Raw genomic sequence first — 142,360 nt, 5'->3', positions numbered from 1 at the left:
ATTCATTTAGCAGACGCTCTTATTCAGAGTGACTTACATCAATTACAGTTTTTTTTTTTACAATGTTATCCATTTATACAGCTGAATATTTACTGAGGCAACTGTGGGTGAAGTACCTTGCCCAAGGGTACAGCAGCAGTGTGCCAGTGGGGAATTAAGCTGGCAACCTTCCGGTTATGAGTCCTGCTCTGTAACCACTATGCTACACTGCTGCCTATGCTTCCTTACCTCTATACCACACTGCTTCCCTGCTCCTCACTGCTGCACCACACCTCTTGCTTGCTCCTGATTTAGGGCCATTAGGCTGTGGGTTAAAATCCCAGACAGGACATTCTGCTGTACCAATGAACCCAAAAAGAGATTTTGTGTGAACTCAGCATGGCATTCGCTTTATCTAATAATGTTTCAGTAACGCACAAATAGCCAGTGATTAGGAATCACAAAATCAGCTGTTTATTCATATCCATTCAAGGACAATCTGATTTATAAAAATACACATTCACTGTTAAAATCCAGGAACTCAATTTAGTAGTTCTGAAGTACTATAAAGGACAACACAAAAAGTATTTGATCCAAGACAAATATATCTCATACGAAACATGACAGCTTGTACGGCCTGGCACAGGGCTTGCAGCCTTGGCAGCTCCTTCTGGTTCGTGAGATAAAAGTGGTCACTAGCAGCGGCAGTAAAATCACGACGGATTGTCCCAAAGGCTTCAAGTGAACGTTCCACGCCAGAAGTAATGCTGAATCTCCACTACAAGATGGCACCCCGTTATCACGACGGTGTCGGCTGGGCTTTGTCACCGAGATCGGTCACCGTTGCTCACCCTGATCTGGATGTGACGGAGATGTGAGTCACGTCTGAGGATAGCGGAGACGTGACTCAAGCTTGAGGACAGCCCTTTCCCCTGGTACATTCTTGGGTGACAATACCACCCTAGATTGGCCACTGACCTAGGAAATGATGTGTTCTAAGTGTGGGCACTGTAAAAAAAAAAAAAAAAACTTACAAAAAGTCACAGGATGTCAAATGGTGCACTGTGATTGGATAATTTGCCAAAAGTAGAAGAGTGTTTAGTAGCGTAAAAATACCCAACACAAACTGTATAATCACGGTGAATTATTGATGATCAAATAAAGTGAAAGCCCGTAATAATTGTTCCTCCTACATAAAAGGGGTGCTGTGTTGTGACACAATACGGTATTTATGCAGGGGAAATGGAAAATTCAGAGCCCAAAACAATCTCACTGTAGCAGGCCCATTACCCAGTGTTGTTACGCTGCTAAAAGGCTCCACTCTCCTGGAGTATTGATAGAGTATTGATAAAATGATCAACAGTAGAGTATCTGATTCTGTTCACTTGTCAAATCAGCTTGATGCAGAACTTTAACACATAGCAGCTGCCCATCCCAGCAGGACATCTGGAAAGATATAAATGAGGACAGAGGAGAGGTCCCTTACTGGGAGGGACAGGAGAGGGAGGACTGGTATTAAACAGTCACAGGATCACTCTTCATTTTGAACACTCATTATTCCTGGTATGATCAGAAAGCAAAATCTAGCTTGGTCAATGGAGAGAATATAAAAGCGATGTTTGGTTCAGTCAGCAGCAGCCCTTCTGATTGGCTTCCTTGGCTGGGCAGTCCACCTGGATCCGCCCCCCATCCTGCTCTGGGCGCGGCACATCTTGCCGGTTCACCATCATCTTCTCCACCAGAAAACTGAACAAACAGAACATCACACAATCAAACCCCACTACACCCAGTACATCACACAGTCAAAGCCCATGATCTCCAGTACATTATACAGTCAAACCCTATTGTCCCCAGTACATCATACAGTCAAAGCTCTGGTCTCCAGTACATCAAAGCCCTGGTCTCCAGTACATCATACAATCAAACCCCACTGTCCCCAGTACACCATACAGTCAAAACCCACTGTTACAATAGCATTGTAACATAATTGATTGATTTGTCAACATTCTTGTTATCTGTGACCTATACTGTAACATACCTGATTGCTTCATTGATGTTCTTGTTGTCTTTAACTGATGTCTCCATCCATCCTATGAAGCCATTGGCTTTGCTGAACTGCTCAATGCTGGCATGCGACACTTCCCATGGGGAGAGATCGCACTGCAACACAGACTGAAAGCTGGAACACACTTCCCTCAGATTCATTTTCAGACATGCAAGATCCTTTTCCGGAGCTCAAATGAGATAAATATCAAATGATAATACTGGCACAACATATAGACAATTTGTGAGAGAACAGCTTTAAGTAACATGTTAACATGTAAGTGTTTTCTGGATGACTAACTAATTCATAAACAATACACGTGTGTAAATTTCACTCTGAATCATACGTACTCAGATTTGAGACAGTTGTGTGCATTTGGCACTGTGTGAGTTCACACACAGTCCAGACCGCATATGACTACTTTCCTCCTTACTTAATAACAGCACTAATGGGCAAAAGGGCAAGATAGTTTCCTTTCAGTGAATGTACCACTACATACTGTACTACTACAAATAATATACTGATTAGGACTGACTCAAAGCAAATTAAGAAAGTAATATTAATATGCACATTAACGTTTGCAGAGGTGACACACATGTATAACATCAAGTTAAAGCACAAACATTACCCTAATAAGCATCCTACATTTATGACTTTCCAGTTCTGCCACACCTCTCCTTGGTGCCTGTGTCGTGGTGATTAGTTGGAGCCATACCTTATTAGCCAGTAGAATGCAGGGGAGGGGGCTGCCCCCAGCCAGTGTGACCTTGCTGTCCAGATCCTCCTTCCAGCTGCTGCAGCTGCGAAAGCTGGAGGAGTCGGTCACATCAAACATGATGATGCAGCCAGATGCCTCTTTGTAGTAGATCCTCGTCATGGAGGTGAAACGCTCCTGGCCTGACATTTCCGTACATGTGCCATCATGGGGGTGGGGGGGCAAAGGTCAAATCAGGTGAATCACATCCTGCCATACTTTCTTTTCCCTTTCAACATAGCACACTCTCAGGGGAGAGAGGGTTATTCTCGTTCCATTGTAAAGTTTGTTATTTTAGTTCTTTGCTGATACAGAAGCACACCTGTGCGGTGCTGAATGACTGCAGCCACTTTAGCATGCTTAATTTGCACAGGGGGCTGAAGGATTTCATGATCAAACACTTATCACCCTGAGTGTGGCATGAAGCAAGGAGCTCCCCATACACACACACAGGCCTCACACAAAGCTTTTCAAGTTAAAGCAATTCTGCCATTCTTCATCAAATCACTGGAATATTGCGTATCACCAGCTCAGAACAGCTGTTATATAGAACAGCTTTTACACATTGCACTGGAAATTTCACATATCGTGAATATAGGTTTTAAATGGAATTTAGCAAAAAAAATGTGATTGGTGATAAGGAAGAGCTTGCTCTTCATTCATTTATTTCATGAAGTGTGTGTCTCTTTTGTGTTTGTCTCTTAATCTCTGTTTTCTGTCACTCAGCGGCCCTGATTCTCCATAAACGGCAGTGACCACCGCATGGAATCAGCTTCAAAATAGGATCAGTCTGGTCTTCTAATAAGAAGCTACAGAGGTGAATGGGACTCACCTGCTATGTCCCACAGCTGCAGCCTGACTGTCTCTGTGTCTGACCATGGCAGCACTTTCAATGCGAAGTCGACTTCCCGATCCAGAACACAACAACAATCATTTAGCCCAGGGCACGAAACTCACGTGTGCCTTATGAAAATGTGCCTAATCAGAAAATCATTTTTTACCCTATACTAAATAATACTGAAATAAAAAAATAACATTTTAATATACGTGCCAATACGCATAGAAAGTACATCAAATCTTGCAACACTCTGTAATTGTAAGTATTCTGTAAATATACTGAAACATACTTTTTCAATGCAACCTAAATTTATACACTTTGTTGGTTTATTCGATTACTTTATCCCCGCGATTTGAGACGTTTAAACAAAAAGAAATGTCTGATATCATAAAATCGAAGAAAACAGTCAATGACCCATTAAAGTATAAAGTGCAACTTGCACGGGCCAGAGACAGTGATCATTTAGATCAAGCTAGTTGTATTACGAGGTTATATAATGCAGAAATGAGTAACGCAGGAACGGTGTTGCTCAATCCAAAGATAAGCCTATATTAATGCAGCAAAGTACAGAGTTAATGCCTTCAGATTAGTATGAGAAAATCTTACCTCCCACTGTAATCTTGTAATGTTTGTTAAATTTGTCATTCACGTAACGATCCACCAGAGATGTCTTCCCAACGTGGCCATTTCCAATTACCAGAACTTTGAAAAGGTAATCACGACTCTCCATGACTGAGCCAAACAGCCAGCTATCATCCCATCAGGAAGTCGTCTATCATGATCTAAAACATAAAATTAGCTGTCCGTAACATAGCCTTCGTCTGTACCAGTCGCGTGCAGGCCTCTCTGCGACGCAGTTAACTACGTGAACAGTTAATGACAGCTAGCAAACTTTACATAGTAAAATAGAAACGTCACCGAACCAATTATACCTAATTGTAACAACTAATTGTTCATTGTTGTTGCATGTTGTCATTCACAACTACTGCTTCCCCCGCTAAGGTTACTATTTGTCGGAGCAACGGGCTGCAGTGTTGTTGTGTAAATGCGTACTAAACACCCCAGAAACTTCAAGACAACTTTTGACAGTGCGGCAACACTATCACGTGATATTGCAGATAGTTGCGTACAAGGCATTGTGGGAATTTGAGTTTATACGCAGGAATAACATAGGTGTTTTTACGAATGCCTGTTTTCTTCAGGATCGACGAACAGCTGCAATATTACGTGAATACGGCCTAGGCTATTACTAGAATACAGCTGTATAGCTGTTCAGTTCAGCACAGCTTGTCGCTAACTATCTGAACTGAGTAGTTACTTTTTTGCAGGCAACGTAATGCGTGCATTGTTTTGGGTCCATCGTAAAAGCACGGCGGCAGCCGCTGGATTGAATTCAATGGATCTAACAAATTGAATTATCTGTTATTTTATTTGACATTTAAGTTCTTATGTTGTTAATGTAATATTTATTACAAGGCTGAGGGCTGACCATGAATCTAGAGCTGCTTGGTAAATACAAATTTGGCGCTCACTCCTAAATTAGTTGTAATCTAACAGTAATTGTAATAGCAACCTTAGCTAATATTAGCTGCCGCTAGCCAGCTGTGAAGAGTCTGTTAACGTTAGTTGTCAGTTAACACCAGTAAAACCAGAGAATTTTCTTTTTAGATTTAGCTCGTTACGATCAGCCTAGCTAGCAATTCTTTAGCTTGTTTTGAATAGTTGCCTGCAAGCTATTAAATCATCCCACTAGGAAATTGACCGGTCAGTTCGTGTCCTTGCTCGGTTCTTGCCTTATCTAGGTGGCTAGCTTTTGTAGCACTTTGACATCTAAGTTGACAGCTGAGCTCACGCCATACAAATCTTTTCTTTTCAGAGTCTTTCGGGCAAAATTACCCCGAGGTAAGTCGTCCTCTAACTACCACACTACTGCGGATATGCGGATAATTTGTGTCGTTGATTACAACAAAATTAATCTGTTTGGCTAGCTAGATTTATATATTTATATATAGATTATTAAATTATGAGCACAGACCTAGCGGTTATTAATAGTGTATGTGTTAAACTACTGTCAGGAGGCCGATGGCACCTTGGACTGTATCAGCATGGCTCTCACCTGCACGTTCAACCGCTGGGGCACTCTGTTGGCCGTGGGCTGCAATGACGGCCGCATTGTCATCTGGGACTTCCTGACCCGCGGCATCGCCAAAATCATCAGCGCGCACATACACCCCGTCTGCTCCCTGTGGTGAGATCATTCTGACCGATGCTGTATGAAGCTAAATCACCGGTGAACACCGTGTGTAATTTGTGGTGTTACAGAGCTTGGATTACTGCTTTCTAAATTGCAAAGGAACACCGTTTTTAATTTCACTAGTGAAGGGTATGAATGGAGTAGCTTATACAAGAGCTGACAAAGGTATTATTTGCACTGGAAGCTTGCCTTTAATATAGCTAAATTCGAGTGGCATTGATTGCCTGAATTTTCAAGAGGCCCATGTTGCAGTGTGTGTCTTTGAAAGGTTAAATGCATCCCCCCTCAGCCGTGCTAATTCTCATCCTCAGCCCTCATTCTCATTTCCTTGTGGTGGTTTTCAGCTGGAGTCGAGACGGCCACAAGCTAGTCAGCGCCTCCACGGACAACATTGTGTCCCTCTGGGATGTTCTGACTGGCGACTGCGACCAACGGTTCCGCTTCCCGTCGCCCATCCTCAAAGTGCAGTTCCACCCACGTGACCAGTGAGCTGCTTACCGCTGCTGCACACTAAAACATTCCGGAAAAGTCAGACTTGCTTGATGTGGGACTTATGCTCTTGTTGTGGTCTCTCGTAGTCCAAGATGTTGCCATTTTGTGCATTGTATGGTTGGCTTGTATGTCAGTCATCCAGACTCAGCTGTACACTGTATATCCGTCTGCATGGGGCAGTAAGTTGAGGTCATTAAAGGTCCTGTGATTCTTAGTGCAGGTGACAGTAGAATTAATCCATTGTTATATGGTATATAGTCATAAGTTGCACTGGTTGTTTGTATATGATCATGTCCACTGGAACCAAGCATACTCTGAACCACCTCTGAACTGTCCACGGTGTCTCCCAGGAACAAAGTTCTGGTGTGTCCGATGAAGTCTGCTCCAGTATTGCTCACGCTGTCAGACTCCAAGCATGTGGTTCTGCCTGTGGATGATGACTTGGACCTTAACGTGGTGGCGGCCTTTGACCGGCGGGGCGAGTATATTTACACTGGCAATGCCAAGGGAAAGGTCAGGGGTCATGCTGGAAATACTTACACTCTATAACAAGATGTTTTCAGTGCTGGTTTGTACTTTGATGCACCTATATTCCTGCTCTATAGCATGAAACTGGTGAAATGTAATTTGATGTCTAACTGAAAATTGAGTTTTTTCAATTGTTTTCAGGTAGTATTGGTATAGTAGGCTTGTGGGACTAGGTGATGGTTTGAATCTGTCAGTATTTTCATCGCTCTGGTGGCCCTTCCTTTCCAAGATTCTAGTGTTGAAAACGGACACCCAGGACCTGGTGGCTTCATTTCGAGTGACGACAGGGACCAGTAACACGACTGCCATCAAGTCCATAGAGTTTGCACGTAAGGGCAGGTGAGAGGCGGGGCTTTTTGGGGAAGGGTATGTGAAACCAGCTGTGTCTCCCCGTGTCCTCCTCACCCCAACCTGTCTGGTTTCCAGCTGCTTCCTCATCAACACGGCGGACCGCATCATCCGTGTGTACGACGGCCGGGAGATCCTGACATGCGGACGCGACGGAGAGCCGGAACCCATGCAGAAACTGCAGGACCTGGTGAACAGGTGAGTGAACATAGCTCTACTTCCACATGGTCGGAAACACGGACACTGCTTTTGTGCTCTGTGCTGCTCTGGTCTGTGTGTGTTTGGGGTCTGAGTTCTGTGCTTCTTGAATCTGCTAGTCTGTGCTGCTCTGGTCTGTGTGTGTCTGTGCTCTGTGCTGCTCTGGTCTGTGTGTGTCTGTGCTCTGTGCTGCTCTGGTCTGTGTGTGTCTGTGCTCTGCGATTCTGGGCTCTGCTACTATGCTTTTATGTTCTGTGCCCTGTGCTCTGTACTTCTGGGCTCTGTGCTGCTCTGGTCTATGTGTTTCTGTGCTCTATACTTCTGGGCTCTGTGCTGCTCTGGTCTATGTGTTTCTGTGCTCTGTGATTCTGGGCTCTCTGCTTACTCGTTTTTTTTTTCTTTTGGTAGAACCCCGTGGAAGAGGTGTTGCTTCTCGGGGGATGGGGAGTATATTGTGGCCGGCTCGGCCCGGCAGCATGCCCTCTACATCTGGGAGAAGAGCATCGGGAACCTGGTGAAGATCCTGCACGGCACCCGGGGAGAGCTTCTGCTGGACGCTGCGGTGAGTGGGCTTCTGTCTGTCTCTCTCTCTCGGTTTCTCAATCTCTCCCTGTTTTTCTCTCTCTCTCTCTGTCTCTGGCTGAGTCTGTCTCTCTGTCTCTCCCTCTCCCTCTCCCTCCCTCTCTCTCTCTCTGTCCCTCTGTCTGTCTCTGTCTCTCTGTCCCTCTGTCTGTCTCTGTCTCTCTGTCCCTCTGTCTGTCTCTCTCTCTGCTGTCCCAGCTTCAGCTTGCCTGACCTCCCCCTCTCTCTCCTCAGTGGCACCCTGTTCGCCCCATCATTGCCTCCATCTCCAGTGGGGTGGTGTCCATCTGGGCTCAGAATCAAGTGGTGAGTCCAGTTTCTCTCCAGGTCTTTGGACCAGGTCAAATTTGTCGTACTCTCCTGCCCAACTGCAGGCATTCTTTACATTTATACCCCAAGGAGACGGCGATTTGGTGGCTAGTTTTTAGTGGGTTTGGCAGGCAGAATGTTGAGACCTGTTTAAAACTAAGGGCCCTGTATTTTCTGAAACTTGGTTTCGGTTTTGTAATTAAGTGATAATTATGCTATGGTGATTAGTGGGGTTAGTGATGGTCTATGGAGGTGATTAGTGGGGTTAGTGATGGTCTATGGATGCTATCTCTGTTATTGCTGTTTTTGCACAGGAAAACTGGAGCGCATTTGCCCCTGACTTCAAGGAGCTGGACGAGAATGTGGAGTATGAAGAGCGGGAGTCCGAATTTGACATTGAGGATGAGGACAAGAGCGAGCCAGAGCAAACCGGTATGGACCATGAGCCAGGGGCCTTTTGCCTGATCAACTGATCTTGAATCAGAATCTAAAGTTTACATTAAATTGTTGATGTTTTGATTGAGGGAGGCCCAGCTGGTCTTAGACCTGTGGATGAGAGCAGGTTGGAGTGGGAGATGGAAAGAGGCAGAGTCCACCACTCTGTGTTTGTGTGAAACGTATGGGCAGGCTGCCACTCTTGAGATCATTTTAACCAAAGTTACACTTTTTCAGTGCTGATAGTGAAAACAAAAGTAAGAGAGATGAAGAAAGATGAAGCCGTTCTTTCATCTTCAGCTACAGTGGCTGGCTAACTGTCCAGACTCTGTCTCCATCTTGAGGTTAGTTGGTGCAGTGCAGAAAATGTGAAGCTTCAGGTCAGTTTTAGAATAAACCAGTTTCTTAGTTCCAGATTAAAACAGTTTTTCACTTCTAAAATAAACCAGTTTCTGAGTGTATTTAAGTGGGGGGGAGATACTGCTTTTGCTGAGGGTTATGAATTCTAAATGCTTCATATATTGTCGGTCTTGAATTTAAAATTAGGATAAACCAGGAAGAAAGGTTACGAAAGAACTCTCTGGAACAGGTGTGGAAGATATTCGACTTGAATGATTCTGCTTACAGTGTAGAATTTAAGGAAACTAAAAGCTTGGATTGAAGCATCATCTTAAATGGAAGTTGATGGTGTCAGGCTCAGCATTGAAGAAATGGCTGAAATGGATGTTCATTGGGGCTAGCGTTAACCCATGTGCATGATGTGTCTGTGTGTCTCTCAGGTGCGGACGCTGCAGAGGACGAGGAAGTGGATGTGACATCAGTTGACCCCATTGCAGCCTTCTGCAGCAGGTGACATCTATTTTGAGTCTTGCTCTTGTTGTAATAGTTTTCAGTGCCAATGTTTCTATCATTAAAGTTACTATGTCACTCCAATACCGTAGAAATACAGCTCTCTTAGAAATGAACAATACCTGAGATGGCTTTATGTTACTCCCCTTGCTGACTTTATCATTCCTTGTCCAATTGGAAATGAAGCTTAAATTGATTTTGTGACAAAGTCATCGTTATTAGCCTACTATAATAGCCTATCATTAATATTATGATGTATGTGATGTGTTGTGAGCAGTGACGAGGAGCTGGAGGACTTCAAAGCCCTGCTGTACCTGCCCATCTCCCCGGAGGTGGAGGACCCTGAGGAAAACCCCTTTGGTCCCCCGCCCGACGCTGCCCCTGACGACAGCTCCGCCTACCCAGGGGGCGGAGACAAGAAGCAGCGACAGCCTTCTGCCGAGGGAGCCCCGCCCAAGAAGAAGGCACGCACCACCACCATCGAGCTGCAGGGAGTGCCCAGCGATGGTGAGGCTCGCGCACACACCCAAATGCACTAATGCACACTCACACACTAAAACACACAAGTTCACTAACACACGTGCAAAAACATGCACACACACTACTACTGGGTGACAGGGTGTCCCCAGTGACATTGATACTGTGCGCAGATGCAGTCACACTAAGATTAGCACAACCCCTGAAGGCCTATTAAAGCAGCAGAACTTAGCCTGCTGTAAGGGTTGACCAGACTCCCCTCCTTCCTTACGCTGGGGAAAGTTGGAGTCATACTTCTGTCTGTAAAAGTAGTTTGTGTGGGAACTTAACAGGCTAACTATACTATGGTTCAGTACCACAAGTTGATGAGGTAAGAAAAAATACTGCATGGTTACCCTGTGTTTAATGTCATCAAAGGTTGTGCAGGCTGGTTACGGCCACCGAAGGTCATGTAGGCTGTGTGAAGCCATGGAAGGTTATACAGGGTGTGAATAGTCATGTTAGGTCGTCTTTTGGAAAGCCGGGATGCGAATGCTCTCTGCTCTTAACATGCCTCTTCTCCCTGTAGAAGTGCACCCCCTTCTGGGCGTGAAGGGTGACAGCAAGTCCAAGAAGAAGACAGCAGGGCGACCGAAGGGGTGGAAAGGTAAAGAGAAAGATTCTTCCTTTAAAGCCAGACTCCTGCAGGGGGACAGGGATCTCCCTCTGGAAGGCCGAGGAGGAGGAGGAGGAGGAGGAGCAGGGAAGGGCAAAGAGCAGGCAGAGAAGGGACAGCCCGACACAGGTGAGGCCCTCGGGAGCAATGCTTCATGTAGACGCTTGCCTCTCAGCCAAGGCCCCGGTCCCTGCCCACAGCCCCGCCCCCCTGAGCACACCCCCCTTTGTTCCTCCTGTGTGTCTGAGTGCTGGACAGCGTGGCTCACAGACAAGTGCTGCCTGCTCCCTCTGTGAGCAGTTTACTCTCTTTTCTCTTTGAGCAGCTTACTCTCTCTCTGAGCAGTTTATTGTCTCTCTGGGAGCAGCTTACTGTTTCTCTGTAAACAGTGCGCCTTACTCTGTGATCTCTGGTACATGTCATTTCGAGACTGTAGATGAACAGCAGAATTTGAAAAGCAGTGCTGACTGAATTTTTGCTTGATACTGAAGTGGCACAATGGCAGTTATTTAGGCTACCTAATACAGGTTGTGTTGTCCTCGCTGAGTCTGCCAGTAGAGAAAAGATACATGTTAGAGCACATGTCTGATTTCTGCTTGTAAACCTCAGGTGGGCCTGCCGCCTGCTGTCAGAGGTAAGGCCACTCAAGACACCTTTCTAGAAGGGTCAGGATGCCTCTCCCACCCCCTCCAGACTTCTGAAAGGGGTCCAGCCCTCTGCCTGCTCGCTCCATGCCAACTGCTGTGATCGGTCCTGTCCACTTCCTGCTTGCGCTTTGCCCTCCTTGCTCTGTCCCCTACAGCACTCTCCTTCAATACTGTACAGTGCTGTAAGCCAGTGCAAGAGGGGGTGTGTCTGTGTGAGGTCTGTACTGTCACCATGCCTTCACATGTCACCCTGCAGTCAGTCCAGGCTGGTTAAAGCCAGTCAGAGACCCTAATTCAAACATGCTCCGTCCCTCTGACTGTCCTTGTTCCTGGATGACCGCAGGGTTTCCTGGTGTCCTCTGATCCTGAAGTCATGGTGTATTGATTGGTTTACATCATGCATGCCAGCCTCAGTGCTTTATGGGAGGGGAGCTGCTGTGAAGCCAAGCCTCAGCATTTACGCTATAGCTCATGGATAGAGGAAGAGTTCAGTTCATACAAGCAAGCGATTTCCATCAGCTAAGCCCTGCTGTTTTTCTCTGTGCTGTAATGTTTTACAGAAATATGGATAGCTGTTATTTCAAAGGGAGGTGGTTTAAAATGAAAGGTATCACTTTGGAAGGGTTCAGATTAGTCCACCAGAGGGCGTTATTAAACAGTGTTAGTCAAGTGTAGTACATTGGCATAAAAATACATTCATGTGTCACTTCACGTGCAGCGTCACAAATGCACATAGCGGTCATGACAGATTCCACTATAGTGGTTTGTGTCAGTTGTATTTACACTGTCAGGGTAAAGTGTGTTTATGAGAGATGTGGTAGCCTGCCTCTCCATGAGAAACCTGGTCCTCGAGTGGTACGTCCCCCTCAGCACCTCTGTAGCTAACTAGACTTTCTGATCCTTTTTAGCATTATTTAGAAACCAGTGCTGCCATGCTGTTTTCCCCCTCTCTCTCCCTCTCTCTGTCTCCCGCTTCATCTCCCTCTTTATCTCTCTCTTCTTTCAGTGATGATGTTTGTACATTTTTTCAGGGAGCTTGGGGCCACCAGTATACAAGCAGCATGAAGTCCAGGGTTTGGACTGATTGTGGACAGTGAACATTGCCCCCTAGGGGCAGGACTGAGTTAATGAACTTTTCGTCCCTGAGACTGGATGTCACATGACTACTCACATTCCCTGTGTGTCTCCCCTCTCTCTGGGACTTCAGCTTCATTTTTCTGTGCTGTGATTGGACAAAGGTATCACACTCATGCAGGAAGCTGGAATGTGCATCACTGAAAGATACCTGATCTGTAAGTGCGGCACTCATGGTCAGTAAATGTGTTTTTTCCTCATTATTGTGTGTAACATTTGCATTTGTCTTTCAAACTGCACTGAAATGCACGCAAGGAAAGCTCTGAATAAATAACATCAAAAGTACTCTAATCTGAATGGCTGACCTTTACACTGTGCTTTCATAATAAGGTCATCGTTAAGATCCCTACCCCTTTAGTACATGTTCTGTCAGATCCCTGAGCCATTGGGATAGCTCTGCTTCATTAGATGAGCTGTTGTCAGTGTGGTCTGTGGTCAGGTCGTGAGGGAGGGAGCTCTGTGCTCCTCTCTCCCACAGCCTCCCTGAGGGCCATGGTATTCTGCAGCCCGGCTGCTCCTCTCCCTCTGCCCTGTTCTACGTCTCCCTGGGGAGGAGAAGCCCATCTGCTGGCCGGCTCTGCCATGGAGCTCTGTCCCAATGCGCTCATGTAGGTCTTACAGCTGCTGGGAGCATTGAGTGCGCACACACAGAGCAATGCTAACATCAAGCTGTTTCACTTTGGGAGGGGCTGGTCCGATCATGCGTGGATCTGTAATGGAGGGAAATGATGCGCCTGATGCTCACCACTGAGGCCCACTGTTCAGCGTAGAGCTGGAGGGAATGGGGGGGGCTCCAGGGAGGGGGCAGAGCATGCTCAGTCAGGGGGCATCTATGCCTTTCCTCCAGACGTTGACGCTGGGCAGTAATTAGCTTTAGGTTCAGAGCTGAACTCCTACATAAACACCAGGAATTAAATTTGTTTGATCGGTTGTAAAACAGATTAACACTGGAGATGACAAGCAGGGCTATATCTTTCATAAAATGATCTACAGTATATCTGCCCCCAGACAAAGTGATTCAGTTACAGATAATGTGAATGGCACACTTCATATGGAAAAGCAGCTGGCTCTGCAGTCACTTAAGTTTGAAGAGCAGCAAAGCTACTCTTCAACTCTAGAGCAGGCACAGACTGAATCTATGCTCTGAGCTGCCTTTATGTCTTACAGATACTTACATCTTAGTGTACTGAGACCATGAAAACTAGCAGACCCCACAGGAACAGGAGCTCCCCAACCCTGGCTAAAAGAAATGAGTTACTGGCTGCCATGACCACACCTGGCTATTGGTCATTGTCAACTGTTGTTGGGCGTATTGGTCCACTGATCTAATTAATTGTGTCAGAAGTGTGGAAGAAGTGGCTCTCTATGGTCAGCACTGGCCATGATTAAGTTACTTGAGGGCAGTATTGTGGGAGGAACCTAACCGTGACCCTAATGAAATATGAGTAAATAAGCCTTTTTCCAGTTTCGCACAATAAAAACCAGAGAATCTGTGCAATCCTGCTTTTTTTAATATAGCTTTTTAAAATCTTTATTACAACCACGTACACATCATACTCAAATGTATCTTCAACAGTAGAAAGGAGTAGTCCTAAGGGAAAGACAGCGTGGACGGCTGGGGTCAGTCAGTAGGGATGATAATCTGCGTGGAACGCTCCATCGGGTACCCTGAGCTGTGGCACTGGGTCTCCAGACCACAGGCTGTTTTTGATGACAATAATCCACATACATGACAGGGAACTATAAGCACATCATTGCCTGCAGACAGTGCTGTGCAGCCATGACTCATGCAGAACGCAAGGAGACACATGGACACACGGACACTCCAGAATGAAACGGTACATGGCTACCAGTCAGAGTGCACACACCTTGGAGAGAGCAGGGGAGAAAAAAAAAATCGCTGTTTCTCATCTGGCTGTACTCAGATGATGAATTCGCCCTTTACGTGGTTCTGTTTGTGTTTGTTTTGGGAGCATGCAGTTCACGTGCTGTGGTTTTAGAAGGCATTAGCACATCACAGTTGTGTGAGAGTGCTCCCATGATGCAATGTGTTAGTGTACACGTAGGTGGGACGCGTGGGGTGAGGTGACCGAGTGCCGCTGTGGTTACAGTGCACTTATGCATTTCCTCCACTAGGGGCTGCTCTTCCCATGCAGCAGATTGTAATGCCCATGGGTATAGAGCATAACAGAGCAGGGATTGGTGTACAGGATGCCAGCTGGACAGCCATCTTGCTCAAGAATAATCCTCTAAATCTCAGCGGCTGATCTGACTGAAAATGTTGATTGTCGTTATCATCATTACCGTTATTATATTATGATGATGAGGAGAATGATAAATAGATGTTGGTGTATGAGTTCTGTGTTTTATGTGTATATTAACTAACACAGATTTTACAGGGCCTTTTCAGTTCTCACATGCTCTCTTTTTTCTGTGGTCTGCTCAGTCTGAAATGGCACTAATTTGGAGGTCTAAGGAGCAGAACCCAGTGGGGCGTCTGCAGAGAGCTGTGGTGCTGAATTGCCTATGAGATGTTCGCTGTGGATTCATGGCGGCATGAACTACATGGACAAAAAAAATCAAGAGAGCTAAACGCAAGAGCGTGATGTCAGTTTGTTTTTAAAGTGAAGTTGTCACACAGCTTCCCCACAGTGCAGCTCTGTCAGACGGCTCGCCAGAGCTCAGAGCTGTCCACAGTCCGCTGCATCAGAGCCAGCAGCCCTCACAAAAGGTAACTCAGCTCCAGAATACGACTTTGCAGCATGTCCTGTGAAAAGAATGGCTGTCTGTGGACAAGGTGGTGTGGGCGGTGAAGGGGTAGCCATGCTGATAGAAGCATGGGGAGTGGCACACTTCCACTGTTCTTTCATTTTGAAACCACGCCCACTCCCACAAGATTGGTCCATATGGCAATAACCACGGCTGTTCCCACAGGACTGGCCCAGATGGCAATAACTGCGGCCACTCCCGTTAGATTGGTTTGTATGGCAATAACCTTGCCTACTCTTACAATATTGGTCCATAACAGTAATAACCTCACCTGCTCCCATAGCAATAGTTGTTGTGGAAATTACCACACCCACTCCCAGAGCATTGGTCTATAACGGCAATAACCACGCCCACTCCCACAACATTGGTTCACACTGCCGTCACTACGCCCACAGATTCAGGGCTACACGGTGGTGACGGCCAGCAGGGGGCTGGGGCAGAGGATCCCCTCGCTGCTCCCTGCCCTGGTTCCATGTGTCAGAAGCTCCTCCAGGGTGGTCCAGTCATCTAGCAGTTTGCGGTTCCGCAGACGGGTCAGCTTACGCTGGCTGAGCTCTAGCACCATGCTGCAGCCAGCCCCGCCAACGGCCCCGCCCTCCGCACCACCGCTGGGCCCCCCGCGGGCCAGCCGCCGCTGCCGCTGCTCCCGGGCCAGCAGCAGGTGGCGCCGGCGCTCTGCTTTGCTCCAGTAGCGGCCCGTCTTCACCTCCACCCGTGCCTCCTCATCCGTGGTCGCCTCGCTGAGCTCGTCTGCCAGCCGGGAGGCCCGGGCTTTCAGCAGCTGGTTGCGCACCATGCGGGAATGGCCGCTCTGACACTTCCCAGTGCTGGCAGAGTGACCGTTCATTGTGCTGTAGGGTGCCCCCCTCTGGCCAGCATGGCTGGCTGATTTAGGCCAGGTTTCGTGGACATCTTGAGGGAAGTGAAGGGTGTGGCAGTGCTGGTCCCTCTCCCCCTGCCTTTCCTTCCCTACTGGTAGATTTTCCTTGCTGAAGATTTGCTCCTGTTTCTCACCACCATCCTCTTTGAAGCAAAGCTCTCTGGGTAAAAAGTCTTGGCAGCCCTCTGTAGATCCCTGTTGCTGGGGTACAGCCCTGCAGCCTGTTTGGCGGGTCTGGAGTAGTGGTCCCTTCTCTGGGAAATCTATGGAAAGCTCCCTCTGCTGGAGCCCTGCGGCTCTGCAGTAGGTGGGTGACACAGGGTGGCTGGCTCGCCGCCTGTCCATAAGTGGGCCAGAGCGGTGCAGGAATTCCATGGAGGAGTTCTGGTGCTGCAGCATCCCCCTCCGCAGGCAGGAAGGGGTACTGCAGCTGGAAGGGCCAGGTGGTGGAGAAAAGATGGAACCCGAGTTGTACCTGCCAAGACGTGGGCTTCCTGCCCTCCTGAGCTGGACCAAGGACATACCCATCGGGCAGAGGTGACTCATGCTGGCTGTGCTGGCATCAGGGGCCTGCCCGCTCTGGGGCTGGCAAGTCAGTACCTCAGGGATGGACTCCAAATCCCAGCATGCTTTGAGCCCATCTCTCTGGTCCCTGGAGATCCCCCTGGCCCGGTAGAGGCGGAGCTTCTTTTCCAGCAGCCTCTGGAAGTGGAGGAATTCGCCTGTGCTGACACTGTAGAATCCTGAGTCGCTGAGCTCAGAGGAAATGAGTGACTCGGAGGAAGGTGATCCAGCGCGGCTGGTGGGTTCGGGCGGGGTCGACACTGGCTCCTCCACCCCCTCCTCTGTCTCCACCCCTGACAGCTCCCCTTGGTGGAAGCTGCCATCGGTGCAGCCCAGTCCGCTGTCCAGCTCGTGGAGGAGGGGCAGGTATCCCATTGGCTTCTCCAGCACAGGTTCATCATCCTCAGTCTGGAGCACAGAGACACACAGAGACAAACCTGCTGAGCTACACAGAGGAGTGAGCAGATAATACTGCAGCAGGCTGCAGCCATCCAGCAGAACAGAGTTAACATTAAAAGCAGAAAATACTTCTGCTAAGGCAGCATACTTTGAGCCAGAATCCCAAACAGTGCTGTTGCCTGTTTGAGAGTGTAATTTAGTGGTACTTTTTCAGTAGACTGTCTTAAAAAGCCTTTATTTACCAACCACTCTGTGTTTTTTAAACACTTTAGAACCAGCGACACACTACCAGCACCTTGGCTACGAACCTTCATCAGGCTACAAAAGTTTTCTCTAGCAAATAATCCCAAAGGACTGAAATCTCACATTATAATTCCCCACAAATAAACAAACTGTTCCAAACAAACTCATGTTTTGTCAACCAATGTACAGTCATAAAATAAGTTCATATTTGTGTATGCTCTGGAACAGATTTCAGAGTTCTGTCTGAACGCCCAGTCTCAACACTATAAATACATTCTGGCTGTGTGTGAGGCTGGCAGTTATGATGTGTAGATTGGGGTGTCCAGTGGGACATTGGTCACACAAAGATCTGTTACTACGTCAACCATTCCAGAGGGCAGTGGGCAGGTGGTTTACCTGGCTCAGGAAGCTGCTGGGCTCCTCAGTGTTTGCATTGCAGCATCCAATCAGACAGCTCCGTTGTTTGGGGACGTAGCTGGACAGCTCAGCCTCCTGGAGAAGAGGGGGAAAGGGGTAGATGGTCTTCAATGTTACATCAATCCATCCAGTCAAAAGATGACCTGGGCTTCACTAGACCAAACAATGTCATCTGTATTACAGTATACTGTTCAAATTATTCAAATTTCAGCACCCCATAGGCAATAATTTATTAATTTTGATACCAGTTCTCAAAATCCCAAACGTGTGACACATGCATAGCCCAAGAAAAGCTGAAAAGTTGTATGAGTTGCATAGTAGCTGTATGTTTCTTTCTGTGCTTGCTGCTCTGACCCTGCTACTACGGCACAGTGGGGATGAGGAAACCTTTCCATGATGATCTCAGATTTCACGGCTCCGTTCCCACAGCGAGGCCGAACCCCTACATCTGCACAAAACAAGTGTTTTTTTCTCTTTTCACTTTTTGCAGCACATTCTCATACTGAAAGCCAGTTTCATTCACACCTGCAAGCCTACAGCACACTGCCTCTGAGAGGACCTCACAGCGCAATGTGTGTGTGTGTGTGTGTGTGTGTGTATGCTTGGGTAACAGCTATAATTATCACATGGATACAGTGTGAATTCAGGTCTCAACATGTCTGGATTAATGAGTTGTTAGTACATATTAAAAATAAAACATGTTATTGTTGTGGTACTTATTATTATTGCTGAGATTCCAAAACCTCCCCAGGGGGCTGTGTAGCTGTGAAGTGGGAAGATACCTTTCAGTTCAGCCCCTGTGTGGGATAACTGCTTCTTCGCTTACCTTCCCAACACAAATTTCACACAAAATGATTCTTTACCATCACGGCAACACGGCCAGGGGTGTTTCGTGCCAGTTGGGTGCCTCCAGCCAAATGGTGCTCCTGATTTAGGGCGTGGAGAGGCCTCTGGCCACAGGCTGGGACAGGATGTGAGGGAGTGGATGCAGCCACTGCACCTGCACTCGCCTTTGTGCAGGGCCTGCGTCCAGAGAACGGACTTAAAGTTCATTAGACTTACGTGAGGGAACAGGGAGTTCAGTCCTTCTGGTGCGTGTAAGGATGTCTGTCTTTTCCAACATTTTGATGTTTTTCATTCATGTTTGCTTTGCCTCATTTCCTCTGGGCCCGCTTCCCTCACGTAGACCCTTACACATGTCATGACCCATGGACACTGCCACATACAGGGAGGACTCACCTGCAAAGCCAGTTCGTCCATGCTGTCTCTGTCCAAGGGGATACTGGGAAGGTACTCACTGGCTCTGTAGTGATCACGTGACAGGGCAATATGGTTGCAGCACGGTCTGGGGAACACACGGTCACACGGAAAATTTTTCACATACATCTATCTCCACGTGCATACATGATCACAGCCTTCAACACCATGCACAATATTACCTCAGCATCGCTGCAGATTGGATCTGGGATTTAATTGAACTGGATCAGACTGGAACACATACAGCATGACAACAGTGTTCTGTCTGTTGATATAGGTTGACTGGAACAACACACTATAAATTATTCCATGTAGATGCAATGGATACAGTGCCATTGTTACCATAAACATACTTTAGGATTGTACATCTCTCATATTTAGAATAATCCTGTCTGATTCCTGCTCAACTCATGTATGCACCCTTCAAATCTCTCAAGGGGACACTTAATATTATCATACTGCACCATTTCTGCCCTATACACTGGCCCCAGGAGGGGACCACACACCTGATGACATGAAGGCCTGGAGGCCCTTGGCGAGGCACAGGCTGCATACCTGTTGGTGTAAGCATTCAACCTGGAGGTGGAGCCCGCCATCACCCCCAGGCCTCGGAGAGCGTCCCATGACCGCTCAGTTTGGGTGCTGCAGTCGGAGGTCTGCCGTGATTGGTGGTACCGGCCCCTCCACCCCTCTAGTTGCAGTGTGATTGGCTGTTCATAGCTGTGCAGGATGCGCAGCGCGTCACGGTGGCTGACGTGGGCCAGGTCCTGTCCACTGACCTGAGGGCACATAAAAGCAGAGCTTTGTTATCGAGGAAACCGCATCAGAGCCAAAGGCTCCTTCCTCTTTTGCGGCAAAGACACGATCGGCCATGTGAAGGCAGAGCTAGCCTTGCAGCAGCATGTGGACTAGAAACGCAAACTTTAAATGCACTTCACCGTTTTTTCCTGTTCTGAAATGATGTGAACCTGAATATGAAATTCAGATCGTTTGAGATGCCGGTTGACTGCATGTGAAGTTACGTTACAATATTGCCATTTGTCGTTGGTGTGAAAGTGTGCTGACACTCCTGCCGCACCATGGCTCACATTCCTGCTTCTGAAACAAGGCTGCAATGAATCATAAATAGACAAACCCTGCCGCTGTGGCTGAGGGTGTCCTCACGGCTCTCTCACAGAGCAAACACATCCAAATGCTTACCCTTCAATGACTCCTGCTGCTCATACATCGCAAAGCTCCAGGGTTTGGTGCGTTTGCAGATCTAGCTAGAGACTGCACGAGCATGGCTCAGTGAAAACGCAATCGTATGTTTTTTTTACATTCTGTCCATTTTTGCTCAGGTTTATTTCAAGCATCCTTATCAAGAGGTATCTGCATTTTGCTGTGTACCAATCCACCTCCTCTCTCTGGTCATCCTTACTAGGTGCCCCCTCAATGTCAACAGTCCCCAAGTACATCTCACTGCAATCTGCGGAACGGGGTAGTGCTGGATGTTTAGGAGAAGCTGGATCATCCAGCTGCTCCCACTCTTGTTGTCATCGGTCGAAGCAGATGATGAACCAGCCACAGCATTTCCACATGAATGTAGTGGGATGAAATTGGCCCATATATAAAACTGCATAATCACTGTGGAATCTTGACCAAACTGAAATTTTGATATCACAATCAATTTTTCCACATAATCTTTTTATCAAATAGTAGGCTGTCGAGTCCTGTCTATCTTGTGTATGCAGAAAAATTATCAAGCTAATGGAGGAAATTCGCTGCTCCCATAAAAAGTGTCAGGTATGTTTAGCATTAACTGGTTATTTACACAATTTCATTTTATACTTTAATGTACGACATCCAGAAATCATTATACTGAAGGAAACAGATTAAAGGTCCATAGCCTGAGAAAATGGACCATTGCTCAAAAATGAAGACACAGAACAACTTTTAAATTATTTTTACTGCACTGTAACTCTGCAGTAAACAATGATGCACGCATTTTAAATGCCTATATACAGTATACACCATAGCTGGATATATGTGTAACAATAATAAAAAAATAAAAAATGGAATACATTCATATAGTGCCTTTCACAGTTCTCAAAGCACTTTACAGTGAAGGCAGGGCACCTCAACCACCACTAATGTGTAGCGCCTGCCTGGGTGATTCTTGGCAGCATTTTGCACCAGAATGCTTGCCACACATCCAGACATCAGCTGAGGCAGAGAGGGAGGGAGTTATTTAGCTAGTTACACTGGGGGGTTACTAGGCAGCCAGGCTGAAAAAGGCTGATTTAGAATTTATCCGGGGCACCTGGGGACCCCACAATCTTTGTAAAAAGAGTCACAGGATCTGTAATAACCACAGAGAGAACAGACTGAGAGATGGATGGATTGATACACAGAATCGTGTAATAAATATACTACTCATTATGAAAAATAACACACAGTAATGGAAACCAAAAATATGTATTTGAGAAAAATGGTGGACATGGGAAAATATGGTTGAAAATGTCTGTAAGATACTGTTTATGAAATGTTGTTTTCATCTACTGTATACTTTTTCTCCTTTTATTTATATCCTAAAAATGAAAGAATTTCTGATTGCAGTTATCTGGAATAGCAAAGATGGTTTAGTAACAACAACAGATGCTAATGTAGACACATTCCGTATTTAATACAAAAATTAAAGTGACCATCCAATCCTGGTTATGTTATGCTCCTCACTGTTATGTAGACCAAGAAAGGGGGCAAGTATACTCCTCCCTCATCCCTCCACTAGCCTGGCCACACTGATTGGTCCCCACTGACAGTGATAGAGATGAACAAGTACGTGGGTTTTCTTATTAGCATGGTCCACTACTGTCGACCTGTATCATTTGCGTATTGGGGTCTTTGGCACTATAAAGGAAAGCTGCCCGCGATTCCTGAGAGGAACACAGAATGCCATGCCCAAGCAAGCAGCGAGGGGGGGGTGATCCGGTGGCTCAGGGAAGGAGAGCTGTTCTATGTCGAATGGATGGACATGTGAGGTCACGGTGCTCTCCACCATTTAGCCAGCATACACCAGGGAAACAGTGATCCAACAGATCAAGAACCCAGATGGCTCCTGGTCTAAACGCAACATACAAGTCCCGACTGCAGTGAATGCATATAACAATTTCACCTCACCAATTTCACAGACTACCAGGTGGTATAAAACACTTTTTTTATCATTTTGTTTATACTGCATTTGTCAATGCCTACATCTTGTACATGGAGGTGGCCACTCAGAAGGGGACCAGACCCTTGACTTTATTAATAGTTCAGGGAGGAGCTTGTGCAGCAACTTATGACCTTTCAACCTGGGAGAGCAGCAGGGCAGGATGCCGCGCCGCACGACCCTGCCCAGCTGCAGAAGCCTGCGAAGCTGCAGAAGGTTCCCGCACATGAACACTGTAACCCTATGGACCAACCATGGACCCTGCCTCTTTACTCCCTGCCCAGAAGGCGTCGACAGGGAGGAAGCTGTGTGCCTTCCGCGTGCTTTCAAAGGTGCAGAACAAAACCCCTTGGAAGTGTGATCAATGTGATGTCCTGCTGTGCCTCATACCAGACAGAAACTGCTTCCAGCTTTGGCACAAGAGGAAACTGTCAGTCATCAAAGGTGATGGATGAAGGGCGTCTGGTGAAAGTGATATTTCATTTTTATTTATATTTAACCTTTATTTAACCATATTATATCAGTTTACAGTATCATAATGAATAATGAATAATCATCTGTGAATTCCTAAGTGATCAGTATCAGCGCAAGATGTTTGAGAATTCAGTGTGACTTTGGCATTTGGGTATACAATGTACTGCAAATTACAGTACAGTAAAAAAGGAATTACAACAGCATAAAATTGACTCCCCTTTCATTTCTGTGAAACAAATGTCATTTGAAGAAAGCCCTATTTTATAAACCATTTGGTGTGCTAAAAACATTATCCAGAAAATGCCAAATCTGTACATTTATAGCTGTATAAAATGAGAATTAAGAATTATAAGAATTAAGAATTATAACCCATGTAAGTTGCTTTGTGTGACTTTTTGGAAAAATGTATGTTTTGGGGAAAACCCTGTTGGAATTTGATTTCCTGCACCAAACACTTTGCACGTATGATATTGGGGAACTGCTATAAAAATCCTCCCGAGCTGAACTGAAATGTAAAATGAAATAATGTTACAGTTGCAGTATGAAGTGTGTACATTACGTGCAGACAATGAATGCCAGCACGCAAGTGCACGCTCTGGCACTCAGCCTTAACGTGCCAATAGTATCCTTCACACTGAGCTTTGAACAGTTTCTCTACAGTGTGCACTTTTGATGTTTATAGACTTTAAGAACAGTAAAAACAGGTGGAAACGGCCTTTTGGGCCAAGGCACCAAGCGGTTAACCGAAGGCAGAACCTGCATGCTTGGCAATGTCTGTCTGTGTCTATCAGTGTGGCATTTGCTGTTCATGGTTGTTTCATCAGCTCTAGAGAGGGAGTGGGAGTAGTTGTCCGCCCCGATTAGCTCCCAGCAGCAGCTGAGGGAGTATGAGTGACTCCTCCGCTAACCCGAATTAAACACCACCTCACAGACACAGGGCACCCTCCGGCCCGTCCAACGGCTGCGCTGTGCCCAGCTGAACCGAGGAGAGCAATGCTAACGCTGCACGGGAGCACCTTTCATTGGTTAACACAGGTGGACACTGTCCTCCGCTCCTGTCCAGTAGGGCTGCTAGTATAAATCTGTTGTTGTTCAGGTCCAGTTGAGTTTTAAAAAGCCACATTCTTGTTTTGGACAAAAGCTTGACCATTACCAGCTGATAGGCTATTTTCTCTCACATGCATCCACTATGCAATCTTACAGTTCAGAGCACTGTGAGCAGGGTCTTAGTTGTCTTTATTTGTTCACATGAATTATTTACACCGTGGAATGGTTAGTGCTATAATGCTTAACCCAGTTTCAAATGAATATGTCCGCAGCTATTTATTATAAGATACGCAATATCTGCACAGAAAGCCTCACTGCTGCGCTCCAGACCAGAGCTTTTCAGGACAGCAGGACATAGGCTGGGGGGTAAAGCAGCCTGCCTGGCCTGCAGTAGCTCATGGGGTACCCCCCAGCCCCCAGGCCCCAGCAGGGGGGGGAGAGAGGGAGGACAAGCGGCAAGGCAGAGCTGCCTCCGTCACGGTGAGTTATCTTCACCTCGAGTCACATGACTGCAAGCACACGCATGAACATGCCTGCGGATGGAACACGCACACAATCACACACACACACAATCACACAGACACACGCAAACACACACACACACAATCACACAGACACACACACACACACACACACACACACAGGCACAATGCCCCAGTGGAAGCATAGCTGGTACACTTGTGTGGACCAGCTATGCAGCACCAGTCCCCTCAACCACATACATATACACACAGGCACACATACTGTAAAGTGTCATATATACCATCCATACAGCAACAGCAAGGCCACCATCCCCCAGAACAGCACATATTTGAAGGCTACACGCACCCCTCTGTACCCCCCAGGACGACCCCTGCAAGCACTCACCACTGTCCCGTCGTCCTCCAGCAGTGCGGAGAGCTGGCAGCCCATTCCGACAAGCGGCAGACACCGGGGGTCTCTGTGATCCCCGCACAGCCGAGCCCAGAGCGAGAGGCACAGGATCCGGGGGGAAGGGGGGGTGCACAGGGGAGCGCTGGCATAGAGCCTGCCGGGAGCAGGGTGCAGGCTGTGCCCGAATAAACAGCCGTCTGCTGCGTGCGTGTGTGGATGCGACAGCGTAGGGACTGTCTGCACAGTCTCTCTCTCTCCTCCTGTGCCAGAGCGTACCTCGGTGTCTCCGCCCCCCTTCTCCTACATATTCGCCCTGTTGAAATGCCCCTCACCCATTGGCCGCTGGCCACTGCCAGCCGGCCAATCCGGTCAGCGGACGGGGAGAGGGGAGGAGGCTCCTCTGTGGGCTGTCTGCTGCCCGGGTTTAATAAAAGAATAAGAGTACGTGACTGTCAGTGGGAGCACACCAATTATTTATTTATTTACTTATTTGCTCCCTTTTCTCCCTTTTTCTCCGTCCTCTGGGTGCTCTCTCTCACTCTCTCTCTCTCTCTCTCTCTCTCTCTTCCTCTCCCTCTCACGCTGCTCTTCTGCAGCAGCAAACAGCACAGCGCATCAGTCAGGGGTCCTTTTGAAAGCAGGCCAAGTCACGGAGCGCGCTCAGACGCACCGCGCGCACGCGATCGCATCGCGGCCGAGTGCTTTCCCCTCTGTCCGCGCAGAGCGTGTGTTTTGGAATGCAGGTTAGAGTATGTGGATGTGTTGCGGGGCAGCTGTCAGCAACACGTGCTTCAATTACTGTTGCTTCTCTCTGTCTCTCTCCCCCCCGCCCCCCCAACCTCTCCTTTTCTCAGCACTCTCATGCTGTACGGTGCGCCCCTGCATCACACGGCTTTGTGACACAGATGAACACGCTGACCGTGTGTTACGGAGGGCAGCTGGCAGACACATGTGTTGGCACGTGCACTTCAGTGCTTATTAGTGACTTTAGCACACGTATGCCTCTGAGTGAAGGCTGTGTATATCTCTGCCCCCCCTGTGACTGCCTGACAGGAAGATGGAGGAGACAGGCACTCAAATGCACAGAAATGCCAGTGTCACCTCTGTTATTCCTGAACGTAGAGGGCAATCTGACACAACCACACAAAACCCCAACCTGCAGAATGTAAACGACATGCTAAGTGCACACGTGCACGCGCACGTGCACACGCACGCGCACAGACAGACAACGGCAGCACAATGACATCACACCAGAACATGAAGCGTAAAAAGACACTCTGCAAAATACAGGAGACCAGCGACTACGCAGCAGGGAGTGACTCACTGATAGCCCTGGGACTCCTGAGCAGGCACTGAGGGAGAGAGAGGAGAGGGAAAGTGAACACACACACACACACACACACACACTCACACTCACACGCATTCACACACATGCATACACACACACAGATCCTCCCTGGAGTGACATATACAGATGAGGCAGCTGCAGAGCACCCTACAGCCTGTCACTACATTCATCTGCAGGGCTCAGATTAAGACTGACATATAACATGGCACTCATTCTCCAGCCCTGCCTACCTTCTGATACCACATATATCTGACGTGTACATCTTGCTATTAGTGCGGCCTGTGCCTAATTGATGTTGTGTTTGAAAAAATTTGGCTTGTGACCGAAAGGTTGCTGGTTCTACTGCCAGGTAATGTAACATCTCTGTGTCTTCATTTGGATCCTGTTCTGAAAGCCTGAGACCTTCACTGGCACCCTCAAGCTCCCCTCTCCGGCTGCATGCAGGTTGAGTTGGACAGCATGCAGACATGGAAGAGGAGGACAAACTGGAACATGCACACGATCGTGCTGTTCTGCAGTTCGGTGGCCCGCGCAGATGCCGGCTGTGTGAACCGAGGACAAGAGAGAGGGACGAGGAGAGGAGGGAGAGCGAGTGAGGTAACAAGGAGATAGCATTTCTGAGAGGAAGAACAAGCAGTGAGACAGCAGTGAGTAAGAAACAGAGCAGTGAGAGAGAGAGAGAGAGAGAGAGAGAGAGAGAGAGAGAGAGAGAGAGAGAGAGACAGAGGGAGAGGGAGAGGGAGAGAGAGAGGGGAGAGAGGGAGAGAGAGGGAGAGAGAGAGAGGGAGAGAGGGGAGAGAGAGAGAGAGAGAGAGAGAGAGGGGAGAGAGGGCGGTGACAGGGAGAGGACACAGCAGAGCCTGTCACCTTTGACTTCATCCCTTTGTTGAGTTTTCCACATAATTCCAGACAACTGAATTTGAGAGTGGGTGATATCACTTATCAACCCCCCCCCCCCCAAATGCTGTTGTTTTTTGTACCTCTTTGTTCAAAGGTGATGTCACATTGCTCCAACGTTACAGAAACGCTGGCCTGGCTTTCTCCACCCCAGGGGCCACCAGTGTCCTCTATGCCAGTGTTACAGGGTCAGACTGGGGGTATCTCTCCATGGAGCAGAGCTCATTAGGCAGCAGTGTGGCACAGCAGTCAGCCTCTCTAAACCTCAAAGAGCCTGCTCCCCCTGAGGATCCTTGTCCTGCCCCCCGTCCCCGTCCCCCCCGTCTCCCCCATCCCCGCCCACCCCACCCGTAGGAACCCTGCTCCCCCTGAGGGTCTCTGTGGTTCTGTGAGGCTCTGTTTCTGAAATATTCAGTAAATAAGGGTTGTTCTCCCTTATCTCCCTTATGTGGCCCTGGGCTCTTGGGGGCCTGACCTACTGGCACATCTTACAGCATGGCTGTATGTAGGTCATGGCTATGTGCATGCTGATCCAGAAACTGCACTGTCATGACTCATGTGCATGATATCAAATAAAATAAGATTTATTGATTAATTATTCAGTCTCTGGGACAGTTGCAGAATTGACTTTTTTGCTTGACAGGATGTGAGTAGCAGCCAGCTGCACTAAAAAGGAAATAGGTGTATGAAAAGAACTGCGCCCTTTGTTTGCAAAGCAAATCAACTGCAACACTACTGATCATTAATACAGCAGCTCAGCCAACCCCAGAGGACTGCTCACAGAGGCTGGTCTGCCATCACATCACCAGCTGAGTGAAGTGAATAATTGTTCACTGTTGAAACAAAGACATTGACCTTCAAAAGTGTAAGACCAGCAGGACTTTAAAACAAGAGTCATCATTTCCACAAACTTAAAGAAACACAGTTACAGTGTAGTGTTACGTTTCAAAGGTACACTGCTTCAGTCATATCTGCTTAATGAAGCATGAACAGCTGACATGCTTCTGCGTATAGGTAATCCATGTGTGTGGCTACATTCTGCTGCATATGTTCTGTTTGGACCCGGTAGCGCGGTAGCCAGGTTCTGTGCAGTTTACTCTCGTCCCAACGGGACCTTGTGAAACAGGAACTCTCAAAGAGAAGAAATGAATTTTTCAGCCGCAGCATCTTTGAGCTGTGCTGACCGGAGTGAACCTGCACAACGTGGGTTTGCACTTCTCTGCAGCTTGTTCCTGATCCCTCCCCCTCTCCATTACGGCCCTGCGGAGCCTTCCCTGAAAGCGGCAGAGACGTCACACGTGGCCGAAGTGAAAGGAAAGAAAATCTGAATAAAACATGAATAAAATATGAATAAAACATTTCAGAGCAAAAAAGGAACGCATGGAAGAGTGTGGAGGAAGGTCATTTGGGGCTTAACGCTTTAGCTCCTGGTAATGCCCCCAAACCCATGGGCTGCTTCCCACAATGCCTTGGGGCAGCTGTTGTTTTCAGTGTCTAAAGCTGTGTGTGGAACATTCAGTGCTGTTTTCCTAACCTGGTTCATTCCAGCATTTTTCCCTGACATGGCATCCTATAGACCCTTGTGAACACATTTGATTGACTGCTGTGTTTAATGTGCCATGCGGCTTCACTGACAGAAAACTGGCAGAAAATTGCTTACTGTTCCATTCAGAGGAATATTTTCATTCCTAAATGACCTTGCCATCCACAACACTGAAGAGCAGGTTCATTAGAGGCACATCTGCAGCTACTGCTGTTTTTATTTATGCACTAACTGTATTGAATATGATGAAAAAACATTTACTCAAAAAAACTGAATAACATGTAAATCAATATATCATACAGCTGTATACATGGTACAACAAAAGAAGGAAAAAAAGTGGAGTGATCTCTCTGAAGTATCGTTTCAGTTATTGTGTGTTTGTGTGTGTGTGCGTGCATGCATGTGTGTGGAAAAAATGACTCTCACAGTCATATGTGTTTTAAAATGTAACACAGCTCTGAGGAAGCACTGAGTAAATGTATCTGCGCAAAACTATGCATAAACCAGGCATGAGAAAACTGAATGAAAGGTCCAGATAAATCCGTTATGAATCTTTAGAATTTAAAACAGTGAGCTGATATACAGAAAAAAAAGAATTTGGGACAAAATCTGTTCTTGAGAGATTTTGCATCTCATGTTTGTTATTTGCATGAGGAAAAAACTGCAGTGGCTCTCATTCCTTCATTGCTCTATTGGCCAGGGATTGAAGCAACCACCCAGAATTTCACTGCATGGTTTTGACCCAAAAAGAGGTCAAATAGAAGAGATTGATTTTTCTTTAATAATACATGTCTGAGGGAGTTAAAGGCTCTGCTCTTGCTGCATGTTGCTATATTCATGGATCCAGAGACCTGCAAGAGAGAGAAAGAGATAGAGGGAGGGTAAAAGGAAGTGAGAGAGAGAGGGGGAAAGAGAGGGAGGGAGGTAGTGTACTAGGCTGACAACCATCAGTTTGCGCCAGTGAATATGGGAGCATGGAGTTAAGAGGATTGGGGGGATGGAGGTCTACAGGAGGTTTGGTCTACAGGCTACCATTTTTCATTAGCATAACAATCACCACTGGTCTTGTGTTGGGATGGTGGTTGGGTTTTTCAGTCTCTTTGTTCTTAAACTGTGGGTGGACCATCATGGGGGAGGGTCATGTGAGATATGAAGAAATTCAGTATGCAACAATTCTCTGTATTTTTCTTGCCTTGCAGTGCACAGTGTGCTTGCATGTGGTGATCATCATTTACTCTCTTCAACAAACCACACGTGATTGAAAGCTGTCTGAACTCAGAGATATTTCACCAGTAGGAATTTTTACACTGTCCAGGTTCTGTGCATGCTCGTAGTTATATTAGATCACAGATTTACAACACACCTTACACCAATATAACAGTATGCAACAACATAATGGCACCATGTATAGCCCTTATTACAGGTCATTACCCACCAACAAGCCTGCTCTGGTGAAGCCATCTCAAAATTGGAACTGCATCCTGGTCCCATTTGTGTTGGCTGTTTCATGCCCAAATCTGTCCCAGCAAAGCAGGGACTCTGCACTCATGTGGAGAACAGGCTACTGAAAGTGTTGTCATGACAACTAAGAAATGTCAATATGGAGCACATGGCCGCAGTTGGGAAGGAGAGATCCTGATGTTACGTAATGAACAGACACAGATACAGGTTCCACAGACTGCAGTCCATCCACACAGCATTCCACACAGTGGATGCTACAGAGCTTCTGTTCAAGGAATTTACTGCAGAATACACTGTACAATAATAAATAAGAAAAAACTAGTTTCCAGCACAGGATCGAGGAGTCAGTCAGCAAGCAGGGCTGCATATTACAGGCCAGACTGTGGAACTGTTTCCAGAGAAGGGACTGGTGCAGTTATCTATAGATGACACTGAAAGAAAAATGAGTGTTAAAAGCCAATGAGAAAAAAGGAACCACAGCTGCTGAATTAAATATGATCCCTGTCTCCCTCTCCCGTCACACCCCATCAGGTCCTGTCACCCCCCCCCTGCCCCAATCAGAGATTGGTGAGGGAGGCCACAGCACCTCAGGCCTGGTCTCACTTGCACCCTCCGCCAAGGCTGCCGTGTCAGGAGAGGAGGGGAAGAGGAGGGGACTGCAGCTTAAAGCTTCAGTTACCCTGCATGGCTTTAACACAATGCCCCAGAGAGTTTCAGTCAGTGCCCCTTAGTATCCAGGCTTCCATGGCAGCCGACCAAGATAAAATCAAATTCCATTACAGTCACTAGCCTTTGCGGTTTCTGATAGAGTGTGAGGAACTTCCCCAAGCCTTCCACACTCGTGAGGAAAAACCATAAAACCACAGACTGTTTATGTATACATAAGATTTGGGGAGTCACAAAGTACAAATAATAGTGTTGTATATCCAGAATACAAAAACTGAGCAAAGCATGGAGTGTAAATTTATCATTACATTTACAGTCAACAATGGTTTTGACACATTGGTTTCATTTACAATACATTATGTTGTGTTACAAATAAAGTCAGGTATTCAAAACCAACCAAACTATAAAACTTTGACCTGACAGTTGTGGCAGTGTACCCCGTTGACCATTTTTCTATTAGAGATGTTGAACACAGTGAAGTCTTTTCAGACACTTTGAGCACAGATTCTATTTTCATGGCTTTCATAGCTGGCTCTTCCCAAAAGAAAAACAAAGATTTTAAAAGAATCCTAGTATTCCTTAGACACAATAAGAGTTTGGGCCTCATGGGGCTTAACCCTCCAGCAGTAATACCCTTCTGTTGAAACTGTTAATTACACATAAACAAAACATGGCTGGGTTTCAAGCTGAGGTCATGAAGAGACTGTGACTGTGTTGGTTGCTGTCCAGCCGTCTGCTCTTCAGTTACATAATTCAGCACAGACAGCTCCTAAAGCTAAGAAATCTCACATATGATCAGCACAACTGTTGTATGAATCTCAGAAAGAAATGCTGGCAGCAGAATATTTTGAGATCTGGACAAATGTCTCAATATTTAGAGGCAATCAGTGAGGCCACAGGCATGGCCCACAGCCCGGTAGGCAGGCCAGGCCCCAGGACACCATGGAAGGATGGGTGGAGCTGAAAAATCTGTTGGAGGCTGTGGATTATAGGGGCGTGATACCTGAGCAGTTTTACGCAGATGAAACTGCCAGTTTTCCAGTTTCCAGTTGCCAGGGTGATGAAGGAGCTTGGATCTCTGAGACAGACTGAGGACAGCCTACCTCTTGCTGGTGAAGGCCTACAGCCACATGAAGTCTGGTTATAAACATGCTCTGTGCCTGCTCATGTGCCCTGCACAAGGTTGAGGCCAGCACAGCACAGTGTGGTAACACTCCCTTACGCTCCCACGCCTCAGATGCACTGTAGCTCTGGCTCTGGAGGCCCCAGTCCTGCCCCCTGTCTGTACCGAGGCCCATGTGGTGGAATGATCTTCCCCTGGTAGTCAGGACAGTGAAATCTTCTGTCCTCCATATAGGACTGGTCATAGCACTGTGACGCTGGTTGTATAAATGCGGCCTTGTTATGCCATTTTCTGCCTTTCCTGCCATTTTCTCTAGATTAGAGCATATGCACAAAGGCTAAACATAAACACATGTTCTGATTTGTCTTTTATGATCCGGCCAAGCTACCTCTGGCTTGAAAAGAAGCTATTAACAGCTATAAAGAGATAGGAAGCATAACCTGAGTAATGTGTGAGTGTAAGAAAACAAAACAAATACACCTACAAGCGGCATAAAGCAGACCTCCTAATCCAAGATAGCCAAGGTGCATTTACCGACTCTCCAGTTCTTGGAAAAGCTCTGCCTTCTGGGCTTCAAAAGCTCCTGGAGCCACAGCAGTGGGTTGTTGCATTTAGATCAGTTCATTCTTTTTTTGCTGTCAGTCAGTGGGAGACACAGGACTCTAAAATGCAGGCTAGCAAGTTCCAGTTAAAACAAATATCATCATACAAAACTATGGTCATTGTACGCCATTGTACAGCAAAGTATAGACTGTTATACCTGTAAAACGACCAAAACTGTTGTGCTGACCACTGGTCTAACCACTAAAGAAGTGATTGGCATGCTCCTGCTCAAGTAAATAATAGCAACAGCAATTCACCTTGTTATGTTTACCTGTCAGCAGCACGTGCCAAAAAAAAAAAAAAAAAACAAAACAAAACAATGTGCCTGCATCTGATGTGTCTGTTACCCATTCATAACATCTCCAACTGTTTTTACACTTGATGGCCTGTTGCATCAGCTGGCTGTAAAAAAGGTTAATAGTAAGCAATAATATACTTTAATAATAATATACTATTGAAAAGACAATAACTAATAGATGCCTTTTTGGTCTGTGAGCCAGCACAATGAACTTCTCATACTCCTCTGCTTCCCCCTAGAGGTCTATGCACCTCATTACACTTTTTTAATTCTACTACTTGAATTTCAATGTTTGTACTCTAGGTGTCTCTAGCGCTGTAGAAATCAATTTACTTCCCAAATCATGAATCTCAATAAAAATGTCTTGTTTCTGACATGCTTTTTAATTAATTTATTATTATTATTATTATTTTTACATAATTTGTGTTGGTTTGTATTTTCTTTTCTTTTCTATAATAGGTAATAATAATAATAATAGGTTTGTCACTTTCATAGATCAGTATTAATCCATCTCATATCATATGTAGATTACCATATATAACTTAAATACATATGACACGGATAAACAAAGAAATGATCTATCAATGATCTATGATTTATAATATTTGAATAAAATCATATGATACCTTATGCAATCACACATGGAAACATAAATAATAAAACAAAATGTCCCCCTTTGTCCTCCTTAATATTTGTACAATGAATGTTAGTGTTCCTCTATAATATGGCATGTCTGGTCAAATAACATTTTTGTATATTTTACAATTTTATGCATTAAACTGCATATTTGAAAGTGTCTATGACTAAAATACATGTAATATGACACATTTTTACACATATCAGAAACATCTGCCTTGTTCACTGTAACATAATCTATTTTTATGCGAAAACCACGGCCTGCTAAGTGAAAATTTCCCAAAGTTCAAGGGGATTTTTTTCACCCCAGGTCTGCGGTGAACAGTTCCCCAGCAAAGTCACGTGATTTCCGCAGCAGTCTCCTCCCACCAGCTGTGGACGTCGGCTTTCACACCTCCAGATTGTTTGCGTTTTCGCTCCCGTTTTTCAGCGGAAACCGCTTAAGCAGCTGTCGCACTGACAGTACACGGATCCGGGGCAGCGGGCTCATGTGGTATTCAGTCCCAGGATGCCGTTTTTGCAAAGCAGATCATCAAAGTGCAGACAGAAACTGACATGAGGGGGAGAGAACAACGCAACGCTTTCTCCTACACAGCCTTTCTCGCTTTGTGTCTCTGTGAATGTAAAACACATCCTCCGTAGGAAAAAAAATCAGGTTTGCCTCACCACAATAGATGCACTGTAGTCTATTGTAGGCTATTTGCCGATCTCCATTATTCAGCATAAGGGCTGTTGTATATAATCTAATTAAAATGTCTATGTGTAATGGCAAAAGATCCCACTGACATTTTGACTGATGTCGCCACCCAGCATCAACAGTGGGTGTTGTAACAGCTGGACACTTCTTTGCTGCTGTTCAGTGTGTTGTATGTTCCGTGTGTAGGCATGAAGTCTCAATCTGCCCTGCGAGTTTTTTTTTTCACTTTCCTCGCATTCTATAAAAAGTGCTGTGGCCTGAGGCCTACGCACAACCTAGAGACCATTCTCTGTATTACTGGACCAGTGGATCACAAAATAGCGTGACAGCAATTCCAACATGACCCCACTGACCCCACCTCCACGGGGCTTTCTGATATTGCGCACATGGCCATAACACGCTTATCTAGCATGCAGTCCGGTCAGGGTTATTCCAGCGCTACGCCTATATGAAAAACAGTTACATAGTCCAGCGCTGTGCCCATAAAAGTGTAGTGGTGTCCGACAAGCAAATTTATAGCACACACCTTAAAGGTTTAACAATCACAATTTGCACTGTTTTTAAATGTCACTGGCTGTTCTGTATGTACAGGCACAGTTCTGCCTGTACACCCGTTTTTGCAAATGCAGTGCATGGATGCCTGGTTACGTATGTTTCAGGACACAAGCCTCCACGCGGGTTTATATGTCGTTTGCGTGCACTTAGGAAACATTAAAGTGAAATTTGTGAAAAAGGCGTTAATGAACAACGCACGGGCAGAAGCTGCAGCTTTACATGTCTGGCGTGGAATACGTGTCTCTACATGTACGCCAAGCTCATTCCACAAATATAGATACTTGCAAATACACATTTACCCAACCTGTAAAACGAGTCCAGGTGTGTTGCTATCTACAAGGCTGTAAACTCGATGTACCTTTAAGACAGTCGCTCCTACTCACAAAGATATTATCGAACGGTTTCAAAACGACTCGGAGGAGCTTGCATATGGGAAAATACAGTTCATCACGTTATACTCTGCTTATTCTGGATGTATTAAAAAAACGTCTGCCCATAAGCACCCATATGAAAAATCAGGTACAGGGATCACGTGATGATGGATACACCACTACTTTTTCGACAGTCATCTTCTTGTTAAATGGTATTATCACAGGCCGGATAATTACCACAATGTCCATCGGAAGCACTTGCCAATGATGTCAAATCGAATGCTACAAGGATTTTGTCAACAAATGAAGTGGTCTAAAGTGGCGAGAGGTTTATGGCATGGTGATTGTTAAACAGGTGCTACTCCACACCAGCTGTGAGGATAAAAGGCGGATAAACAACAGACTGGTAGACGACGGTTTCCTAAATCGAAATTTCCTTTCTTCCTGCACTAACACCTCCTTTTAAATTCATATCACCTTCACCTCGATATTTAACTCCCGAGTCCGCAGAGACTGAGATGTAGCCTAAATGGTGAAACTGCAACAGCCATCATTCTATGTTTGCGATTTCACTTTTAAAGTGAAATAAAATGTATAAACTGAGCAGAAAGTTACAGCCTAATTGCTTCATTTGAGCCACACTCATCAAATGTAAATGGCTGGTTAGTTAATTAACTCTGTCCTCGAGCAAAGAATGTGGTTTACCACCGCGAACTGCGTGGTCGGGGAGAGCTCAAATGTAGCTCCTCTGTTTGCTGAATTCTTTTCCATTCATTCTGGCTCTGATAGCTCTCCCACTGTTATGAATGCTATTTTTCGCTCTACCAACGTTCTCGGTAAAGCATTTACTCCTCCAGGCACCATGCCAGCGTATTTCGTCAGTCGTGGCGTTGATTCGTTCATGTTGGTTCAGCGTGAACCTTAAATGGAATGTGCTTCTGCGCTGGTGACGTTGCGTCCTCTCTACACGTCTTGCACGTCACCGATGCGAGGAGTCGTGTTTTTCCACAGGAAGAGGGAGTGGAGGCCCTCGAGTGAGAAAATCCTAGCAGTCAGCAGTGAGTGAAACCATAGCAACTGCGACCGGAACAGTTCCGCGATCCTTTGTGGGCCGATTTATTATTTGTGGGAAATCCGCATTATGTACTTTGATGTACAGTATAGTGCAACAGAGAGTAGAGAGCAACACTTTAAAACGCAAGTAATCAGATTTATTACCAATATATTACCACTGATGGTTCGTTTAAGCATTGAATTTACGAGTAGCTATATGTGGAACTAGTTAATCGAGTCTTAACGGCGTGTTTTGGTCACGACTTCATTTGTGTAAACATCTGGGAGGAAGACAGAAATCCCTGTAGATTTCGTCACTGATTACACCAATCCAAGGCCGAATAAACGAAGATACCAGCCACTGTACTGTTATTAGTTCTTTTCATAAACGCAGTGGTCATCATTTTAATATGATCACATCAACGTTGACTTTCAGATTTTGAGATTTCACATTCCTTCACCCCCCCCCCCCCCCCCCCCACACTGCTTCCATTGCTGCGTTGTTATTTATCATGAATATTACACTTACTACACTGTCATTATTTATAGTACGACCAGTACTAATATCAGTCGATCCAATCTATCGTGACAACATGCAATAAACAGAAATGTGGAGATTTAAAACACAACTGCAAAATCTAACTAGTTAAACATGGGATCAATCATAAAGCGACTACAGATCAAGCCGTGCAAAGTATCCTGGCATATCAGTTTTGTACGTGCAGTTGTATACTAATTGTAACTAATTGAATTCAACGTAGCCAATTCAACTAGCTAAGCCAGTAAACCAGTACATTAAAATATGACGAATACGTACATTTTATCGAGGATTTAGTTTTATTTTCGGTGGTGATCTCCTGCAACCTAGGATACATATAGCGTCCTGAATATGATATATAATAGTTATCTAGTAGGCTACACATACACACACACACACACACACGTCCATTTCATCTAGGTGGATGCAACAATTGTATAATTTAGTGTGTGAATGTACTGTTAAGTGTAAGTGTCATGATTTGTATCAATAATAACTGATCTGCTGTATCAAATTTTCTCTATGTACATAACTCAAATTCTCGAAAGGTAAAAAACAAACTGTCGTCAAGCTGCGCGGCGGTTTTGACGTCAGTTTCTTTATTTGGACAAACGGAACAGTATTTGCATAGGCACACTGGGGAGCTCTCTGGACTCTTTCCCAAACCGTGAGCCAATCCCAATACGCAGTTAAAAGGTTGGTAGAATCGCAAGACTCCGATTGGTCATATTTACCTATCAATCAAGGAAGTGAAAGATTATGTCACGACTGTGTTCCTTCTACATAAAAAGGGTCTGGATGGAAAAGTGGTGAAAAGCTCTCACGGGGAGGAAACGAACAATCAGGCTTGCTAGCAAGCGACTAAGCCTTCTAACAAAGGTTTTCGATAGTGTGCAGTTTTGGGGATATCTCTCTTCACCTTCTTCATTTGGACGAAGGATAGAACAAAACGACCCTGAAACAGAATCATCGTCTTATCGTTAGTAAACTAACGACGTTAACTAGTTTGCTAACTAACTCTTCCAACAAGTGATTCACATAAAGTTGGAGTGTATCAACTTCGAAGGATTCGCCAGCAAGCAGTCAGTTTTTGATCGAGCTGCCAAGCAAACCCTGAATAACTCATTTGCACATCAGTTAGCTAATCGACAGCTAGCTCTCTGATAAATTTACGGGGAAAATGAACCACGGCTACAACACCAAAACTGAGATGGTCCCGGAGGTAGCAGCGGCAGCAGGCTTTGTGTCCAGTCTGTTGAGAACAAGAGGTTTCCTCAGTGAACAGCAACTGCAGATATTCAGCGACTGCCTACAACAAGCACTTTCAGGTAGATTTAATTTTATTTTTGAAGGTCTTATAAATACTGTTGTGCTTACTAGCCTTGCAGTTAACTAACTGGGCTATGTTTTCGATAATGTTTAACACTAGATAGCTAAATTAGCTGCATAATGTAAACGTACTAAAGGGTTACCTTGTGGTAGAGTTGATGAGTGAATCGTTTAGCTAGGTGTGCAATTATTTATGTGTTTAACTAGCAAGGTAACGTTAGAATTGCTAGAATGAGTTAACCCCCCCTGACTCTATAGTTAGCTATCTAACATAGCTTCCAAGGGCAAGTGTAGTCTAAGGCTGGCTCTGATAGGGTTTTCCCCCAAGGTAGTGTCGTGGATCTAAGTAACTAACTGCTTTTCCTTTAAAAATTAGCTGTTTTACATAATTGGTTTATCTATTCTATTACTTTATCTATGAATTCAAAAATTATTACGAGCGAGAAATGTGTGTAGTCACCTGGCTACTTTGTGTACACCCGTCCCTTTAAAATGGGTAATTTTAATGTTGTTTCAATCTTGCCTTTCAGAACACTACAAACACCACTGGTTCCCAGACAGGCCACAGAAAGGCTCCGGCTACCGTTGTATCCGCATAAACCACGAAATGGACCCAATCATCAGCAAGGTCGCCAGGCGCATCGGCCTTAACGGCCAGCAGCTATATCAGCTCTTGCCAAGGGAGCTGACCCTCTGGGTTGACCCTTACGAGGTGTCCTATCGCATCGGCGAGGATGGCTCCATATGCGTGCTGTACGAGGCCGAGGTCCCCAAGGCAAACACCGTCCCCGGCAGCAGCAGCCACTCCTCTCTGCACTGCAAGAATCACTTTCTGATGGGCCGCACAAGCCCACCCAAGAACTACCTTATGACCGTCTCAAGTTAAACGTGCCACACGTTCATCGTGGGTCCCATAGCTTGGGATCACACACAGGCAATGGGTGCGTCAGCGAAAGGGGAAACTTTGGCCACTGATCATCTCCGTTTAGTTTTTGTTTTTAACTTGGTAGCTATATCTTTGTTTTCTCTTCAATATCTATTTATTAATTTTGCAGCTTTTGCTGATTGTCTACCTTTGAATATGTGGGGAAAATGACAAAAGCACTATCGGTTCCACAAGTTCTTTTCAGTTCTTTTAGTGCCTTTGAATTTGACCTGGTGAAAGTAATGTTGGATAGCTAGCCCTTGCTGTCTTTGCACTGTCTGAGCATTCACGATGTGAGTCTGTCCTTTAAGACTGGCTCACAGAATGAAACTCGGACCGTTTTTATCTTTTCTAACCTGACACTGCATATTTTTCTTAAGGGTTACTCTGTTCGGATGGATTTGCATTTGATATAAAGGTGCAATGGTGGTGCTTCAGATGTAGAGCATTATAGCTTTCTTACTGTTAGATACTTTGGCAGTGTCTGCCAATTACCTAGACTTAATGTGGCCTTGTTAAACTCTGACAATTGAATGGGTTATTAAAAAAAGGATAGATGCACTACTTGTTTAATAATTGGGCCCATTCTTTCCCCCTGGAATGAAACCAAAAATGTTTCACTGCACATGTTTTGTGGAAATGTTCTGCCTCTTGTTCAACTGTTAAGCAGAATACTGCAACAGCAGTGGTGCTTCCGATTGCTGTAATGTTAATCACTGCCAAATTATACCTTAGTATCCGCATTCAGGACAGTAGAACTTGAGCACTGTTTTAGAGGCAGAACAGGATGGGGTTTGTTTCAAACTGGGTGTTTGTGCCTCAGTGGGTCTGGTAGTTGTGGGGTTTGTGTGTGTGTGTGTGTGTGGGGGGGGGGGTCAGTAGTATAGCCATAGATCCTGATGCACAGTTTTCTGGATGCTTGGAGTTCCCTTTTCAAAGAGACCATTGCCTGTTGGAACAAACTGTGAGGTCATTGTGAATTAATTGGCCCCAAACTGACATATGTATCCGTATACTGGAGCAGGATGTTCTCAGTATGTAGCATTCATTCTCAGTGAGCTGTTGAGCAGCTGAACTTGTTTACTGTTTTTGCCATGTAGAATTTGTAAGCTATGAGAAGCACAATTTGCATTCAGTGTAAATTTTTTATGGATTTTATGTACATATAGATTCATGTACTGTTTTGTACTCGACAAAGGAGTTTTTAAGAAAAATAAACCTTTTAATGACTTTAAAACAGTGGGCGTTGTGTTTTACTATGGTAGTCATTCATGAAGAAAATGTGTTTTGAAGGAACATTAGAGAGTATTCCTGGATGTACCCATATCAAGCACTTGTGGATAGTTGATCTGGATTAAGGAGTTCTGTGAAGTGAGATTTCTAGACTGATGAGCCTACATCTAAAATGGATACATTCAACTTCTACCATCATCTGCCACCATGGTGTGTCCTAAGACTCTATTTTTTTTTTTTTGAAATATGGATCAAAAGGCTTTTGGCATATCACTGAATGGTGGTGTATCTATAAAGGATGCAAGTCTTCACAAGATACAGACATGTTAATACAGCAGTATATTCACCCATTGACATCTGAGGAGTTTCTTTGACTTAAAAATGCAATTTTGATAAGGCTTACTGTAAATCACAGTACCTTATCTGTGATTTTTTTTCTCTAAGGTGCTTAATTTTAACTGGCCAATTTCGAATGTCACAATTTCGAAGTTTCACTTCATTTGAATCAGTATCTGTGCATCCTTAACATCTGCAGCTGTCTCAGGAGGTTGTAAAATGAGGGAGAGGAAGCTAATGATTTCACAGGTGCACAGTGAGCAATAAATGACGTACCTCAGTACAATGTCTGCCTCAGACATTCTTTATGTTATATAAGTGATTATGATGTTATATTCTTACCCTATAGAAAATGCCCTCCCTAATGGAGAAAAAAATAGATTAAAGATTAAATTGTGGTGTGTGTGCATGTTTGCCATTCGAACAGACACACAAAGGGTGACTTGGACATATTGCATCCTTTTTCAGTAATACACCAAAGCTGATCAAAGAACACACAGCCCGCATACTTGCATGAGGAGGCTGCTTTTATTGCAAGTTCTCTTGATAAAACTTAACATTCTAAATAAAGAGATGTACTGTTTATATCTGATTGTATATTTTCAACACTTCCAAAATGATCATTTATGTATACTTTTCCTTTCATTTTTCTTTAGTCTTGAAAATAGGTACCACCACATTTGCTCAAAGTTGCAGTGTATGCATTTGTCAGACCTTAACAGCTCAAGGTTGAAACTTGCATGACTAATATTCCCTGTGTGAGTGACTAAGCTCACTGATACACTCATGTTTGTTTGATCTCAGAGGTGCAGGCACAGCAGAGGAAACTTTGCCGTTATTGTGTCTGTCATGCACTCCGCCCTCTCTTCGATCTCAGCTGTTGTGTTCTCAGAAAGCCTCCTGCACTCTCTGGCTCTGAGTCAGGTTGTGTCTTTGACATTTCTGTCCCCTCCTTCCGGTCTTGCAGTGAGTGAGAATGGATTGCCTGTCCCGGCTCCTCGGATTGAGACCTGAGGAGTGAGATATGCTGAGCCAGGCTTGCTTTCCCCTGCCATGCCTTGTTGCACAGTCCCCTGCTTTGGTTGGGAAGCTCGTGTGTAACTGTGGAGGGCACGTCTGCTCTCTCATTTGTGCTGGCGTCAGCAGCTTGGCTCGGTGGCTTGTGTACAGTGCAGACGTGCCTGTTGTCACTCGTGTGAGTGCTTATCAGGGCCGCTAGTGTCAGGTCGCGTCTTAAGGCAGGCCCATGTGTTATGACGCAAACACAGCAGTTAATTATTGGCAGTGCCTTTTTGGGAGAAGACACACTCCCCCAGAATGTTGTGTTACAAAACAAACGTTTCTGTAACATGTCTTTGCTCTCTTATCAAATTTTAAGGTCTGAAAAAATCTAGACATGAAGATGAGTGGAGAAGGTAATCTGGAAGTTGTCACCCCTGCATATTTTCCATTACAGGTGTCGAAGGATAATAGGTCACCTGTTTATAGGACTGTGCAGGTGGGGCATTGCAAACCACAGGAACATCAGTGTCACGTACATTGGCTGGCGGGTAGTCTCACGCCTGCACAGACTGGAGAAGTGGGGTGATTCTGAGTCAGCAGGAATCAGAGCCAAGGTGAGCAATGGAGGTTGTACAGTTGGCACAGAAGCCTTTGTGGAGAAAAGTAAAAGCGTTCTCTGAGGAGAAATAACTCAGCATAGAGTACCAGAGCAGTTGTTACCATGCTGGTTTTAGTACACTATTTTTCTTCTTGTTTGAAAGTCTATTAATTCACAGTGTTTGATAGAAATCCATCCTGCCATCGTCATCACAGATAGGCAGACAATTGAACACACACACACACATACACAAAATCACAAGGGTGATTATATGTGACGAAAAACCTGGGCTGCGCTGGATAGACTGGATATTCTGTGAATGAAAGTCATTCGTAGAGCAACATTCTCACAGACACTGCACGACTCCATCTTTTGGCTGGCAGATGGAGGCCCTGTTCTGGCCCTCTGGTTCGTGGAACCTGCACAGCTGGCTGCTGGCCGCTGACTGCAGGGAGGACATCTGTATTGGCAGTGGAGATAGCGTATGAGAGGTGAGGGGGCTTTGCTTATCTGTCTGTCTTAGTTATCAGGACAGAACACGTGTGCACAGGAGGGCCACCTCGTAATGGGCTGCTTTGACATGGACACTTTCTGCCCCCAGCAGCGGATGCTGGGTCACATTCAAAATTCTCCTCTAAATGGTTTGGGTCATGATTGTGGCTGGGCACTGTGATCTTAGATCTGTTGTCAAGGGCATAATGAAAACACAAACAGTGACTGTCTCCAAGTGGGTTGTGAGTTGTCAGGAATGAGTACTACATGGCGTTAGAAATATTAGCACAGGCTCAGGCCCAAGACCTCCATTTTCCAATTAGACCTCCAAAGTTTGACAGTTAAAATGCCAGGAAAAGAACAGAGAGGAACCTGCACCTGCTCTTTATTTTGGATATGGTATCTGGAGAGAACTTGTGTCCCACGAAGGAAAAGGCTTATTTACCCTTGCAAGGACTGTATATTTGCTTTCACATTTTAACAATGTGTGGTATTGCATTGTGGGTAAGGGAAGTGTAAGGCTCCAGTTCTCAAATGTGCGTTCCTGTCCTAACCTTCAGCGACATACGCAACCCGGCTTCTGTATGCATCTGCCTGTGAAAAGTGAAAATCTATTAAGCAGGTGAATAATAGCAAATGTATAAACATATGGGTCACACCTATCAGATAACAGTGGTCCTTTCTCTTGAGAAATACAATGATCTGCCAATGCCATCCCTGCGGACAGTATATGGTTCATTTTGCTGGGGTCTTGGGTGGTGCATTTCAGCATTGTGGAAGAAGTGCATGGTATTCGCCCCTTATCTTGTGTTTGGGAGAGTGGCACACCTTTAACCGTCCCCACAGTTTCCCTGCACAGATATACATATCAGATCGAGGAACAGACAGGGCTAGTCAACACGTTGGTTGACATATATATATATGACAAAAAGCTGCAATCCTATATGGAGTGGATTTGTGTGGTATAAATGTACCCATGGAAGCTATTGCAGTGTTTATCAGGACCCAGTCCCACTCGGCAGGGGAGGGAGGGGAGAGGCAGGCGATGGAGCCATTTCCATAAGAAAGGAAGAAGAACCCTCAGAGGCCCCAGTTTGCTATGCACCCCCCCCCCCCCCCCCCCAGACCAGTGGAGGGCGAGGCACGAGAATGGCGGGGCCCCTAGCACACCGGCCGGGACAGCCTCGTCTGGCTCCGCCCCCATGAAGTGGCATCTGGTGCTCTGGTGGAAGGAGACAATGAAGCAGCAAGCCAGCTCCTCCTCCTTCTCTTCGCTTCTCTCTCTTTTACTCCACCTCCCTCCATAGCCCTCCACACCCTGTGCTACACCACCAGCAAAAAGCATCTTTCAGCTGAGCAACAGACCCCCCCCCCATAACCACTCCACTCCCCTCCCTGGATCCCTGATTACACTTTTCAGGCCTTTAAAGAGAAGTGCTTTACCCTGTCCCACTGCCCGAGACACCACTCACTGGCCCAGTGTAGTGGTGGGTGGGGTTTAGGGATACACTGAGGGAGCATGGGAAGGCAGGGCTGTGGCTCTATCTGCTATGGTGATGATATGATTTATCTTGTGATTGCACAACTGCACAGTTGTGTTTGAATAGTTCACTGATATTTTGCTATTACAGTATAGGTATATGTGCCGCTTGCTATATCAATGCTGTGTTTCCATGATAAAAAGAAGAAGAATCTCACAAGAGATGGATGAACCATGCTATTGCAGGGACTAGACCACTGTGGGGCCAGTTCCTGTGTGGAACATGACTGTGAAACCGACCCATTTGAATGCATTCATCTGCATGTACTGTATGTGCGGGAGGGGGAGTCCATACATCACTACACTGGTCAGCCATGGGAAAGGCACCTGTTGTGATGACACAGGGGAAGCTCTCTCCCTGTTACCTGAGAGTGATGTGCTCATGGATACATCACACACTCATACATACATTGATCCCGGTGGCTGCTTTCCACAAGATAGGCTTGCGCTGAACTATTAAAGCTCCCTCTCTGTTACTTCCGCAATCCCACAATCCCAGGCTCTTTCACTGGCCAATTGTCACATGTCATATTTACAGTTCGAAGTGGTGTTTGCTCTTTGCCACAACAAGCTGTTGATAGCTGGAGGCTGGTAGCCATTGGGGATCTGTCAGGGGGGTGATGGGATAGAAACGGACCATGTTAGGATGCCCGGAGCAGACAAAGAAACGGCTTCTCTGTTGTTTTTACTTTTGAACTTTTCTAAGTTTAGTGACACGTTTTTATGAACTGATATGAAAATTAATGTGAATGAGTAAATTAATCGCAAATTAAAATGGGTAGCTGTGCCACAAGTCTGATATTTGAAATCTCTAAACCTCTTGTTTGAAATATCTGTTAAATAGTTCTGTTCTTTTTAACTTGGATACATTGCTCTGGGCTCAAGACTTGTTTTTAAATAATGATTTTTTTAACATGTGTGTCATAATGGGGCTCATAGGCTATAAAAGAAAACATAAATACATATTGTGCATAAAGTGTTTCTGAGAACTATTTTGTTTTGAGGGAACAGCCTGTCAGCAAAGATATTAGCCTTGAGTGAATTTTCAGGCAGCATAATGATAGCATTGTTTCTCTCTTAAGGCATGTAATGACATACCCTCAGCCACAAATCTTCTGATTAAAGGGTCTGAAGAAATTTGGAAGGGTCTGGGTGACCCTTACTCTGTGCAGCTGCTGCACTGAACCCCACTTTGTTTATACACTAAACTGGCTCCTGATTGGCTGATGCCTGTATCTAGGCAGGCCTTCTTTTTGGGCAGAGAACTTTACAAAAAGTGGGACCCCAGCACTGTGTGCGCAGTTACACCATCTGAATCTCATTTAAAAGCCAAATCAAAGAGAAAAAGAGAGATCATTTGCAATTCAGACTTTTTTTCCCTCCTCCATTTGCAAGCATTCACTAACCCTCTGTTTAACTCATGCAATATTTTGTAAATCATCTGGCCACCAGCACTGAGACAACCCAAAGGACAGGCTTTGACTGCTGAAAAGCATATAATTATGTATCTTCACTTGCAAAGTGGCTTGTAAAATCTGATATTTTAATTTCATGTATTGTGAGGTCGAGCATGAGAGTCATACACTGAGAGAGAAACACCACTGCTGTTTGAAAGGAAGTATCTATTCATTCTGTTAATGGGTGGAGTCATTTCAATATGTGATCTAGACATTGAAAGAGGCTGAAAAGGTACGTTTGCTGGTAAAGGGAAATCATTACTGCCAAGGCACTCCTGTGGTGGCAGACAGTTCAGGCTTTTATTGTGTGTACCTTCACCAATGATTGTTATATTTGATAATACTTGTTGAAGAGATCAATTCCAAAAAAAAAAAAAGAATTAACAGCACCTTGTATAAAAGATTTATATTTTTAATGACTGCATACAATATTTAGATCTCAGTCGTCAGTAACATTGAGGTCCTGTAGTGGTAGGGGTGATCTCCCAGGACCTCACAGTGGTTTTGGCATTGGATGCACATTGCAGTGCATTTTGCAGCGTAGACTCTAGATTTGGATGCTGTTGTGGCTGTTTTCTGGACTATAGCAGTCTGGTTATTCTGGTACAATCAATAGCTTGGACTGTATACTGATGTTTCCATCAGGAGAGAGCTCAAATGATGATGTTTTTACACTTATAGAGCACCAGATCAGGTCAGAGCTACCTCCCTGACAATTGTCTGAAAACATTATATAGCTCTTGGAAGGCCCTCCGTCCAATCAGAAACATACGATCCTCGAAGGAGCATTTCTCAGTATCGACTGCAATTGAGGAGGATTTGAGGTTTACACCCATAAGTCCCAGTGAGTCATTCCTTCTACCACTACAAATTATGTATCCTTTCTGTTCATGCATCTTCTTCAAATGCGAGCTGCAACATACCACTGTGGGAAATGGAGTGACAGAAACATTAACAGGCCCAAACAGAGAGCCATGTCTTGGAAACACTTTTTTTCCCCACTTCAGGACTAGCACAACTATGTCCCTCTGTTTTCATGCTGGCTTTTCAGGTGCTAGTCAAACTGCTGGGTGTGAATGCCAGCATCCTCTGCAGTGTGCTGAGTGATTTACACCCAGCATGAATCACAAAAGGAGCTCGTTGCCCATTCCCCCTTTATGGCTCCCTGCCTCCACTGCTGCCAGCCGCAGCCTCTCTCTTTGAAGTTGGAGAGAGCCCTCGAGAGCAAATGAAGGCGAGAGTTTGTGTGGGAGTTGTGCATTTGAGAGGCGAGGAAAGGTGTCCTGCTGGCTCCCCAAGCAGCAAATGGCCCGGTCTCCCTGAGCCAGGCTGTCTCCAGAGTGAGGTTGTCACCAGTGGGGGTATCCCCCCTGGAGAGTGCGGAGAGAGGGAGGGGGGTGCCCTATGACTGGGGAGGCTATCAGAGCCCTGGTACAGTGTCCTGGTGAGTGCACAGCGGACACAGCATGAGCAGTACAGACCTGAGGGCTGGAACATTAGGCTTGTGTTCACATGTACAGTTTCACATTACATTCAATGCTATTTACGCATACATTTGAATGAAGTCATTTAGCAGATGCTCTTATCCAGAGCAACTTACAAAACTTACAAACTCATGGATACAACTGTGGTGTGATTTTGTTTTTTACCTTTCATTGTTTCTCATGTGAAAATTTCAGTAGATGCAGCCAGTACCTATGCCTCATCATCTTTACATCCAGCTTAATTTATGCACAAAACACTGTGAAGTATGACCAAAACCTGTGTGAAAGTGTATTGTGTTCATGTATTAACCATTCCATTTCTCTCAGCTTATTTGTGTAATAATGCCTGCCTGTTTACCATGATACCTTTTAATTTCATGGGAGTGAATGATTGGGTTTTTGAATACCCTAAAGCAACAAGAGCATTTCTTAAAGAAATGTAGTTGGTTTGCACAGATAAAGTTGTAATGGAGAGACCAAAGTCAGGGTGCACCAGAGTGAGGCCTGAATTTTATGATTGGTTCATTGGTTGTTCACCAGTCCTTCCACCCCCTCTCTGTCCCTGTCTCTGCTCTTTGCTTCACAAAGACCATATTGTCCCCGATGAGCCCACATGGCCCCGAATTCTAACCCAAAGCAGCTGCCTGCAATGCTGGCTGGATGGATGCATCCCCCTCTATAAACACTGTGAGTGAGAGAGCATGAGAGAGGGGTGGGGGTGAGGGAGGTGCTGGCCTGAAAGCATGAACTGAACTTTTGAAACCTCCCCTCACCACACACACAGACACAAACACAGTCTCCCATAACAAGCCCTGTGTGGCAGCTGCACTAACCACACACACCCCACAGCTGATCCATGACTACCTGCTTAAGCTTTTTAACCCATTCCTGCCGTGCAACTGGGGGCCTCTGTAGGCATCTCTCCTGTCTGTGTTTTCCTGTGTGTCCCGCCCCTTACAATGGAGAACATGTAAATACAGGGCAGGGGAAAGAAAAACTCTCCAAAAAGGCCAGTGTATGTCAACTGAGTAAGACTGGACAAACTTTAGCCTTTCAGGACCAAGACAGTTTCTTAGCATTATGTTACCGACATAGTTAAACACAAGGCTCATGGATGCCATTACAGAGAGACCAGCCTGCAGCAAATCCGCATGAAAAGAGAAGGAATGCACAGTCCTCAGCTTCACAGTCCCCTACAGCCGCATGGTGTAAGACAGGGGCTCCCAGAAAATCAGAATCAGGGTCCAAAAAAAAAAACACTATTCCAAGGCAATTTAAAACATTCAACAGTCAATCTAGAAAGACTACTGAATTAAAAAGCTAACTGTTGCACAGGTTCTGGACAAAAGGACAGACTTTATTTGACGATCATTGTGATTTGAAAGGGAGCTGTGTGGGGTGGTGTGTGCCACACTGATGCCACTCTCAGCACCTCCTTTACTGTGTACGCAGGCTGACTTCCTCTCTATGGTGAGTTAGGAGATGTTTGAACTGTAGTTCTGGTTCAGGGCTGTCTCTCATGGGTTCGCACAAAAGCTGGAAACGTGATTTTTCTCCAAGTCCCATAATACTGAGTAAACTTACACGAGGGAAATATGTGTGTGTATATATAAAATAAAATATAAAAATATAAATAAAATATAAAAATATAAAATAAATATCACATATTCTATCAAGCCTGAGGAGCAATATGTAGGTCTTGTAATGTGGACGTGCTTGGCTGTGCTTTGTCTGGGTTAATGAGTGAGCAGGCTGGGACTTGTCTGTCCTTGCTGGAGATCATGACTCCTGTGTACGCCTGTGGTGGGGCATTGTGTGTTTCATTCCACATGGCTCTTTATCCTGATCCTTTATCCTGATCCTCTTTATCCATCTTTGCGGGGACAAGAAAATGATTTAATAAACGAGAAAAAAAAAAAAGTTGTCATTAAAGCGGCCCCTCTCCACTGGATCAATTGCAGTTAAAACTGCATTGTTGAATCAGAAGACTTTAGAAAATACATTTCATGAACACAGATGCTTCTAATGGACTGATGTAATTCAGACTTTTTGTGTGATGTGCCGTGTGTTCTGCTGTGTGCATGTTGTCTGTCTGCGTACTGACCCCGTTATACACCAGTTTTATATTGGTGTGAACTTTGTGGAGTCTCTGTTGGGGGGACATCTGGTTTAGGACAGGGTAATGATTATGACTGCAGCCAACTGTCCTGGCAGGCAGACTGCAGATTAGCCAGCCGAATGGCTCAAACAGTAAACACATTTGCCCTCACAGGGTGTGGGGAGCGGGGTTATTTTTCACGGAAAGGCAGGAAACCACTTCAATGGGCCAGAAAGCAGGTTATTATTAAACTGAGGAACAATCGCACAGTGCCCCCCTACGCCCGTCACCACAGTGACCCCCTCGTTTCCAGTACACTGCTGCAAGGCAGGAAGTTCTGGTGGCACTGTGAAACCTCTTCAGTCCTCCCGCCCTGATTGGAGCCCACACAGATGATGTCACGGTAACCTGACCAATCAGGGCTTGTTGCCAGGGTAAAACAAAGTCATGTGACCACAGAAGGGCGTATTTGTGTAGACTTTTGCTGGTGTGTGTGCAAGGGGTGAGCGTGGTATGGGGTAACTGTCTGAAGTTCCTTGGCAGTACTTTGGTTTCCGTATGCACGTAGACAAACATTGGCTACAGAATTGCGAAAGATTTGTAGGAGACGTTCACACACTCCAGCATGCTCTGCACGTAGAACCTGCAGTTTCCCTCACTGCTGCCTTTTGCTTCCAGGTTCTGAGACAAAAAAAAAAATTAAATAGAACTTTCTATTGTGTTGCTTTTAGGACAAATTATGAATGTAAATCACTGATCAGAGTCAGCAAACCCATGAAAAAAAATCCTCATCCTCAATCCTCAATCCTCAACATTTTTCATTTTCTGCTAGAATGACAATGCTGTGAACTAAATTAAGAAAGAAACATCTGCTAAAATGTATTTCAGAACAGGCTATTTCTCTCATTTCAGTGAAGGAAACTTGACTTGACTCATTTTCCTCCTCTTTGTTTAAGAGCACCAACAGCTTATATGGAAAAATAATCCTTTTCAGTGTTATAAAATATAAATCTCACCTGATTTCAAGGCTTGTCCCTATTCTTAGAAGCTCTGGAAAATTTTCTATCATTTTATCTACTTAATTTTCAATAGCTGAGCTCCCTCTGGCGAGGAAGTCATTACCCTAACTGCTGTCAGACTCACCTTTATCCCTTGTAGGGGCATATGTGCTGTTTTACCCTACCCTGTTCTATTGCACTACCCTCTTCTATTAGCCTATCCTCTTCTACTGTTTTGTATTCCTTGAGGATTTGCCCCACTGGTTTGTAAGCTGTGGATTCCTTTTTTTAGTAGCGCCAGTAAAAGTAAACCCAGACACGCTACAATGGCAGCTGTTTGGGGTCACGGCTGAAGCAGTACTCAGAGTGCCTAAACAGCTGAGGCCAAACAGAGGCCACTATAACCCCAGGGGCAGCACCTGACTGCATCAGCATTGCACTAATTCAGAAACGCTAATGGAAGACTGGAATTCGCAGGGCAGGTCCGCAGCAGCAGATTATGTCTTTGTTTGAATCCATTTGACATCGGTGCACTTCTGTACATATGGTGGCAGATACCTGGTTTGTTAGAGGAAGCAGAGTCAGGGAGATTGACCGTATTTTATAAAGTGTGAAATCACCATATACTGTTATATTTCACTTCCTGGATTGTTAAGCTGCAATCACACAATCAAAGGAACTTTGTTTACACTCAGCTCTGCGGGGTAAATTCTTCCATGAGGAAGTCTGCCACCTTGTGGCTGAAATACAATATGCTAAAGAAATGGGTGTGAGTGGTAGAATTCGTTGTTTTTAAGTAGAGCAAAACATAAAAGTAGAGTAAGTTAAGTAGAGTAAACATCAAAAACTCAGCTACCCTCGCTATCACTCACGAGTGGTGGGAGGACATGTCTCGGTCATAGTTTTGGAGATGGTAAGTCTACAAATGCTTTTATGATCCGAGTGCTGCTTATTATTTTTAGTTTATAGCTCCCCATTTCATTCCAGTATTTCATTCTAGATGCAGCTCTACAGCAGATGTGCTGATGATCCATGGGGTTCATTTTCAGCACAGCAGACCTCTTCAAATCCTACCATGCCTTTTGTGGGCCTTCTTACCTCAATAACATAATCCAGTTTTCTAATTACATTAATCTCTGAGACATGACGATTCTAGATTTGCAATGTACTTGTAATATGTTATGATTATTTATTTAATGTGTGTGGATCTGGGGTGTGTAGGGTGGTATATACAGAACTAGATAAGCCGATGAAGAACTGTCAGAGCAGGTAAGGGCTCTGTGGTGTGTACCTGAACACTACACACATATCCCATGACATTTCTGTAAATGTTCTGCATGAAAGACTAAGAATACTAGCCTGCTGGGCTCCTTACCAAACAGACTATAAGATGGCTGGAGCACATCTTCTGTTTGTTGTAGCACCACCTTGTGGTCTAATAAAACACTGACTCATGGACTTGTATCACAACATAATCTTTATTCATACACTATATACAGACATTTACAATACCCTTTTGTATTGATTATGAATGGATATATTCCTAATATGATAGCTTTCAGCTTTTCTTATTTAAATTCAAACATAAAATATTTGTGGCGTCAGAGGGTCATGCTGTGAGAAGTACCAGCCCTGTTAAAACAGCTTCCAGGGAAGAAATGTCATGCTCTACTGCTTTAGCCATGAGTGTGGATTCACTGCTTTCCCAAGCCACAATCAGGTAAAGGTTTTGTGTTTTCATAAAAATCAGCAAATAGACGATCTAGCTTTGCAGATCAGTAACAGTGGCTCCACTGCTCAGACTCAGTCAGAACGGCGAGCCTTAAGATCTGCTGTTTGTGCTGGAAAACAGGTGCCTAGCTGTGGTTTTGAGCAAATGTGCATGTGTGCGCGCCTGTATGTGTGTATGTGCAGTGCATGTGTGTGTATGTGCGTGTGCGCGTATGTGCAGTTGTGTGTATGAAGAGCGGGGAGTGTATTTCTACAGAAAAAGCAACAGAGCAGTAGCTGCCAGCAGTATGGATGAAAAGGTGGCTTTCCCTCCTTCATTCATCTGATCATCCTCCTCTTCCTCACTATCAGGGGGCGGTGATGTGTCGCTCAGCGGCTGCTCCCCCTCTGAGGTGGTAATGGTTTGGTCTGTACCCATGGTTGTGTGTTCTGTGTCAGGACCACTGTAGGAGGGTGTGGGGGTGTCTGGGCCTGGCTGTGGGCTCTTTGTCGTCCCCTCGCTTACATGCGGCGTCTCTGAAGCTTCAGGGGTCTCAGCCACTGAAGGAAAATAAAGGGGTTCAGCAGCATTAACCCAAGTGGCTTTTTGCACACAGACAACTAGCAGGGCTGATATATCCAGTACGTACAATATAGTGGTCTGAATGACCTGCTCAAACATTGTCAATTGCATGTGAAAAAATGCAGAAAAAATAACTTTCAGGACACTGCTGGCCAATAGGGCCAGACAGTGAGGAGAGGCCTATATTGTGCCAATATCTCTGTGTTGCTTGGGCCCTCGCATTCCTGCCCTGACATTATGTGCCTGAGCAACAGCAATTTCTCACTGTAATCTTCAGTAAGCATCCTATTAGTGTGCCAGATTTATTTCCCTTGTCCACAAGAAAGTATCAAAGCTATTTTTATTCATTTGATGTTATTGTTTATTGTTTTGCTTAGATGCCCATTTTGAATACTGCCTATATGTGTTCTGAAATCCATTTCTTACAGATTAATTGCTACTGGTGCAACTAAATTATAACTTTAGTCAGGTGTTACAGTAGCAATGCAAAGCCTGTATGATTGATGATTTCTCATGCCTACAGCCTCCAGAGATAAACCTGAGCCTGACTGCATGGGACGGCCCCTGCTGAGGTCCAATTTAGGGGGTCATGTACGCTGGGCTTCCACACAGGTGGCTGAAATAAGTGATGTTGCTGCCTTACCACAGAGGTGGTTCTCGCACAGTGGCGCCTCCCCTGGACACTTTGAACATGATTCTCCCTCCTCATAAGGCCACTCTCCTTCATAATTGCCCCTGCAAGTGCATCAGAAATCACATTATCACATGGTCATGTGACATAAGAGCTCCCAGCCCCCTGCATGGCTCGTCATCTGTAACTCGAGAGCACTGGCCGTGAGTGTGCAGACCGAGTTCTATTGCACAGGTTCGAAACCAGCCATGTTGGCCACTGTGTCCTCCTTCCACTACTCTCAGGCGCCCTGATATTCATTGGATGTCGGCGAGTTAGTTGACACTTGACATCAGTGGTGCAGCGCCTATCCTCCAATAAGCACTTCTTTTACTGTAAAGTGTTGTGCAACTCATGGGAACAATAACCACTGGCTACACGTGAGTGGATTGTAGAACTCCATCCTGCTTGCTTAAGTGCAGAGGTGGTTACACTGAAACGTTGATGATCATGAAATAGGGACTGCATAGAAGGGAAGAGGCTTGGAATCCTTGCTGGGGCGCTGCTGCTGTACCGTTGGGCAAGGTACATAACCCAGCACTGCCTCAGTGAATATCCAGATGCATGAATGGATAACATGTGAAAATCATAACCTATGTATGTCGTTTTTGATAAAAGTGCCTGCGAAGTAAATAAATGTAAATGCTGTATCATACTCATAGAAGACCTCAAAAGACCTAAGGTGTATCTAAACCCTGGGAAAATAATGACAGATCATAACAATGTGCCAACAGAAAATCAAAAGCTACCACAGAAAGCAGAATATCAACATTTTGGGGTGTAAAAAGTGAAGCTATGTTGAGCACAAGATTCACACTTTGAATTCCGAGTGGGGATCTCAAGGATACAGTGAGGATGGGGCGGGTAAGATCTACCCAGAGTTCCACTGAGCTTCAGATTCAGCCCCATTGCAGCTATTTACAAATGCCCTTAAGACATAACATGTTTCAACACTCATATAATCCATGTACAGACCATTGGTACTCACTGTGGGGAGTAGTTACACACTAGCATGGTGGCCATCGTGAATGGCAGTCCCTCCACTTCCTCACAGAGATGTGATGCACAGCCCACAAAGTAAGTGTCTGCCCACACCACCTGCAGTAGGCATCCATCATCATTATCATCATCATTATTGTCATATCCTTCTTCATTCTTATTGGCATCATCATCTTCATTGTCCTCATAGTGACCTCAGTGTAGTGATCTCAGCCCACCTGAATGCAGAGTGGACTCAGCTCAACTGAATGCAGTGGTCTCAGCTCACCTGAGTGTAGTGATCTTAGCTCACCTGAGTGTAGTGTCCACAGAGGTTGTCTTCCTTGCAGCTGTTATTGTGGTAGGTGTAGTCCTGGTGCTCTAGATACCAGCTAGTCACAGCCTTGGTAAGGTTGAAGGGCCCAGTGCCGACAAACAGGTTCTCACCGATGTCCCCCCTGTTTGGGTTGTGGTCCCACACACACTTAGTGACATATTCTGCTGCTGTGGTCTCGAGTGACTCCATCCAGCTCTGCAGGAGGAGAAATGACACCTTACAGTATGACTGCACAGAGAGTGACTAAACCTTACTGCAAAACTGCATAGAGACTAAACCTTACTCTAAGACTGCAGAGAGAGATTTTTCCTAAATATATGGCCACAGACAGCTACATAGACCACACCTCAATGCAGGACCATTTATTGAAAATGAAAGGCACAAGCGAAATCAAAAACGGGCAGGGTCGATACCAGGAAGGCAGTCTGAGGGCAGACTCAGGGGCAGAGAACAGGAACAGGCAGGGTTAGGAACCAGGTAGGCAGGCGATCAGACAACAGGACAAAGCGGCAGGCAGAAACGAAGTCGAGTTGCAGGCAGGGTTGAATATGGGAACTATCAGTGAAACCGCCGGGGACGAAACAGGCAAAAACACACTGAGACAAACTAGCAAACAAGACAGAAACAAGCAGGGTAGAAATAGGGCTGGGCTGATGAGGGGACTGGAAACAGGTGTGCGGGCAGGCAGGTGGAACTGATCAGGAGGGCAGAGACAGGGCGGAGAGCGGGGCAGGGCTGGAACACAAGGAGAAACAAACAAAAGCACATGGACAGGGGAAAAAAAAACAAAAACACCACAGCTAAGGAGGTGGAGTACTGACATGGTGTGTGGATAGACATGCTCTCTCACGAACAGGAACAGATAGGTCTGCTGAACCATTGTATTTAACTGTGTTAAATAACCCTGTCCTAAACACTTCAATATACTGGTACTTCTATGACAATATGTCAAATATATAGAATACCATACATTTCTGATATGCAATTGTTGGTTCTGAAAGATTTTTGTAGTACCTGTATGTACCGCACTGGACTGGTTGGTCAATTTACTTCGGAAAGGTTTATATTTTTAACTTGTTTTAACTAGTTGATTCATTGGTCAGGTACAGACTAATTCCTATTGAGATGCACTTCCTCAAGGCATTTGCAATTATGAAGACCAACCAGCAGAGGGAGGCATTGGTTGAGTTTCCTGATTGTCTTTTCAGCTCAAGCACCAGAGTTCTGGGTATATTACTCATGAGCATTGAGCATTGTGTGACAAGTGGCACTGCTAGTCACCCCTGTGCAGATCATCTTCATGATTTAACTAATATGAGAAGTACAGGCTCTGTACACAGGCACAGATGGCAGATCACTAACATGAACAGATCTCATCTCCGATCTCTGCTTTCAAACACAATACGGAACCCATTTACCATTTCGCACAGAGATGATGGGAGAGTGTTTAGTCCCAGCTGAAGTTATGCTATTATGAGAACAGATCATTAAATTCTTACAAACATGTCCTGAACAGCATATACCAAGTGAATATTTCTGTCCAGCAAAACACACTGCTTATGTTTCAGAACAGGTTCTACAATAACCTTTATTTTGTTAATTAGGTCAACTTCAACCTCATCATTCAACAGTAATATTAACTGTTTAATGCAGACAACCTGGCAAAGAAATTTCAAATAGCCTTAAACAATGGTAATATAATAGTAACATATTAATTACAGGTACTGGTATGTTAGTAGCCTATACATTTTTATGAGTCCAAGTAATAAGAACTGACAACAGCCAATGAATAATGACCATCCCAACAATATAATATTGCAGCAGTTTCACCTCACACAAGAGAGCCATGGAAGAAGAAAGGCACAGCAGGAAAAAGACATGTGGACTAAGGCAAAAGCACACACAGGACTTAATGGGAAGAGCTGCCAGAGTGCTGGAGAGCCCAGCTAATCCCTCCACAGAGACCTGAATACACCAACAAACAACACAGTCACAACAAGCCTAATGAAATTGGCAGGTTGATGGAAGTAGAACATGCTTGCTTCATATCTTGCATTTATGTTCTGTACTTTAATATCTCTAAGGCAGGCAAGCAGGAACATTAGCAAGCTTGGTGATCTGTATGGTGATAATCAGTGCTGCAGTCTGAAGTGGTGGCATGTCACGGCAACCCTGTGAGCTGTGTCAGCACCGCCTCCAACACTTCCACAGAAACCAAAAGGGGGTGTGCAGGGTATTACCCATAAACCCTGCTGTTGCCTCTGCCAGCAGGAGTGGCTGGATAAAAGTATGGGGTGGAACAGCTGACTACAGTGGCCTGAAACCATGGAATGGAAACTAAGGACTGCAGAAGTCAGTATGCATTCAGTGACCTTTTCTGACCCTTAATGCCAGTCTGAATTAGCATGCTGAGGCCTGGCCTGTGCTGCGTGCTGGGAAAGTACTTTAAATTCTCATGGGTCTCAGGTGTCATCTCTGGCAAAACCTCTAATGCCCTGATGAAGTGAAGCCCTCTCTTGCTTGCACACAGATGTAGAAGAGCCCCCCCACCCCCATTTCACTATGCTGCAAAATCAGGGCAATGAGGAATAGATATGTCAAAATGCAGTGTTTTAGCCTGCTATAATGTAGTATAGTACAGAACTCCAGCACAAGGGGTCACAGATACATGATGGGGACTGCTCACATGGGTGTACTCAGTCTCTAGGGCATGGTCACTGAGTGTGCTCAGTCTCTGTGCTAAATCAGTGTCAGTCTCTAGCCACCGTTACCTTCAACATAACATAGACAATCACTGTAAATGTCAAACACATCATTCTTAATTCACAGTAATTGCTATCACCAGTATTATTAGACATGGTATTATTGGTTACAAATGTGTTATCATTACATGTACCATTCTAATAGCAGTATAGGTGATACACTATTAATTTTACTCTATACATCTAATACTAGTCTATACATCTGTGTGTGGCTTGTTTGTGAAATGCTTGAACTACACATCGAAAAAGTATCTCCAGTGTTCAGTCCTGAATTATAAAAATCACTTCGTACTGCAGGACCATATTGAAGTGGGGATTGGACTGAAGCCCTTGATGCTTGTTGGCCATCATTGAAACAGGAGTACTTTCTAATTCCCTAATACCTTAGCATGTGATCAAATACTTAAATCCAGATGTCCCTGGACAGTGAAATCTTTCCAATGTGCACGTGGGATAGTCCAGGTACATAACAATAATAAAAAAAAAAATAATAACAACAACACTACCAGTAATGGGTTACAGACCCGGCTTGATCGTTGTGCAACTTAGTGTTTTTGTAGTGCGGATAGTTCGTTCACTCCCTGTCTTTCTAAACAAATCGTACAGTGCCGGTGGACAGGCTAGTAAAAATTCCCCGCTCTGACCCAGGACAACCCAGATGTGGTGATCTTCGGGGAAATACGATACCCTCACAGCGCCGCTAGACACACAACTGCGCTGTTTGGTGTGTGCACGCTTTCAATTTCCTGTTGCAAAGACATTCTTTAAATCCTTAATAAAACAAATACAGCAGAATGGACCAGACGATCCGGTAAAATTTCTACATAATAAATTTGAGAACTAAGCAAACAACAACAAAATGAAGTAGGCAGACAACGACAACTACAACAACAAAAACGTTGAATAAACTACATCACATCATCTCGAACAAGCCACACACTGAGCGCACTCAAATCCATCACATTGCGCAATTGCGCATTCCGAAGGACTCCCAGATCCCACACAGTGTACAGGTCGCGGAGGAGGGAACGGAGCTACGCAGTGAAAGTTGCTGACAGGATTGCCCCAGTTCATGGCATATTTTCACTCTGAAACGAATCTTGGGAATAATATCACGGGACGTGAATCTCTTAAATCGCAGTAATTCTGGTCTGTCTTGGTCTGGTCGTGGCAGCTTAGTGTAACGCGCTTATGAAACCATAGTCGTCACAGGTGTTGAGAAACGTCCAAATGCTCCAAAGCACAGTTTTTTTTAATCATCCTTAAGGCGTTAAGGCTGTACATGTTTGCAATCTGGGTAAAGGCACTGCCAATTTGCTGACTTGATATTATTTCATAGTTTGACAGTTTTGCGTCTTTTTATCAGCGTAAAACAGCGAGAGAGCAGCGAGAGAGCAGACATTGCGATTCTTTAGATACCCGCGATAGGGACATTTCGTTGCCAGAGACGAGGAAATGCCTAGATAACACGACCTGAAGAAATAAGGGAAGCATCGATTTGCAGTGACAGACAGGAACCAAGATCCAATCCATAGGCTGAGAATGACTGTATTCTCAATAGCCGTGATCCCTGACGTCAAGACCTCACCGCAAGTCTGCTGACTGAACAGAACTCTAAACCGACGGGACAGGTGTTAGAGCTACCAACTGGCTATAGCAAACTGCGTGAGAAACACAGTTGCTGTCCTATTAAAAAGAGTGATTTCGGAGACATTGATGTGGACTATACTCTGTTATGGCATAGTTCCTGATCGTGTCATAGCAGTTCTCAAATATGCAACCCATACGGATAAATTAATTAGACGTCGTTAGATCTCTGCTCATTTTGAAAAGAAGAACGTTTTGACTTGATGCCTTCAAGAGCATAAGCATCCATCCATGGCAAAGAACCTGAGATTACAATCCAATACAGACGAGAGCACGAGCAGATCATGTGACCAGAAAGGGAGGTCACCTGTAGGTAGCTGTCAGAGTCCCAGATGTGGGAATAAAAAAAAACTGCTTTAAGCAGAAACAATTATTAGGCTCAGCGTAAGTTAATGGGTATTGAAAACACAGAGGAACGCTGATGTGGGCATACTACATCAATAAAATTAATGACTTACAAAGGCTTTGTACTTGAGATCAAAAGCTTTTCCAGAATCCCCCATACCCACCCCCAGGTACCTCTGAGCATATTTATTCACTAAAGTCTGTGTCCCGAAGGCAAGAGTCTCATGTCACAGCATTACCTGCTCCTTCAGAAACACAAACCTCTATTACCCATCTTTGAATGAAAGGAACCACACCATGGAGAAATTCAGCCACACAAACTAGAAGCCAAAAGCCAAAGATGGCCTGACCAGAAAGGGTTAAATAAGGAAACAAAATAAACAAACTAAATGCAAGCAGACCGATGGGAAAATTGGGACCTGCCTCGGACACACCAGCTCTTACCATCTTCCTCATGTTGGTGGCGGTGGGCAGCACGTGGGAGCGGAAGTGGTTGTGCAGCTCCACAATGGTGGCTTTGTCCTCGGAGTCCAGCTGGTAGCAGTGGCTGACCCAGTGGCCCAGCAGGGCAGCCCACAGCGTGGGCCACCACAGCATGCCTGCGATGTCCGTGTGTCCCTCGTGCTGCGGTGTGCGCGTGCGTGTGAGTATGAGTGTATCTCTCCTCTCCAGGCTGCTGCTCTGAGCTGCAGTCCTTTATAAAGGGGGACGGAGATGAGGATACACCCAGCCTTCAGAGGGGGAACCAGTGCACTGAATCACTGGCTGCCTGCAGGTCTTACACATTCCAGACACGGTGTGGAGCACCCACACACACACACACACACACACACCAGACCTTCTCCCTCACACACATATACACACAAACACACACATACACACCCACACAGACTCTCCCTCTCTCTCTCTCTCTCTCTCTCTCTCTCTCTCTCACATACACGCAAACACACACACACCTGCACACACACACACACACACATGTACACACCCACACATTTGCACACACAGGCCAGCATACCCAGTTAAAACTTCTCTCCAACTGGCTCACCCTTTATACAATCATGTTTCCAGCTTTGCTCAACATGCACTGTGCGCTTCACACATTTCTACATGTGTGTGAGGAATGTATGCGTCCTTATCTCACACACACTGAAAGCAGTGATTACCCCAACGGTACCAGCCAAGAGCTCTCAGGTTACCAGCTGGACAGAATCTTTCTGGCTTCTCATTTTATCTGTCCTGCTCTAGGTTGTTTCAAGGCAACAATCAAACTGGAATTCTCCGTGATAATGGCAGCTGACCCGAACCAAAAAGCTTAAATCTGACTGGCATCTACAACATGCTGCTACATGTTATTCCCTCAGAATTCCATTCTTGAACAGGGTATGCAGGAGCCACGTGTTCCTGTGGGACACCAGCGCTTCCTCCGCTAGGAAGATGAGTAGTTTTTCTGTGTCAGGCAGGACAAGATACACCAATTTATTTCTGGGGCAATATGGGTCTCTTCTTTCCCTGTTTGCTCAGTGTTTTAAGGATTATATGCATGCCAGTCTTGACCTTTGGTGATGGAGAATATCTTATCATCACTGGACAGTCATGTCTCCTTGATGAGTAATATCCACTCCCTGAGTGAAAAAATATGATCATGTTGTTGCTATCAGTGTGGTCAGATTGTTTGCCACACTGTGGAGTCTTTCTAGTTCCCAGAAACTCTTGTGTTTTTGCTGACTAATCTGTATGTCCTCACATCTTTGATTTGTGTATAGTTACACAGTATGATGCATTTTCATTTCCTGTGATTATCTGTCCTGTGGTAGTCTGGCTTTCGAAGGGTTACTGCAGTGAGCTTAAGGATCAGTTGAATGAAGAGCCTTTTTCCTGACTGTAATATTGCAAGTGGTGTTTGTCCCATTTTGCAGTCTGCTTTCTCTTTAACAGTTTTTCTCCCTCTGTCTCTTAGGGAAGATGAAGTCCTTTCTTTGGCATGACAGAAATATATGCTACTGTTAAAAAAGAACAGAAATAGAAATGAAATATTTCTCAAGCCAAAAATGTTTTCATTGAAGAAATATCGCAGTGTGTGATCCATTAAACAAAACACCCTCTTTCTCTCTCTCTCTCTCTCTCTCTCTCTCACACACACACACACACACACACACACACACAGACACACACATACACACACACACACACACACACAAACATGCATGTACAAATGCAGGCATATGATCTTTGCCAGATGGGGTATCACCAAGAGGAAACCTGAGCTGAAAGCAGAGAAGCCACATGCAATATCAGAGGCCTCTATATCAGGTCTGCATCAGAGAGGTCTATAGCATGTCTATATCAGGGAGCTCTATATCAGGTCTATATCAGAGAGGTCTACATCATGTCTATATCAGGGACCTCTATATCAGGTCTATATCAGAGAGGTCTATATCAGGTCTGTGTCAGAGAGGTCTTTGTCAGAGAGGTCTATATCAGGTGTATATCTGAGAGGTATATATCAGGACTATATCAGAGAGCTCTTTATCAGCTCTATATCAGAGCAGTTACAAATTATTCCATGTTGATAACATCTTATCACAGACTAATAAAATTCATCAAAGAAACAAACATCACCCTCTGGTGGCAGGTACTGAGACAGCTCACCAGAGACACAGAGGGTGTCCCCGCTCCTCTGACAGTTTGAGAGGAGACCTTTTTCACTATTTGTCTCACATCACACCAAGTACAGAGTCCACCCATATTTTGACAGGATGGACAGAATTGGCCTGCATTTTGACAGGAAGTACAGAGTCAGGCCAGATTTCAACAGGAAGTATTGACACAGCCTACATTGTGACAGGAGTTATGGAGTTGGACTGCATTTTGACAGGACGTACCACCCACTGACTTGACTGTGGGTGCTGCTGTTACAGAACAAGAAGAATGCACTGAGGAGTATGAGCTTTTTTGATCTATGTTATTCTCATGAAAGCAACTTGGGCAACAAAGGAAATTGAGGTGCACATAGCTAGGCAAGCAGCCAACAATACCGAATTGAAATTAGGGGCTTAACACTGGGAGCTAGCATTTGCGTTTGAGGCTAAGCCAGGGGTGTCCCAGCTGACACAGAGAAGGAGACAGAATTTACATTTTCATTTTCAAAGGGTCACAGTGAAAATGGTTTCAAAATTTTAATAGATTCATTTTCGAACTATTGAATGGACAACTGTTTTTTTTAACCATTGTCCTTTTTTTTTTCTCTTATGACATGCATACATACAGTTATATATCTGCCACAGGAATAAAAGGCGAGGTGTGTGCACTGTGAGGTATATAAGCAGTGTGTCAATGCTAAGCAAGGGCACATTGTTATGTAATTTGAGCAATTACATAAAGGTGAGTTTGTGGTTTGGTTTTGGGATAGCAAGGTTTTTTTTCTTTTTAATAATGCGCAGCCAGAACATCTCTGGATGTAAGGAACCCGTGGTCTGGGATCATTCTTCAACAATGCAGCTGTCACTGTGAATGAATGCTAGTGAAAGGACTCCACTGTTATGTGTGAAAGCAGCCATTGTCGTGATATAGTGCTGAGGCAGAAGTACTGCAATAATGTACTGATAACTGCATGTTGTCAGGATGGGTAATTGTCCTGAGAGGAGAAAGGAACTGCTGCTCATAACCAATCAGGAGTAGGGTGGTAGAGATGTGTGTGTTTATGTTTCTAGTGAGAAGCAAACTCATTGGGGACTCTCAGGGCTTAGGGCAGTCAGCCGAGTTGCTTTTTTCACTGCATTTCACTGCACCATTGTAGCTTGGCATGTGACAAATAAAAAAACTTTGAACTTGAACTTTAAACTTTTGCACAGTTTCCTCACCTTGTCTCTAAAAGCCATCCATAACCCACAGCCTTCCACTCAGAGGAGGGCTGCCAGTGTTTTCTCTCACTCTTGTGTTTAGACAGTCAGGGCCTTGGGGATACCGTTGGGACCCAGGCTGGTAGGCGCCCCCTATATTGGCCTATATCCTCATTTCTCTGCCCTGTGAAAAAAAAATCATTCAATCTGGGAAGTCTGCTGCCAAAGATTTAGCAGAAGAACACGTGTGGTGCATATGAACACGCAACGTGCTGAAGCAATGAGTGAGAAAAGCCATTAATAAATAGCAGATGTGGTATTGATACCATAGGAAAGTGCACACAGCCCAGATATTTATTTTCTTCTTGGGAAGAGGGTAGGGTGGAGACCCTTCAGCTCCTTAAATTCATTAGGTTGGAGGAATGTGGCCAAAGCCTTCACACACATAGCAACCAAACACCCTGCCTGTCACTAGCCGACAGGCGTGTTCGTCCTCATGCTCGCACGTCTGGAAAATGAGATTTAAAGGGCGGTGCTCATTCGCAGTCCTGCAGGTCAGCACTCATCCCAGGATGAGAACAGGACCTCTTCAGCCGGTCAGGCACAACAGTGTGGATGGCAGTTACAGTGACGCCCAGCAGTGCAGGTGACTGCGCACCGCAGGTGATCGGTGAATCCGACAGGCCCTCAGTGCCATGTACTCATCTTTAGTGGTTTGGTTCTAGGCATTACGGTCAGCTCAATAAATCAAACATACACCATGCAAACTAACATGTTCCATTCACCTCATATTCCAGTCATAGCTTTAACATTATTCCCAAGCAGAATATTCATCCTCAGTGTCATTCATCTCATAACCCAGTGTACATCTCAGTCAACACACCCCACCTCCTTCTCCCCTTCTGATGGAAACATTTGAATCATTTCTCTTCTCTCTTACATGTGTGCATACAGGAGAGCAAAGTCCTCATCTCTGAATTGAAATCTCGGTTTTTCTGCTTTTCCACATGAGGGGCCAGTTCCTTACAGTCATGCAGAATGTAGCGTGTGTCTGGACACTGTCCAGATGAACTGTTTTCACACACTCCACGTTCATCCCCACCCCAACTTGTTAGGACCGGCCGTCAAACTGTCTTCTTCTGCCTGGCGCTTCAAGGCCAGCAACCTCATCTCAAACAAAGAGGAAACTTCATTCCAGTGCCGAAGGGCTGCTGCAGCTAATGTTGCCCCTCGATTCCAATTTCCTTCAGTTTCCCAAATTCCCATAGCAGCAAAACAAACCAATAACATAGAAAGGAAACATTTAAGCCAGGGCTTTTGTAAGTTGTAAATATTCTTGAGACATCTTGAAAACATTATGACAAGGAATAAAAACTGAAGTGGGAAGAGTTTATGTTACAGAATTAAATTTTATCTAACGCACCTACCGTTCCACGCAGGTGCGCTGCCTCCTCCCTCCTGGGTCTGCATACATTTATCATAAAAGCTCTTTGAAATCACAGGTCACACAGTCAGCAGAGAAATGTGTCTTTTACGTACACATTTTGTACCACCAGTTCCAACAATAAACTTCCCTAAATCCGCTTTTACACCGTGACATCTACCGTAAGTAAAACACCAGGATGTTTTACGCAGTGCATTTAAAGACTCTGAAGCATTCACACAAATTAACCAATAATAAAACCAACAATGCTCTGGATTATTAGACTGGTGTGTTTATAGACTATTCAGTATTTCAAAATTATCACATGAAGCACGTTTTCAAAGCTTCACAAATGTATCAATGCAAAACTTTGCCCACTCCATCAGTAAAAATAAACGTTTTTGGATTACATACTGGAGAGCTATGAGCAACACTGAAATCAAAATAATAAACAAACAAAAAAACTAAATAATACAAAAAAATGTTAAATAGAAAAATACACTTTATGAATTCAGAGGAACCATTCAGTCCTCCAAATAAGCCTTCCACAACCGGGAAAGGAAGCACCAGTTATGACTGCATGGTCACAGGGAGTGACTTCTGACCCTGTGGGAAAGGCGGGGTTTCAGGCATCAGTCACAGTGACATGGTGAGGATGAGAAGCGGAGGGAGAAGCTGTGGGGAGAGTGACAGGGCTCTTTGTGCTGTGTGTTAGTTCCACTCAAGGCCACTGGGCTCAGATGAGTTATGCTGCAGAAGCGTGGAGGTTGTGGATGCGTATTTCTGGCGGAACGCGTGAGGCGTTTCCTCGGTCTGTCACTCTGCTTCCTTTATTCAGGGAACGTGTTGCCAAAGGCGTCCTGGTGCAGCGTGGCCCCGAGCTGGAGGTAGAGGGGCGAGTGGAAGGACGGGATGCTGGATGATGCATTCCAGATGTGGAGGGGAAGAGCTTGGGGCGAGGGTGGGGGGGATCCCTGGGGGTTTACATCTATGGCCCGTGCATTATGGGATCCAGAGCCCGGTTCTGAGGTCATGCTAACAGCTGTGTGTATGGACACCCCACCCCGGCCAGCACACTGATGTCATCCCCACGGCAACAGCCTGGCCCGGAGCTGCAGCCCAGACAGGGTCGAGGAGCAGGCGTCCTCCCCGGCACACACAGAATACACACACACACACACACACACACACACACACACACACACATACACACATACATTGGGGAGTCCAAACACAGAGCAGACATGCAGATCATGAGGCTCTACCATGTATCCAGGGCAACTGCATGATCAATAAGTGCTTAGTGCCTAATCAAACTCAATCTCGGGAGTTAATCCTTACTTACTTGTTGAAAATTCAGTTCCAGCTCCTATCATTTTGCTGCTTTTTGGTACAAACTCAAACTACAGTTAAGCATTTGTATTAAAGGAAAACCAGGCAACAGGGTCTGATAAAAGGATAAAATTATCCAGCAAGTGATGAGAGAGAGAAAGTGACATTTAAGGAAAAGATTCATAATATTCTATATGCTGAATGGCCAGTAGGAGGAGCCACAAAAACAATAACAAACAGTGATATTTGTTCAGGTGGGAAATTTTCTGGGTTTCTAGGCCCCACGATTCATCGCCTAAAAACTCAAAAACAGAGGCAACATGTACATACAATTACAAAGGCCATATTTATAACAGAGGGGATCTGTAATTTGTAAAGGAAGAAAATAATCAGTCTACTACAAATGTTTTACAAGGACAAGCATGATCAAAGATATTTTACATTTACATTTACATTTATTCATTTGGCAGACACTTTTATCCAAAGTGACTTACAAAACAAGTGAGGTAGAGTACAACACAAGCAAAAAACCATAAGGAGTCAAGAATATTAGAAGTGCTGCATGACCAAGTTTCAATGGTTGGCCAGACAAGGCACAAGCTAGCTGGTAGAGCTAACGAGTGTGTTGAACCATTAGATTGCTTTTTTATTTTATAGTTTCGTAGGAAACAGTTTTGAGACATTATTAATTCCTTTAGGGGGTAGTGTTTCAGGTGGTCAGGTGAAAGCGGAAGAGTTGTGTCTTCAGCTACTTCTTGAAGACAGGGAGGGACTCAGCAGAATGGATGAAGTATGGAAGTTCATTGTACCATCGGGGGACAACGGCGGAGAAAGTTCTGGATAAGTTCGTGATTTTGCACTGTGATGGGACTACCAGATGCCATTCGGTAGCAGTGCATAGTGGTAGGGAGGGAATATAGGCTTGTAGTAGTGAGTTCAGGTAGGTAGCTGCAGTTTTGTTGTTTGCCCTGTACGCAAGAATCAGGGCCTTGAACATGATGCCAGCAGCTACAGGGAGCCAGTGGAGAAAGACCAAGAGAGGTGCAGCGTGAGCCCTTTTTGGTTGGTTGAAGACATTCGTGCAGCTGCATTCTGTATCAACTTTTCAGCCGAATGAACAATTATCAGAGCTATCACTTATAAGCACATCAAAGAAGAGTAAAGAATAGTGAAATTACCTGTAAAGGGAGCGCATGCCCCAGAGCTGGTAAAGAAGAACCTGGTCCTGTATACATGCCTGGGCTGTTTGCATTGTTTTCAACACTAAATTCTGATGTGATGCAAACCGAAGCAAACCATCTGTCTTCCTGCAGTGATGGCCTAAAGCAGGAAGGTGCAGAGGCCTTTCAACAGCAGTTTGTTACTTCCTATTAAAATGCTGTAGCGGGACTAAAGGCCAAGAGATGATTAGTCATCCCCAACAGTAATCTATTTTATTATTCTGTAACTGGACTCCAAACCTTGAAACCTTGCTAGCGTGTATCAGTTTGTGTGAGTGTATATGTGAGTGTGTGTGAGTGAGTTTGTGCGTGCATGTGTGAGTTTGTGTCTGAGTGTATGTGTGTGTGTGTGTGTGGGAGTTTGTGTCTGATTGTATGTGTGTGTGCGCGTGTGTGTGTGTGTGTGTGTGTGAGAGAGAGAGAGAGTGTGTGTGTGTGTGTTTGCGTGTGTGTGTGTGAGAGAGAGAGAGTGTGTGTGTGTGTGTGTGTGTGTGTGAGTTTGTGTCTGATTGTATGTGTGTGTGAGAGAGAGAGAGTATGTGTGTGTGTGTGTGTGTGTGTGTGTGTGTGTGTGTGTGTGTGGGGTTCATCTTAACTTAAAACTGTCGGTGTTTGTGTCTGATTGTATGTGTGTATGTTTCGTGTGTGGGTGTGTGAGAGAAAGAGAGAGAGAGTGTGTGTGTGTGTGTGTGTGTGTGTGTGTGTGTGTGGGAGTTTGTGTCTGATTGTATGTGTGTGAGAGAGAGAGAGTATGTGTGTGTGTGTGTATGTAGCGTGTGTGAGAAAGACAGAGAGAGGCAGTGTTATGTCTCCTCTCTGAAAGTAGAATGGCTGCCACACCCTGTGAGTCTGGGGTACTGCCTGATTGTCATTAAGTGCTCTGCTCCTTGAGAGGGTGTCGACATCTGCTTTCCCCCCAAACCACAGAGCTCACATCCAGATGATGTCACTTGTTTATCGTAGTGTGGAGAGGGACACTGAGCATCACAGGCTGTTTTGTGTCAGCTGTAATGAGACGTGAATGTGTATATGTGAATATGGATATGTTAATGTGGATATGTGTGTATGGATATACTGTAAACACAGGTGAATGAATTCAGAGTTCTTTCACTGCATTGTACACCTGCTGTGTCGACACGGGGATGCCTGAAGTAAGCTCCAGAGGGGCTGTTTTTCAGGGGAAAGAAAAGCATTAGCACACCTGGCAGGTGGGCTGGAGACAAGGTAGGCCATGTGACAGAATGAGCAGCTCTGAGGACAGCCTGACTGGCTCACCTTGGCTCACCTGTAACACAGGGTACAGGTAGACAATGCTGGTAGGTGCTTTACACTGGTGTCACTGATGTAACATCAGATTTTATAGCTTAGTAATTGCATTAAATGATAATGAGTGTATGGTGATATAGCTGTATGTTGTGTCAAGGATTGTCGCCTCTGAAGTTAACAAACTCGGCCGGACAGCAAGACTGACTTTTGACACTTCACCACAGTAGTTACTCTGTGAAGTGCAGAAGCCCATCAGATCAGAGCCAGGTGAAATGATTGCTCTTTGCTGTTTTTCTACAAATTGTTTTAACCACAGCTTCTAACATTTTCTTGACACAAAAGTGTAGAGTGGGCAGACAGCAGTCCATTTGTGTCAAGTGCAGATTAATTTGATGTGCGTATGTGAGACACTCTTTCTACCTTTTATTTTATTTTGCTTCTCATCTTTTCCCACTGATTCAATGGATTTCTCTTTTGATGATTTTCTGGGCCTGTGGTCAATCACTGATAAACACTTCTAAAAAGCGTTTTTGCGTGATTTGTTCTTATGTGATCAACACATGACCACGTCCACCCTGACAGGTAGAAATGCAGACTTATAAACACTTGGGCTGATTAAAATACATTCACAAGGACAAAAGGACAGCAGTCGGACAGAGGCAACCATGTTCTGGCAAAACCCCTGTCTTCAGAGGCCCACAGTGTGAGACGTAACCAAGCATTGTGAAATCACACTGGTTCAGTCCAGCAGGCCTAACTCTGTACACACAAAGCTTTGGCTGAGTGGTCACACAAAGGCCTGTCACCCAGGGATAACACTGTGTTTTTTTTTTTTTTTTTTCTTAAAGAGGAATGGATGATGATTAATTTAGAACAGGACAGTACATAATGTTTGAGAAGGACAAAAAGCCCTTTGTATATTGTTCTCATGAGTTACTTGATATAATCCCAAATTCAGAAAAACAAAGGGATAAATCAACAAAATTGGAGCAGAGGAATGCGCTGTGGACGAGAAGTAGGTACTTTTGTTTGTTGCTTGTTGGAGTTTGCTGTGTCCTAGAGAAGACTGTTTTAAAATTGCTATTTTATCTGATGTCTTACAGTGACAAATTCAGCTGGTCTGTGCACCAAACCCATCAGACGTCTACACATCCAGAGCTCTGTTCCATATAAAATCTATAAATGTGAAGGGTGAGTCTGTCCTGCTAGTGAAGAAATTATCTGTTATTCCATAGTGGGACACAGATATTCTTCATACAAACGAAACTAAAGCACAACACATATCTATGCATAAATGGGTGGGTTTTATAAAACAGCACTTTATTAACCCCAAAGGTACTCGATATGTAAAGATTAAGTGTATTTCATGCAGTTTGACTCAGTTGTGTATACTCCTTAAAGACTTAATTAGCACTTAAAAACCTTCAATCTATAGTATTACAAATGTCCTGGATTCGTCTGACTGTAAATGTATGTTCGTTGATTTACAATGTTGAGAGAATATATCTCTGGAAATTAGTCCAATGATTTCCTTTCAGTAATTTCAATAGTATACTGTCTAAACTGTATTCCACTGTATTCCAATACCAGACAGGGAGCAGTGTGTGTAAGGGGTTAACACTGGCGGCGAGGTCAGGAGGTCAGACACTTGGACCCAGGAGGAGAGATACACTGGTAAATGATGCACACTTGAGGAGATAATGCCAAAAATAAATAAATAAATAACACAGGCGAACGTCAATAATTTACCATCAATCAATCAATCAATTTTTAATTTTTATATCATTAATCAGATTGTCCCAAGACACTACACAGTGCACTATACCAATGGGAATTAAGAAAAAAAAAATGGAAAAGCTTGCCTGAAAGGGGATAGCTGAAAAACTGACCATGATCCCTTGCAAAAGGAGTCATCAAGACCTTTGCATCACAGTAAGTCCACCCCTATGTGAGGACTCAGTTGTGCATGCTAACAGACAGAGGCAGACAGGGAAGACACAGGACTGATGGAACAGCCTGCACATCTTTCTGTGATTCTGGCAAAATCCAGCCACAGAAGCTATGATTTCATTGGTGTAGGCCAACACTGCCATCAACAGGAAGGCCAGTGTAACTCTGGTACAATGCATCAAGTGGTAACATTTGTGTTTTATATTGTACATGGTCCATTATATATAAAATAAATAAAAAACAATTACAACCTGGAGCCTATAACGTGTGAAGAATGCGCACTTCCAGTTTCAACTGCTTCCTGTTCTGTCTACCAACCCACCCTAAATGAATTGTGAATCCACTTTTATTTCAAAATTTAATTTCAAATTTCAGTGCACTCCTGCCGATTCATTATTGTTATACTATATTTAATAAACAATATAATAATACATAATGTTGTCAGCCTAAAGGTATGTAATTACTGCTCAAGATAAACTTAATAACATTTTTGCATTATGTTCTCTTTAAGCAGATCCACCAGCTGCCCTTCTTTACCACTCATCCAAATGTTTGACTTCTTTTCACAAATAGGTAGGTGTGGGGTTGGGGGCTGGGGTGTGTTCAGCAGAGCAGATCGACAGATTTACGAGAACAGAAGCATTATGATCATCAACAACAACAACAATGAACTCCTTTGAATCCAGTACTCCGAATGCGCAGCAGACACTTATAGGGCTGCAGTACCTTCCTCAGCCACTAAGGGCAGCAGCTTCAGTTTATGAAACTTTGGAAATACACATCAGTGTTCCTCCCTGTCACTGAAGCGTCAGAACTTGACATGACCTTCCATATAATGTGAATGTATGTCCTGTAGAACAGGGAGGTTTGCTGTTTGATATGGTTACAGTGGCACTAATCTTTGTCTCAATGGGGTCACACGTCATGAGGCTAAGATTATTGACCCCCGCATTTGGACGTAATGAACAGGGGGAAAAGTGGGATATGAAGCAGACGAGGGATGCCATGAATAGCTACTGTGGAAAGGAAGTGCTAAATGAGATATTTATACTAAAACATAAAACCAGTATATCTCAGTTTAGTTGATTACGTAGGGATTACATTATTGCATTATTGGTGTTACAGTCATTTCTATAATTGTCTCAGGTCTACACATACAAACCATAGCCATCATGCCTCCCCATTGTCTTTCCAAGACCAAACCTCACCCCCAAAACCCTGATGCCTGCAATGAGTGGGCAGGCTGGAGATGTACATACTGTATGTGTTGCCTCCCAATAGATACTGTATGTACATCATAAGGCATAAATGGTTGTTTATGTCAAAAATGAATTGGTGAAGAATGTGTTTACATGGATGCAATGTTTCCAAACAGGGTTGGGGATTTGTGAGGAGAGACCTTTAGGTACTAGGCCTAGGGTGTGTGAAATTTCTTAGATTGTCTTTGTTTCAATCTAATGAATGTGATTACCTCTCGAACATGCTATCCTCTTTTCCAGATTTTGCTGTTCTAGTTGACAGGAGGAAAAATTTAAAGACTTTGGGTAGCTTTTTCTTTTTCATCCCAGAAAGATCCCTCCAATGTTAACTGTACTCAGGGTAATGGACTTACAATGTACGTATGATGGACTTAAAATGTTCCGGTAGAGTATTGCTTTAATAAACCTTCTTCTGAATTTAAAGAGAGAAGAACAGGGTGGAAGAGATATGAATGTCAATGATTATTACAGCAAGGCTGTTGATCACTTCAGCTCTGGTCTCATGGTGTGAAGTTTAAGATTAGTGTCTGCACTGTCATATCTGGAAACCCTGTGCCAGAGATAAAGGAGTGAGCTCACCTAACATACAAAAAAGGAGAAAGAGTGTGCGGGCCATGGGGGGCGGGGGGGGGGGGGTCTGGCCGGAGGCGTGGGCGGAGACGTGGGCGGATTCGTTTCCTTATTGCCGGCTGATGACGCACCCACACTTTCAGAACACACAAGAGTGACAACAAGCCAGACAAACCCGAAGAAAGCCACGGAGAGAGTGAGCGAGATAGAGAATCAGACACTCCAACCTCTGACCTGTCAGAGCAGTCCAGGGCCATCTTACCTGGGATTTAATAAAGTCTGTTTATTCATGACAAATCATGGTCTTCTAATGATACCAAATTCAGAAATACCTTCATACTCTCACCATATCCTCTTCACATTCTCATCAGTAAAATGTGATAGATGTGCACATGGGTGGTATTCAAAATCAAATGTCAATTCAGCTAATGTCCTCAACCAATAGCCGAAATGACAAGAAGTTGTCGCATAAGGCAGACTTCATTCTGCTGTACTTCTGCTGAGTAAGAAGGGAGAGGAGTGCATACACCTTTGGTACACTGGCTAATTAGAGCTTTTGTGCTGCGGTTTGACACAGGCCCCTATGTTAGTGAGCAAATTAGAAAGACAAAAAAAAAGAATAAAACCAGGATTCCACCTGGCATCTCTGGATGTTACAGTGGATTGCTTCCTTGTGAAGTGATCCCAGCCTATTAGAGATGCAGTTCTGCCCCAGACCAGACCAACACTAACACTGTTCACCTCCATCTATGTATATCTGAAGGAGTCTTGCTCAATGAGAATGCACTTAGTTGTAGAGAATGTGTTGTTACTAGTGTCACGGTGTGTATTACAGTTTTCTTTCGGTAATAATTCTCTTACATTTTGGCATGTTGTTGCCATTTTGAACATGGGATGAATACTTACACATGACACTGCGGTGGTAAGTTATAATTAACTTGCATCACTCAAGACAATTGCAATGTTTCTATTCCGCCTGGCTAATAAGATCATTACCAACTAAATTAGCTAGCAAGCTTTGAGATGGGGCATCATCACATTCACTTTAAGTCAGCCATAACCACAATACCATACTGCAGGTTATTAGCAGTTTTTTATTGGCTTAAAGCTAATTGGGTAAATTAGCTAACTATTGCAAACAGGATCCAAGATACTTTGAAAATGTTCACTTTTTCAATGATACTTCATAAGCACAGGAATCATGCTCTTTAATAACTCTGTGACTTATGGGGTTTGCATTAACTACACACATTGACCTGATGTCCATAACTGTGCATAGTTCAATATGCATACCATATTTGAACCTTTTTGTCTGGTCTTGGTCTATATTGTCTCCTTTAATCCTTGATTATTCCACAATTAAATAAATAATTATAACACTAATATATCATAATAGTTGTAGTTTTGCAGTAGAGCTGGATGAATATGGCAGAAAACAAGCTTCAGTGAAGATTGTGAATGGCTGTTAATAACAGGAACTGCTGTGTCACAGCGACAGGAAGTGGTTTGCTCAAGCCTCAGCTTCCAGCTTTGGGCCTGTTGTTAGGGAGCTACCTCCCCCGTAGCAACCGCCGGAAGTGTAAGCTGGCCTCGGACGGCGGGCGCACGTCTCTGTCATGCGGTTCTGCGACTTTGTTGCGAAGGTTTTGCTCATTAATAATGGACCATGAAGTGAGAAAACACACTACTGTTCCCACGCCTCTTTCTCTACAACAGCCAACCATCCACCACATCAAGAGTGTTCATGGATGCTTTTCTGCAGTCATTGACACCAGCAATAGCTGGTTTATTCTTTGTCTTTTGCAAATAATTAGCACATTCCATGGACACAGACAATTTCAAAGCATATCATTTATTGTTATTTTTTAAACTACGTTTTTAAAAAAGAAAACACATGCTGGCAACAACTGATGCGCATTATTGGTTATCATAATGATGAAATAGTGCCTGAAGGAGCCAGTTGTTTATAACAAGCAGCATAAAATCCCTGGCAGTTTTTTCATTACTGTCTCCTAGCAGTAAATGAAAGATAAGAGCCTATCTTTCATCAGGAGCTCGGAAACATCTTGCATATCACAGGGTGAAATGACCAAATTGTATGGCAAAGAAGCATTATAATTGGGTGAATTATTACAAGAAGGTTGTCATCTTTGCATGTATCAATGCATCCATGTGTTGTCTGGGACCTCTGTGGATCGCTACAAATCAAATGACATTATATCAGTGCTCCTCCACATCCCAGCTAAGAGAACAAATGGTCTCATCTCTCCTAAAAGGCACATTTTTCCACATGGGACTCAGTTACACGGCACGATTCTCTGATGAGCACAAAGGCAATATTTGCCTCTCGCTTTGTAACGGCTGTAATAAACTGCTGTACTAATTAAGGCTGGAGTCTACCAGCTCTGCTGCTCTTTATGAGGGGAAGGGGAATGCAATACTCAACTCTCCCACAATGCCTTGCTCTACCTTCTTGTGAAATGAAACCACTTTCTGACCTAAGAAGCCGGGGGTGGGGGGATGTTGGGGGGATGGGGGATGGGGGGGGGGGGGTGCTGTGCCTTATTTCCTTGTCCCCAAAGTCAGGATAAGTGCCTCTTTTACAGCTGCACAGGGTGGGTCATGTGCTGCTTCCATGTGTTGCTTTTGACAGAAATGGAAAACGCAAAGACAGAGGCATAAGTACAACAGCTCTCGTACGCTTAAAGCTACAGGATTTTGTATTTAATAAGCCATTGAAAACAGCACTCGTGGCTGTTGCCTCACTCCTACGAGCATTTCACATTTGCAGACATATTAACTTCGACTGAAATCACTCTGCCTCTGTTGGCTGTTTCCTCTGGTTTAATTGGTGGAGGGGTTGCTGCTTTTTGCAGACATAAATGGCTAAAAGTGCCACACCACAAAGGACTAACTGCAATCTGCCCCATCGCTATGTAGCACGGTGCGCACAACATCTTATCACTCCGATTTTTTAGCTGGTTGAAAGAGATGGGAAATTTGTGTGCTGGGGGGTGTAGAGACTTTTTGAGGTAGCAGTAGTGAAAAATTGGTGGCCTAGAGTGAGTAAGTGTGTGTGTGTGTGTATATGTGTGTGTGTGTGTGGGAGGGGAGAGAGGAAGCAGCTGAGAGGTAAGAGGAAAAAAAGCCGCTCTCTTCAGCTTTCCGAGAGCAGAGCAGCTCAGCGCCTGCTTCGTCAGTGTGTCGGTGTGTATATTTGTGTGTGAAAGCGCGTGTGCCTTTCAGCTCATAAATCCAGGCTTGGCCAGCAGTGTCTGAGGTGTCAACGCCCTTGTCTGTGGACCAGGGGAACCATGGGATGGATCTGATCCCCACGCGTGTCCAGGTGAGTACCCTGCTGGAGCGCCGTCTGTGGAACGAGGGCAGCACCTGGGGACGGAGAGTAGTCTCTCCTCCGTCACTCACAGGGAGCTGCCTTTCGAACCGCCGATACAGACCTTCAGAGTCTGACCTCGGTCTGCTCTCAGAGGTTCTTCACAACTCGGACGCATGTGTTTGAAGTGATGAATAAGTGCTGTTCTAACTCCTCCTTGGTCTGTTGCTTCATGTGAGTACTGGAGAGGGTAGCGTTATGGAGGAAGGGAGGAAGCTCTCGCTGGCTGCCTGTAGCACTGGCCTCTGCTGACCACAGACGGAGCTGAACAGTGTCTGTCCATAAAGAGGCTTCATTATCTTTACTGCCGTCAGTGTGACAGCACTGATCCATACATATTGTTGTACTTTCTCCTCAAAATGTTGGAAAGTAGTGGTTGAGTCCTGCCCTGGAGCTGGCCACGAAGTAATGCGCTGTTCATGCAACTCCAGGGGGTTACTGCTTCAACAGGGCCAGTTCCCTCAGCTTCACAGGTGCCCTACAGACACCTGGGATAAGCTATGTTTTATTCAGCAGAAACACAGAAACCAATGAGAATGAAGATGGTTAAACTTCGGTATGCAAACGTGGAGAGAACAAGGAAAGATAGATGTGAGACGTTATGTCAAACTAAACCTCAGTTTATCCACTTTAATCCTGTCTCTGTTCTCCTTCGCCAACCAAAACTGTTGGAATCTTTTGCTTTGGGTTTCTAGACTGTCCTTGGATATGATAAGGAGCTGTTATGAAAATGGAGATGATGTTCAGATATTTTCTCAGGAGGATGGCTCAGTGTGTTTGAGTAAAATAGTTCTTAACACAGAGGGCAATTAATGGGCTAGATAGAGCTAAAACAGATTTTTCCTACTCAGAATTTCAGCAGATTGCACAAGAAAAGCTTACAGTATACAATTTTATGTTGTCTATTTTAATTGTCTGTGTAGGGTGCATGGTAACTGTTTCAAGAGGCAAAAGACAATCAATGCGTGTTTTTCATGAACCACATTAATTATACTGTATAATTTTAGTAACACTCTACCTGCCTCTACTTTCTCTCTGGATCCGTACACATTCATTCTGGGAAGGTTCTGTGGCAAATCTCTCACAGTTACAGTCATGCTAAATATCAGGAAATCATGCTTTGCCCAAGTATGACACTAAAAGATAGCATTTAAAGGTATAGTTGGTCCGATGTAAATTCTTAGAGTTAAGGCCATTGTGTTCAGTTGTGGCCTCACACTGGTAAAAAGAAAGGTCAGAGTCATTCATTTTACAGACATATTGGTCTTCCACGTTAAATAGATCAAGATTTGAACAAACATTACAGTTGTATGCAGTTGATGCAGCGCTCACAGATCAGGGATTTCAGTGTTTCTCCTTCATCTTCCCTCTCATTTTAAAAGCTTCTCACTGGGAGCTTGTGTTTTTTGTTGGGAAATGTTGCCTCAGAAAGGTGTACAATGTCAATCCCTAAAATGATTTTTTATTGGTGAAATTGTATTGTTTCCCGTAGCAACAGCTGTCCAAAATGATATTCATATTTACTGCAGTGTTAGAATGCGAGGGGAAGCCTCTGAGACATCGCTTGGCTATTTTACCCCTTGGTCATGAGATAAGTGAGGGTGAACTTGCAAAGTAGGTCACAACATCCTGATTGTAATTCAACAGGCATCGCTTGCTCATTGTCTTAAACAAATAAATGAATCTCATTTTATTCTGTGCACCTCCCTTTGCATTGATTTAAGGGCATGGAGCGTTGTTCATATCAATTCAATAAAAACAACCAAAAATATTTCCATGAATATGAATCTTTCTGTAACATTATTTAAACCTGATCCATAGCTTCTTGTACTTATTCTTTACCTAGACAGATGAAAATGGAAGTATACTGTAACCCGCCTCACCCATCAGAGCACAAAGAATGGCATTTTTACCATGCTTGTTACCAACAGCATATTGCTGATGCTATCTGAGGTATCTTGACAAGCCTCTAAAAGTGAAAATTCTCTGAAATGCAGTTACAGTGCAAAAAGTTCACTAACAAGTGTTATGCCCACTGTGTATCCCCACAGTGCTACTTCACAACATTACCCCCCAACACACTTTGATTGGCTGTTCATAAGGTTTCTTCCGCTAAATATGTTATTACTGGTTAAAACAATTATTCTAAAACTACACACCTGAAAGGCAAAAAGCTATAATTACCCGCTCTGCTGGTGACATTAAATAGGTTTCTGTGTGAAGTTCAAAGGGTCTATTTAACACTGTCACCGATGGTGAGGGGATAGTGAGGTCAGAAAATCAAAACACACAACAACAAAATACCATTACGAGAATTTAGATATTAAACATTACATTAACCAGGTTTATTTGTATCAGGGAAATACTATAAGTTGTTTGGAAATAAAATGAGGTCAGTAGTGTGCCATAGTGGTAATGAGCAGGGCTTGTAACCAAAAGGCTGCTGGTTCGATTCCCTGCTGGGGCACTGCAGTTGTACCCTTGGGCAGGATACTTAACCTACAGTTGTCTCTAGAAAACTATTAGCACAAAATTTGGCAGCTTCTCTTATTTAGGATAAAGGAAAGGCAGCTTTGGTATGACCAGCTGACACTATTCTCCATCCCCTGTCTAAGTAGTACAGGAGGCTCTTTATAAAGCAGCATTTGTTACAAAGGCATAGGTTCCCTCACAAAAGGCCCTTGCACATAAATGGCAGTAGCCACAGCTGAAGACAATCTTTAAATGAATAAAAAAGGAGATTACAGCAGTGAGTCATCAAATAGCTGTCTGAAGTTAATTTAACAAAGGACGGCTGCTAATTACTCATTTGTCAGTTATGTTTCTAACAAGTCATAGGATCATGTGAAGGTGTGGCTTCATGTGTGTAATTCCTGAATGAAGGTCCAGGAAGTTCCTACTGGATGAAGTGGGAGATGTGTGGCGAGAAGGTGAGGCTAGCTAGGCAGTTACACTAGCTAGCTACATAGGAGATTTCACACAGTTCTACCATTCCTCTCACTGCGTATTCTTCTGAATCTTTTTCTTGCCTTCATAATCACTTTCACACCACCTCCTGTAGACCAATATTGACTAAGGTTCTCAAGAGGTCAGATCACATACGCATAGCCCAGGAGAAAGTGCAGCTATGTATGCCAGAAATCCCCGACCATGAGATCACAAAAGCCACAGAAGAAGGTCACTTTGCTGAAGGTTTCGCCACAAGGTCACTTCAAAACACCAAATAAGGGCTTTTTCAGCTCACCTTCAAAATGTTTATCACTTATGTAATGCAAGGGAGAATCTAGGCAACAGGTTCCGGACAGACAGCCAGACATCACAGAACCAAAAAAATCCACGTGTTGTTTGCTCCCCAAAATGAAATGGATGGAAATGTCCTATCTACACCACCAGAGTAAAATGGCTTTGGGAGAAAGAGTGAGTGGTTAATGAATCACCACAGTCCCAACATAAATATGATCATAGTATTACTGAAAGCAAAAGGAGAGGAATTCCTAATGCTACACAAGGGGAAATGATTATGAGGTCAGTTATTAGAAATCATACAAACGTTCTATAGCTAACTATGAGCATTATGAAAACTTGATCAACATGCCGCTGTGAAATATAATGGTGCAAATACAAGGGAACCTATTTTGATATCATCATTACAAACTAAATGTTATCACAATAATTGTCATCACTACGTCACTGCAAAACTGAATATTAAGATTGAATCGTCATATTTTCCCCATGTAAAAAAGCCACTGATGTGCCTAATATTAGTGTTTAATTTGTCCTCTTGTGTAAAATATGTAAAGCAAATCTGAGGCAGATAAACTGCCTCGCTACAGTATTAAGATTTTAAAACGCACAACTTTGGCCTGGTTTATGAAATAAATTATTTTTTTGCCGAACAGTCTAATTTAATAGTCTAATCGAACAGTGTATCTAATATAACCATCTCGTATTTTTCATGTATGTTCACTATATTTTACACTCTTCTTTGAGATGCAAAATTAACGACTAATCTCTTTACCATAAACACCAGCTTTCTCCAAGCCACGACAAATGAGGAACTATTTCAGGAACTATTGCATAATGCTGAACGTAAAAGTAACCTCTCTTCGATATAAGAGAAAAATTATACTGAAAAACACTATGAGTGTACACCTTCGCAGCAGCTAATGTTCCACTACCGGTGCCGTTCATGCCTCACCTCCCTCGCAGGAATTGTCCTCCAGCGTTTGCTCCTCTCACGTTTAGACATGTGCACCGGAGAGCGAGCAGGGCACATGCTTCTCTACCCTGTCAAAGCCGTGCGTCAAAAATAAAAATATTTAGTGCATGTCCGTTCCTGCTGACTTTCGCTCTTCTGCTCCTGTGGTGAGGTGGCGTTCTTCCTATTCTGTTCCGGATCGCAATAATCTCAGCAGGACGCTTTATTCCGGATTTGTTAGAAATTGTGCGCCCGGACCTCAGGTATGGATCCACATCTCCTATGCACTGTGACAGAGGAAGGTCTGACAGTATGGTGTTCAACTCTACACAACTGTCTCTCAGATATTAACAGCTGACCAATTGCTCATGTACCACAACATATAAAAACATTTGTACCTGACAATGACTTTTTGGCACATTTGATAGTAATAAATTGTGACAGAATGCCACCGTGAGCTTTCTTACATTGTTCGTGCGTGTGTTATTTCATTTTAGTAACCACAAGTCGAACTCTTCTGTTTAGACTGCGAGTACGACTTTTGGCCACTTCTTGGCCTTCTAAAGTCTAAATTCTATAACTTTGCTTGTGTCCCATTATTATCTTTGTGTTAAGTGCTGAAATATGGCATTCCTTGTTGTTCTAGGCTGAACGTGGCAACGTTTTAAAAACCTGACAATAATGACAGCATTTGCCACTTTGCAGTAAACCTGACTCATAAATAGTTTTAGTCTAAAGCATCGCTACTGTTCGGAAGATTTCATTGCTCATTAGTCGTGCTGAAAACAGTACTCTTTAACATATTCTGCGTTTCATGTTTGTTAGATCAAGAAAAGGATGTGGTTTGTGTGAAACCTGGAGGTCTTTCCGATTCCTGCTTATATTTTTAAGCTACAAAAGCCACAGTGATCCAATTCATGTACCTCATAACGCAGAATTATTTTAACGTATAAAAACGTTATCTATCTGAACTCAGGGCAACAACTCAGGACATATCACCAATAAAATATTTCACTTCAAAACAAGGCAAGGAAAATGCTTAAACTATCCTACTGGCTAGCACAACCCACTTACAGAGACGCACATTGATATTGAAACGCTCTCACAACGTTAGTGTGCTAGGCTACAGATTAGTAGACTCTGATGCAGACTTAAAACCTGGATACGGTGTTTTCACTGTCGCCTCGTGTCAAACGTAAGATATATTTTTTGTTCAAAAAAAAAAAAAAAAAAAACAATCTCTTTTTCAATGTTTTGGTCCACCTCTGTGAATGCGCGTGTGAAACCACACAGAAGGAGTCTGGAAAGGCTGTAGCAGCATGCTTCAGTGCCTCAGATTGCTAATGCTAATGAATAATTCTAATGGATAATGCTAATGGATAGTACTTATGGATAATGCTAATCGCTAATGCTAATGAATAATGCTAATAGGTAATGCAACTGGACTATTTTCCTTCTTTCCCTCCTGTAGGCTGAAAGAGGGGATTGGAGCATGGAGGGGCTTCAGTGTTCCACATATGTATAAATTTATAATTCTTTTGCCCAGAGCTATTTTCTGTCTATAAGCTTCATGGGTGTGCCTGTGTTCACTGAATTCTTTGAATATAAATACGGGCTGTGTTTTAGGTGACTGCAATTGTTATAGCCGTAGTGCTGCAGTTCAGTCTTCTCCTCTTCAGCCCTTTGGCTTCAGTGTTCCTGGGTCCTTGCGTTTAGTCCCTGATCAGACCACACTGTTTAAAAAATCTTTCAGTTTCATTTTATTTTACTTTACTGGATGTTATTCGTTGTCAGGATCGATAAGGCAGTTGTAATAACATGTAAGAAAGCTCTCAAGCAATGTAGGAAACAATTTCTTTTTCAGTGGCACCAGCAAATAGCACACAGAAGCAAAGGCATCTGAGCCAAGGTGCCTGTCCTAACAGCCCCTTCCTGCTAAATACCTGCAACCATCATCCCTTGATTAGTAACAAGTAATCAATCAATGAATAAATTAACCAATTAAACAAGCAATGGTATAATAAGTTAACCAATTAAGAAAATAAGTAATTACCATCTTATATTGCCAGGCCTGCTTCGTTCATTGGGAAACAGAGGGAGGAGAACAGTTACTCACACTACTTTTTTGTGTTTGAGGAAAACTGCAGTTAGTATTCCATAAATGCTGTATATGGACTCATTCTCAGGGGTAAATAACTGATTTAGTATCTCCCCCTCCATGCCTTGTCTCTCTTTCAGAGTCTCCATAATTTGGGGCCTACACAGCATGGTTGAGTTGTGTTCCTCTCAAGTTCCTGTTCTCTCCACGAGCCCCCATTCTCACGCAAATATGGACCAACCTGCAGATCCCCCATCAGGCCTTCCACCAAAGGACCAGCCTTTGACCCCTCCAGCTGTGACAGCCCCTCGGAAACAAGCTCGTCTTCAGGAGAGGTAACCACCGACAGGACTGGTGCCATGGCCCTCTTCCACAGTGGCAGAATTTCACTCTGTCATGTCCAGCCTATCACACTGCCTTTTGATAGACTCACCAATGTTCTATTTATTACGAGCAGCTCTGTGTGTGCCTCTCATCAACAGCTCTGTCTCTTCCATTGATGACGCTACAAGAGATTTGATATGCTGGCTTGCTACCAACATTGTTGAAGGTGTGTGTCCTGATACAGGGCACCCATAGCTGGCATAGCAAGGCAGAATCTCCTCTGACCAACCTGACCCTCCAGGTTGGAGGAGGGAAGGAGCACAGGGGCTGAGCATTTGGTCACAATAAATACAACATCTGTCATGGAGGGTTGCCAGAATCTATTAAACCTTTGAGACTCCTGATCTTTGACCTTGTCCCATACATCCGCAGGCGGGGCTCCAATGTGTCTTTGGTGCTGGATGTGAGCAGCTTAGGTACTGTAGAACCCCTGTGCTCCATCTCCACACCCCGCGAGACCATCCTTCACCTCCTCAGGACCAGCACACGCCCCCTGACTGCTGCCCAGCTCCAGGAAGCTGCTGGCCAAACAAACACGCTGGACAAAGAGTACCAGGTACTCACACTGTCAGACGCCTGCCAGCCTCATTATGAGGAGAGCATTCAGTCATTTTTGACTGATGCCAGAGGTGCTCTTAAAGCAAAGGTGCATAAGCGCATATCAGAAGGACATCTGAACAGGTGTACATACAGGAAATGACAGACCACATTAAAACAACTTGTATCAATCCATCATGCAGTGCTGCAATAACAAGTGCTATAATAAATGCAGGGCAAATGGTGCAAAAATGGGAAAAAACTAATATTATGAAATATGAGTTCATAAAAACATAACTCATAATGATATGCCTAACACATGAATCACTTGGACTTTAACTCAATAAATTATGACGCATATAACAAATGTCAGAAATCCATAATGCATAAATTCTTTCTCCCTTCCATGACAGAAAATCCCCCCAAACTTTGTAAATTCATCAGAGTTGGACATCCCGGGCCACGCCTTAAAGGACCGCTACAAGACCATACTGCCCAGTGAGTAACCTTCACGTTAAATAATACTGCAAAAAGGACTGCAGTGAGAATTGGTCTACTCTTTGAGCACAAATCCCTCACCAATGATGGTTCTTCTGAGCTTCATAACTCTGCTTTCCGAAGCTGTCTAGATGAAGTCTTCATTACAAATTGAGCGACTTGTCTTGCCTCTCCCTGCCTTGTAAAGTCTACACTGTACGACTGGAAATGATTTGGGTTAATTATTTAATAGTATATTAATTAGTTAAATACCCAGTGAATTGGGCTCCCGAGTGGCTCAGTCGGTAAAAGCATTCTCTCTGAGTGTAGACTGAGCGCTATGGCCCGGGTTCGAACCCGACCGTGTCACTAGCCGACAGTGACCAGGAGCCCACAGGTGGAACACATTGGCTTCATTCCGCCGGGGAGAGGGGTGGGTACACCGACAGGGGCTTTGGTCCCATTAGCAACAGCAACCCCTGCTGGTCAATCGGGCGCCTGTGGTCCACGTGCCAAAGCTGCATACGAAACGTCTTCCCCCGACTCATCTCTGTGCTAGCTTAGCTGGTGGACCGCAGTGCAAAAAGAAGCAGCGGCTGACATCATGTGTCTTGGAAGAGGGCACGTGCTTGTCCACGCTCTCCTGGATTGACAGTGGGGGTTGTGCAATGGGACCGAACATCGTTGATGACAAATTGGACATTCCAGAATTCAGGGAATTAGGCATTCCAAATTGGGGAGAAAATGGGAAAAAAAATACCCACTAAATTATTGTGATTAACTGGTTGATTGTATTTGCCTCCTTCAGATCCCGAGACTCGGGTGCACCTACAAAAACCAGGGGCTGAAGGGAAAGGAGAGAGCTACATCAACGCAAACTATGTCCGGGTTAGACCAATCTCTTATTTTACAGTGCAAACTACATCCAGGTCAGACATATCTCTTATTTTACAACACAAACTACATCTCAGTCACACTGATCTCTTATTTCATGATGCAAAGTTCTTCTGGGTCAGACTGATCTCTTATTTTATAAGGCAAACCACATCCGGGTCAGACGGATCTGTTATTTTATAATCCAAATCACATCTAGGTCAAGCTAATCTCTTATGTTACAAGCATTATTTCAATATAAATTCCGTCTGTATTATCGTCTTTAAACAATGTATACTTTTAGCGTAATAATTTAACAAATTATCTTCAAAATCAATCTTCAGATACTGTCCCAGAAGGGAGAATCAATGGAAAGAACTGTAATCAGAAGAGATTACTGTTGTAATATTAATTCCTTTCGGTGAGAACATGCCTCAGAATTCCTCCACCAAATTTCACCGGTTTTATTTTTTCTCGTTCTCCAATGTTAACATGTTAATAAGTGAGTAGAGTGTTTCTCTGGATGCACAAAATCAGTAGAAAGACACAGGAAACTGAGGTGGGAGTGTTAACAGAAATCCCAGAGTCATTCCTGCTGCCTTTACTGGACCCCAGCTCTGTGTTGGCCCCTGCAGGGTTATGGCGGCAGTGCAAAGACCTACATCGCTACCCAGGGACCAATGGTCAACACTGTGGGGGATTTCTGGGAGATGGTGTGGCAGGAAGATTCCTCCATCATTGTCATGATCACAGACTTGAAGGAGAAGAAGGAGGTAAGAGTGGAGAGAACGGTGTGGTGTGGAGCAGGACAGCAGTGCGGTGTAGTGGTAAGGAGCAGGGTAGTGATGTGGTGTAGTGGTAAGGAGCAGGAGATTGGTGCAGTGGTAAGGAGCAGCAGTGCGGTATAGCGGTAAGGAGAAGCAGTGTGATATAGTGGTAAGGAGCAGCAGTGTGGTGTAGTGGTGAGTAGCAACAGTATGGAGTAGTAGTCAGGAGCAGGGGTCATAACCCAAAGGTTGCTGCTTCAGTTTCCTGCTGGGGCATTGCTGTTCTATTCTTGGGCAAGGTACTCCACCCAAAATCCCTCAGTAGGGATCCAGCTGTATAAAAGGATGACATATAAAAGTGGTACGCTACTGTATGTAAGTCACTCTGGATAAGAGCAGCTGTGTATCAGTTATAATGTAATACAATGACTTATATAGACATGTTAATACAACCCCAGTTATACTGAGGCAATCGGTGAACTTTCCAAGTTTTTGGCACACCCAGTGTCTGGGTGGTCTGAAGAGCACATAAAAATGCATAAAAACCCAGGAACAAAAATGTTCCACCTGTCACTGCGAGGAAGCAGTCTGAAGCGTGCAGGTGTCTCCAGCCCACACTTGGTTCTGATGGTCCAAGATGGTCCATTTGGGTCCAGTTAAGCTTCTGAAGGTGCGGAAGAAGACAGCATAATATTCTCTTCAGGAAATGTAGTGTGTCGTGTTTTTGAGTGTCAGAGCACTTTACGTTCATAATAGTTTATTATGTAAACTCCTGGCTCCTAGTGCCTAGTGCCACTCTGCATTGAACTGGAGGTATGTCTCTCCTGTCTTTCAGAAATGTGTGCTCTACTGGCCCAAGAAGGAGGGCAAGTACGGCAGGTTTGATGTGAGAGTGACAGATGTCGAAGAGTGTGAAGGATACACCATCCGAGACCTCACCCTACAGGTAAGCCCAAACCTGTTCCTCAAGTGTCTTTATTTCAACAATCATTCACTTTCAATCAGTCACCTTCTCATTCAAAACGGCTACGCAAGCAGAAGAGATCGTTGTCCACCTCTGTGACTACAGAACTGCGTCATAAATTACATATCCATGGCCCACCCTCAAGGCATTGTTTGCCTGTGACAGGATTATCCCACTGAGTCATGGTCCAATACAAATGGCTGAATTTCTACTTTGGTGATGATGATGATGTTAATGATAGTGATGATATTGTGTCTCAGGTGGAATCAGAGGTCAAGCAGGTGAGACACTACTGGTACTCAACATGGCTGGATCACCAGACTCCAGACTGTGCTGGTCCTCTGTTGCGGCTAGTCAAGGATGTTGAGGATAAAAGGAGGTCTCTCAGCAACCCAGGACCTACCATTGTTCACTGCAGGTTATATACAATGCTCTGAACCTGTGTGTGTTATGAGTGTTATGATTTGTGTGTTGTGTCTGTCATGTCTGTGGTGTGTATGTGTGTGTGTGTGTGTTTTTGTTGCCCTGTGTATGTACGTGAGTGTGTTTCTGTTGTGTGTATATGTGTGTGACATGCGTGTCCTCTCTCAGTGCAGGGATTGGTAGAACTGGTTGTTTCATTGCCATCAGCATCGGCTGCCTGCAGCTCCAGCACGCGGGAGAGGTGGACGTGCTTGGAACTGTCTGTCAGTTACGCCTTGACAGGTAGGTGCACGGTCTGGCTACCGCACACCTGGTGATACAAAATATGAGCTTAGTATCGGCTTTCTGTTAAACCTTACGTGAGAGAGCACTCTATGTTATAGATTTATACTGTAGGAGGAAGAGGTGACAGATGTGTTGCCCTGTCTAATGTGATTTGTTAAGAATACCTTTTCAGTGAAGTTGAAAGTTCCTGTGTTTAAATGCTTTATATTGTCTGAGATCTAAATGTTTCCATTTGAATGCTAAATTGTTCCTTCAGATGCATTGAGGTGGGACACAGTCACACCCCTGGATGTGACAGGTTATGAACAAATTAAAGGATCATGTGGTTTCTGGAAAGAGGGTGGAGCTAGGTTATTGGCTTTCCTATGCAGAATAATGATGTAATCTAAAGTAACTATACAAGATTACTTGATGGTTTCCAAACCTCAGAAACAAAAACAGTCGTGAGCACACATCGGGAAAAGAGCTGCAGCAGTGTTGTCATAGCACCCAGGAAGTTACATTTTCACGCGGGGGCATGACCATTTCACCTGCTGGGGCTAATGTGACACACACCAATGCCAGGACATGAAATGTGGTGAGGTCACAGAGCAAGTGAGGCAGCCAATCAAAGCAGAGTGTAGAATGGTTCTGTGTTGGTATCAGAGTGGCCAGCAGCTATAGGGACAGACTTCAGATTTGAGGCTCATTAGATCTGTGGCCAACTGTCATGAGAAATGAAATTGGGACACCCCCCAACCACTTTTAGTCTTTGTTCCCTCCTCCTCCAGCCTCCAACAGCTTTTAGTCTCTCCTCACTGTTACTAATCAGGACTCCATTCTTTAGGGGCGGGATGATACAGACCAGCGAACAGTATCAGTTTCTGTACCTGACCCTGGCCCTGTACAGCCGTCGGCTGGGAGATGGACACTTGGGCTGGGAGAATGACAGCAAGCAGTCGAACAGAACATCTGAGGAGGACCAGCATGCCTCACCACCAGCAAGGAAACACCAACAACACTGGTCCCCGTAGGTGCTGGATGGCAGACTCTGTGAGAGGATGATGGCTCTGTCTTCATCCAGGATTTTTGTTTCAGATGGCTTATAGCTTACAGGTCTAACTAAAAATAATAATAATGAAACAGTATACCAGTAAAATGGGGGACAGGCTATTGGATTAGAATTGTGAAAATGTCAAATCACATTATTGTAACCTCCTGAAGCAGGGGCAGATCAACCTGCATTTTGCCAAATGTGTGCACACTGCTAAATTTCAGCTGCATTGAAATCTGGAAACTGAGCCGATGGTGTTCATGTAAGTGCTCTCTGGAATATACTAGCAATAGAGCCAACAAGCCAAGAGTGCCGGCGAGAGTGGCTTCCATGATGGAGAGCCAGGAGAGGATCCTCTGAGTGTTTTCCCAGGTTAACGTCAGCTTCAAGTGCATCACAGAGGTGCTCCTGTAGCAGCCAGTTATTCATGCCCCTTTCACTGATTCAGCCGTAAGGGGAAGTACTGTCACAATAATTCTGAATAATTAATGAAGAAAAACGTTTTATTTATATTGTGCCGAAATTATGCTTATTGCTTTTTTTGTGGACGTTTTAAAGAAACCCTCTTCACAGGACAACGGTTGATCTTCTCAGACTGTACCAGCATTCAGAAAACAAAACTGCAGTCTTCTCTTCTGTACCCTGGTTACAGAGCTCCATGGTCACGTGGGCAACCCTGGTTTTATAATTGGTTTTATATCATTGATTAACTTCAATAATCACAGGTGATTCCACTACCTAAACAAATGCAGATATCTGTTGGGTCATTCATCTCATTGTTGGCATGAAAGCCAGAAGCATTTCACCCTCCAAGGACCATCGAATGCAGTACCCAGAGTTTACATCACAAGAAGCATTCCTGTTTCTAATGGTCATATCCACAGGAATCCAATCCAATCTGCTGGACACAGACTCATTTCATCACTGCTTATGGGTCTTTTTTTGTCTCTCATAATATGAAGATAAACATTTGTTTTGTGCTTTGAAAAAGAATGTTCCTTTTGCTACAGATATTGCTACAGAACTCAAGAGAAAACGAATGTATGCAGTACACGGCTGTTCAGCAAAAAATGCTTTCCAAGAAACTGCCATTACAGAAAACAATAAAAGAGTAAACTACCAGCTAATACTCCTGTGCTGCTTGGTGATTTAGGAAGAAGAACAGGAAGTGTAAATGATGAAGATGTGTAAATGAATATGATGCACAATGTTGCAGGGTGGACTGCATCAGCATTTGTTAGCCAGTGAAATGTCTGACTACTTGATCACTGAACGTGACTCACCATTTAATGTGTTCATTAAGATCTAAAAAAAGAAGAACAAGGAAACAATAGGGATCAAAAGGTTCTGAGGCTTTGAAAAGAAGGCCACTATCACTACACACCTCTTTACATTGTGTATTCACTCTGAGCAGGGAGAGTGTAAATGCACAGGGTTAGAGCCAATAAAAGTGAAGTGGGACCATGAACGTCTGTATAGAAATAGACCAATTTATATTAAAATATGTGCATTCATTTAATTCACGGCATCTTTATTTAAACAAAGAATCATTAATTCTACATGTGTTTATTTATTAATTTACATAGCTATTTATTTATTAATTGTTGTGGGCTTCAACATCCATACTGTTTAGCCTGTAACAGAGGGATACATAATGTCCAATGAGGTTTGTAGTGATATATTTTGATAACTGAATGCTGCACTACACCTTTATCCACCCACTCACTCAGTCAAAAGGCAGGCACAAATTGCTACAATTCTCGCTTCGTTTCTAACAGACCTCTCGCAGCATGTCAATTCATATTTGATCGTGTCGAGATGAAGCGCGGCAGACCTGGAAAGGCGGTGGAAGAAGACAGAATAATAATTCTGACCAAAACAGTTGGATGCATTGGCGTAGTGGAGCGTAGTGACAGCCCCGTCGGATAAAACTGGTCAACCGCCGGTAGTATGTTTCCAGCAGAGGGCGCGGTCTTATGAGGCTCAGACAGCGAACCTGGGTGTGCAGTCTTTATCCAGGCACTCTTGTCAGTGCATTGTCCCGGATCAGCTGTGCATGGATCCGAAACCCCACCCAATGAGGAAGGGCAAGGCGCAGGGAGAAAGACGGTCTGAAGAAAACAGAGGTTGGGGATCGCACTAAACAAGGGAGGGGTTTCAAGACTGTCGATTAATACAATATTTACGCACGGAAGTAGCGTACAATTTCCAGACAAATACATACCGGTATCCCTCTGCCTGTTTGCGCAACGCGAGCGAGGCGGCGGTAGCTAGGTACAGTCAGCTGATATTTGTTATTTTTTACAAGCCGTTTTTCCAAGATGATCGCCTTGATTAACAAGCTACTGGACTGGTTTAAAGCGCTGTTTTGGAAGGAGGAGATGGAGTTGACGCTAGTGGGACTTCAGTATTCGGGGAAGACCACCTTTGTCAACGTGATTGCGGTAATCCAGCCTTTATTTGTGTACCATTATGTTACTTGTACAAATTTTGTGTATCTAACCAGCAATTGATGCTGCGCCCCCCAAATTGCCCAAGCGACGCATTATGCATGATCATGGCCGTCTCAGAAGTACTTCTACGCAAAAACGACACATAGTAGCTATGCAGGTGTACAGAGAATTAGAAATGTCAAGGTGACAACATTTAACACTACATAGGCTAACGATACAGTGTGTTATTGCAGGGTTGAGAAGGTTTCAACTCAGAATCAGCATATATGGACGGATAGCTAGCTCTAGCAGTGACTATCAGAGGATATTGTGTGGAAACCCCCTTACTTTAGAAAACGATATACTAGCTAGCATTTAGCAGGCTATTAACTACATGATTATATTCGACACAAAAGTGTTATCTTCGGTTGGATTTGTAGGTAGCGAGCTCGCTGTTTGTAATGGTTTTAGTGCTACCTTAGATTTCACCCAATGAGACTAATGGCCTGAACACCTCTGGGCGGATCGATCGGTTAAAAAGAAATCAATTATGACGACATGCCTACATCACAATCGCAAAAGCTGGAGTAGAATTGTAAACTGAAACTTAACTCTTGAATGAAACATGTTCTGCTTATGCCTAGTTTATGTTTGCAATGCCCGCTCGGACTGTATCGTAGGTACAATTGTAGTCTAGGTCACCTGCAAGTTTTCAAATCTGGCCTTGTTATATTTGCATCTGTCCCAGTGGAAAGTCCTCAGTTCATTATCTCTACATTAGTAACAAAAATATAAAAAAGAGATTAAATTTATGACTATAAACAGTCTCTGCCCTGCAGCATGCAGCGATCTGCTCCGTTTAGTCAGCCAAACTGGTGCTTTGCCTTGTAAGTTTTAAGTTTGAAATAGCTGTGTTTGTAAAGTTATGGAAGTCTTCTGTGAAGAAAAAATACATTTCGCTTGTCTGTCATCCCCCTGCGTTCTCATGTTTTAAGAGATGGGAGACCTCACCGCAGAATTTTACCCCTGTATCTTTTGTTTAACGGCTTTCGCACAAGTCCAAATTTTGCGGGAGTCATTGTCGCATGGGCAAAAGCCTGCATGATTTTTCTGTGACTTGCAGTGTTTTATGTTCTTGCACACACACACAGTTCAAAACTGTCATGCGGTGCTGGTCAGTCGTTTTTGAGTAGAAACTCCGTTTTTAGGATTTTTTCGCACTATGAAAAATCCGCTGAAATTGTAACATACTCGTCATTGAGCTTGAAGTCTTTCTTATTTTGGGAGGACATTTATACGAGTTTTTGGGATAAACGGACAGCCGATTCGAAACGGATTTGGCATAAGTGTGCCGTAAGAGGCGGAAATATCCTAGAGAAAGAGCCATATGTTCTCAGGGGCCTCTTAACGTTTTTCCCTCATGATCCAGTTACGCACACAATCAAAATCCGTAATATCCTGCGCTGTGTCTTGCATTCTCTGGCAGAAGCCTTGTGGAAATCGGTGGTCTGACTACATGGAGCCATTCGTATTTCCACTCTTTTCAGGCTTCGCTTTGTCGCCTTTTCTAAACTGAGTCGTCAGAAGTAGCGTATAAGTGTTACATAGTGGTCGGTGAAGGCTGACTTGTAGCAGGAGGATAGGATGGAGGTACTGCTGCAGATGTACAGTGTGTCCTCAGTGACTGTAGCTCATGATGGAGTGTACAGTGAATGGAGAAACAAAAGGCCTGATTTGAAGGCAGTGACAGTGGAAGCAGAGGCCTGTAGAGCTAGCGTGAACAGTTCTGTCAGTACCACCGTAATGGTCCTGAGTCATCAGCCTATGGGAAATCACGTGAGGCACGTTAGGCTGCTGACACATGCAGCGCAGATCAGAGATGGAGATAGCACTGCCAGCGCATAGCAGAATGAGCCAGTCCGGGTTTTACTGGAGACAGGCTGGTGTGCTGGGTGGAAGCCACTGACATTCTGAATTCTGAATTCTGTCTGTGGTCGAACCAGCACATAGTAAAGCCTGGGCCGGCTCAGACTGTTAGGCGCTGAGAGTGTTTTTGTGCCTGCCAGAGTTATACATACATTGATATACGGGCTCCATTGGGATGGCTGGCTGTGCCCAGGGGCGGTAAAACCAGCTGTGTGATGGTGCCTTGCCATGTCCAACCAACCCCACCTGCTTCAGACCAAGCAGCTCTCTTGAGAGGGCTAGTGTTACTTTACATCACATTACATTATCCAGCGCAACGTCCAGCGCAAAGGAACAGAAATGTGTCCATTCAAGTTGAATCAGTGTCAGACCAGGCTAACAAAACTCCCAGACCAGATGAACTTGTGGAATCTGACTAGGCAAGGGAAGCCAAGTGTACTACCATGCATCACAGTCACTAGATCACAGAATCTAAAACACATTGTGATACTACGTATAGAATAAATAGCAAGTAAGACAAGTAGCAGGTGTTAGGGGATGGGGATTGAGGTGAGGTCTTTTAGTGTTAACAGGAAGTCTGACTTGGTGAACGCCGTTCCCAGAATCGGCTGTGTGGCACCTCTCTCTCTCTCCATGGCTTTATGATGGCCGTGACTGCCATCAGAGGAGGATCGTTTCAGCTTTAATGGGCCGTTTTGGTACCAAGGCCTCTGTGAGTGATTCAGGGGAGGATGTGTGCTCTGATAAATATTCCTCCACTGCTGAGGGAACATAAAAACCCAGACCCACCAGAAGGTCATCTGTGCATAAATTCTCGCCTCGGAAGGCAAATAAATTCAAACCAGGTTCCGGAAATGACACTTAATGCTGCTGTAGCCTGCTTAATGTGAAATTCTGAGCTGGGCCTACAGTATATCAGTTGATAAGAATGCTTATGTGACCATCTCAGAGGAGTAAATGACGAACTGGGATGAGTGGCTAATGGCACCTTTTTAACCAGCTGAATAAAGGCACAGGTGGAACTGATTTTTCTCTTTCGTCCAAATTTTACTGGAAGCAGGGAGCTGTGGCAGCCTTCCATTGTAGATTGCATCATTCTAATATAAATCTATGAAAGGCATTCATGTTGGTTTGTTTATTCATGAACCTCATTGGCTTCGTTCAGCTTCCCCTCAGGCTTTTGTTTGGCGCCCCCTGTTGTACAGGACAAAGTGCATGTGGCCTGCGTTTGGAAACCCAAATTGCAGCCATGCTCCCTGACCCCAGGACAGTGGGGTCATTGTGAGGCTACAGGCTTTTACAGCTGAATTTGAATGAGAGCAAGAGGTCAGAGGTCATTAGTACTGGAGCAAACGGCCTGCGTGTGTCTCACATCTGTGCCACAGAGTGATGCAGACAGAGCAGCCAGCACAGAGACTGCTCTGGTCCTGCTCAGCTGCTCTCCCTTCTACTTGATGTATTAAACTCTGCTGCTTCACTTTTGATTCAGTTTTGACATGCGATGTTTGTTCCCCTCCTCTGTGAGTGCTGGGAATGTGGAGGGTGAAACATCTGCTGGACAGCAGTTAGGGAGCAATACTCAAAGCTATGGGCTCCTCACCAGCTCAGCCATAGGCCGTTACCTTCAGTGCTGAGTTTTTAGGTAAACAGAATGCAGTGGTGGGACATAACTGATATCGTTCTGCCAGGGGTTCTCAGGTAAGCAGTTTGTGAGAATCTTATAGTGGCTCCTCAAGCCTACCATCGTATTAAGTTAGGAGGTTGTCTCACAGAGAGATGTGCTGCTCCATCAGTCTTTGCTGAAGAATTGTCATCCTGGACAAGTGAACCAGAGGTCCTCTGCAGGTGGATTACAGGAAAATATTCAAGTTGGGATGTACATTTATTGGTACAGTGGTGCTCAAGCCAGCATTCACCTACTAAGTGTTTTATGGATGATGTGTAAATGCAGTTGTGTTCACATAGATTCATATAACAATAAAAAAGTTTGTGTATGAATATGCATTTTCATATTTTGGCTGCAGGTCTGGTAGGACATTGTTGACATGGGAACACTGTGCATCATTTGAAAGCAGATGAGTTATTATGAACATGCTGAACATTATTTGATAGGGCTTTTGCAGCAGAGCTGTTTCTCACTGTAAGTCTTCTTTATTCCACGATTGTGTACACTTCAGCTGTACAGTCACTGTGATGCACCTATTTATGTCTGTCAGGACTGAAATGTTGACCTCACTGTAGTGAAGTCAGCCAGCAGGAATTAGGCTCAAGGGTTAGTTATTGTGTGTGTTTCTTGTAAAGGTGGAAGTTTAAAAGCCTGCTCTCTCTCTCATTCTCTCTGTCCTCCGGCAGTCTGGCCAGTTCAGCGAAGACATGATCCCGACAGTTGGCTTCAACATGAGGAAGATCACCAAGGGAAACGTCACCATCAAGGTCAGGAGGCATGAATGCCGAGGGCGGTGGGCTGTCCCTGTCTCCATCAGTTGCGTCTGATTGCATCACTGAAACCCCAGACACCATGCCCAGTTATATTTAGCTTTTGCAAACGCAGCAACAATGCAGGCAGGATCACAATTATATTTTGAATACTCTTTTGCTAGTGCAGCTGATGTAGTGTATTCTCACCTGTGTTACATAGGTATCCACCCAGCAGGTGAGAGACAGTATAGCACTGGGATGAGAGCAGTGGGGCATTCCCATTGGAAGCATTGCTCCTGGACACTGTGATAGTTTGTGCTTGAGAGTACTGGGTATAGGCAAGCGTAAGAACAGCCTGACATCTTAGGTAGTCTTCTAAGAGTACAAGTGCAGCATGTTCAGCACCCAGCTTCCTTCATGCTGCATGAGAAAAAAAAACTTGTGTAGCTCAGCATTTGACTGCCCTGTAAAGAGGAATATTGTGTAGGATACTGTGTGTTTCAGTTTGGTCTGTTTCATGACATCATTCATTAGGTATTTATCATTCAGCTTTGGGACATTGCTTAGCTGTGATAGGATGACTTTTCTGAGCCATGATCCAATCATAATGGCCTTTTTCTGCCCAGCAGTGTGAACAAACTGACAGGATGTTAACCAGATCAGTATTTGAATATTGATACTGGTATCTGAAAACTGGTCTATGATAATATCTTCATGGAACAATTTGTGTGTACGACCTGAAAACAATTGCTTACATTCTCTACGTTAATGAAATGGTCTATGCTTTTAAAATCTGAGGGATTTTATACCAGCCCCTGGATCTTCCCTCGAGGTCATAAGTTAATTGGTGAGATTACATTTCATCTAAAATGTGAAAAGAAAAAGGGGGCAGTTTATGACAAAAGAAGGTCTGAGGTTATGTTTTGAATCTGCTTCCTATAATAACTAGTCCCTTCAGCACTCTGCATGATATGGCTCTATTACTCACTGTCCCACGGGGAGGGAGGGGTCTCACCTGTCACTGTTTATGGGGCTTGTGCTGTCCTTAGTTTGCAGCTGGCTGGGACTGACTAGAGCTGCGTGTGTGTGTGTGTGTGTTTGTGTGTATATATGTGTATGTGTGTTTGGGTCTATGTCCATGCTATGTGTATGTGTGTGTGTGTGTGTGTGTGTGTGTGTGTGTGTGTGTGTGTGTGTGTGTATATATGTGTATGTGTGTTTGGGTCTATGTCCATGCTATGTGTGTGTGTGTGTGTGTGTGTGTGTGTGTGTGTTTGGGTCTATGTCCCTGTTGTGTGTGTGTGTGTGTGTGTGTGTGCGTGCGTGTGTGTGCGCGTATACCCTCTGCAGCTGTGGGATATCGGTGGTCAGCCTCGATTTCGGAGCATGTGGGAGCGATACTGCCGTGGAGTCAGTGCCATCGTGTAAGTACCTGCAGCACTGCACTGACTTACATGCACCGATTCACTGACTCTCACACGCTGATACACAAAGTGCGTCTAATAAAGGGACAAAAAGGGACATAAGGAACACAACTGACTACATATGAACATGCATCGATCCTTGATGTTATCATAAATACAAAAGCACATTACATCGTACCCTGGGGCAAGACCAGGACTACACAAGCATGGCAGGTAGAATTCTGCCTGGATTTACTGTTATGGAATAGTGGTACAGAAGGCTGAGTGTGGGGACATCCCCTGCACCCTCTCCGTCAGAACCATTGTGACATTTCCCTCTCTGTGTTTAAGGTACATGGTTGACGCTGCCGACCCAGAGAAGATCGAGGCATCTAAGAATGAACTGCACAACCTGTTAGACAAGCCTCAGCTGCAGGGGATCCCGGTGAGTAGCAGAGCCCCCCCCATTTAATCTGCAGGGCTGTGAGTAGCAGAGTCTCCCCCCCCCCCCACATTTAATCTGCAGGGCTGTGAGTAGTGGACTCCCCCAGTTCAGCCTGCTGTGTCATTCAGCTGCAGCCAACAGAGCTCTTACTCAGAGCAAATTACAGGGTGAGCAGAAAGAAGGAGGCAGAAAATGGAGTAGCGCTGGCAGTAACAAGCTAACAAGTAACAGCTTCCAGATCTCTTCCGAAGTCCCCATCAGAACTACATGAAGTACCTTCCCTAATCGATTTCCTGCTAAAGGCTGCAGTTTAGTACAGCGCGTTTGATGGGTGTCCTAGAAAGCAAACCAAGCTGACATTTGAGAAATGTTTTTTTTTTTTTTTTGGAAACGTGTGAAAGACTGAAGAAGTCCTCTGCACACTCGGTCAAGGCTGAGATTCCTTTAGATCTGTCTGAAGGTTAGTTGTAAAAAGAAAGCTGTCTGGAGAGCATTGTCATGTCATGTCCTCTTGTGTCATTAATTAATGTGCCTCTTATTTGTAAATAGACTTTTCTGGAGATAGCACCTTAGGCTTTTCTTTGACAGTGTTTCTCTGCCCTGTACTGGAGATGGGGGAAAATACAGATACTGTGAGCTGATACTGTGAAGTTAAAGATACTTTTAGGTTCTTGAATCTTTTGTTCACATCGCTTGCAGTTGAGTGAGTGTTTTTAATTTGAGCTCTGCACTCCAGGACTCAATGCAGGTGGCTGAGTGGTCACTGTATTAGTGCCTGTAGATGGCGTAGTGGTCACTGTGTTTCATTGCAAGTATAGGATTTTTAGAATGTAAGGCATTTAATGATGAGAGCAAGTCATTCAGCCCAGCTAGCCTTGTCAGTCTGCTGCAGTCTACAGTGAGTGTGGTCTTGCCCATGGACTCAGCCTTGGGCTAAAAAGGGAATCACAGCACTCTATATTGTCGTGACCTTTTAGCAGTAATGTCAGAGAGTGACTTATTTAAATAAGGATTGAAGATTTGAGTAGGAGCAGCCTTCATTCTTTTTAAAGCACTGCTGATTGTTTAGTGCCTTCATTAACTGGAAACCATGAAGCCAATGAATGTGAGTAGCAGTTTCAGACGATGATGGAAAATGACCTGAGGCGACCCCCTCATGCGAAAGATTCAGAATGAGTTCCTGTATTTCGAACAGGAAGGATGATTTGAGTGTTTTTAATGCTGTTGCTGAGCAGGGGAAAAACATGAATGATCTCAGAAGTAGATGATGTGAGCCAGTGATGAGCCATCGAAAATGTGATGGGGAAGCAGGTCTGCTCCAAGGTCTCACTCTCTCTGCCTCATAGGTCCTGGTTCTGGGAAATAAAAGGGATCTTCCCGGCGCGCTCGACGAGAAGGAGCTGATCGAGAGAATGTGAGTGCATGAGCTGTCTGCCATTGTAAGCAACCAGCCAATGAGCAGAGAGAGCAGGGATGGCCATGGTCGAATCATAACTGCACTATAATGCGGTCCTGTTGGACATAGGCATTTACTCAATCATTATCTCTCCAGGGCCTTGGCACCTCCTCACTCTGTCCTAACACCCCACTCCTCCTTTGTCTGTACCCCTCTGTTCCTCCTTTGTCCCACCTCCCTCATTCCCCCTCTCCCCTCCCTCCTTTTTTCCTTGCTCTCCTGTTTCCCCTCTGCACGGTATGTTCTGGTATCTCCTTTGGTGCTGTGCTGAGTGTTTCCCCTGGGGTGAATCACCACAGCTTTTGCATGACCTTCATTCACCCCTGCTTACTCTATCTTTCAATGGAAACACACCACTGCTTACACCGAAAGAATTTGCAGGTTGTTACAAAAAAGTTAAGTGTTTAAAAAGAGAAAATCAGGTGTGCTGCTATCCCTTTTTCCAAATTCTCACCAAGAAGAGCCCTTACTATGGAAACGTTTGCTAGCTAATCACAGAAAAACACATTTTGTAGCTACTCAGAGAAACATCACCCTTGTGTATAATAACCCATCTGGTGTGCCATGTCAGTATGTTCATCAGTGGTGTTCCTGTAGACATTCAATTTTACATTCTCAGTCGTGTGCTGGTGAGAATATTTGTTGCTCCATCTGGTTTGAGCGACCCCCTATTAAGACCCATAGGCTTTTAACTAATAATGGTGCTGTAATTCCACCCCAGCTCATAACCATTTGACTTGTGTTTGTCTCCACAGGAATTTATCTGCCATTCAAGACAGAGAGATCTGCTGTTATTCCATCTCCTGCAAGGAGAAGGATAATATTGGTGAGAATGAGTGTTCTCTGCCCACATGCAGCGGTCTGTCACAGTACTGCAGCCCAGGGCCTGGGGCAGATTCACGCTACAAAATATGCAAACAGGAACTGGGCTGGATACGCACTGGCTGTCAGTGGAATACAGTGACAGAAGTCTTTTTGCACAATAGTGTCACCAAGCAGCATGGGGTGACAGACACAGTGGGGTAGGACATCAGGTTAATGATGCCTGTAGTCCAGCTAAAGCCACTCAGTCAAGTGAATTGATCATGAAGTCTCAACAGCCTTGGAGTTGGAATAGAGGCCTGCTGTATCCCACATTAACCCTTTCACGCATATGGTCACACTGGTGTGATTAGCCTTTTATTGCGTACGGTAAAACCGGCGCGATTAGAACACTACATTGGAAAAATTCTAGCTAATTTTAGCATTGAGGCAACAGCGCTTTAACGTTAAAAAATATAGCAAGTGCAGCAGTGAATACTATGAGAAGCTTATTGCTAATGAAAACATAACAAACCATGTAACGTAACACGTGCGCTTCTTATCATAAAAATAAGTTATGTATGAAAGGGTTAAATTCTATCATCAGTCTTTCTGGGCATGTGCCATATATGACCTCAACTGCCGCCCGATCCTCCACACTACTGCCCCACACTGCTGCCCAATACTGCACACGACTACCTAATATGCCCCACTACTGCCCCACACTGCTGCCTAAACTGCACACTACTGCCCAACACTCCACACTGCTGCTCCATATTACTGTCTTATACCCGACTATGCTGCCCCCTACTGTTTCATAATTTAATGTTATTCATTTTCAGATATCACACTACAGTGGTTGATCCAACACTCCAGAACAAGGCGAACCTCCTGAAAGCCACACCCTGACAACAGAATCCTGAGAGAACCTCTACCCCTGCCCTCCCCTCATCCAAGACCTCATCACCATGGAAACACCACCTCCTCCTCCTCCTCTGCCCGCCTCCTCATCCACCCAGTGCCCCTCCCACCTCTTTCTCATCCCATACAGATGGTGTGAAAACCATAATTTGCAATATTTCAGCATATTTTTTGTTTTGTTTTATACTTTATAATATTTTGTTGTGACTTATTTGAACTGGATAAAGTTATATATGCCAGTCCACAGTTAAAGCATCATTGTTTTTGTAGATGTTTATATATTTTGGTACATGTATCAAGTCGTGTTAAGGAGACATATGATGGAGGGAATGTGTCTGATTGCTGTTACATAAAGTCCAGATTCATAACTATAATTCCAGTGGTATGGCCATCTGTACTTATAGCACAAGTGCAGATGTCAGGTGGGCATCACTTGTGGTTGCACTATCCTATACAGCATTTAGCTAGCTGTTACTATAGGCTAATGTTAATAATCTGTGTTTTTTTGGTTAAGTGTTAAGTGTATAGTGTTTCAGTGCTTTGTACAACCTGATGTCCACTGGCAGATGAGGCCATACCAGGTATCATTCTTATTGCGTCCAACATTTGTGACATCGCAAAAAAAGCAACCCAAAGCAGCAACCTACCCACAGGGGAGAACACACTTGTGACATCACAGTATAGGGAGCCTGATCGACGTGTGATAGGCATATTCATCATGGAAGGGATTGTGCAGAGAGCTGTCCACGGGGTCATCTGCCTGACCAGTTGGACAAATTCTTTGTGCCAAGCTGTTTGTGTTGAGTGTTTAAGCTTAAATTTGTTTAAAAGTGCTAAAAACTAAAACTGGAAGTGTCATCTCAAGTTATGCTGCTAATCTGTTCAGCAGCTTTCTGAAGTTACTGGGTGTGAGTCAAAATTATCACAGTAAATCTGAATGGGATTGGATGCAAGGATTGGGTTGAAGGACCTTATTTGGTGACCATGCTGTGGAGGCCTCCTTTGTTAAGAAGAGTCCTTCCTTGTTTAAAAACATGTATAAACAGGTACAAAAGTACTTTGGACATTTCATTTAGTTTGTATGGTAATGATTGAACTCCCTTATTGTTATTTAAATTTGAATTCTAACTCCCAAGTGATAAAAACAGATCAGAACTTCAGACAGTGTACAGGTACACAGAAGAAATGCTGTAGTATATTTTGTACTTAAAAAATAATAACTTGACCTTAAACACACTGTTAGCACATTATATATGATATGAAAACAAAATGCTAGAGACAGCAGGGCCTCACCATTAGCAGACAACCCTTGATTGATATATATTGCAAAATTAGTTCACAGATTTGTACAGGTTAGTGGCATTGTAGACTGACCGTAATACCCATAACAGCTTTGATCAACACAAACCTCAGTAAGGCCACTGCTGCTTTGTAACTTGTGTTTTAAACAGGTTTTAAACTTTTTCAGTTTCATACACAGCAGTTCCATTGTTGTGAAGCAGAAATAAACAGAATTGCTGTGTGTGGTTTGAGTAAAGTAATATATAAGTTAAACTCCTGGAGCATTAGCAGTGTGTGTGGTTTTTACTTTGGATAACCTTGGGGGGTTACCCTTCAGTAATGCTCTTTCATGTGTTATAATAGGAATTTTCCTTTTATGACAAACTTACCATATTTGTTGCTGGACAGACAGATTTACTCTTATTGGGGAAATGAAGGATGCAGAGCTGACATTTAAAACCATAACATCTCTAAATGGACATTGTTGTCTATAGAGCCCTCTTGCTACAGTCTTTTTGTCGCTGTGCTTGTGAGCATGAGAAATTGTATGTGAAATGGATGGAAGGATGAGTTTATCTTGTCACTGAAAACATCCAGACCTTTTTCATAGCTTGCCCATAGCAGAAAACTTTTTTTTTTAGAGTATCCATTAATTTCTCATATTAATTTGTTCTCTGTATATATCAATGTTTTTGAACATGATGAAGGATAGGGAAGCGTCATGTACTACACAGCATCTCTCTAATGGTTTTGACTGTCTGGGTGAGATATATTTAGTTGTACATTTTTGTGTTGGTGGACAGTGTACCATAACTTAACTCCCAACACAGCTTTTGTAGGGTGTGGCTTATGCCACTGCATGGGGCGTGGGAGTGTGAAATTTTGTATATAACTGTCATAATAAAATTAACTGTAACTGTGTGTCTAAATTCAAATGAATGTGGTATACTTTGCTCCTTAAATGGCCATTCTCACCTCACGAATCATTAGATTGTCCTTAATATGGCTCCGTGTCATTGATACTGTGCCAGAAAAAGTTCTCCGGTGCATCGCCTCCCTTCCCTCTGTTTTACTCCTGCTCATGATCTGGGAAAAAGCCCCACGTTTAATTGAACTGTATTCGTCCATCTCTCTGATTGGAGTGTTGTACAGATGAACCCTTCTGTGTTGTTTGTTGACACTCAGGATCAGTAGGACTGGGAGAGAACAAACCTTCTGACACATTTCTCTTGCCTTTTTATTACTAATTTATAATCATTGTGTTTTTTTTGTATGCATACGTCTAACATATTCCAGAAGATAAGCAGTCAAGTTTTACTTTAACCGGTACTGATGAACAGTATATTACTATTATTATGGTAAATATGTGTACATTGTAATTTTTGTATGTTTTAAATAAGTTCATAATTGTGTTTTTGATGGGACTTTCCTGTATATAGCAACTTAAAACCAAATAGTGAATACTACTTTGTATGTGTTACACAGGACTTGTGTGGTTATTGTGCCCTGATGGCACGCTGGGTTTCTGTGTGGGGGGAGATGGCATGGGTGTGTGACAGCCAGTGAGTGACAGTGTGTGTAATACAGCACAGGGCTAGGCAGCCCTGCTCATGGCCTACAAAAGGTGTTTCCAGCCAAGCTCTTACGTGATTGGATTAAATTATTACTCTAAATAAATGCCATTGACCGTGCGTTTGCAGCGCTCAGCGTTTCACTGCTCGGACCGAGTCATCTGCAGTAATGTAACATAATACCTGTAATGATGTGGTTAAAGGGTGATGTTAAACTGGAAACGTTTCCAGCACTCCAGGTGCAGGGCTTTCTGGCCCTGGTGCAGAAGCTGTGTGGTGGGGTGGGAGTGTGTTCTGCTCTTTCTGATGTCTGTGTCTGTTATCCAGGGTGGTGGCATCTGCTGTTCAGTGTGAGCCCTGGAGGACCACAGATGAGTACTGTAATATCCTCTGTGTGGCACCACATGCATTATGCCAGTGCTGACCCCACCTGATTCCGTTTTAGAGGCAAAGACACCCCGCTGTTGCTTACCCTATTTTACTGCCCCCTAGTGGGCCCCAAAATACCTAAACCAGCATCTGCAGCCTTCAGAACGATTTAGAACCAAAACAAATTTGAAATGCCTTTTTGTATTCTGTGATAACAAAATCGTTAATTGCATGCAAAATACAAAATTGTAACTTAAAATCTCATTGTAAATGCATTGAACAAATATGTTGCACAGCAGTGATGACTACCTTGAAGGGGATTTCACTGGTGACTGAAGTCCTAACAGCCTCTTTTCTTCATTTTTATCAAGAGTGCCAATAATCGGACCTGGTCTTGACTGTATATTTCACTGGGATATTTCACAAGGAATTCTAGTTATAATATTCCAGGCTCCACTATTTAAATGAAGGCAGATTCTGCTTGCAGTCTTTCACCAAGAGCTTGTATTCCATAAGAAAATCTAAAAACTGGTGGTATAATATAATGCACTCTGCTTATAAGAGTCACAGACATCCAGATTATGTGACTTGTATAAACTGCTGATAAAAGCCAAGTACTGAAACAGTACTAGTACAGGAATAATTTTCAATCAGAAGTGGCTGAGGTAAAAACGTCATCACCACATGCAAATGCCCTGCACACCACTGCACACAGCATGCAACGTTCAGTCTGAGCAGATTACCTAATGTCCCTCAAGACAGATGTACTGATTTTTATTAAATATGTACACGAAATGGCTGTTCCCTGCAGGTTCTTTCCATTTTTTTAAACTCAAGAAAAAACTTCTAAATATTGACAAAAATGAAAGGGAATAGGTTGTATTATTAGAGCATGATGTACATAAATGTGCAGGTTTTTCATGGTGCTGCTTCTGTTCTCCTGTGATGTTAAATTCTTTGTAGGCCTGCTGTAACACATGTCCAGGAGTTGTTTATTACATTTGGTTGCAGACTAAAGCAGTCTGTCTGTCAAAGAATTTCTTGGGGAGAGCAGCCCTGTGTGTTGCATGTGTGTAGCCTACAGTCTGAATAGATATAATTACTCTGGGAACCCCAGTAATCTACATATCTGCAAGTACCTGCTTGTTTGCTCAACTCCATTGCGTGTGAAACAAGTGACCCCCATGAATGAATATGATGTAGGATATATATATAGTTAGGTCCAACAGAAAAAGACAAGATACTGCGGGCTAAAAGAACAAAAAACAATTGTCTCCAGAAGTTAGAGTACATATATATCCATATATATTTTTAAGTATATTTTTCATTCTCAGAGATTTACATCTTCAAAGAAGGTATTTCTTTGTCAGCAATACCTGGGAGAAAGAAATTAAAGGACTTCATGTGTAGATTATCGAGGATTCATTAAGCCACATCTGGTATTAGACTAGTTATGTTTAACACTAGTTTTAAGAGATCACATTCATAACACCTCTGAGATACAAACTGCAGTTACCTGTGTGCTAGTGAAATGCTCGCAAACCTTCTCAGTTTCTTTGTATATCATGATGTGGAGTGCTTTCAATAATAATACCTACAGGGTAGGCATTTGTAATGATTATGCAGTTGTACCTCTGTATTTCAGACAACAGGGGGCAGTAGCTGCTCAGGTAGAGGTAAGCTGGGTTATATGTACTGTCTGTGAACTGGATCAAACTGTCCAAAAATAAGAGAGTAAAAGATTTTGTTGTTTATCAACTTCCCACCCCCTTTTCATACAATGGCTGCAATGTTATACAGCAAATCAGAGATTTAATCATGAAGTACATAATACAATTGCAGGACAACTGTCTACATAAAAGAACAGCAAATAACATACACAACTGTGCTAAAACCAAAGCTAAACTGTCCTGTATTAGCTTATGGGAAAGGGCTGTTTCTCAGATACAGTCTGCAGGTGACCTGTTTCAAGTTTGATACAGTTTGTCAGGGGAGAATGCATTTTTGTGGGTGTAACGGAAAGTGTGTGTGTGTGTGTGTGTGTGGGTGGGTGCCTGGGTAAAGGGGCTTGGTAGGCAACCAGCAGTGAAGGGGTGCAAGGTATGATCTGGATGTAGGAAAATGTGGTCATGTGCAGGTGTGTACTCGGACTGACCAGAACAGTCATCCAGAGTCAGTTTGAAATGTAAAAGGCATGTATTATCAGCCAGACAGGGGAAAGAGAGATGGGTTGGTACAGGTATACATGGGGTAGCAGACGCTCTCATGTACAGTTTTACAGGTGATTTGGAAAGAATGGTTATCAGCAGGTAACAGGAACTACCTCCCTTTTAACTTTTGCACTGAATATGTATTTGTAGATTGTCTGTTTTTCTGTATGGCACTATGGGAGGAAGGTGGCACTGACTTGACTCCCAGACCATCCATGCTGCTGTGAGCGGAGACAGAGGTCTGGGACCTCACTGTTATCTGACTGGTATTTCTGTGTGTGTCCACCGTCCCCTCTGCAGAGTACCTCCACACCCAAACACTGTGCATGCTTCTGCCAACCACAAGATTAATGCAAGACTCAACACTCTGAACCACAGGGTACACAAGGGTTGTGACCTCTGCTCATTGGTTCAGATATCTATCCAATCAGAAACCTCAGTTTCATTTGAGTGGCATGGCCAGACCTGAGTTCAGTGCCTCCGGATCTATGGCCTTCCATGCTGCGAAGCATTTGTAGGTTTGCTTTTGAACGCTGGCCATTCATGCAGAGAGGCTGCAGGTGCTGGCGGAGCGGGGGTGCGGGTGCGGGGGGGGGGGGGGGGGTACTTTGTGTTTGAGGGGCTTCCCAATAGCTTGCACCAAAGCCAAGTAAACAGACAGAAACAGGATGGATGCAGTGATTCATGAATGATCCAGGCTCGTCTGAAAGGCCCCTCTGCCCCCCAAGCACACACACACACACAGTAGCCCGGCTGACTCTGAGCTCTCTCTCTCCCCCAGCCATGAATACGAAAGAATCATGACAGAGAGGACAGTGGGAGTGCTCTTTCTCCTTGGCAACATGGCCCAGGAGAACGAAACGTACCAGAACTTCCTGCCAGAGAAGCGGGGCCTCTAGCTCAGGTCCCGGCTTCTGCGTGCGGACGTCCGTGCCCAGAATGCAGCTCCGTGGACTTTGGGGAACCAAAGCTTTGTGACAGGTCCTTGCCATGGCAACTGCAAGTTTCACTCTGATCCCCAACTTTATCTTTTTTTTTCCTGCCTTCCCCAGGACCCTCCCTCTTGTGTTTATGCTGAACAACACAAACATTGTCCCTCTCTGGAGCTCGGGTGGGAGCGGGGGGAGAGGGGGGGCGTTCTATTCATCGCGCGCAACGAGCCCGCTAAGTGGGACACTCAGACCCATTAGCATGCTCTGCCTGAGCCAGCCAATGGGGGACTCTGTATCAGGAGAAACATTCACATGCGCATAACAGAACGCTCACACGTGCATGTCAACAGACCTTTAGTTAAATCAATCAACATTCTCCTGGCCATTTTCAGACGCACCATAGATCTCTGAACGGGAGATCAGAGACATCGACTGATGGCATCATCATCTGAATTATGCAGATCTCCCCATCTTGCCATGGTTACTGTGCATGTTTGACATCAGTATCTGAAATGTGTGAGAATAAACTCTGGGGTTCATAAAAAAAAATACAAAAGGCTTTGAGATTGAAGACCGGATAAATCTGGCTTTGAATAAATTAGAATGTTTGTCTTTTTGGTTCGTCGTCTCACATTTTTCTTTTTCACTGTGAAGATTTTAAATTCTGCTTCACAGCACATGATTATCAGTTTGCAGACGCAATGTAATAATGAGCTGGTGTGCTACTGCAAACACGTGGGGCAGGAAGGAGCGTTGCTCCCATTAGAGAGACAGTGAGCTGACTGTTCCATTCAGAGGACTGGGGGAGCCCCGATTCACACAGAATTAGTGGGAGTTTAGCTGTGCCTCTCGGGCTTTACTAATGAGGGCTCCCCCTCCACCCCACCCCACATCTAGGCCATGGATCTCCCTTCTCTGTCTTTATTCTCCAAAGTGCTCAAAGGAGCTCGACTTCAGAGACCTTAGAAAATTGCCCCAGGGCTAAAGCTTTCCTCTCTATTACTATTACTAAGCATCATCTGCTTTCAACAGTTACCCCAGAAATACGCTCATACAAACATGTCGATTCTAGTCCACATCTACTGTTGGTTTCAAACTGTGGTGGAACATACCGTGATGTTGGCTGGCATTTGTGCAGCTGGTCTTAGCAGGAGGGAGAATCTCATAGTTCAGCCACTAAACAGAAATTGAATTGCTGGATCTGAGGAATACCACTGTGCAGATCTTAGGAGCATGGCTTGATTGCCACATATAACCCCAATCCATAAATGTATCTCCTTTCCTTGTATTGCCATGGTGCAGGTAGTTTGGAATGCTTACCAGCCAACAGTGGGTCACAGAGTACTCTACTGTAATTGTGTGATGGGAAAACACGTAGTCTGAGATGTGAAAAACATGCAGCCTCTTTCAAAACACTAAATGTCATTTCTATTTTCTAAAATTCAGTGTGATACTGCATTAGATTTTTTCATTTATTTAAACGTCAACCCATTAAGCTCTTCCAGGCCTGACAGACCATGACTGGGTCACCATAGAAACCAGGCCTGGAAATGGTTCCAGTGGTTTTGACCCAGCTTGGTCTCTCCAAAATGAACTTGAATTTCGGGACGGTAACCTGGCAACCGTACTCCAGTCCCAGGGACATTGATATTCAGAGAGGGGGCTCTCTTTGGGAAAAGAGAACAATGATGTTCTTATGAAAGCACCCCTTTGCTGTCCAAGGCCTGAGTCTGTGGGAGGGCTTATTACCCCGATCAGGACTGATACACTCTGCACCAGAACTGACCAGTCACAAAACTACAGCAGAATCAACAGCAAACTCATCACAATCTAATGCCCTTCTCATTTCCACAACACTAATACCCATCTCAGCTACACAACACTAACACCCATCTAACCTACACAACACTAATACCCATCTCACCTACACAACACTAATACTCATCTAACCTACACAACACTAATACCCATCTCACCTACACAACACTAATACCCATCTAACCTACACAACACTAATACCCATCTCAGCTACACAACACTAACATCCATCTAACCTACACAACACTAATACCCATCTCACCTACACAACACTAATACCCATCTAACCTACACAACACTAATACCCATCTCAGCTACACAACACTAATACCCATCTTAGCTACACAACACTAATACCCATCTAACCTACATAACACTAATACCCATCTAACCTACGCAACACTAATACCCATCTCAGCTACACAACACTAATACCCATCTCAGCTACACAACACTAATACCCATCTCAGCTACACAACACTAATACCCATCTAACCTACATAACACTAATACCCATCTAACCTACGCAACACTAATACCCATCTCAGCTACACAACACTAATACCCATCTCAGCTACACAACACTAATACCCATCTCAGCTACACAGCACTAATACCCATCTAACCTACATAACACTAATACCCATCTAACCTACACAACACTAATACCCATCTCACCTACACAACACTAATACCCATCTAACCTACGCAACACTAGGTCCCAGCCGGTCCCAGCCAAGGTCCTCCCATAATCTGTCTAATTGAGAAAAAATCCACAAAAATGTTACAATAACTTTGTTTGATTTATCCTTTTATCTTTTTTTGCGTGAAATGGCTCTAGGTAAAAGACAAAAACCACGAATAAATTAAAAACATTTTATTGGGAAGATAGTAGAATAATATTGTAAGCTCTAGAGCAAACAGAGTCCTATTTGTATTTTGTACATTTTTTGAGGGCAATATCTTTTTATATTCTCAGAAAAATACATCTAGCATGTTAAAATCTGTAGAGCATATTTACAGATTTTTTTCTTTTCACAAAATCAGCTAAGTGTCCTATCCCTTTTTTCTTAACGTCCTTCTTAGTATGCTTTCCTTATCAGGACATAGCCTTCCTAGATTAAGCGATAGACACACCCTTCCTACATTAACAATAAAAGTACATTCAGTTATTCTAAGGCTTACATCTGGCACCTAATTGAAAGCAAAATATAAAAATTAAAACTTGAAAATATGGGTGTTTTTCAAGCAACTTTCAGTTGGCCTCCAAAAACAGTCCAATGACTGGTAAGTTTGTCCAGCTGAAGCTTATCTGCAAAGCGACTGGAGTTTCCCTTGACGGTCATAGACGTTAATGAAACATTATTCCGGTCAGGTTTCACAGCTAGTTCCCAGACATCTCTGGTCACTTCATACGCCAGAATTTCTCCACATCAATAACTCTTGTCACTGTGGAGAAAAAATGTGATCATTTCCATCACAAAAACAGTCAATTAAGCACATCTTTTTCCAACACGTGACAAATGAAGCACTCTCCAAAACCATTTTTACAATGTGTGTGAATACCTGCTTAATGTATTAGAGGACATGACACAAACCATATCAAAAGCAATAATGAACAGATTTACAATGTGTCTCCAGTCATCTGTAGGAAAGGCCAACAACTGACAGTAACAAATGTGGCAGATATGGACACTAAATCAGTGCATATTAATACCAACAATTTTCCAACATGGCAAATGTTATTTGTACGAAACAGTTTCTCAAACTGTCAGTGTACAAGTGTAAGAAAATGCAAGTACAAAAAGAAAAATTTTACTTTGGCCAAATTTGGAGCTGAGCATTTTATGAACAATAAGTGCCAATTTTGGTTGCAAAATATATCATATATTCTGTTTCTGGTCCCTTGCAAAGGTTTACTTATTTGATCTGATCAAGACTGGAGTTGAAAACAATAAAGCATGTTTAAACAATATTTATGATTTTAAATAGTGACAGATTTGTGAAATTGGACATCCCTGATTATACATAGAGTGGTCAATCATATATTGCTCAGCAATACATCTGTAGTATAGTACTATTTGGATGTCAATTGCTTCTCAGCTGTTATGTGTGCATGCTGTTGGTCATTGTAAAATAAGCATGTGAACCTTCTCAGATAATAGTACACACAGATGGTGAACAAATGGTCTCATCAGGAAGAGAAACTATGACCGACAGTGAATGACAACGTCTGTTGAGCATCATTTGTACGCTCCTCACACATGAACAGATGAACAGGACACGAGGGCCTTTTCTACGCTCCAATCACAACAGGTAGAAGCTGTTATCACAGATGTTCCATACACGGACCAGATATTCAAGTCTGAGTGCTTCACAATTAAAGTTTTTTGACGAAGCTCTAAGTGCTCTTCTTGAAGGGTATGGTCTAAGAGAAAACATCCATAGCTAGTGTAGCAACATGGACAGCAGCAGAACCTTTCTGTTACTAACAGGAACCTCTTACATGAAGAAGCATGTCGGACAGGCGGAATGCAGGAGCTGAATATCTGGCCATAACGCAGAACATCTGCACTGTTATAGCACAGGGATGATAACACCTCCCCGATGCAATGATTATTCAAAGGGGAAATATAGCTGAGCAAACAGTGACATTATAAAGAATCAGGACCCTTTCTCCAAGCTGTTGCCATTATTTTTATCTATCCTCTGGAGAATGTTAGTGACTGCTGATATTTCAGTTAAGACATAACAGATATACAGTCTTCAAAAATGGGAGAATAAAAGAAGAATATCAACTGAGTAATCACTAGGAGCTCTCTTGCCTGGATTGATTTCCTCTAAAACCACAGCTCTTCTCTATCCAAGACTGTGCAGTGTTACTGGGAAGGAATGTGTTTGTAGAATTATAAAGGTATACAGGCAGTTAGGAAGGGGGGGGGGGGGGGGTCCATTTGACTCAGGTGTCAGAACTCATATTCAGCCTGAGATAATTTCTACGTCCGTGTAAGTCATGGCTCGGCTTCCTGAGGGGTTAGTGGGGGATGGTAATCAGGTATGCTGGAACGCTGATGCTGCCAGGTGAGCAGGTGGGCAGGTGGGGGGCAGATCTTCAGCAGGACGGGCCCATGGCGAGGATGGAGGAGCTGTCCTTGGCCTTGTCGAAGAAGATGGTGGGGGACATGTCGGTGGCGGCCTTGAGCTTAGCCTCGCCGGCCAGGCCGGGGGAGGGTGTGGCAGCATTGGGCAGGCACTCCCCGCAGCAGCAGCAGCAGCAGTCCATGAAGGACTGGCCCAGGGACTTACACAGACACAGCAGCAGCACGGGGGTCACCGACGACTTGAAGAACAGGAAGAACTGGTTGATGAGGCCCAGCAGGGTGGCGGTGGAACCAGACACCGGGCCGGAGGCATAGGCCAGGGCAATGTTGCACACGTTCTCGGGCAGAGCGCAGATGCCGTACACCACGGCCAGTGCCACCACGGTGCAGTTGAGCTGGTGCTCCCTCTTCTGGGCGTGCTGCTGCTGCTGCTGCTGCTGCTTCTTGGGCGAGGCCTGGCCGTGGCCTTCGGGCTTGCTGCTGGCGATGTGCCGCGTCACCAGCTGGCAGGCGATGGTGAAGAGTATGGGCAGGCAGAAGTAGCAGCCGAAGTACCACCACATGCGTGCGTCGTGGTAGGTGAGGATTAGGGAGTAGAGAGACTCCGGGAGGGTGGGGGAGGGCTTCATGGAGCAGGAGTCCACCAGTACCCCTGCCGAGGCCGACACGTCCTGGCCCAGCTGCCACAGCAGTAACTCCGGCACCGCCAGGACCATGGAGCCGATCCAGATGACGCCCAGCTTGGCCAGGATGGACTGACAGTGCTCCACCAGCCGGGCCTTGGGCTGGACAGTGGTGGCTGCGTGGAAGCGGTCTATGCCCAGCGCACACAGACTGAAGGTGCTCACCCCCAGCGAGGTCACCTGCAGAGGTGGGAGGGAGGCGGAGGCATGGTTTACCTGGCTCTGAGAAGGCCCCACAAAGCTGCTGTAGCGTTACCATGACATTTCAATAACTCACAGCTGAGGCAGATAGAGACATCCAGAGACAGCTCCTCACCTCAAATGACATTTATACTTTCAGTGTCAGCAACCTAGTAATAGCTGAATGGCTCAAAAATATTTCAAATTCCTTCTTTAATCTATGGAGTTTTAGAAGTGCGTGGCCTCTTTACACTTCTCTCTTTAGCAAGACTTAATGTGGTGCCTTTTTGAGAAAGGCAGGTTTATCGGGTTAATACACCATTCATACACTTAATATTATATTTTTAAATAAACGTCTGAGTAATTTGAACTATATTGATATTGTGCCCTGTGAGTTCATGTGGTCCATTCCTGTAAATATTTATTTTTAATGCAATGAGAAAAAGTCAATAGGAAATCACACATTTCAGTATTTGACCAATTCACTTACTGACACCACTCCAATGATGACCTCAGTGAGGTTTCCATGGCTTCCTTACCAAAACCCTTAGTGTTCCAGACAGTAAAGTAAACTTGTGTGTATAACAGTGAGCAGTCTGTATAAACTCATTGAATAATGCCATTTATGAAGTCATATGAAGAAAATCAGTGACTTACACAGCACACTTTTTATGGAGATGTTTTTCTTTTATACTGCTCATTTGGACTTTGAGAATTTGTAGATGTCACCAGTTCACATAAGTTGTTATTTGACAATGCACCACTTAGACAAAAACAAACCGATGACACCCACCTCGATATAGGGTACAATTCTGCAGGAAAAGTCCCCCAGCAATCTTTTATTGGTAAGCTCGTTAAAGATGACCACGGGCAGACAGAAGAAGAGCACCAAGAAATCCCAGAAGGCCAGACTGGCGAGGATGCAGTTCCACGCGCTTTTCATGTAGTAGTTGTGCCACACGATACACATGACCGCGAGGTTTCCGATGATGCCCACAGTGAACACGATGAGCGACAGGAACATCACTGCATAGGCGCTGTAGGAGCTATCCGTCAGAGGGTACAGCGGGTTGTGGATGCGCGTCGTTCCCCTTTCCGTAGCGCTACCATTCCCCGCGCCATCGTCCCCGGTCACTCCGCTCTCGCCGTCCAAAGTGAAGGTCGCGTTGGACATCTGAATAGTTTTGGGTGTGGTGAAGTAATCATTAGGGTCGTATGGCCGGGGATACCTGAAGCTAAAAGGATATTGTTGATCCCGTTTTTTGGTGCTCCCACCCTTGGCGCCCCGCGGAAATCTCTTATGGCTCGTGTCTCCTTCATCATTTTCCAAACTCGCGTTCTGAATTAAATTTATCTGGGAGGTCGGTCCATCCGGTCCAGTGGATGAAACGCCTAAAGAACCGCCCGGTGTCCCTTCCAGAACAGTCAGTGGTACACCTTGTGCACCGTTTATCCAAACGATATTTCTGGGCTCCGAGGCACTTATGGCCAAAAGCAACACCACTGTAAAAAGGGAAAACATCTTCCAAGCCTTGACTCGTTTTCACTTGACTGACTGTTTTCTATAGACAGAACGTTCCGATGATGAATGTCTTTTGATTCTCTGGGTATTATTCAGTCGACGCAAAACGAACACTTTAGAGCAAATTCAAATACATGCAATTAAAGTTGGCTTGAAAAAAGATAAAAACTCAGTTCCGAAGTATCAAAGTTGATGCTGCAGTTTTGGGCGTTTGTCTTTGTCGGCGTCCTGAGGCCGCTATTCATGGACCGCCACTGGAACGCAGACTGTCTCCAGCCGTGAGAACGCTGCTTCACCAGGCACGGGTGACTGGTCCTTATTTCCGAAGAAAAAAAATGTAACAGTTTATTTTCTCTTCTGTCCCCCGAAAGGCACTACAGCATTTGTGCCATCTGCTGGTCACCATGAAGTTATTTAAATTAGTTTCTAATAAGGGGTTCACGACATCGCTAAACTATATTTATAATCTTCATAATAGCTTGGCGGTTTGTACATTAATGCTGCAGTTTTTTTTTATTTTCCACATGTAGGTATCATGCAGATTTATGGCTGTATCCAAAGAGTCAACCCCATTGACTGCAAGCGGAGCCCAGTTTACCTGGGACTCCTCTCAGCTGAGCAGTAATTCTTAGTACAATAATCGACTCCTCCCCGCGTACTTCATCAGATGTATTAAAGTTGTCTGCTCTCTGAATGAAATCAAAGGACCTTCCCCGAGCTGTGGTTATGCAGTTATAACTGACAATTCCTCCGCATTTTCCATTGGAAGGGAATTCTAATCTGCTTTTCAATGTTTGACATGCAAGTCTGCAAAAGGCGCTTTTGGACGTTATTGTACCGTACACTGTTAGAAAATGAATATAATTCAAGAATCACTGTGCTTTGCTTTAATGGCGTTCGCGACAGGCAGAAACTACAAATTGAGGAAAAAAAAAAAAATCATAACTTGAACGTGCATCAGATAAAGCTCGATATCATGACATTCCATGGAAATTCTCCACTCACGCAGGTGGAATTGGAGTACCTAATTATGAAATCGCTTAGAGGCATTTCACTGCGTGCAGGTTAAGTCTGGATCTATTCAGGTGCGTCATTTTCCTGAATCCGCAGAATAACTGCGCGTGTGCCAACTCTTGCAAAATGGAATCTGCTGTAGAATTAGGCCTGCTACTCTAGGAAAATATTTTGTGATTGTACTGCCACCAGTGTCAATCCTTTCGATTGCTGTCAGGAAAAACAATGAATTCTGAAATTCTAAAACACAATTTTATTCACATTTATATAAAACGAAGCTCGTGCAACAATGCGGTCTGCCCACCCTCCAGCCGAGTTAGAAACGCAGTGATACCCAGCATGGCTGACCGGCAGTCAAGGAAGGGTAGGGGGTCGGGGGTCGGGAGCCTAGAAGCGGCCATTCCAATATAATGGTGGAAGACCAGTTTGAGATCATGGTGGATGAAACAAGAACGATGCGCTGCATCTTTAGTTGGGTAAGTTCAGGTTTTCTCTTCGCCTGACAGTGTTTTGTGCGAAGTCACTAATCACAGCTGTATTCAGTTGGCGAGGCCCAAAATGTTTCGATTCAAAACTTCGATTGCCTCCTTCCTCACGATTGCAGTAATTCCTCATGATTGCCATACTGCCATAATCTAAACACTCCGCTTGTAATTTGTCTATTTACTTAATGGTAATAGCAGTGTACTCTAAAGTTAGAAAACTGCACGAATAACCTCAAATTTAACGGAATAACTACAATGTAATGTTAGGTTTAGTTACCCGACACTGGGCTGCGGTTATGCAGTATAGCCACATGGGGGCAGCAAACGACAAAGATGCCACTTGGTACGCCACAAACCATTATGTCATTCAGCCGCGAGCTGAAACAAGGAATGACATAAAACAACCTTTATAAGAGTCAAAGTTAGCAGTGCTGTTTCGTAAGGGTGCTCGTCATTACTTGTCATTAACTAATATAGACGATAGTATGCTCTAATGTCCTCCTATTGTAATTAATGTAATAGGTGGACTTGGTACTGAGGCTTCACACAATGTGATTCTTAATCTAGTGCAGGCTGAAGAATGGTTATTCTGAACTAGCAATAAAACATTGCTGTTCACTAATGCTGTGCAGTTGACAGCATACACCTGAGCCTTACAGCTCAATAGCACATAAGTGCTGGATGTGAGTAAATACTGGGACAGTTAGAACCTGTGGGTCGGTGACCACTACCAGACTCTCAAGCTGTAGGAACTGCAGCTTTGAGCTGCGATCAAACACACAGCAACATCTTAACTAGTGTGAGACCCATGTTGAATATTATGTCTGAGGGAATGCTGAAAACACTATGCCAAATATGTGTTTAGAAATGGTTTGTGGCCAGGGACCAAAAGTGATGAAAATCAGATTTCAGCCTCTCAGATGCCCTCCCTGGTATGTGCACCAAATGTTAGCGGACAGAGTGGTAGATGTGGGGAGTTAAGCATGTATTTGACTCACCCATATGGCAGGCACTAGGGCAACCTGGAGCAGTGAAACATATTTCATTTGCATTTTACACCATGATCAATAAATGGGCCAAATTTGCCTGGGCGATGCTGGGAGGTTGTATCCTGTGACCACATGGGTTTGGCCAGGAGCCTAAAATGCCATAAAAAGCCAAATACACTGGATGCCTGAGCAATGTGCCAAATCTGAATTAATAATCAATGAATTGAGACTCACTGCGAGATGTGTTGGGTGGCAATATTGTTTGCAGTTTCAGGTGACAGAAAAGAATTTTAGACACATTTCAGGGCACTTACCCAACAAAAGTGAACAGTTGTTCAGTAATGAAATATGCGAAAATGAAATAGTTGTGCTGCCATGTTGGGCCTGGGACCCATCACCACCAATTTGGAGATGTGTACAATCCACGCCTGATAAATGTTCCACATGAATGTAAAAAATTTACTGGCCGCATGTGTCCGCTTTCTACATATGTGTATATATATATATATATATATATTTATGTATGTGTGTACATATATTTATTTACATATATGCGCTCAGACAAAACTGTCGAACTTCCATCCTCTTCATCACTTGTCTTCAGCTCCCTGACCCTGACGTCACTCCCTTCTCCCTTCCTGTCGAGTTACCCTATCCCCTCTGTGTCCACATCTTTACTTGTCCCTTCTGTGCCTGGTCTCATGGTGCAGCTGTTCCTCTGTAGTTGTCTGGACTCCTTCTCCTGTATGTCTGTAAACTCAGCTGTATTGCCTCTTACACCTGTGTCATGATCCACCTCTGCCTGCCTGTCCTCTCTCCTCCAGACCCCCACCACTGTACTCCTCCACCCTGCCTCTCCGCTGACATGCACACAGACAGAGTGGAACTGCAATCTGTAGTGAGAAGGAGAGGAGTCTGACCTGAAGAGCAGTGCTAATCTGAGGCTCAACCCATTGCTCTTCTCCACTATCTCCTTAGCTATCACATGAGCTAAAGTATCCTCTTACCAGGAAAAACACATGTAGTAGCTGTCACTAAATCATGAAAACTATTTTCTAACTGCTTACATTCTTTATTCAGCCCACCCCCCCCACCCCCCACCCCACGCCCCCATTCTTTTCCTTGCATGTGACTCTGCAGAATTCTTACAGGTCCAGGAAGCTGTCAGGAGAAATCTCAGTGCATTATATAGGTGCAGAAAGTGAACTTGGTTTTCTTTTGTCTTGACATCATGCATGTTGTAAGCATTGTGGAAGCAGACGCCTGCAGCAGAGTCATATGTTCAGCAATCAATGCACTCTGTACATCACCATCTGCATATCCTCTTATGCGGACCCTCTTTTAGCAGTTCATTTTTCATTTGCAGTGGCCCTCATTTTTCATTAATTTTACTATTACCAAAACCTATGTTTTAAATACATTGCCTAGAGTACAACTTCATTTTTAAATATATACCTGTAATTGAGTCTGTTTTGCATTCATTTCACATGGACTTTGGGATGTTAAATGTATCTTGACCTTGATCTGTGCTGGCACAGCTTGAGGCTCACAGTTTTTCCCTGGTGAGGGGCCCGTTCACACGCTGATCATTCACCTGGCTAAAACAGAGCTTTTATTATGGTAACGGCACTCATTGTGGCTCTGTAAGTGGCCATGGATGTTTGATTTTTAGCAATCAAATAAAGTCTGGGGCAATTGCTGGGTGAGCCGAGGAAGATTCCTCCCTGTCCCCCTGGAGAATGCTGACTGTCTGCTCCAGCATGGCTCTGTGCCATGACACCGTAGTTTACGAGAACCAGACACCTTTGTTTTCCCTCCTGACCCCTGCTGCATTCTCAGAACAGGCCTGACCTGATTCAGATGGAGTCACAGACTGCTGAATGCCACCGAAGCGTAGAGACTCGCACCGCTCTCACCCAGATCTGCTTCAAACTGCCCACAGACTATTTCGATTTTTTGATCCAGGGGTAATTCAGATACTATGCGCATAAGAGATCCAAATTCAATGTTTATGAAAAAGATTAGGCTAAACCAAGGAATTTCCTTCAACATTAACTGCACTTACTGAAATAGATGCACTGACTGTCGAATCTTCTCCAGTTAACTTACAGAATACAACCATGGTGACATTACACAGTTCAGAGACTGCAGGCAGAATAATACCATTCACTGAAGAAGGTGGTGTGCTGAAATATTTGAAACTTTTCGACTCATCTTTTAACAAATGAGTTGAAATCTTTAATGGATGTAGTTTGTGAAATTTATTTCATACATAGTTTTTTCCTGTTCAATTTAAAATGATCCAAAGCAAACTCCATAATAAAACAAATGTCAGGTCTTTTCCAAATCTCAGGGAGATTTGGATTTGCATCCTCTGATTACATTAAGTAAATAAGCCATCATAGTACTAATGAACCTGGCTAGCTAGCTAGTGATTGAAGAGCCATTTTCAGAGGGTAACCTTAGCTACCTGGCTACACAATGTCAATATGCATGTTTTTATGGGCAACTACTGTGTTAACTCAAGTTTTTGAGGTAATCTATAGTCAGGTAATTACAGCCACTAACCTGGCTGAGATGGCTACCTGTCGTCTGTGTCATGTTTGATAACTGGCTAAATGATGCACAGACAAAGAAATAGACCATGGTGCATGGAAAACTGCGCAATGCAACTTCACTTTGAGATGTCTGTAATGCTTGATGACAAACAGCATTCTCTCACAGTTGCAGCTCTGCAGAACTGAGATTTTTTTTCAGAAGCAGTGAGGTGAAAACCATTGAAATTCTAACCATTATACAGCAGCAGCAGTTACTTTATACAAACAGCTACCTTCCGTGATTGAATTTTTACTTTGTCGGTGTGACACATTAATGTTGTGACTATATATATATGCATTGGATGGGGAAACTAAATTTACCAGAGAACTTCCCACTACCGCAGTGGGGTTTTACCCAGTTTATCATTAGCAAAATGGAATTAACAGCGTAGTGGTTGAGAGAGCAGAGCTGTTCATACTTGCTTAGCATTTGTTTAGACATGCTTTTGTTCTTTGTGCATAACAACTTAAAAATCACCGAAATCTAAATTCTTGAGAAAACGGTTATGAAATGCCTCTGGATTCATTCACATCTTTATACAACCTGTTCTCAGTTTTTTTTTCCCATCAATATGTATTGTATTGCTCAAAGACATTACCACAGTTTGTAAATCTTATTATTCATTAATGATGGCACGATCAGCACGGTTAATGTTGAAGTGGACAGAAGCAGAGTGTTGGCGATTGGTCCAAAGGTTGTTTTCTAAAAGCGTTTTCTAAACCCCCGTAAGCACAGCACTGTTGCAGACTGCACGAAATCTGCTCCTGGGGAGTTCACCTGGGCACCTTGCTGTGTTTCATTCATGAGATAAGGTGAAGGATTCCAAGGGCCCCAGCTTGTGTGGAAAAACTCACCTTGATGCACCTCTGGCTGACCTCATTATGTCTCCCGAGGCCTCTGTGATAGACCACAGGAGGACGACGCCCAAGACTGTAAATAAGCACTGCAGTCAGAACGAGAAATGGTAATCTACAGAAATATGACATGTCAGTAAGATAAGATAATAAGACAGGATGAAGCCTGAGCAGGCATCAGGAATTTGAGGCAGTTACATAAGGAGCATATTTGAGTTACATGAGGAATATACTGAGCTTGTGATTCATCACTTTACGGCCACACAATAAGTAGGTGGAATGTTAGTGTAATTAATTGAAACTGAAACAGAAAATGTACAGGTAACCGTCAACATAAAGTGTCTTAACAGGGCGTTGGGCTACCACAAACTGCCAGAACAACTTCTAATGCACCTACAGGTGTCTGGAACTTTATTTGGAGTGATGCGACACCAACCCTGTATGGTGGTGAAAAACGCTGTTTCAGGCACCACTTCAGAATCTCGCATAAGTATTCAGTCGGGTTGAGCTTCGGTGACTGAGACGGCCATGCTATATGCTTTACATTGTGTTCATGCTCATCAAACCATTCGGTGACCGCTCGAGCCCCCTAAATGGGGGCATTGTTATACTGGAAGAGACCACTCCTGTCAGGATAGAAATGCTTCACCATAGGATGAGGGTTATCACTCAGAATTGTATTTATTGGTGTGTAACCTGTCCTTTAAGGTGTTGAGTGGATCTAAGCCACCTCCACCATAACAGAGCTGCCAGAATCCTTTACCATGGGAAACAAGCACCCAGGCCTGTTTCTTTTTATCTTTAAAAAGGGGTTATCGTACTGAAGCCTGACCATGGTATCCGTCTCTGTGAAATTCTTGATGGCCTGTTCTTGATGAAACTGCCAGCTCATGCCAGAATTGACTGATATTTGTAGCCAGCTGATTCATAGTTGTGCGTCTGTTTTGCCTTGCATCTCGAACCAATGCATGGGCATCATAGCCAAGGAATATGCTCTTTCCACCACAGTTGCCCCTAGTCGATGATACCTTTCCCTCAGACTTCCATGCCAGCATCACTTTAGCTACTGTTCCTCATGAAACATTTGGAAGTATAACAGCAAACTTCATCACTGAAGCTGTTGCCAAATGTGCTCCAACAATCACCTCTCTCTCAAAGTCAATTAGATCTCTTCCTTGGTTCTCTGTCTGCCATGGTTGCTAAAATAATGGGAAAGTAGGTCTGCCCAGCATTTTTATATGTGACCCTAAGCATGATGGGATTTTAATTGCTTAAATGCTGAGGAACCATATCTCTGTGGAAGCAGCTGCTTTCAATATACTTTGGATCTCTCATTCACTCAAGTGTTTTCTTTATTTTGGCACTTATCTGTATAGACCCTATTGATCTATACATTTTTACATATAAGAAAATGGAAAACATTTCTGTGAATGTGCTTATATAAGTATTCTATTTGAGACATAGAACAGTATTCTGGTATAAATTCCATCGTTCCCTCGGGTACAGCTGGCTAGGTGGAGTGAGTGGGCATGTGTACGTAGTAGGGCAGGCTGAATTTGTTTATTAGCGTGCTGAATGCCATGCCAATTATAGCTGTAATGGGGCTTGTCAGGTGCTTGTTTTGTTATGTCTTCTTGGCATCCTGTTGACTCTTTTATCTCGTCATTCAAACTGGCTTTGAAATGCCATGAAGGTCACAAATTGCGTACAAGCCAAGAAGAATGAGAGAAATGTGACACTCACTCTAGTAGGACAGTGGGCTGCGTACCTTCACAGAATCTATTCTTGCAAAACTAACATTTATCTTCAATACCCGGGAAAGTATTAAATGATGGTAAGGCATTAACCACTAGGCTTTAAAGCTTCTGACCTTTTGTGTTCTCCTGTCTTTTTATCTCATTCTGCAAGTTAGACACATCAGCAGGGTCTACTGCCACTGTAGATAGCAGCTCTGGCCGTTCACTGCCCTCATCAGTGCCTCATCCACCCTCATGATACTGCAGCAGGACAAACAGGCACCATGACATCAGGCCCTGCACTGAGCATTGCATAGACCCACCCGTGTGGTGAGACTGAATTATCCACAGCCTGTCGTGCAAGCTGTGAGGCAGTGCTACACTGCCGTGAGTCATTTCTCGGCATCGCACCATTGAGTTTCTGCTGAGCAAGAAAAGCTTTTTGTATGGACCTGCATAGCTGTCAGCACAGGGGCTCTGTCATCCCTTTTCAGGTATCAGTTTGGCTGGTCTGACTTTAAAAACATCTTTGGTCCTGATAGCCGTTAGCCTCCTTGTCATTTAGCCTTTTAGCCTGTTAGCCTTTTAGACAATTAGCTTTTGGTCTTGCTAGCTGTTAGCCTTTCAGCCTGTGGGCCTTAGTACCTGCTGGCCATTAGAGTCAGAGGCCACAGTATCTACACCCACAGACACGTTCACTTCGCAGTGCAGGCTGCACATTGCTGCTAACAGAAGATGAAGAGCATAGCACATCCTTCCTGGAGCTTTTGGAGCATCTGTGTTTTTAATCCCTACAGGGGAAATGGCTTTTGTTGAGACCTCCTGCCTCTGGCTTGTTTTAAAATATAACACGTACATCTTTTGCAACAATTTTGTTATTGTTATGGAGATGAATCCTGCACAAATCTGGTGACTTTCTCGCTTCCAAATGCATTGACAGTGTTCACATAGGATAAGCCACCTCCTGAAGAAATCAGTTTCTCAGTTTCAGTCTCACCACAAGAAACAATTTAACAATCCACAAATCCATAATTTGCAAAGGGAAACCAAGACCTTTTTTTTGTTGTTTTTACACCCTGCGAATTTGCATAGTTGTGGTTGATCAGTCAGTGCTTGTAAGAGCAAGTTAACCTCATCAAGACAACAATCTTGCATTGGTAATGCGTGACATGTTTCCACGTATTCACCTGCGAGGCGCTCTGATCAAAGTGGCCTGTCTGCACCCACGTCCGAGGAAGTCAGAAACACGCACCTTCTCAGTTCCCACATGTTACGGCCTCTGGTTTGGATCTTCAAATACCTTCCAATGTTTCCAATTACTCTCACTCTCAATCAAAGGTATATTTCATTTTCTAACTCCAAGGATGTGTAACAGGGCAGATGTTTGGTTATGTAAAACCATTTTTTATTCTGATGTGTATCAATTACTGTCATGTGACAGGTGTATGATGTTGGTTTTGTAAAAGATCTGCACTGTAGCCTGACTTTAGCCAAATCTGTTGACATACTGTGGAAGGTCAGGGGTACAGACAGGTGCAGCAAATCTGTAAGTGTCCTCTCTCAAGTCTTTCCCCCTTTCTTAAGATCCTCCAGTTCAGTCGATTGTTCTGCAGGTCAGGCCGGATCCCTCTCTATCACTTTGAGGGGGAGAGGACGTGAATGTCCCCTTGCTGTTAAGTGGCTAGTTTCAGATCGTATGCGGTCCCCCTGGTTTCTCTTGCCTCGAAAAACATGTCTGTCAAGTCATGTCTGACTCAGCTGCCAGGCTCATGTAAATATGTTCTTGTTGGATAAACGGAGATGGCACAGATGATGTAGAATCATGAAACAATGTGTATGATTCATTGTGTCAATCACAGCGTTAAGGGCTCTGGTTTCACAAACAATAGTATTCTTTAAAGCTCCTCTAGACCTTTGTTTAAAACCAAGGTCACAGTTGGAAAATAAACTAGTCTGATTACTATCTGGTTTAGCAAAAAAAGAACCACTCACATTCTCTCACAGTGCTCCTTATCTGATAAGAACATGAATTGCAGTATTACTAGGATTCCTTAGTAGGAAAGCTGCTCTTGTCTTTAATTCAACCTCTGACCTCACAGAAGCCCGCCTTGTGTGTGTGCCAGAAAATCGCCAACACACCCTTGCAATCCACTACATTGCATCATAGTGAGCTGTGTTCTGCACAGCGCCCCACCCTGTCTTCCTGTGCATGACCGCCAAGTGTGGTGGATTTCGGTCCTGTTGCTTGCCCACTTCTGTCGTTCCAGGGCAGGAATCTGCCAGTCTCCTCCCAGACTGACCCTTGGGCATGCCTCAAGGTAGTGTATGCCTAGCCCTTCTGGAGAAGTCTGAGATATCCATAATACATCAGCGACAACCCCAACAGCAAAACAACAACAACAAAAAGACTGTCAAATTTATTCGGACAGTTTGGGCCATTTGCTCACATCATTGAATTACAGGCTGAAGTATCTTTAACATTACTGTTTTAAATGCCACAAAATACATTCTCTTCAAGTACAAGATAAACACAATGTACACATCAATATGCAGATAAAATTCTGACTTATAATTGCTGGACATGTGGAATGACTCATGTGAGTAGAGGGTGTTCTTCATGGTGTGAAGTGTTGGTGGTGTAAAGGCTTTGGCACACAGGTGTTATCCGTCTTGTACAGGTAGGGTCAGGTGTTCTCACCTCTTTCGTTCTCAGACTTTGTGACTGTGTAGGTGTGTGTGTGTGTTGGGAGGTGTTTCCACATACGGTAGAACGAGCAATAACTGATTACAGCCTTTATATTGCATGCAGTAATGGCACTGATGCTGCACTGGAGTCTCTCGGCAGTGATAAGACTTTTTTTTTTTGATGTAGGTTTTGACGTAACTATTTACATTGACATTTGAAGACTGGTCACTGATGTGCAGAATAAGTTTTAAAGACCAAAATATGCATGCAGACACAGATCTGGTCAGGACAACATTACATATATAAGACAGACAAAGAAAGTATGTGTCATTATTTTGCCACTGTTCAGTCCTCTGCAATACCATATACTGTATGTAATTCCCTTCAAGCTGACCCCGTTCTGAGTCATGTTATTTGAGATAGATTTTTAAAAGAGAGTTTATTTCACCTTTATTTAACCAGGTAGGTCAAGTAAGAATCTTATTCTGTATATAAGAAGTCTTATATAAGAAGTCTTATTTACAATGATGGCCTGGGAAGATGTATTTGTTTTATGAAAGATCATTTGATCTTTCAGGCAAAATGACCGGAAAGTATTTTCTCTTCATCATGCCTTGTTTGTATTCTCATTTGGTCAATGCAGGATTTTTGCAAATATTTCCATAATGTTTTGGACAGGTCTTATTTCTTATCCTTCTTGAATTACAGACAAAAGTGGCAGGAGACAGCTTTTTATTGTGTCATAAAACATAAGCATCCATCTAGCACAAACATCTGTCCACAGAACAGAAGAAAAATAAAATATAGGCAGTCGATGCACAGATAGGATGGGAATATAAAATGCATGAAGCAGAAATGGTTTGAAACAGAAATGGTTTGAAACAGAAATGGTTTGCATGCATGAGGATGTTTTTAAAAGAACTGTTTCAGTGCTTCACAGTAGCTGCCCTTAATTTCCCTAGGTTGCTAATGCATACCTCAGCACTCAGTCTTTTGTTTGGTCTTTTAACATTGAGCATGTCCTACCATCATGAAGTGCATGTTCTTCACAATGACCCATTTTGTTTGTACCAACTTGATAAACTTACTCAAATGCATTGTAGTGATGTTTGTATTTCCAGTTCATTGATAGCTGAATATGTTCATACCGTGACTCAGAGAGACGCCACCCTGAAAATTAAATGTAGGTCAACGGGTTATTTAAACCCCCCAGCAGACGAAAGTAAAAGCTAACTTTTTGGTTCTAGATATAATGATTCCAGTCTTGGGAACACAGCTCTGAGGAATGAAATGGCATTATTTTACACCAGAGAGAAAAGCTTGTGTGGCCTTCTTCAGCCGGTTCAGTTCACAGAACCACAGCGCGGGCCCCATGAGTGCTGTCAACTTGTTTGCATTTCATTTGCAGTTGCCACCAGCTTTGGTAGATGGATTTCAGCCACGGTAATGTTTGTAGATTTGGACAGTGTACTTTCCTTGTCAGTCATAAAAGCCACAGGTGTGTTATACTGTGCGTAGCTGAATAAACAGAGGGTTATTGCCTCCCATATTTCTTCTTGTAAATGAGGTATCCTGGCTAAAGGAGAATTACGCAAATCAAACCTGTGACTACGTCATACAAGGACTTTACAGCTACCGGACACTTGCTTGTGAGTTTAACATTTTTCACATGCACATGCTTTCAGGCACACTAGTGTAGATGAAAATAGCGTATAATGATTTGGCACGTTTAGATATACGAATGTTACACTCGGATTGACATGTTTCAATTAATGCATTTAATAATGTAAACATCAAAAATAAATATCAAATAGAAATGGTAAATATCAAAGAAATGAAGCAATTCTCAAATAATGCTGCATTGTTAGGTGAGCAATAATTTAGATTAAAAGTAATTAAAAGTCTTGTCATGTGACCTTTGTAAATCAAATGAAATTAATCTGTTGGCAGACAGACACAGCCAACTTCTCATAAAGCACATTGTCCTCTATGAGGTAACTATGTTATCACAAATACAGTTGCATGCAAGGCACAGAGCAGTCAGATTGCCCTGGAGTACAGAACTATGTCGATAATTCCAAAAAAAAAAAAAGAGGTTACTGTCAATTCACCTGGTGAGTAAAGCAATATGACTTAAGGGGACAGCACAGTGAGCCTTGCCAGTGTTTTCTGCTGAATACTTTAAAAAAAAAACATTCTTAAAAATACACACATAGTCACATCCATTCCGTTTTGAGAATGTACCTCTGTACCTCTGTATAGGCAGTTGGGAGGAGGTGTGGGTGTATGTGTGTGTGTGTGTGTGTGTGTGTGAATGTGTTACAGGTTAAGAGTGTGTGAAGAAGGTAATTGAGTTTTATACCTTTGTTTGCGTGGGTGGAATTTGAATTAGTGGAGGTGTGGCAGAGAGCAGCATTTAACGGGAAAAATGACTTAACAAGTTTCAGTGGAGGTAATCCAACCCCCCCCCCCCCTCCCGCCCCCCCGTCTTTATCTGTGTTTGCAAGGTGAAATCACACCTTCTAAAAACCCAGCCCCACCTTCCATTCCTGCATTTTCTGGCACCAGACACTCTGTTTCCTGTAAAGTACGTGATCCACTCACATCCTGGGCCCCTGCCAAATCTGCCGGTCCAACAGGTATGCTGTGCGCCGGGTATACACATACACAGTCACTCACATACACACATACCTACACATATACGTGTACATGTGTGTATAATTGCCTTCGTTTTTGCATAGTGTATATAGAAAGTGATATTGTTTCTTAGCCCTTATCTTACATCTGAAATAGTTTTTTGACAGGTGATTCAAACTGCAGTGATTACACCAATAGTGCATGGAGACATTCAGGGCTGAGTGTGATGGTAGTGTCAACACTACAATGGCAACACACAGTAAAACCATTCAACATGGAGAAGAAGAGTTTGATGGCATTCACTTTGCTGTTTAAGCGAATAAATACACACACCTGTAGCAGTTGAGTTGAGTTCTCCCCTGAGTTGAGACGTTCCCCTCAGATCTGTGGGAGATTTGAGACATTTCACACAAACCCGTAGACTATTTGAGATGTCCCGAAAAGATCCGAGGCTAAGGCTTCAAATTTCAATAGGGAAAGATAACACACTCCAAAAATAAATATAGCACACACCAAGTATCCCGAAAGATAACAAGCTCCAGCTTCCCCTACACTTGATAAAGCTCATTCTTTCAAACAAGTTCAAGTTAGATCATCAGCACTGAACATATTCACTCTGCTTGTGGAATCAAAATGCTACCAAAATCATATAGAATATATTTTATGAAATGCAGTTTATTAAAAAACATGTATGAGCTGTACAAAAACATACAATGAAAAAACTTGACTCATGAATGCCTTCATTCTCATACAGCAAAGTATTCAATTAAAAAAAAACATTAAAACCAGGCCAGCTGAAAACATATATAAATATGTCTATATACATGTGCATATGTACGCAGAATATTGTACATTGTCATTCACAAAAGCAATTGATTCATATTTGATTTCTTCTATTACACTATAATAAGACAGTTGATGTCTTAGGCTACATGTTGTATGTTGAAGAAATATCATTTGATGACAGTTCCTGCTGAATTAGATGGCTTCATGTCCTCAGATAATTGTGGACATGATTAAAAGTGCCCTCTATCGCTACATGTGATCTAGGATATACGTCCAAATGAACATTTGGGACATCACACAATACAGCACAGCATTGTCACATTTCAGCACTCTCCTCTCTGTAAAACATATGGGATGCTGTGCTGAGTGCATCTGGGCAGGGCCAGAACAAAAGACATGACAACTTCCATATATTAAAAAACAATCCACTACTTTTCAGAATGAAAAGGAGCAGGAAAGGTGAACAGTATCCCAGCCATTAACCCCATTACCAGTCAAGTTCAACTTGACAGAAAAGTAAAATACAGACATTGGAAAAGGACTCGAACTGAATCGGTTCATACAACCTACATTAGCCAAAACGTTGGCTTACATTTTTCCATACACCTCCTGTAGATATGAGGAGATGAAAGCATGTGAGTTTGTGTGGATTAGGGATGGAGTCTGTCCCATCCCTGTCCTTTAATGACAGGGATGGGATGGGTTTGTCTGTGAGTTCCCCTCCTCAGCTCTCATGCGGGGACCCCAGCTCTCCCAGTCTCCAGCCACTGGCGTTTTTCCCAAACTTGTACACCAGCCTCCGGCCGTCTACACGCTCCAGTATCTCCCGCTTATAGTAGTACCTGCAGACACACAAACCCCAGTCAGCTCACAGTGCTGGATAAAAGACTGCTTCTCACAGGGAGGCTTAGTACATTACATTATTGGCATTTAGCGGATGCTTATCCAAAGCAACTTACATCGGCTGCAATTTTCACAATGTTACCCATTTATACAGCTGGATATTTAGTGAGGCAATTGTGGGTTAAGAACCTTGCCCAAGGGTAAGACAGCAGTGCCCCAGCGGAGAACTTTCGGTTCTTAGTCCTGCTCCTTAACCCCTAAGCTACACTGGCTCAGAATCTCGTCATGCCTTACCGCATGGCCCGGCTCAGTTTCTCATAGGTCATGCTGCTGTTTCTCTTCCTCTGCCCCCAGAGCTGGGCCACGGCCTCAGACTTGAGGAACTTGAAGACACCTGCCCTGCGGTCCTCCCACTTCATCAGCCCCCCGTACTGCTCCGGGTGGATCAGGATGTCCCGGATAAACTCCCACAGGTGTGTGCCCCGCGGCGCTGCAGAGGATCACCACAGGTAAGAAACGGGCAGAAAAAAATTGAACTTATACTACCTATACCTGTACTGTGTACTGAGCCGTTAATGCTAAGTATGACGTTTACAGAAGGATCTGAAGAGCTGATTATGCCTCACTCATCTCTTCATGTTTCTCTCAAAACTTTCAGGTACTTTTCACCCTTTCTTATAGCTTTAGTAGTGTTAACCTTAGATGGGTTTCCATAAAAATCCCTCCTGGTCCACCAGAAAATACCAGTAAGTATAACGGGTGTTTTTTTTTCTGCTGATGTAATCGTGTGACGTAGTGACAACTGACATGAAAACATGCGGCATATGCTGCAGCGAAGCTCACCGTGTTTGCTTTTCTTGGTCTGGAAGCGATCGGAACCGTGCCCCAGCTTCTTTGGTCTTCCTCTGCCTCGTTTGCAGGACCCCAGCTCTCCCCTCTCTGTTTTGATGTATACCTCTGTCAAGGTCACAGCACAGCCGAACGTCAGAACCACTGTGTGTCTGATCAGAGCAGGGGAACTTAAAGTCTTCTGTGTCTTTCACAGTGATGAGGGAGTCTGGACCATCTGTGTTCCAGCTTCTCTGTGCTTTGCAGCAGAGATTACAGAATCTGTGTCGGTGATCTGAGGGAGGGGGGGGAGGTGCGGCTTACCTGTGTTCTGAGGGCTGTGCAGATCAGAGAGTTCCAGGTCAGAATCACTCCCCAGGGAGTCGGGCGAGTTTGGGCTCTGGAAGATCAGCATTCCTGTAGGAAAGGGGGACAGAGGGGGAAACCTTTTACAGACCACACCCACATGCACATCTTTTTTGGGGTCAATGAATCGTCCTGCGTGGTCGTTAACATCCTGCACAGTTCCAGTGTGTTCAACACACTGACCCATTTGACATGTCCTTGATGCTACAGGCGGGTGCAGGCATTTCCCTAGCAGGTGTTTCTGAGCACTTCACCAGACTGTCTGTAATTTACCTGTGACAGCAAAGAGCAAGTGTGCTCACCTGTACTGGCGTTGTCCAGGCTACCAGGTGACGTGCGCCCGGATTCATAGCCGTAGTCACTCACAGGCGTCATATCTCCCTCCATCTTTAGCCCATCCTGGGAATAACTGGTGAAGTCTGTTCTTCCATCTTCAAAGGGCACAGGGCAGATAAGAAACCAGTATGAACTCTGAGATTACATCTTTTTTTTTTTCCCTGAGCTGAGAGTCAACTTCATCTTCGTGTCATCTCAGTCCTGTCCTTAGTGGCAGGATCCCAGAGCTAAACTACAGCTGCAAACTTTGCTTTGTGCTATGAGTCAGGAGAGGTGATATCACAGAACACTGCTGAGGAGAGGAGAGGAGAAGAGAGGAGATGCCAGAGGACACAGCTAAGAGTGTGAGAAACACGGATTAAGAGATGAGGAGCCTTCTGTCTGAAATGGGGCCACATATGTTTAAATATAAAACATTCACAAGGCAGACTGCAAGGCATTCTGGGTACCTGTGATGAGGAGATCGTAGTTGGCATCCCCTCCATTCACGTTGAGGATTTCTGGGTATTCATCAAACAGACTGTTGAAGAAGTCACAGGCCATGTTCAGGTCCCCTGCGCCTGAAATCAATCACACATCAGTCAGACACTGACATACGCTAGTCTCTCTCATTCCCAGGGCTGTTCATGAAATGTTTTTATCATGGTAACATTTTCACCAAGTTTCCTTGGTAATGTCATTGACCTTGATTGTAGATTACCCAGTGACTCGACAGTCATTAACACCCCCCCCCCCCCCCCCCCCCCCCCCGATACTGCACTTAATTACCATGGCTGAGGCTACCATGGTTTGCGTCATTCAGCTCAGAGTCAAAGTGAAACCTGACCTCTTGAATTGGCTGAGAATCCTTGTCCTTGTCTTTGTTTGGGGGTTGGGGTGTCTATTGTTCTCAGATTAGTACTTCATCTTATTTTAGCACCAAGCTGCCTTTCCTGTGTTTCGTTGGGCCCTCTTAAGCTCGTTTCCACAAATGGAGCTCTTTTAAAGAGCACAGTGCAATTCAAGCCTCTGTTGTCGGGAATGGCATGAGGTTAGGATACCCCTCCGTTCCCACACCCTGCCTGAGAGGTGCCCGAGTTTCACTGGATTAGACGGGCAGGGGGTGAAACAGAGGGTACTGGACCAGATCTGGTCCCTACGCCCCTCTCTGCTGGTCCAGGATCTTTAGACAAACGCACCGCACGCGCGGCAGTCTCACCGAATTTGGCTTTGAGCTCCAGGAGGTTGTGGAACAGTCTCTCCCCGAGGGAGTGGAACATGGAGACCAGGTCGTCGCGAGACAGCTGGCACAGGGTGGGCCCATCCATGGAGCAGCGGGACAGGTCCAGCGCGGTGGCATCGAACTTGCTCTCCTCCACGTGGTACCCGATCCACTCCAGAATCTGATGTCTGGTCCAGTACTGGGGTGCCACGTTGTACCATTTCTCAGACCCTACAAAGACATATCCCGGCCATCAGCAGTGTACACAAGTACACGCCAATCACAAACACGCATAACTCTTCCAGTCCTGCGTTTCCAAATACCCAACCAATAAGGACAGCCCATAGTGCTCATATGCCTGCGCAAGCTATGGTAAACATCTTGTGCAAGATTTGCTTTCACTCAGCTTTGCTTTATGTGATTGCAAAACCTCAGTATACACCAGACACGGATCTGAAGACTATAAGCTGGTGAGTGCGAACGGCATACACGCCCTCTGCTGCATCTTACAGGACCCTAAAGAAATGGAGCGCTGACTTCCCTCTCTCTCTGGGAAGGACAGCGTCTGCTGTTTATAGCTGCTGTCTTATCACTGCTCACCATCAGAGGCTGTTAACCTGCGTTTCACCCTGCCACTGCAGTCACACCCACCTCGCATCACCAGACCAGCTCAACAAAGCAAGAGGAGTTATTTCAGGAACAAAAACCGTCTGTTGCTTTTTTTTTTTTTTTAATACCGTAATCAAAACAAAGGAAAACTTCTGTAGTTAACCATTGAAAGAGTGCCATTTGGATTATGGATTTACTTGCTTGGCCTGTCATGTGTCTTTATAATCATATGACAGCAGTGGACTGTGGATGTTAGATGTGGGCCAGATGAAAATATGCTCAGTAAAAACACAGATAACACACCATATTACAGTGCATCTGCCAGGAAGCCCTGCACGGTAGTTTCTAACCATTATTGAGTCATAAACATATATAACAACCTTGGGAAACATCAATGTGACCAAGCAATGTTCTGTAAAGAAAGGGCAGGTTAGAATTATGTTGTGTTAAATGAAGTGCATCAGAGCTCTTACCTGCTGAGCTGTAAACACTGGTCAGAGGCACCAGGTGCTCGGTCGGGACCGGGAGAGGCGTGTGCGGCACCAGCAACGGCGGTTCTGGCGAGCTGCTCCGGTACACCGTCCAGTTAACGTTGGTAAGGATGCTGCTGAGTTCACAAGAGTCCGCCATCAGATCTGCTTTGAGGAAAAATGCAGGGATTGAGTGAGTGTGTTTATGCCCTCTTCTGAAGATAATGATCATGTGAATTAAACCACATCCGTAGGTCCAACAGTGGCTTAAGACCGTGAGCTCCTGTCTCTGTAGAGCCAATGCTTCTGCCTAACTCCAGCATTCAGGTCTGGCCACAAACATCTCAAACGGAATTCACCGCTTTATAGTGCTTAGATAAAGACTTTTGGATCACTGTCATTTTAATGTTGTTCATTTGTTATATATATTTATGTATGTTATGCATTTATATATACATTTATCCTCACTGCATGTACTGCCGAATACAACACAATACTACCATCAAACGTGCCTACCTCCTCAAGACAGCAGAAAGGATGCAAAGAAGGAGAGTGAGCCGTCTGCTCTGACAAGAAGCCTCCCTGAGTTGTTAGTATCTAAGCGAAGAGGAGATTTACTCCTAGGTCCACTCAGTCTCTGATTGTTAATTGGTCTCTGATCTACCTGCTGTCTGTTACACCTGTCTAGTGAACGGGTCAGCGCCTTGCTATATACGCTTTTATCTCAAGGGGCGGGGCTCAGGTGAGTTGTCACAGCAGGTAGAAGGGGAATTCCGCGGAAGCAAGGTCGAGGTGCCGTGGCTACGACACGCCCCCTTTTCACAGAAAACTTTGCATAAAGGAGACCGCTCTCCCCGCCCATCCCCCGGGAACACGCTCATTTTCCATTGCAAACTGTGGGTGGCTTGAGGACGTCTCTCAAAGCAGAGTGGCATCTTTGCCAGGAAGCTTTTACCCCCGCACCTCTCTTAATCATTACATGGACTGTCCTTGGCTTGTGTGAGAAACTGGCTCCTCTCCCGGCCACGGGTGCCAAAGAAAACCCTCTGATGCGTTAGCTGCTGTTGGTTTTCGTTTGTTTTTCCCTCTCATCCCCCTGCCGGTGTCCAGGCACAGGGCATGATGTCATTTGTGCCAGTATTCACTGCTGACAAAAGGGATTTCACCTCTCTCAGGTTTTTTCTTCTTCCTTAATTCCTGCATTGCCAGAAACATGACATTTCATAGAACCAGGTGTTAAAAAATGGACCATGTTCAAGAAGTGGATCTTGTGTCATGTGCAGTATGTAGTGGAATGCTATTAACCTGTAATGTGCCACCCATTGTTTCGCTCCCGACTGGGGAGGTAACATGGGGCACAGGTAACATGGGTATGTGTAATAGGGTGGAGTAGGGGGGACTTCTGTAGCTATACAGAAATTACTGTGCTGAGGAGTGGTTAGAGTTAAATGTGGTCATGGGTTCATGAAGAATTCATTGAAAATGGCTCATTCGGAACAAGGACCACGCATCCCTGGTTAAGGAAAAGGGAATGCTGCCATCCTGTCTGGGTTCAGTCCAACCATGGAGCGTTTTGGAGGGCACGCAGTCCGCCCCCATTCCCCCTCACCTCCCCAGCTCCCTCTTAGATTCAGAGGACTGGGGTATGCGCTGGCGCTCCCAGAATATCTTCAAAGGCTGCAGTCGATTTTCACAGGAATGGCACCTCAAATAGCAATCAAAGATCAGCTATCCTTCACTGGAAAATGATGCGAAAATTGTTTCCAGCAAATGATATTGGGCAACTAAAGAATGTGGTGTGTGCATGCATGTGTGTGTGGGTGTGTGGGTGTGTGTGTGTGTGGGGGGGGGGTTGCTTTCTCCTTCTGTTATCCTCCAAACAATCTGATCTAAGTGTTACCTGTTGGAAAGAGCATTTTCAAATGAACTGTGATGCAAAGTCACCTGAGATCTCTGAACTCTCCTGACACAAGCCCGTGTCAACAAAGAGCATGCATTGTATGCTCACTAGCAAAAGCTGGTATTTCCAGATGCACCAGGAGAGGGGATTTTCCCTCCAGTAAAAGTGTAAGATTCACTGCAACAGGCTGTACCGGTCTGACAGGTGCCCAGCACGGCTCTGCTCACACTCTCCCCACACCTGATTACCTTAAATAGTTTCATGTTTGTCTGTAATGGAAATGCAGCTTTTCTGGCACTCAATCAACACCCTTCTTACTAAAAATGATAATGCTGTAAGGCAAAGGCGGTACAATTGGCTGTTAATGTTGTTTACCGTAGCATTTAGCTAATGTGCTTATAATCGCAGAGTACATTGGAGTAAGGCATTTTTATCCAATATGGCTGGTGAAGCCATAACTGGCAGTCCTGGTTGTGCCGGTAAAGTGGAATTTTATTATCATCCATAGTTAGCTATTGCAAACATACATTTTCATACAACATGGAGGATGTTAAACCTTGGGGAACTGATGAATAAGTGATAGGAAACATACTCATCATGCTACTTTTTTACTTTACCTTGTTAAAGATTGAGGCATTACTGTGTTAATCTCTAGCTACACCCTAGTGGGCAGTTTCAATACAGCAGCCTGTTTTAGAACATACTCTTTCAGCGTCACTAATTTCAGGGAACAGAAATGGCTGACGTGTGCTGAGATCTTGCCCTCAGCTGCCACATGAGGCAGAAGTTTAAGAGGGTAGTGGCAGATAGCATACGTTCTACGCCCGTCTGTCTGGCAGTCCATGGAACTCGTATGCGAATTTGTATATTTTCAGATTCCGCTCAAAAAGTAGCTTCTTAACCCTGCACATGTACGATGGGACATATACATAAGTTGGTGACTTGTACAACCACTTGTGAAGCAAGCTCCCAGTGGGATCGGCATGTTACCTTTTTAGGAGTTTCTAACTTGAAGGATATTTGTAATGTATAGGGGAAGCTCAATGACCATAGCAACAGCAACTATCCTCAAACTATAACTGCACATTGACGTACTTTCAATGTTTCCCACGAGTCCTTGCGAACACTTACAGTAGGCCATTGTATTTGTAGCACTGTCTGTCAGGAAACATTAATGGTGCAGCTCAGAGTGTGTTGCACGTTTTCACCACAAGAAGCAGCAGTCTGCTTTAACATAGCTCACTGCTCACATCTCGTGGCTGTGAAAGACATGTGCAGGTCAAATCCACAAAACCACAGAAAGCATCTTTTTTTCCTCAGGTTCCATTCTCTTTATATTTGTTCCCACTGTTTCTTGTTATTTGTTTTGAACAGAAATATTATATATGAATGTGTATGAGTAAATAGTGTATTGATCAGGACAAAAGGCTTACAGGCCAGTTAGTTTCACCTGCATCTCACGTAACATTTTGAAATTTATGATGAGGAAATAGAAATTCAGGATATTACTGGAGAGAAAACCTGGAAAGAAAAATGGAGAGAGAAATCCAGGAGGAGGTAATGTTTAACCAATCACCTGGACTTCCTTGAGGACTAAACTAGAAGGCCCAGGAACTGATTTAATATATTCAGTGCAGATTCTTTTTTAAACCATATTTAGTGAGGTGCACCCTGTGAATGGTTTTGTATTGTAGTGTCAGCTGAATTGTTTTGTTGGTTGACATGAAAACAGTACTACTGAAAATTGTTTCGGAGCTTTGGAAGTCTTATTCTCTTTTTAATTTGACATTGTTTTGTTTCTTTACACAAAGCCTGGGGACACATGAGTATGTGCATATCCTCCTATCCCAGGAACAAAGCCCCACACTGTCTGTGCACAAACAGGACCTGCCCTCCTCATATCTGCTGTTTTATGTCCTTCCTTATCTCCTTGCTTGTGTTTGTCCCAGATTTCACAACTCCCCTCTGACGCTGGGGAGCACACACATGACATTACACGTACACACGCCACAGGGAGACTGGAACCTGAGGGTCTGGAATGCTGCCAGGTGTGTCTCTGCATTGTCATCAATGCCAAGACTGGAAAATTTCAGCATGCTCCTGTCACTCCCCTCCCTTGTGTGCTGTGGTCATGCTTTGGTCATGGATGATGGTTGAGGAGTGGGGGTGCGGGGGGGGGGGGGGGGGATGGGTGTGAGGATGGGTGTGAGACATGTGACTGAGGGAGGGAGTGAGTTTCACTGGCCAATTAGCGCTTACTCTGAGAAAGGTTACATTTCTCTTTCAATTGACACAAAGGGGAGTCTCACTTTACAGATTACAGATTTGCTGTTCAAATTTTCAAGTCATGCCACAGTGTCAAACACAGGCCAGTTGTGTTGTAGGTGTAACACTCAGTGATGTAGTTGCATATCGGATTCCATGGGCACACAGACCTGGCTAGAAGCTTCAGACACCTGTTCAGTAACTACATCAGTAGTCAAGCTCAAGATACAACATTTTGAATTTGAAAAAACGATTTGATTCCCCCTGCCCCTCATTAGTTCATTTTCCCAGATTCTCTGATGATGTCTTAAAAATCCTACTCACTGACCAGACAACTGCATATGCTTCCCATTGAGTGTTCTGTCTCTGCCACTATGACAAATATAACTGCTCTCATTTGGGGGGCTCTTTATAAATATGTGTAAAAAGGTATGGTCACAGACAGTATTGGAACCTCCTAGAAAAGGAAGCATGGAAAAGGAGAGGGAAACGAGCTGAATATTTCATCAGAATATAGAATATCTGTGACATGGTCAACACAAAGCTGCCTGGGACGAGAACATCAGGGGCTATAGATGACAAGCGATTGGAACAGCGTTTGTGACCTGAGCGAGAATGTTTAATTCTCGACCAGTTTAATTCATCCCTAAATACTGAGTGGGTCAACACACAAGAGTTTTTTTTTTTTTTTTTTTAAGAATAACTTAAAATTCAAAAGGTGATTCCAATGGAAGCTTAGGGGGCTTCCATGGGTGAATCACTCAGTCAGCCATTTGCCCAGACCAGCTGTTAATGTGTGACTGAGGAGACCCAGTGACATTTAGGTCAGTGTACAGTCCTACAAAAACACCACTGGACAGAAGGCTGCTCCCAGGACTTTGTTCCGACAGGCTGTAAACAAATCATCTGGCCACATTGCCAACTACCTGCTTTGCAGTGAGTGTCCACCAGAGGGCCCTGTTCCAGGGAATCTCTTTTACATAGTGACATTTTTACTGCCTCTCAGTATACATACCACATATCATATATATCTGGAAATGCATATTCAGATAAGTTAAGAAATCCATTAGTGTATTTAATAAAGATTTAGAACCACTGTAAAACTGAGGAAAAGAGCTGGGTATAAGAGAAAACATTTTATTTATGTTTCATAATATTCTATATATTGTTTCTTTATCTTTAATTATTTATTTGGTGAGCTTGCACAATATACACAGATGTGTGTAGATATGTCTGGCTCAATCCTTCATTAAACTGAAACAAAATCCCGAGTGATTTTGAATCCATATTCATTTTAAAGGAGATGAAATGCCACAAAGGGTATGCTTCCATAATGAGTAAGTTTAATGACTCTTGTGACCTGGCAGTGCTCACTCCTGGCAGTGCTCACTCCTGGGAAAGTGTGTCCACTACAGGGGTGTTTGTTCCATTCTGGGAAATTATTTTGCGGTCCATGGGGAGTGCTGCAGGGGCTCAGCAAGCCCGCGTTGCCATGGTGATGCAGGTTGCTGTGAATGACTTACAGTATTACTGGTGTGAAACACTCTGAGCAGTGCTGGAACGCTGTGAAATGTTCTGCCTGGTGAGGGCAGTGTTGCACTATCAAAGCTTGAGGAAAGTATAGTTCTTTAGCTCTGCAAGATTTTCCTCTTTTAAATCCCATTTCAGTGGTGAAGAACTGGACGTTTTGTCAATTCCCTGTGTTCCAAAACCATGACTATGACCAGATCTCCAGATATGGAGATGTAGCCACTCGGGCCTCCTGGGTTGGAAGTCTTACACCACTGTTGTTTTCTTAATTGGGTAACTGACCTGCAATGCAAATACATTTTTATCATCATTTTCTTCACAATCTACATAAATGTATGCCTCATATGAGTGCCTGTTTTGGGTGAGGGATGATGTTAACTTTTTGCTGCAATTTCTTTGTGGTTCTTTGTTAGATTGCCTGGTCAGAATCTAACACACAAATAGAAGTTTTGCTTGCTGTTGTGCAGACTACTTGAATAATGTACCTATCATAAATAATCTAAAAGATAGTAAATGCTAAATTAATGAGTCATGATGCATTTGACAGTTAACTGCAGTGTGGTCATACCCCTAAAATAATCTTAATCAGGACTTAATTCAAGACAATGAATATCACAGGTTACTGTTGTTCTGACTGATCTTCCTATTAAATGAGTGGCAGTAGCTGTGTTTATAATAAGAATGCAGATGTCAGTTTTGTATGAGAAGTTAAACTATTGCAGTTGGAATTTGACTGGAGCCCCACAGTGAATAGTAAAACACAATGGCTTGTCCACTGTTGGGCGCACAGACAACCCCAAACTGTTACCATGCAATAATTTGCTTTGCACATTTCTATGACACAGGTAAGAGCTTATTGGGTTATTGGGTAAGCACAGGTTTGGGAATTCAGGTGAATTGAATTGTGTTGTTGTCTGTCATGGGCTTCACTTCTGCAGTGTCTCTGAGTCTGGAACACGGATCCTTATGCATGTAAACAGGATGTAGGCCACCTTTCAGAAAGCTGAGCAACTCCAGTCATACCCCCCCCCAACAGATTCCCTCTCCTTTATCTGGAAGTTTTACCCCAGACATCCTTGTTTGCTAAGTGGGATGTGACGGGTTTGTGTCTTATTCTGTCAATAAACACCAGTGGGTTCCTTGGTATGGATGTCTAGTGCGGCCTGAGAGAGGCATTGGAGAGAGACTGTGTTTTGTAGTGTAACGCCTATTGCTGATATTTTTTTCAAGATGTACCACACTTATTTCAGCTGGTTACTGTTGATTATTATTATTATTATATTCTGTTGTTAATGTGATTTATCATATGCACAGTTGTCCCTTCACTTTATAAGTCTGGCACATTTTTAATCTGATATGTATGATGAGTGAAGCGTGGCCATTGGCGATTTTAGACTCTTTTTAGGGGTGCACACCTAAATTTCATCTCAGCACCCCTAAATAATATTATTATTATTATTATTATCATTATTATTATTATTATTATTAATAATGAATGAATGAATGAATTATTATTATTTTCTGAAATCATTTTTAGCCCACTAATGTTACATTTTGCGAACTTGTCTGTTAAAGAGGGGACAAACAATTACAGGTTCAAATGGCTTTATTTAAACAGGTTTAATGTCCAGTATTCTTTATAAAGTCATGATGTTACACACTCCGGTATAGTGGGTGGCGGCACGCACCTTTAACGTTCGTAGTGTGCCACGCCAGTGAAAGGAGAAGGAGAAGAGTTAGTGAATTTCATGGCGCAGATTAAAAGCACAAGTAAGTTGAAATGTAAAATAAAATTGCTGAATGTTCTGAGAACATTGGGTCAAATTGGCCGTTATTACTGTGACTTATACCACGGCTTGGTTAAATACTCATTTCTGATTGGCTGGATTATCTCCCAGTAAATGCATGGTAATAATGCACGGCTGTGAAGTAGTTCCAGTGAAAGTGGCCTTATCACTGTTCGAAATGCAAGCTCATTCAACTTTACTGAAGATTCCATTTACAACCGAACATAATGGCAACATTGTAATAACATTAGATAACGTTACAGTTAACAGCAACAACATAGCTAGAGCATCAACAAAGTGACATTGCCAATACACCGTGACATTTGCCACTTAAAATGGAGAATTACTCAGAAACAACATTTAACCTTTTTGGCAAGAATGGATACTTTGTGATTTGGATGAATACCAACGTAGGCCTACTGGACAGTCCAAAAAAAAGAGGTGCGTCTGTCAAAAGAAAAATTAGGGAACAAGTGGAAAAATACAACAAAAAACCATCAGTGAAGATGAAATGAATAAAACAGAGGAAGGGAAACACGAAGACAACACAAAGAAATCAACAACATGGGCAATCGGGGTTTTATGAGACTGGGTAGTCTGAGACAAAAAAATATTTTGTGGTGTAAAACTCACATTACTTACTAATAATTTGTTAAAGTATTATTGTTGTAAATTAAAATATCATATATAGAAAAATATTAATGTATTAATTGTTATCCAGTGAAATGAGTGATTTAGCAGGGGGGTTGAACACTTTTGCAAGACACTGTATGCATGTCATATTCTCATTGGGGGCTGAGCCCCCCCAATGGTCTGATCCTAGAATCGCCTCTGAGCAAGGCTGTGTTCCTGATCCTGCACAGAGGGCCTCTCCTCCCACAAGGCCAGCGCTGTTTCTGGTGGATATCAAAAGCGATTATGTTCCCAGGTTAGAGAAGTAGAGCGGGGAGAGGGGGTTCCCTCATAGCTCTCTGGGCACTGCGGCCGCATTCCTAATTGCCTTTATATAGTAAAAGTGCTGGAGATGCCTGGGAGAGCAGGTCATTGTGGGTCAGTGGAGATGGCCGCTGTGGAACGCTCAGGCAGAGGTCAGGTGTCTCCGCAGACAGCCATTTCCAAATCTGACGGGAGGTCGCGTTCGCAGGTGCAGCCAGGCTCCCTTTTATGGTCACCATGGCGATTCAGATGTCAGGGTGTAACGGTGGGTGACACATCCACACCAGTTTGGCAAATTAAAACAAAATGAAACAAAAAACCCCCCAGCACAGCTCTGGGAGGAAACATACACCTACTTCATCTCTTCTTGTATCGGATCTCATAGCTGATTAAATAAATCCTCTCAGCCAGGCAGGGGAAGTGATGCAGCCTTTTGAAGTAAGGTTAGTGTGCAGTCTCACATCTCCTTCAATTCATTGTTAAAAGAAAAATGAATTAGCAGAATCACTTAATGATCAGATAAATGTTTCCTTTTTGACCAGAAAAGGAGCTTTTCCTGTGGGTGTCAGGAGGTGGGGACAGCAGACAGCAGATACTCATATGAGTCATTGTAGCTGCTCTTGTTCATAAAGCATTCACACTCTTCTTCTCATTCAGGAAAAGCTGCTCAGGACAGGAAGATTCAGATCTCCTGATACTGAGAAGCTGAGCTCATTTCAGTGCTAACAGTAAAGAACAAAAACATTGGTTATGTATCACTAATGGGAGGATCTACATGGTGTCATGGTTACACAGAGGGGAATCAGAATGCACAACAGATATGATATACGTTTGTCACATAACAAGAAAAAGCTTCTCCCTGCCCTTTCTCTGTCAGTAGTCTGCTTCTTTCAGTGGAGTGGTATGGTTAATGTAAGCTTTTCCCTGTCCTCTCTCTGTCAGTGCTGTCTGTTGCTCTCAACGCAGTTGGACTGGTTCTGTTTGGTCCGGAAGCGTCACAAACGGCAGACCCTTCTGAAGACACCAACGAGGGAGTGAGCAGAAAAATTCCTGCAAATTGGAGCATGAGGTAGTTTGCTTGATTCTGCATGGAGCAATCAAGGGAGGCATTATTTTTAAACATACACCTGTCTCTTTCAAACCTGTCAAGATAGGCAGTGACACAGGTTCCGCAATGCATGTGATGATTCCCACATTCCTTTAGGACTGAAAACAAAATCTTTAATGATTATAAAAATGTTATAAGCTACTGTCCTTCAGTTGCATGTTTATTATTTGTTATCTTGGGGAGTCAAGTTTTGTCCAGATGAACAGTTACCCAGGAACAGTCCATGCTGGTTTGAAAGGAGATCAGCGGTTACAGTACCTCTCCTCTAAAGGTCACTGTGGGTTGTGCCCTTAGTTCCACACTGCTGTCAGACACACCTCTTTCTCAGGGGCTCCAGACTTCCATTGTCCTTGCACATTATGGGCACCATTTCATTACTCATATGTGTGTACCTGTTAAAGATGCATATTAAAAACTTCGTTAAAGATGTAGCTAAAATCTGTGACCATCCTCAGTAACCTGTTTCAGAATGCTCTGTGCAGGGCTTTCATCAGCCAGGCATATGCCCGCTCTCTCTGGATGGTGAGATTGGCTATAGAACACTTTCTTCCGTGTGCTGTAGGCGGGGGGCTTGCTGTTTTGGTAATGGCCTGATTAAAGTTCCTGCCTCTGTTGTTTTCCTGCAGGAAGTCATGACCAGTGCATGGCTAGATCCCTCCATACAGAACCGTAGGGTCACTTCCTCCCCCACACACAACACAGGGAAATCCTCAGCCCTCAGGACTCGGCCAATCATATATGCAACAGCCAGCATTGGGCAGCAAAGTTCCTCCAATAACGCCAGCCCCCTGCACGGGGCAAGGTCATGGCTACCTCCAGATCACTCCCACAAAAGAGCACAAACATGCCCACAAACTCAGCGTCAGACCACATAACTCCTGGAGTTTATTAATTGGCTGTAAAGGAAGATCCTTTTATCTAGGGAGATTTAGAAAGTTTGCAGTTTTACACCATCTGAACTCATCCATATAGGTTTTCATCCATAGACTTTTATGACTGAAATTGAGGCTAGTGCATGGGCTCAGCAGCATCTTTAAAACAAATATTTTTAGTCCCAAACTCCAGTGTGCTAACACATACGACAGGTATGTTGCATGCTGTCCACATCCATCTGTGGTAACTTGACAGCGTGATAGGCAATTTCTGCTTCCTTCGGCTAGGAACTCAGAGTTTGGCTTGAGATTTCACATAACTGTAAATCTGCATCTCAGACCTTTTGTGGAAACTGAACTGCAGATAATCTGATAATGCGGACGACTGATGGTGAGAGCGATAACGATGTTTTCATGCTATACTTTAGTGCCTGGATAATAACCTTACTGAGGCAGTGTGTGGCTATCTAACTTATGTTTAGGTTCTGTGGTTTGAAGCTAACTGCTGGGTTCAGAGCATGCACAAAAATAAACTCATCATTAAATGTGTGACAGATAGCATGGATAGCATGTGTACCCGTAAATATATTCAGCACTACAGAAGAGAGCTGTAGAATGCACCAGATGAAAAAGACTTCTAAAACAAGAAACCAGTTCATCAAGTTACGAAAATCTAAACTGATGAAGCAGTATTGGTTCCATTCATTAAACCATAAATTATAATGAGAAATTCAAAAAGAAATCTAAAAATGTGAAAAAGTGAGTGTGAAAGGAACCCAAGGGTTTAGTCTCTTCTGGGAATCACCAAAGC

At 44.1% G+C, this 142,360-nt stretch overlaps 9 protein-coding genes across 13 annotated transcripts; 4 read left to right on the top strand and 5 right to left on the bottom strand.

Moving 5' to 3' along the window:
* Positions 1-1,396: 1,396 nt before the first annotated feature.
* Positions 1,397-4,662, bottom strand: LOC118780658 (ras-related protein Rab-7L1-like). Of its 2 annotated transcripts, XM_036533277.1 has the most exons (5): positions 4,222-4,662; positions 3,610-3,681; positions 2,739-2,920; positions 2,018-2,139; positions 1,397-1,725 (listed from the first exon to the last, which is right to left on the bottom strand). In XM_036533277.1, exons 1-5 carry the CDS (start codon positions 4,343-4,345, stop codon positions 1,608-1,610), a joined length of 618 nt encoding a protein of 205 aa, XP_036389170.1. In that variant the 5' UTR covers positions 4,346-4,662; the 3' UTR covers positions 1,397-1,607. The 2 variants fall into 2 exon arrangements, with proteins under 2 accessions (XP_036389170.1, XP_036389171.1); XM_036533278.1 differs by lacking the exon at positions 3,610-3,681.
* A 319-nt stretch (positions 4,663-4,981) lies between these two features.
* LOC118780657 (retinoblastoma-binding protein 5-like) lies at positions 4,982-12,793 on the top strand. Of its 2 annotated transcripts, none has more exons than XM_036533275.1 (14): positions 4,982-5,124; positions 5,492-5,517; positions 5,691-5,863; positions 6,214-6,354; positions 6,712-6,874; positions 7,119-7,228; positions 7,316-7,435; positions 7,844-7,997; positions 8,252-8,323; positions 8,641-8,758; positions 9,541-9,610; positions 9,888-10,117; positions 10,656-10,733; positions 12,421-12,793. In XM_036533275.1, exons 1-14 carry the CDS (start codon positions 5,106-5,108, stop codon positions 12,471-12,473), a joined length of 1,527 nt encoding a protein of 508 aa, XP_036389168.1. In that variant the 5' UTR covers positions 4,982-5,105; the 3' UTR covers positions 12,474-12,793. The 2 variants fall into 2 exon arrangements, with proteins under 2 accessions (XP_036389168.1, XP_036389169.1); XM_036533276.1 differs by having other exon boundaries at positions 10,656-10,808; positions 12,415-12,793.
* A 2,902-nt stretch (positions 12,794-15,695) lies between these two features.
* On the bottom strand, positions 15,696-24,880 carry LOC118780328. Its single transcript, XM_036532764.1, has 5 exons — positions 24,631-24,880; positions 19,608-19,831; positions 19,035-19,140; positions 17,775-17,870; positions 15,696-17,144 (listed from the first exon to the last, which is right to left on the bottom strand). Exons 1-5 carry the CDS (start codon positions 24,673-24,675, stop codon positions 15,696-15,698), a joined length of 1,920 nt encoding a protein of 639 aa, XP_036388657.1. The 5' UTR covers positions 24,676-24,880.
* Positions 24,881-37,233: 12,353 nt separating this feature from the next.
* On the top strand, positions 37,234-39,916 carry LOC118781238 (protein BTG2-like). Its single transcript, XM_036534185.1, has 2 exons — positions 37,234-37,753; positions 38,285-39,916. Exons 1-2 carry the CDS (start codon positions 37,606-37,608, stop codon positions 38,638-38,640), a joined length of 504 nt encoding a protein of 167 aa, XP_036390078.1. The 5' UTR covers positions 37,234-37,605; the 3' UTR covers positions 38,641-39,916.
* An 11,601-nt stretch (positions 39,917-51,517) lies between these two features.
* Positions 51,518-59,683, bottom strand: LOC118781268 (peptidase inhibitor 16-like). Its single transcript, XM_036534224.1, has 5 exons — positions 59,394-59,683; positions 54,172-54,390; positions 53,869-53,978; positions 52,854-52,945; positions 51,518-52,188 (listed from the first exon to the last, which is right to left on the bottom strand). The coding sequence occupies exons 1-5, from the start codon at positions 59,544-59,546 to the stop codon at positions 51,899-51,901; spliced, it is 864 nt and encodes a 287-aa protein (XP_036390117.1). The 5' UTR covers positions 59,547-59,683; the 3' UTR covers positions 51,518-51,898.
* A 19,891-nt stretch (positions 59,684-79,574) lies between these two features.
* LOC118781157 (tyrosine-protein phosphatase non-receptor type 7-like) lies at positions 79,575-87,907 on the top strand. Its single transcript, XM_036534066.1, has 11 exons — positions 79,575-79,666; positions 80,875-80,922; positions 81,642-81,836; positions 82,258-82,441; positions 82,836-82,920; positions 83,708-83,787; positions 84,408-84,545; positions 85,375-85,485; positions 85,764-85,921; positions 86,095-86,208; positions 87,038-87,907. The coding sequence occupies exons 3-11, from the start codon at positions 81,670-81,672 to the stop codon at positions 87,222-87,224; spliced, it is 1,224 nt and encodes a 407-aa protein (XP_036389959.1). The 5' UTR covers positions 79,575-79,666; positions 80,875-80,922; positions 81,642-81,669; the 3' UTR covers positions 87,225-87,907.
* A 1,359-nt stretch (positions 87,908-89,266) lies between these two features.
* Positions 89,267-101,793, top strand: LOC118781234 (ADP-ribosylation factor-like protein 8A). Its single transcript, XM_036534181.1, has 7 exons — positions 89,267-89,688; positions 93,955-94,035; positions 95,371-95,444; positions 95,775-95,868; positions 97,215-97,282; positions 98,080-98,150; positions 98,968-101,793. The coding sequence occupies exons 1-7, from the start codon at positions 89,566-89,568 to the stop codon at positions 99,018-99,020; spliced, it is 564 nt and encodes a 187-aa protein (XP_036390074.1). The 5' UTR covers positions 89,267-89,565; the 3' UTR covers positions 99,021-101,793.
* Positions 101,794-108,117: 6,324 nt separating this feature from the next.
* Positions 108,118-113,303, bottom strand: gpr37l1b (G protein-coupled receptor 37 like 1b). The gene is made up of 2 exons (XM_036534455.1): positions 111,985-113,303; positions 108,118-111,191 (listed from the first exon to the last, which is right to left on the bottom strand). The coding sequence occupies exons 1-2, from the start codon at positions 112,711-112,713 to the stop codon at positions 110,340-110,342; spliced, it is 1,581 nt and encodes a 526-aa protein (XP_036390348.1). The 5' UTR covers positions 112,714-113,303; the 3' UTR covers positions 108,118-110,339.
* A 13,203-nt stretch (positions 113,304-126,506) lies between these two features.
* Positions 126,507-131,821, bottom strand: LOC118781072 (ETS-related transcription factor Elf-3-like). 3 transcript variants are annotated; one of them, XM_036533939.1, is made up of 9 exons: positions 131,668-131,821; positions 131,155-131,319; positions 130,070-130,303; positions 129,321-129,431; positions 128,838-128,966; positions 128,494-128,586; positions 128,185-128,298; positions 127,636-127,831; positions 126,507-127,340 (listed from the first exon to the last, which is right to left on the bottom strand). In XM_036533939.1, the coding sequence occupies exons 2-9, from the start codon at positions 131,309-131,311 to the stop codon at positions 127,223-127,225; spliced, it is 1,152 nt and encodes a 383-aa protein (XP_036389832.1). In that variant the 5' UTR covers positions 131,312-131,319; positions 131,668-131,821; the 3' UTR covers positions 126,507-127,222. The 3 variants fall into 3 exon arrangements, with proteins under 3 accessions (XP_036389832.1, XP_036389831.1, XP_036389833.1); XM_036533938.1 differs by having other exon boundaries at positions 131,155-131,316; XM_036533940.1 differs by having other exon boundaries at positions 128,185-128,280; positions 131,155-131,316.
* Positions 131,822-142,360: the final 10,539 nt, after the last annotated feature.

Source organism: Megalops cyprinoides, chromosome 7 (assembly GCF_013368585.1).
Source record: "Megalops cyprinoides isolate fMegCyp1 chromosome 7, fMegCyp1.pri, whole genome shotgun sequence".
Classification (NCBI taxonomy): Eukaryota; Metazoa; Chordata; class Actinopteri; order Elopiformes; family Megalopidae; genus Megalops; species Megalops cyprinoides.
Note: the sequence above shows the minus strand (reverse complement) of the source record. Positions and strands in the feature narration are given on the sequence as shown.

Bases quoted from the DNA above. Each gene is read 5' to 3' on its own strand.
- LOC118780658 (XM_036533277.1), bottom strand. From the start codon at position 4,345: ATGGAGAGTCGTGATTACCTTTTCAAAGTTCTGGTAATTGGAAATGGC. The intron at 2,140-2,738 runs GTATGGCTCCAA...TCTGTGTTGCAG, and splicing joins GCATTCTACTGGCTAATAAG to TGCGATCTCTCCCCATGGGA. The intron at 1,726-2,017 runs GTATGTTACAGT...CTGTTTGTTCAG, and splicing joins AACATCAATGAAGCAATCAG to TTTTCTGGTGGAGAAGATGA.
- LOC118780657 (XM_036533276.1), top strand. The intron at 7,436-7,843 runs GTGAGTGAACAT...TTCTTTTGGTAG, and splicing joins CTGCAGGACCTGGTGAACAG to AACCCCGTGGAAGAGGTGTT. The intron at 9,611-9,887 runs GTGACATCTATT...TGTTGTGAGCAG, and splicing joins ATTGCAGCCTTCTGCAGCAG to TGACGAGGAGCTGGAGGACT.
- LOC118780328 (XM_036532764.1), bottom strand. From the start codon at position 24,675: ATGGGCTGCCAGCTCTCCGCACTGCTGGAGGACGACGGGACAGTG. The intron at 19,141-19,607 runs GTATGCAGCCTG...TGTGTTCCCCAG, and splicing joins TTGAATGCTTACACCAACAG to ACCGTGCTGCAACCATATTG. The intron at 17,871-19,034 runs GTGAGTCCTCCC...CCTCTTCTCCAG, and splicing joins TGGACGAACTGGCTTTGCAG to GAGGCTGAGCTGTCCAGCTA.
- LOC118781238 (XM_036534185.1), top strand. From the start codon at position 37,606: ATGAACCACGGCTACAACACCAAAACTGAGATGGTCCCGGAGGTAGCA. The intron at 37,754-38,284 runs GTAGATTTAATT...CTTGCCTTTCAG, and splicing joins CCTACAACAAGCACTTTCAG to AACACTACAAACACCACTGG.
- LOC118781268 (XM_036534224.1), bottom strand. From the start codon at position 59,546: ATGCTGTGGTGGCCCACGCTGTGGGCTGCCCTGCTGGGCCACTGGGTC. The intron at 53,979-54,171 runs GTGAGCTAAGAT...TGCCTACTGCAG, and splicing joins TCTGTGGACACTACACTCAG to GTGGTGTGGGCAGACACTTA. The intron at 52,946-53,868 runs GTGAGTACCAAT...ATGCACTTGCAG, and splicing joins GTGTGTAACTACTCCCCACA to GGGCAATTATGAAGGAGAGT.
- LOC118781157 (XM_036534066.1), top strand. From the start codon at position 81,670: ATGGTTGAGTTGTGTTCCTCTCAAGTTCCTGTTCTCTCCACGAGCCCC. The intron at 83,788-84,407 runs GTTAGACCAATC...TGGCCCCTGCAG, and splicing joins TCAACGCAAACTATGTCCGG to GGTTATGGCGGCAGTGCAAA. The intron at 85,922-86,094 runs GTTATATACAAT...GTCCTCTCTCAG, and splicing joins CCTACCATTGTTCACTGCAG to TGCAGGGATTGGTAGAACTG.
- LOC118781234 (XM_036534181.1), top strand. From the start codon at position 89,566: ATGATCGCCTTGATTAACAAGCTACTGGACTGGTTTAAAGCGCTGTTT. The intron at 94,036-95,370 runs GTCAGGAGGCAT...TACCCTCTGCAG, and splicing joins AGGGAAACGTCACCATCAAG to CTGTGGGATATCGGTGGTCA. The intron at 97,283-98,079 runs GTGAGTGCATGA...TTGTCTCCACAG, and splicing joins AAGGAGCTGATCGAGAGAAT to GAATTTATCTGCCATTCAAG.
- gpr37l1b (XM_036534455.1), bottom strand. From the start codon at position 112,713: ATGTTTTCCCTTTTTACAGTGGTGTTGCTTTTGGCCATAAGTGCCTCG. The intron at 111,192-111,984 runs GTGGGTGTCATC...CCACCTCTGCAG, and splicing joins GAATTGTACCCTATATCGAG to GTGACCTCGCTGGGGGTGAG.
- LOC118781072 (XM_036533939.1), bottom strand. From the start codon at position 131,311: ATGGCGGACTCTTGTGAACTCAGCAGCATCCTTACCAACGTTAACTGG. The intron at 129,432-130,069 runs GTGAGACTGCCG...GATTGATTTCAG, and splicing joins GGAGCTCAAAGCCAAATTCG to GCGCAGGGGACCTGAACATG. The intron at 128,299-128,493 runs GTAAGCCGCACC...TGACCTTGACAG, and splicing joins GCACAGCCCTCAGAACACAG to AGGTATACATCAAAACAGAG.